We start from the raw sequence: 139309 nt of genomic DNA, 5'->3' as shown, positions 1-139309 counted from the left end.
GGGCACTGACCATGCGAAAGGCAGGCCAAGGTGAGCGCAGCGCAGCCCAAATCTTGCTCCCTCTTCTTCTTTCTCCATGGAAGTCGCCACAGCCCAATGCCCGATTGCTGGCTCAAACTAGGGTTGGGGTTAGGCCTCGGGTTAGGCTTGAGAAAACCACAAAGCCAGGAGCTCAATGGGCACTGACCATGCGAAAGGCAGGTCAAGGTGAGCGCAGCGCAGCCCAAATCATGCTCACTCTTCTTCTTTCTCCATGGATCTCGCCACAGCCCAATGCCCGATTGCTGGCTCAAGCTAGGGTTAGGGTTCCGCCTAGGGTTAGGCTTGAGAAAACCACAAAGCCAGGAGCTCCAGGTACACAGACCGTGCGAAAGGAAGGCGAAAGTGAGCGCAACGCAGCCCAAATCTTGCTCCCTCTTCTTCCATCAGCTTAGTACTCTCCACAGCCGTGTGCCCGATTGCTGGCTCAAACTAGGGTTAGGGCTAGTGTTCCGCCTAGGGTTAGGCTTGAGAAAACCACAAAGCCAGGAGCTCAATGGGCACTGACCATGCAAAAGGCAGGCCAAGGTGAGCATGGCACAGCCCAAATCTTGCTCCCTCTTCTTACATCTGCTTGGTACTCGCCACAGCCATATTCCCGATTTCCGGCTCAAACTAGGGTTAGGGCTAGGGTTAGGGTTCCGCCTAGGGTTAGGCTTGAGAAAACCACAAAGCCAGGAGCTCCAGGGACACTGACCATGCGAAAGGCAGGCCAAGGTGAGCACGGCACAGCCCAAATCTTGCTCCCTCTTCTTACATCTGCTTGGTACTCGCCACAGCCATATGCCCGATTTCCGGCTCAAACTAGGGTTAGGGCTAGGGTTAGGGTTCCGCCTAGGGTTCGGCTCTAGAAAACCACAAAGCCAGGAGCTCAATGGGCACTGACCATGCGAAAGGCAGGCCAAGGTGAGCATGGCACAGCCCAAATCTTGCTCCCTCTTCTTACATCTGCTTGGTACTCGCCACAGCCATATTCCCGATTTCCGGCTCAAACTAGGGTTAGGGCTAGGGTTAGGGTTCCGCCTAGGGTTAGGCTTGAGAAAACCACAAAGCCAGGAGCTCAATGGGCACTGACCATGCCAAAGGCAGGCCAAGGTGAGCGCAGCGCAGCCCAAATCATGCTCACTCTTCTTCTTTCTCCATGGATCTCGCCACAGCCCAATGCCCGATTGCTGGCTCAAGCTAGGGTTAGGGTTAGGCCTAGGGTTAGGCTTGAGAAAACCACAAAGCCAGGAGCTCAGTGGGCACTGACCATGCGAAAGGCAGGCCAAGGTGAGCGCAGCGCAGCCCAAATCTTGCTCCCTCTTCTTCTTTCTCCATGGAAGTCGCCAATGCCCAATGCCCGATTGCTGGCTCAAACTAGGGTTAGGGTTAGGGTTCCGCCTAGGGTTAGGCTTGAGAAAACCACAAAGCCAGGAGCTCAATGGGCACTGACCATGCGAAAGGCAGGCCATGGTGAGCACGGCACAGCCTAAATCTTGCTCCCTCTTCTTCTTTGTGCTTGTAAGACACCACAGCCCTATGCCGGATTGCTGGCTCAAACTAGGGTTAGGGTTAGGTTTACGCCTAGGGTTAGGCTTGAGAAAAACAGAAAGCCAAGAGCTCCAGGCAGAGTGACCATGCGAAAGGCAGGCCAAGGTGATCATGACGCAGCCAAAACCTTTCCCCCTCTTCTCTTTTCTGCTTGTAAGCCACCACAGCCCTATGCCCGATTGCTGGCTGAAGCTATGGTTGGGGTTACGGTTAGGCCTAAGGGTAGGCTTGAGAAAACCACAAAGCCAAGAGCTCAAAGGACAGTGACCATGTGAAAGGCAGGCGAAAGTGAGTGCAGAACAGCCTATCTTACTCCTTCTTCTTTCTCCATGGAACTCGACACAGCCCAATGCCTGATTTCCGGCTTAAATGAGGGTTAGGGTTAGGGTTAGGGTTAGTGTTCCGCCTAGGGTTAGGCTTGAGAAAACCACAAAGCCCGGAGCTCCAGGGATACTGACCATGCGAAAGGCAAGCCAAGATGAACATGACACAGCCAAAACCTTGCTCCCTCTTCTTCTTTCTGCTTGTAAGACACCACAGCCCTATGCCGGATTGCTGGCTCAAACTAGGGTTAGGGTTAGGGTTCCGCCTAAGGTTAGGCTTGAGATAACCACAAAGTCAGGAGCTCCAGGTGCACTGACCATGCGAAAGGCAGGCCAAGGTGAGTGCAGCCCAGCCCAGTCTTGCTCCCTCTTCTTCTTTCTCCGTGGAACTCGACACAGCCCAATGCCTGATTTCCGGCTTAAATGAGAGTTAGGGTTAGGGTTAGGGTTCCGCCAAGGCTTAGGCTTGAGAAACCCGCAAAGCGAGGAGCTCAATGGGCACTGACCATGCGAAAGGCAGGCCAAGGTTGGCGCAGCACAGCCCAAATCTTGCTCCCTCTTCATACATCTGCTTGGTACTTGCCACAGCTATATGCCCGATTTCCGGCTCAAACTAGGGTTAGGGCTAGGCTTAGGGTTCCGCCTAGGGTTAGGCTTGAGAAAACCACAAAGCCCGGAGCTCCAGGGATACTGACCATGCGAAAGGCAGGCCAAGGTGAGCGCAGCGCAGCCCAAATCTTGCTCCCTCTTCTTCTTGCTCCATGGAAGTCGCCAATGCCCAATGCCCGATTGCTAGCTCAAACTAGGGTTAGGGTTAGGCCTAGGGTTAGGCTTGAGAAAACCACAAAGCCAGGAGCTCCAGGGACACAGACCGTGCGAAAGGAAGGCGAAAGTGAGCGCAACGCAGCCCAAATCTTGCTCCCTCTTCTTCCATCAGCTTAGTACTCTCCACAGCCGTATGCCCGATTGCTGGCTCAAACTAGGGTTAGGGTTAGTGTTCCGCCTAGGGTTAGGCTTGAGAAAACCACAAAGCCAGGAGCTCAATGGGCACTGACCATGCGAAAGGCAGGCCAAGGTGAGCACGGCACAGCCCAAATCTTGCTCCCTCTTCTTCTTGCTCCGTGGAACTCGACACAGCCCAATGCCTGATTTCCGGGTTAAATGAGGGTTAGGGCTAGGGTTAGGGTTCCGCCTAGGGTTAGGCTTGAGAAAACCACAAAGCCAGGAGCTCTAGGAACACTGACCATGCGAAAGGCAGGCCAAGGTGAGAATGGCACAGCCAAAACCTTGCTCCCTCTTCTTCTTTCTGCCTGTAAGACACCACAGCCCTATGCCGGATTGCTGGCTCAAACTAGAGTTAGGGCTAGGGTTAGGCCGCGGCTTAGGCTTGAGAAAACCACAAAGCCAGGAGCTCCAGGAACACTGACCATGCGAAAGGCAGGCCAAGGTGAGCACGGCACAGCCCAAATCTTGCTCCCTCTTCTTCTTGCTCCGTGGAACTCGACACAGCCCAATGCCTGATTTCCGGCTTAAATGAGGGTTAGGGCTAGGGTTAGGGTTACGCCTAGGGTTAGGCTTGAGATAACCGCAAAGCCAGGAGCTCAATGGGCACTGACCATGCGAAAAGCAGGCCAAGGTGAGCACAGCGCAGCCCAAATCTTGCTCCCTCTTCTTCTTTCTCCATGGATCTCGCCACAGCCCAATGCCCGATTGCTGGCTCAAGCTAGGGTTAGGGTTAGGCCTAGGGTTAGGCTTGAGAAAACCACAAAGCCAGGAGCTCAATGGGCACTGACCATGCGAAAGCCAGGCCAAGGTGAGCGCAGCGCAGCCCAAATCTTGCTCCCTCTTCTTCTTTCTCCATGGAAGTCGCCAATGCCCAATGCCCGATTGCTGGCTCAAACTAGGGTTAGGGTTAGGGTTCCGCCTAGGGTTAGGCTTGAGAAAACCACAAAGCCCGGAGCTCAATGGGCACTGACCATGCGAAAGGCAGGCCATGGTGAGCACGGCACAGCCTAAATCTTGCTCCCTCTTCTTCTTTCTCTTTGGGACTCGACACAGCCCAATGCCTGATTTCCGGCTTAAATGAGGGTTAGGGCTAGGGTTAGGGTTCCGCCTAGGGTTAGGCTTGAGAAAACCACAAAGCCCGGAGCTCCAGGGATACTGACCATGCGAAAGGCAAGCCAAGATGAACATGAAACAGCCAAAACCTTGCTCCCTCTTCTTCTTTCTGCTTGTAAGACACCACAGCCCTATGCCGGATTGCTGGCTCAAACTAGGGTTAGGGCTAGGGTTAGGCCTAGGGTTAGGCTTGAGAAAACCACAAAGCCAGGAGCTCCAGGAACACTGACCATGCGAAAGGCAGGCCAAGGTGAGCACGGCACAGCCCAAATCTTGCTCCCTCTTCTTCTTGCTCCGTGGCACTCGACACAGCCCAATGCCTGATTTCCGGCTTAAATGAGGGTTAGGGCCAGGGTTAGGGTTACGCCTAGGGTTAGGCTTGAGATAACCGCAAAGCCAGGAGCTCAATGGGCACTGACCATGCGAAAAGCAGGCCAAGGTGAGCGCAGCGCAGCTCAAATCTTGCTCCCTCTTGTTCTTTCTCCATGGAAGTCGCCAATGCCCAATGCCCGATTGCTGGCTCAAACTAGGGTTAGGGTTAGGGTTCCGCCTAGGGTTAGGCTTGAGAAAACCACAAAGCCAGGAGCTCCAGGGACACAGACCGTGCGAAAGGAAGGCGAAAGTGAGCGCAACGTAGCCCAAATCTTGCTCCCTCTTCTTCCATCAGCTTAGTACTCTCCACAGCCGTATGCCCGATTGCTGGCTCAAACTAGGGTTAGGGCTAGTGTTCCGCCTAGGGTTAGGCTTGAGAAAACCACAAAGCCAGGAGCTCAATGGGCACTGACCATGCCAAAGGCAGGCCAAGGTGAGCGCAGTGCAGCCCAAACGATGCTCCCTCTTCTTCTTTCTCCATGGAAGTCGCCACAGCCCAATGCCCGATTGCTGGCTCAAACTAGGGTTAGGGTTAGGCCTAGGGTTAGGCTTGAGAAAACCACAAAGCCAGGAGCTCAATGGGCACTGACCATGCGAAAGGCAGGTCAAGGTGAGCGCAGCGCAGCCCAAGTCATGCTCACTCTTCTTCTTTCTCCATGGATCTCGCCAATGCCCAATGCCCGATTGCTGGCTCAAGCTAGGGTTAGGGTTCCGCCTAGGGTTAGGCTTGAGAAAACCACAAAGCCAGGAGCTCCAGGGACACAGACCGTGCGAAAGGAAGGCGAAAGTGAGCGCAACGCAGCCCAAATCTTGCTCCCTCTTCTTCCATCAGCTTAGTACTCTTCACAGCCGTATGCCCGATTGCTGGCTCAAACTAGGGTTAGGGCTAGTGTTCCGCCTAGGGTTAGGCTTGAGAAAACCACAAAGCCAGGAGCTCAATGGGCACTGACCATGCGAAAGGCAGGCCAAGGTGAGCATGGCACAGCCCAAATCTTGCTCCCTCTTCTTACATCTGCTTGGTACTCGCCACAGCCATATTCCCGATTTCCGGCTCAAACTAGGGTTAGGGCTAGGGTTAGGGTTCCGCCTAGGGTTAGGCTTGAGAAAACCACAAAGCCAGGAGCTCAATGGGCACTGACCATGCCAAAGGCAGGCCAAGGTGAGCGCAGCGCAGCCCAAATCATGCTCACTCTTCTTCTTTCTCCATGGATCTCGCCACAGCCCAATGCCCGATTGCTGGCTCAAGCTAGGGTTAGGGTTAGGCCTAGGGTTAGGCTTGAGAAAACCACAAAGCCAGGAGCTCAGTGGGCACTGACCATGCGAAAGGCAGGCCAAGGTGAGCGCAGCGCAGCCCAAATCTTGCTCCCTCTTCTTCTTTCTCCATGGAAGTCGCCAATGCCCAATGCCCGATTGCTGGCTCAAACTAGGGTTAGGGTTAGGGTTCCGCCTAGGGTTAGGCTTGAGAAAACCACAAAGCCAGGAGCTCAATGGGCACTGACCATGCGAAAGGCAGGCCATGGTGAGCACGGCACAGCCTAAATCTTGCTCCCTCTTCTTCTTTGTGCTTGTAAGACACCACAGCCCTATGCCGGATTGCTGGCTCAAACTAGGGTTAGGGTTAGGTTTACGCCTAGGGTTAGGCTTGAGAAAAACAGAAAGCCAAGAGCTCCAGGCAGAGTGACCATGCGAAAGGCAGGCCAAGGTGATCATGTCGCAGCCAAAACCTTTCCCCCTCTTCTCTTTTCTGCTTGTAAGACACCACAGCCCTATGCCCGATTGCTGGCTGAAGCTATGGTTGGGGTTACGGTTAGGCCTAAGGGAAGGCTTGAGAAAACCACAAAGCCAAGAGCTCAAAGGACAGTGACCATGTGAAAGGCAGGCGAAAGTGAGTGCAGAACAGCCTATCTTACTCCTTCTTCTTTCTCCATGGAACTCGACACAGCCCAATGCCTGATTTCCGGCTTAAATGAGGGTTAGGGTTAGGGTTAGGGTTAGTGTTCCGCCTAGGGTTAGGCTTGAGAAAACCACAAAGCCAGGAGCTCCAGGAACACTGACCATGCGAAAGGCAGGCCAAGGTGAGAATGGCACAGCCAAAACCTTGCTCCCTCTTCTTCTTTCTGCTTGTAAGACACCACAGCCCTATGCCGGATTGCTGGCTCAAACTAGGGTTAGGGTTAGGGTTCCGCCTAAGGTTAGGCTTGAGAAAACCACAAAGTCAGGAGCTCCAGGTGCACTGACCATGCGAAAGGCAGGCCAAGGTGAGTGCAGCCCAGCCCAGTCTTGCTCCCTCTTCTTCTTTCTCCGTGGAACTCGACACAGCCCAATGCCTGATTTCCGGCTTAAATGAGAGTTAGGGTTAGGGTTAGGGTTCCGCCAAGGCTTAGGCTTGAGAAACCCGCAAAGCCAGGAGCTCAATGGGCACTGACCATGCGAAAGGCAGGCCAAGGTTGGCGCAGCACAGCCCAAATCTTGCTCCCTCTTCATACATCTGATTGGTACTTGCCACAGCTATATGCCCGATTTCCGGCTCAAACTAGGGTTAGGGCTAGGCTTAGGGTTCCGCCTAGGGTTAGGCTTGAGAAAACCACAAAGCCCGGAGCTCCAGGGATACTGACCATGCGAAAGGCAGGCCAAGGTGAGCGCAGCGCAGCCCAAATCTTGCTCCCTCTTCTTCTTGCTCCATGGAGTGTCCAATGCCCAATGCCCGATTGCTGGCTCAAACTAGGGTTAGGGTTCCGCCTAGGGTTAGGCTTGAGAAAACCACAAAGCCAGGAGCTCCAGGGACACAGACCGTGCGAAAGGAAGGCGAAGGTGAGCGCAACGCAGCCCAAATCTTGCTCCCTCTTCTTCTTGCTCCGTGGAACTCGACACAGCCCAATGCCTGATTTCCGGGTTAAATGAGGGTTAGGGCTAGGGTTAGGGTTCCGCCTAGGGTTAGGCTTGAGAAAACCACAAAGCCAGGAGCTCCAGGAACACTGACCATGCGAAAGGCAGGCCAAGGTGAGCACGGCACAGCCCAAATCTTGCTCCCTCTTCTTCTTTCTGCCTGTAAGACACCACAGCCCTATGCCGGATTGCTGGCTCAAACTAGGGTTAGGGCTAGGGTTAGGCCTGGGCTTAGGCTTGAGAAAACCACAAAGCCAGGCGCTCAATGGGCACTGACCATGCGAAAGGCAGGCCAAGGTGAGCGCAGCGCAGCCCAAATCTTGCTCCCTCTTCTTACATCTGCTTGGTACTCGACACAGCCCAATGCCTGATTTCCATCATAAATTAGTTTTAGGGTTTGGGTTAGGGTTCCGCCTCGGGTTAGGCTTGAGAAAACCACAAAGCCAGGAGCTCAATGGGCACTGACCATGCGAAAGGCAGGCCAAGGTGAGCGCAGCGCAGCCCAAATCTTGCTCCCTCTTCTTCTTTCTCCATGGAAGTCGCCACAGCCCAATGCCCGATTGCTGGCTCAAACTAGGGGTAGGGTTAGGCCTAGGGTTAGGCTTGAGAAAACCACAAAGCCAGGAGCTCAATGGGCACTGACCATGCGAAAGGCAGGCCAAGGTGAGCGCAGCGCAGCCCAAATCTTGCTCCCTCTTCTTCTTTCTCCATGGAAGTCGCCACAGCCCAATGCCCGATTGCTGGCTCAAACTAGGGTTGGGGTTAGGCCTCGGGTTAGGCTTGAGAAAACCACAAAGCCAGGAGCTCAATGGGCACTGACCATGCGAAAGGCAGGTCAAGGTGAGCGCAGCGCAGCCCAAATCATGCTCACTCTTCTTCTTTCTCCATGGATCTCGCCACAGCCCAATGCCCGATTGCTGGCTCAAGCTAGGGTTAGGGTTCCGCCTAGGGTTAGGCTTGAGAAAACCACAAAGCCAGGAGCTCCAGGTACACAGAACGTGCGAAAGGAAGGCGAAAGTGAGCGCAACGCAGCCCAAATCTAGCTCCCTCTTCTTCCATCAGCTTAGTACACTCCACAGCCGTGTGCCCGATTGCTGGCTCAAACTAGGGTTAGGGCTAGTGTTCCGCCTAGGGTTAGGCTTGAGAAAACCACAAAGCCAGGAGCTCAATGGGCACTGACCATGCAAAAGGCAGGCCAAGGTGAGCATGGCACAGCCCAAATCTTGCTCCCTCTTCTTACATCTGCTTGGTACTCGCCACAGCCATATTCCCGATTTCCGGCTCAAACTAGGGTTAGGGCTAGGGTTAGGGTTCCGCCTAGGGTTCGGCTCTAGAAAACCACAAAGCCAGGAGCTCAATGGGCACTGACCATGCGAAAGGCAGGCCAAGGTGAGCGCAGCGCAGCCCAAATCTTGCTCCCTCTTCTTCTTTCTCCATGGAAGTCGCCAATGCCCAATGCCCGATTGCTGGCTCAAACTAGGGTTAGGGTTAGGCCTAGGGTTAGGCTTGAGAAAACCACAAAGCCAGGAGCTCAATGGGCACTGACCATGCCAAAGGCAGGCCAAGGTGAGCGCAGCGCAGCCCAAGTCATGCTCACTCTTCTTCTTTCTCCATGGATCTCGCCAATGCCCAATGCCCGATTGCTGGCTCAAGCTAGGGTTAGGGTTAGGCCTAGGGTTAGGCTTGAGAAAACCACAAAGCCAGGAGCTCCAGGGACACAGACCGTGCGAAAGGAAGGCGAAAGTGAGCGCAACGCAGCCCAAATCTTGCTCCCTCTTCTTCCATCAGCTTAGTACTCTTCCGACCGTATGCCCGATTGCTGGCTCAAACTAGGGTTAGGGTTAGGGTTCCGCCTAGGGTTAGGCTTGAGAAAACCACAAAGCCAGGAGCTCAATGGGCACTGACCATGCCAAAGGCAGGCCAAGGTGAGCATGGCACAGCCCAAATCTTGCTCCCTCTTCTTACATCTGCTTGGTACTTGCCACAGCCATATTCCCGATTTCCGGCTCAAACTAGGGTTAGGGCTAGGGTTAGGGTTCCGCCTAGGGTTAGGCTTGAGAAAACCACAAAGCCAGGAGCTCCAGGAACACTGACCATGCGAAAGGCAGGCCAAGGTGAGCATGGCACAGCCCAAATCTTGCTCCCTCTTCTTACATCTGCTTGGTACTCGCCACAGCCATATTCCCGATGTCGGCCTCAAACTAGGGTTAGGGCTAGGGTTAGGGTTCCGCCTAGGGTTAGGCTTGAGAAAACCACAAAGCCAGGAGCTCAATGGGCACTGACCATGCCAAAGGCAGGCCAAGGTGAGCGCAGCGCCGCCCAAATCATGCTCACTCTTCTTCTTTCTCCATGGATCTCGCCACAGCCCAATGCCCGATTGCTGGTTCAAACTAGGGTTAGGATTAGGGTTCCGCCTAGGGTTAGGCTTGAGAAAACCACAAAGCCAGGAGCTCAATGGGCACTGACCATGCGAAAGGCAGGCCAAGGTGAGCGCAGCGCAGCCCAAATCTTGCTCCCTCTTCTTCTTTCTCCATGGATCTCGCCACAGCCCAATGCCCGATTGCTGGCTCAAGCTAGGGTTAGGGTTCCGCCTAGGGTTAGGCTTGAGAAAACCACAAAGCCCGGAGCTCCAGGGATACTGACCATGCGAAAGGCAAGCCAAGATGAACATGACGCAGCCAAAACCTTGCTCCCTCTTCTTCTTTCTGCCTGTAAGACACCACAGCCCTATGCCGGATTGCTGGCTCAAACTAGGGTTAGGGCTAGGGTTAGGCCTAGGGTTAGGCTTGAGAAAACCACAAAGCCAGGAGCTCCCGGAACACTGACCATGCGAAAGGCAGGCCAAGGTGAGCACGGCACAGCCCAAATCTTGCTCCCTCTTCTTCTTGCTCCGTGGAACTCGACACAGCCCAATGCCTGATTTCTGGCTTAAATGAGGGTTAGGGCTAGGGTTAGGGTTACACCTAGGGTTAGGCTTGAGATAACCGCAAAGCCAGGAGCTCAATGGGCACTGACCATGCCAAAGGCAGGCCAAGGTGAGCGCAGCGCAGCCCAAATCTTGCTCCCTCTTCTTCTTTCTCCATGGAAGTCGCCAATGCCCAATGCCCGATTGCTGGCTCAAACTAGGGTTAGGGTTAGGGTTCCGCCTAGGGTTAGGCTTGAGAAAACCACAAAGCCCGGAGCTCCAGGGACACAGACCGTGCGAAAGGAAGGCGAAAGTGAGCGCAACGCAGCCCAAATCTTGCTCCCTGTTCTTCCATCAGCTTAGTACTCTCCAGAGCCGTATGCCCGATTGCTGGCTCAAACTAGGGTTAGGGCTAGTGTTCCGCCTAGGGTTAGGCTTGAGAAAACCACAAAGCCAGGAGCTCAATGGGCACTGACCATGCGAAAGGCAGGCCAAGGTGAGCATGGCACAGCCCAAATCTTGCTCCCTCTTCTTACATCTGCTTGGTACTCGCCACAGCCATATTCCCGATTTCCGGCTCAAACTAGGGTTAGGGCTAGGGTTAGGGTTCCGCCTAGGGTTAGGCTTGAGAAAACCACAAAGCCAGGAGCTCAATGGGCACTGACCATGCGAAAGGCAGGCCAAGGTGAGCGCAGTGCAGCCCAAATCTTGCTCCCTCTTCTTCTTTCTCCATGGAAGTCGCCAATGCCCAATGCCCGATTGCTGGCTCAAACTAGGGTTAGGGTTAGGGTTCCGCCTAGGGTTAGGCTTGAGAAAACCACAAAGCCAGGAGCTCCAGGGATACTGACCATGCGAAAGGCAAGCCAAGATGAACATGACACAGCCAAAACCTTGCTCCCTCTTCTTCTTTCTGCTTGTAAGACACCACAGCCCTATGCCGGATTGCTGGCTCAAACTAGGGTTAGGGCTAGGGTTAGGCCTAGGGTTAGGCTTGAGAAAACCACAAAGCCAGGCGCTCAATGGGCACTGACCATGCGAAAGGCAGGCCAAGGTGAGCGCAGCGCAGCCCAAATCTTGCTCCCTCTTCTTCTTTCTCCATGGAAGTCGCCACAGCCCAATGCCCGATTGCTGGCTCAAACTAGGGTTGGGGTTAGGCCTCGGGTTAGGCTTGAGAAAACCACAAAGCCAGGAGCTCAATGGGCACTGACCATGCGAAAGGCAGGTCAAGGTGAGCGCAGCGCAGCCCAAATCATGCTCACTCTTCTTCTTTCTCCATGGATCTCGCCACAGCCCAATGCCCGATTGCTGGCTCAAGCTAGGGTTAGGGTTCCGCCTAGGGTTAGGCTTGAGAAAACCACAAAGCCAGGAGCTCCAGGTACACAGACCGTGCGAAAGGAAGGCGAAAGTGAGCGCAACGCAGCCCAAATCTTGCTCCCTCTTCTTCCATCAGCTTAGTACTCTCCACAGCCGTGTGCCCGATTGCTGGCTCAAACTAGGGTTAGGGCTAGTGTTCCGCCTAGGGTTAGGCTTGAGAAAACCACAAAGCCAGGAGCTCAATGGGCACTGACCATGCAAAAGGCAGGCCAAGGTGAGCATGGCACAGCCCAAATCTTGCTCCCTCTTCTTACATCTGCTTGGTACTCGCCACAGCCATATTCCCGATTTCCGGCTCAAACTAGGGTTAGGGCTAGGGTTAGGGTTCCGCCTAGGGTTAGGCTTGAGAAAACCACAAAGCCAGGAGCTCCAGGGACACTGACCATGCGAAAGGCAGGCCAAGGTGAGCACGGCACAGCCCAAATCTTGCTCCCTCTTCTTACATCTGCTTGGTACTCGCCACAGCCATATGCCCGATTTCCGGCTCAAACTAGGGTTAGGGCTAGGGTTAGGGTTCCGCCTAGGGTTCGGCTCTAGAAAACCACAAAGCCAGGAGCTCAATGGGCACTGACCATGCGAAAGGCAGGCCAAGGTGAGCATGGCACAGCCCAAATCTTGCTCCCTCTTCTTACATCTGCTTGGTACTCGCCACAGCCATATTCCCGATTTCCGGCTCAAACTAGGGTTAGGGCTAGGGTTAGGGTTCCGCCTAGGGTTAGGCTTGAGAAAACCACAAAGCCAGGAGCTCAATGGGCACTGACCATGCCAAAGGCAGGCCAAGGTGAGCGCAGCGCAGCCCAAATCATGCTCACTCTTCTTCTTTCTCCATGGATCTCGCCACAGCCCAATGCCCGATTGCTGGCTCAAGCTAGGGTTAGGGTTAGGCCTAGGGTTAGGCTTGAGAAAACCACAAAGCCAGGAGCTCAGTGGGCACTGACCATGCGAAAGGCAGGCCAAGGTGAGCGCAGCGCAGCCCAAATCTTGCTCCCTCTTCTTCTTTCTCCATGGAAGTCGCCAATGCCCAATGCCCGATTGCTGGCTCAAACTAGGGTTAGGGTTAGGGTTCCGCCTAGGGTTAGGCTTGAGAAAACCACAAAGCCAGGAGCTCAATGGGCACTGACCATGCGAAAGGCAGGCCATGGTGAGCACGGCACAGCCTAAATCTTGCTCCCTCTTCTTCTTTGTGCTTGTAAGACACCACAGCCCTATGCCGGATTGCTGGCTCAAACTAGGGTTAGGGTTAGGTTTACGCCTAGGGTTAGGCTTGAGAAAAACAGAAAGCCAAGAGCTCCAGGCAGAGTGACCATGCGAAAGGCAGGCCAAGGTGATCATGACGCAGCCAAAACCTTTCCCCCTCTTCTCTTTTCTGCTTGTAAGCCACCACAGCCCTATGCCCGATTGCTGGCTGAAGCTATGGTTGGGGTTACGGTTAGGCCTAAGGGTAGGCTTGAGAAAACCACAAAGCCAAGAGCTCAAAGGACAGTGACCATGTGAAAGGCAGGCGAAAGTGAGTGCAGAACAGCCTATCTTACTCCTTCTTCTTTCTCCATGGAACTCGACACAGCCCAATGCCTGATTTCCGGCTTAAATGAGGGTTAGGGTTAGGGTTAGGGTTAGTGTTCCGCCTAGGGTTAGGCTTGAGAAAACCACAAAGCCCGGAGCTCCAGGGATACTGACCATGCGAAAGGCAAGCCAAGATGAACATGACACAGCCAAAACCTTGCTCCCTCTTCTTCTTTCTGCTTGTAAGACACCACAGCCCTATGCCGGATTGCTGGCTCAAACTAGGGTTAGGGTTAGGGTTCCGCCTAAGGTTAGGCTTGAGATAACCACAAAGTCAGGAGCTCCAGGTGCACTGACCATGCGAAAGGCAGGCCAAGGTGAGTGCAGCCCAGCCCAGTCTTGCTCCCTCTTCTTCTTTCTCCGTGGAACTCGACACAGCCCAATGCCTGATTTCCGGCTTAAATGAGAGTTAGGGTTAGGGTTAGGGTTCCGCCAAGGCTTAGGCTTGAGAAACCCGCAAAGCGAGGAGCTCAATGGGCACTGACCTTGCGAAAGGCAGGCCAAGGTTGGCGCAGCACAGCCCAAATCTTGCTCCCTCTTCATACATCTGCTTGGTACTTGCCACAGCTATATGCCCGATTTCCGGCTCAAACTAGGGTTAGGGCTAGGCTTAGGGTTAGGGTTAGGGTTAGGGTTCCGCCTAGGGTTAGGCTTGAGAAAACCACAAAGCCAGGAGCTCTAGGAACACTGACCATGCGAAAGGCAGGCCAAGGTGAGAATGGCACAGCCAAAACCTTGCTCCCTCTTCTTCTTTCTGCCTGTAAGACACCACAGCCCTATGCCGGATTGCTGGCTCAAACTAGAGTTAGGGCTAGGGTTAGGCCGCGGCTTAGGCTTGAGAAAACCACAAAGCCAGGAGCTCCAGGAACACTGACCATGCGAAAGGCAGGCCAAGGTGAGCACGGCACAGCCCAAATCTTGCTCCCTCTTCTTCTTGCTCCGTGGAACTCGACACAGCCCAATGCCTGATTTCCGGCTTAAATGAGGGTTAGGGCTAGGGTTAGGGTTACGCCTAGGGTTAGGCTTGAGATAACCGCAAAGCCAGGAGCTCAATGGGCACTGACCATGCGAAAAGCAGGCCAAGGTGAGCACAGCGCAGCCCAAATCTTGCTCCCTCTTCTTCTTTCTCCATGGATCTCGCCACAGCCCAATGCCCGATTGCTGGCTCAAGCTAGGGTTAGGGTTAGGCCTAGGGTTAGGCTTGAGAAAACCACAAAGCCAGGAGCTCAATGGGCACTGACCATGCGAAAGCCAGGCCAAGGTGAGCGCAGCGCAGCCCAAATCTTGCTCCCTCTTCTTCTTTCTCCATGGAAGTCGCCAATGCCCAATGCCCGATTGCTGGCTCAAACTAGGGTTAGGGTTAGGGTTCCGCCTAGGGTTAGGCTTGAGAAAACCACAAAGCCCGGAGCTCAATGGGCACTGACCATGCGAAAGGCAGGCCATGGTGAGCACGGCACAGCCTAAATCTTGCTCCCTCTTCTTCTTTCTCTTTGGGACTCGACACAGCCCAATGCCTGATTTCCGGCTTAAATGAGGGTTAGGGCTAGGGTTAGGGTTCCGCCTAGGGTTAGGCTTGAGAAAACCACAAAGCCCGGAGCTCCAGGGATACTGACCATGCGAAAGGCAAGCCAAGATGAACATGAAACAGCCAAAACCTTGCTCCCTCTTCTTCTTTCTGCTTGTAAGACACCACAGCCCTATGCCGGATTGCTGGCTCAAACTAGGGTTAGGGCTAGGGTTAGGCCTAGGGTTAGGCTTGAGAAAACCACAAAGCCAGGAGCTCCAGGAACACTGACCATGCGAAAGGCAGGCCAAGGTGAGCACGGCACAGCCCAAATCTTGCTCCCTCTTCTTCTTGCTCCGTGGCACTCGACACAGCCCAATGCCTGATTTCCGGCTTAAATGAGGGTTAGGGCCAGGGTTAGGGTTACGCCTAGGGTTAGGCTTGAGATAACCGCAAAGCCAGGAGCTCAATGGGCACTGACCATGCGAAAAGCAGGCCAAGGTGAGCGCAGCGCAGCTCAAATCTTGCTCCCTCTTGTTCTTTCTCCATGGAAGTCGCCAATGCCCAATGCCCGATTGCTGGCTCAAACTAGGGTTAGGGTTAGGGTTCCGCCTAGGGTTAGGCTTGAGAAAACCACAAAGCCAGGAGCTCCAGGGACACAGACCGTGCGAAAGGAAGGCGAAAGTGAGCGCAACGTAGCCCAAATCTTGCTCCCTCTTCTTCCATCAGCTTAGTACTCTCCACAGCCGTATGCCCGATTGCTGGCTCAAACTAGGGTTAGGGCTAGTGTTCCGCCTAGGGTTAGGCTTGAGAAAACCACAAAGCCAGGAGCTCAATGGGCACTGACCATGCCAAAGGCAGGCCAAGGTGAGCGCAGTGCAGCCCAAACGATGCTCCCTCTTCTTCTTTCTCCATGGAAGTCGCCACAGCCCAATGCCCGATTGCTGGCTCAAACTAGGGTTAGGGTTAGGCCTAGGGTTAGGCTTGAGAAAACCACAAAGCCAGGAGCTCAATGGGCACTGACCATGCGAAAGGCAGGTCAAGGTGAGCGCAGCGCAGCCCAAGTCATGCTCACTCTTCTTCTTTCTCCATGGATCTCGCCAATGCCCAATGCCCGATTGCTGGCTCAAGCTAGGGTTAGGGTTCCGCCTAGGGTTAGGCTTGAGAAAACCACAAAGCCAGGAGCTCCAGGGACACAGACCGTGCGAAAGGAAGGCGAAAGTGAGCGCAACGCAGCCCAAATCTTGCTCCCTCTTCTTCCATCAGCTTAGTACTCTTCACAGCCGTATGCCCGATTGCTGGCTCAAACTAGGGTTAGGGCTAGTGTTCCGCCTAGGGTTAGGCTTGAGAAAACCACAAAGCCAGGAGCTCAATGGGCACTGACCATGCGAAAGGCAGGCCAAGGTGAGCATGGCACAGCCCAAATCTTGCTCCCTCTTCTTACATCTGCTTGGTACTCGCCACAGCCATATTCCCGATTTCCGGCTCAAACTAGGGTTAGGGCTAGGGTTAGGGTTCCGCCTAGGGTTAGGCTTGAGAAAACCACAAAGCCAGGAGCTCAATGGGCACTGACCATGCCAAAGGCAGGCCAAGGTGAGCGCAGCGCAGCCCAAATCATGCTCACTCTTCTTCTTTCTCCATGGATCTCGCCACAGCCCAATGCCCGATTGCTGGCTCAAGCTAGGGTTAGGGTTAGGCCTAGGGTTAGGCTTGAGAAAACCACAAAGCCAGGAGCTCAGTGGGCACTGACCATGCGAAAGGCAGGCCAAGGTGAGCGCAGCGCAGCCCAAATCTTGCTCCCTCTTCTTCTTTCTCCATGGAAGTCGCCAATGCCCAATGCCCGATTGCTGGCTCAAACTAGGGTTAGGGTTAGGGTTCCGCCTAGGGTTAGGCTTGAGAAAACCACAAAGCCAGGAGCTCAATGGGCACTGACCATGCGAAAGGCAGGCCATGGTGAGCACGGCACAGCCTAAATCTTGCTCCCTCTTCTTCTTTGTGCTTGTAAGACACCACAGCCCTATGCCGGATTGCTGGCTCAAACTAGGGTTAGGGTTAGGTTTACGCCTAGGGTTAGGCTTGAGAAAAACAGAAAGCCAAGAGCTCCAGGCAGAGTGACCATGCGAAAGGCAGGCCAAGGTGATCATGTCGCAGCCAAAACCTTTCCCCCTCTTCTCTTTTCTGCTTGTAAGACACCACAGCCCTATGCCCGATTGCTGGCTGAAGCTATGGTTGGGGTTACGGTTAGGCCTAAGGGAAGGCTTGAGAAAACCACAAAGCCAAGAGCTCAAAGGACAGTGACCATGTGAAAGGCAGGCGAAAGTGAGTGCAGAACAGCCTATCTTACTCCTTCTTCTTTCTCCATGGAACTCGACACAGCCCAATGCCTGATTTCCGGCTTAAATGAGGGTTAGGGTTAGGGTTAGGGTTAGTGTTCCGCCTAGGGTTAGGCTTGAGAAAACCACAAAGCCAGGAGCTCCAGGAACACTGACCATGCGAAAGGCAGGCCAAGGTGAGAATGGCACAGCCAAAACCTTGCTCCCTCTTCTTCTTTCTGCTTGTAAGACACCACAGCCCTATGCCGGATTGCTGGCTCAAACTAGGGTTAGGGTTAGGGTTCCGCCTAAGGTTAGGCTTGAGAAAACCACAAAGTCAGGAGCTCCAGGTGCACTGACCATGCGAAAGGCAGGCCAAGGTGAGTGCAGCCCAGCCCAGTCTTGCTCCCTCTTCTTCTTTCTCCGTGGAACTCGACACAGCCCAATGCCTGATTTCCGGCTTAAATGAGAGTTAGGGTTAGGGTTAGGGTTCCGCCAAGGCTTAGGCTTGAGAAACCCGCAAAGCCAGGAGCTCAATGGGCACTGACCATGCGAAAGGCAGGCCAAGGTTGGCGCAGCACAGCCCAAATCTTGCTCCCTCTTCATACATCTGATTGGTACTTGCCACAGCTATATGCCCGATTTCCGGCTCAAACTAGGGTTAGGGCTAGGCTTAGGGTTCCGCCTAGGGTTAGGCTTGAGAAAACCACAAAGCCCGGAGCTCCAGGGATACTGACCATGCGAAAGGCAGGCCAAGGTGAGCGCAGCGCAGCCCAAATCTTGCTCCCTCTTCTTCTTGCTCCATGGAGTGTCCAATGCCCAATGCCCGATTGCTGGCTCAAACTAGGGTTAGGGTTCCGCCTAGGGTTAGGCTTGAGAAAACCACAAAGCCAGGAGCTCCAGGGACACAGACCGTGCGAAAGGAAGGCGAAGGTGAGCGCAACGCAGCCCAAATCTTGCTCCCTCTTCTTCTTGCTCCGTGGAACTCGACACAGCCCAATGCCTGATTTCCGGGTTAAATGAGGGTTAGGGCTAGGGTTAGGGTTCCGCCTAGGGTTAGGCTTGAGAAAACCACAAAGCCAGGAGCTCCAGGAACACTGACCATGCGAAAGGCAGGCCAAGGTGAGCACGGCACAGCCCAAATCTTGCTCCCTCTTCTTCTTTCTGCCTGTAAGACACCACAGCCCTATGCCGGATTGCTGGCTCAAACTAGGGTTAGGGCTAGGGTTAGGCCTGGGCTTAGGCTTGAGAAAACCACAAAGCCAGGCGCTCAATGGGCACTGACCATGCGAAAGGCAGGCCAAGGTGAGCGCAGCGCAGCCCAAATCTTGCTCCCTCTTCTTACATCTGCTTGGTACTCGACACAGCCCAATGCCTGATTTCCATCATAAATTAGTTTTAGGGTTTGGGTTAGGGTTCCGCCTCGGGTTAGGCTTGAGAAAACCACAAAGCCAGGAGCTCAATGGGCACTGACCATGCGAAAGGCAGGCCAAGGTGAGCGCAGCGCAGCCCAAATCTTGCTCCCTCTTCTTCTTTCTCCATGGAAGTCGCCACAGCCCAATGCCCGATTGCTGGCTCAAACTAGGGGTAGGGTTAGGCCTAGGGTTAGGCTTGAGAAAACCACAAAGCCAGGAGCTCAATGGGCACTGACCATGCGAAAGGCAGGCCAAGGTGAGCGCAGCGCAGCCCAAATCTTGCTCCCTCTTCTTCTTTCTCCATGGAAGTCGCCACAGCCCAATGCCCGATTGCTGGCTCAAACTAGGGTTGGGGTTAGGCCTCGGGTTAGGCTTGAGAAAACCACAAAGCCAGGAGCTCAATGGGCACTGACCATGCGAAAGGCAGGTCAAGGTGAGCGCAGCGCAGCCCAAATCATGCTCACTCTTCTTCTTTCTCCATGGATCTCGCCACAGCCCAATGCCCGATTGCTGGCTCAAGCTAGGGTTAGGGTTCCGCCTAGGGTTAGGCTTGAGAAAACCACAAAGCCAGGAGCTCCAGGTACACAGAACGTGCGAAAGGAAGGCGAAAGTGAGCGCAACGCAGCCCAAATCTAGCTCCCTCTTCTTCCATCAGCTTAGTACACTCCACAGCCGTGTGCCCGATTGCTGGCTCAAACTAGGGTTAGGGCTAGTGTTCCGCCTAGGGTTAGGCTTGAGAAAACCACAAAGCCAGGAGCTCAATGGGCACTGACCATGCACAAGGCAGGCCAAGGTGAGCATGGCACAGCCCAAATCTTGCTCCCTCTTCTTACATCTGCTTGGTACTCGCCACAGCCATATTCCCGATTTCCGGCTCAAACTAGGGTTAGGGCTAGGGTTAGGGTTCCGCCTAGGGTTCGGCTCTAGAAAACCACAAAGCCAGGAGCTCAATGGGCACTGACCATGCGAAAGGCAGGCCAAGGTGAGCGCAGCGCAGCCCAAATCTTGCTCCCTCTTCTTCTTTCTCCATGGAAGTCGCCAATGCCCAATGCCCGATTGCTGGCTCAAACTAGGGTTAGGGTTAGGCCTAGGGTTAGGCTTGAGAAAACCACAAAGCCAGGAGCTCAATGGGCACTGACCATGCCAAAGGCAGGCCAAGGTGAGCGCAGCGCAGCCCAAGTCATGCTCACTCTTCTTCTTTCTCCATGGATCTCGCCAATGCCCAATGCCCGATTGCTGGCTCAAGCTAGGGTTAGGGTTAGGCCTAGGGTTAGGCTTGAGAAAACCACAAAGCCAGGAGCTCCAGGGACACAGACCGTGCGAAAGGAAGGCGAAAGTGAGCGCAACGCAGCCCAAATCTTGCTCCCTCTTCTTCCATCAGCTTAGTACTCTTCCGACCGTATGCCCGATTGCTGGCTCAAACTAGGGTTAGGGTTAGGGTTCCGCCTAGGGTTAGGCTTGAGAAAACCACAAAGCCAGGAGCTCAATGGGCACTGACCATGCCAAAGGCAGGCCAAGGTGAGCATGGCACAGCCCAAATCTTGCTCCCTCTTCTTACATCTGCTTGGTACTTGCCACAGCCATATTCCCGATTTCCGGCTCAAACTAGGGTTAGGGCTAGGGTTAGGGTTCCGCCTAGGGTTAGGCTTGAGAAAACCACAAAGCCAGGAGCTCCAGGAACACTGACCATGCGAAAGGCAGGCCAAGGTGAGAATGGCACAGCCCAAATCTTGCTCCCTCTTCTTACATCTGCTTGGTACTCGCCACAGCCATATGCCCGATTTCCGGCTCAAACTAGGGTTAGGGCTAGGGTTAGGGTTCCGCCTAGGGTTCGGCTCTAGAAAACCACAAAGCCAGGAGCTCAATGGGCACTGACCATGCCAAAGGCAGGCCAAGGTGAGCATGGCACAGCCCAAATCTTGCTCCCTCTTCTTACATCTGCTTGGTACTCGCCACAGCCATATTCCCGATGTCGGCCTCAAACTAGGGTTAGGGCTAGGGTTAGGGTTCCGCCTAGGGTTAGGCTTGAGAAAACCACAAAGCCAGGAGCTCAATGGGCACTGACCATGCCAAAGGCAGGCCAAGGTGAGCGCAGCGCCGCCCAAATCATGCTCACTCTTCTTCTTTCTCCATGGATCTCGCCACAGCCCAATGCCCGATTGCTGGTTCAAACTAGGGTTAGGATTAGGGTTCCGCCTAGGGTTAGGCTTGAGAAAACCACAAAGCCAGGAGCTCAATGGGCACTGACCATGCGAAAGGCAGGCCAAGGTGAGCGCAGCGCAGCCCAAATCTTGCTCCCTCTTCTTCTTTCTCCATGGATCTCGCCACAGCCCAATGCCCGATTGCTGGCTCAAGCTAGGGTTAGGGTTCCGCCTAGGGTTAGGCTTGAGAAAACCACAAAGCCCGGAGCTCCAGGGATACTGACCATGCGAAAGGCAAGCCAAGATGAACATGACGCAGCCAAAACCTTGCTCCCTCTTCTTCTTTCTGCCTGTAAGACACCACAGCCCTATGCCGGATTGCTGGCTCAAACTAGGGTTAGGGCTAGGGTTAGGCCTAGGGTTAGGCTTGAGAAAACCACAAAGCCAGGAGCTCCCGGAACACTGACCATGCGAAAGGCAGGCCAAGGTGAGCACGGCACAGCCCAAATCTTGCTCCCTCTTCTTCTTGCTCCGTGGAACTCGACACAGCCCAATGCCTGATTTCTGGCTTAAATGAGGGTTAGGGCTAGGGTTAGGGTTACACCTAGGGTTAGGCTTGAGATAACCGCAAAGCCAGGAGCTCAATGGGCACTGACCATGCCAAAGGCAGGCCAAGGTGAGCGCAGCGCAGCCCAAATCTTGCTCCCTCTTCTTCTTTCTCCATGGAAGTCGCCAATGCCCAATGCCCGATTGCTGGCTCAAACTAGGGTTAGGGTTAGGGTTCCGCCTAGGGTTAGGCTTGAGAAAACCACAAAGCCCGGAGCTCCAGGGACACAGACCGTGCGAAAGGAAGGCGAAAGTGAGCGCAACGCAGCCCAAATCTTGCTCCCTGTTCTTCCATCAGCTTAGTACTCTCCAGAGCCGTATGCCCGATTGCTGGCTCAAACTAGGGTTAGGGCTAGTGTTCCGCCTAGGGTTAGGCTTGAGAAAACCACAAAGCCAGGAGCTCAATGGGCACTGACCATGCCAAAGGCAGGCCAAGGTGAGCGCAGCGCAGCCCAAATCTTGCTCCCTCTTCTTCTTTCTCCATGGAAGTCGCCAATGCCCAATGCCCGATTGCTGGCTCAATATAGGGTTAGGGTTAGTGTTAGGGTTAGGCCTAGGGTTAGGCTTGAGAAAACCACAAAGCCAGGAGCTCAATGGGCACTGACCATGCGAAAGGCAGGCCAAGGTGAGCGCAGTGCAGCCCAAATCTTGCTCCCTCTTCTTCTTTCTCCATGGAAGTCGCCAATGCCCAATGCCCGATTGCTGGCTCAAACTAGGGTTAGGGTTAGGGTTCCGCCTAGGGTTAGGCTTGAGAAAACCACAAAGCCAGGAGCTCCAGGGATACTGACCATGCGAAAGGCAAGCCAAGATGAACATGACACAGCCAAAACCTTGCTCCCTCTTCTTCTTTCTGCTTGTAAGACACCACAGCCCTATGCCGGATTGCTGGCTCAAACTAGGGTTAGGGCTAGGGTTAGGCCTAGGGTTAGGCTTGAGAAAACCACAAAGCCAGGCGCTCAATGGGCACTGACCATGCGAAAGGCAGGCCAAGGTGAGCGCAGCACAGCCCAAATCTTGCTCCCTCTTCTTCTTTCTCCATGGAAGTCGCCACAGCCCAATGCCCGATTGCTGGCTCAAACTAGGGTTAGGTTTAGGGTTAGGCCTAGGGTTAGGCTTGAGAAAACCACAAAGCCAGGAGCTCCAGGGACACAGACCGTGCGAAAGGAAGGCGAAAGTGAGCGCAACGCAGCCCAAATCTTGCTCCCTCTTCTTCCATCAGCTTAGTACTCTCCACAGCCGTATGCCCGATTGCTGGCTCAAACTAGGGTTAGGGCTAGTGTTCCGCCTAGGGTTAGGCTTGAGAAAACCACAAAGCCAGGAGCTCAATGGGCACTGACCATGCCAAAGGCAGGCCAAGGTGAGCGCAGCGCAGCCCAAATCATGCTCACTCTTCTTCTTTCTCCATGGATCTCGCCACAGCCCAATGCCCAATTGCTGGCTCAAGCTAGGGTTAGGGTTAGGGTTCCGCCTAGGGTTAGGCTTGAGAAAACCTCAAAGCCAGGAGCTCCAGGGACACAGACCGTGCGAAAGGCAAGCCAAGATGAACATGACACAGCCAAAACCTTCCTCCCTCTTCTTCTTTCTGCTTGTAAGACACCACAGCCCTATGCCGGATTGCTGGCTCAATCTAGGGTTAGGGCTAGGGTTAGGCTTGGGCTTAGGCTTGAGAAAACCACAAAGCCAGGAGCTCAATGGGCACTGACCATGCGAAAGGCAGGCCAAGGTGAGCGCAGCGCAGCCCAAATCTTGCTCCCTCTTCTTCTTTCTCCATGGAAGTCGCCAATGCCCAATGCCCAATTGCTGACTCAAACTAGGGTTAGGGTTAGGGTTCTGCCTAGGGTTAGGCTTGAGAAAACCACAAAGCCAGGAGCTCCCGGGATAATGACCATGCGAAAGGCAAGCCAAGATGAACATGACACAGCCAAAACCTTCCTCCCTCTTCTTCTTTCTGCTTGTAAGACACCACAGCCCTATGCCGGATTGCTGGCTCAAACTAGGGTTAGGGCTAGGGTTAGGCCTGGGCTTAGGCTTGAGAAAACCACAAAGCCAGGCGCTCAATGGGCACTGACCATGCCAATAACAGCCCAAGGTGAGCGCAGCGCAGCCCAAATCATGCTCACTCTTCTTTCTCCATGGATCTCGCCAAAGCCCAATGCCCGATTGCTGGCTCAAACTAGGGTTAGGGTTCCGCCTAGGGTTAGGCGTGAGAAAACCACAAAGCCAGGAGCTCAATGGGCACTGACCATGCGAAAGGCAGGCCAAGGTGAGCATGGCACAGCCCAAATCTTGCTCCCTCTTCTTCCATCAGCTTAGTACTCGCCACAGCCGTATGCCCGATTTCCGGCTCAAACTAGGGTTAGGGCTAGGGTTAGGGTTCCGCCTAGGGTTAGGCTTGAGAAAACCGCAAAGCCAGGAGCTCAATGGACACAGACCGTGCGAAAGGAAGGCGAAAGTGAGCGCAACGCAGCCCAAATCTTGCTCCCTCTTCTTCCATCAGCTTACTACTCTCCACAGCCGTATGCCCGATTGCTGGCTCAAACTAGGGTTAGGGCTAGTGTTCCGCCTAGGGTTAGGCTTGAGAAAACCACAAAGCCCGGAGCTCAATGGGCACTGACCATGCGAAAGGCAGGCCAAGGTGAGCGCAGCGCAGCCCAAATCATGCTCACTCTTCTTCTTTCTCCATGGATCTCGCCACAGCCCAATGCCCGATTACTGGCTCAAGCTAGGGTTAGGGTTCCGCCTAGGGTTAGGCTTGAGAAAACCACAAAGCCCGGAGCTCCAGGGATACTGACCATGCGAAAGGCAAGCCAAGATGAACATGACACAGCCAAAACCTTGCTCCCTCTTCTTCTTTCTGCTTGTAAGACACCACAGCCCTATGCCGGATTGCTGGCTCAAACTAGGGTTAGGCCTAGGGTTAGGCTTGAGAAAACCACAAAGCCAGGAGCTCCAGGAACACTGACCATGCGAAAGGCAGGCCAAGGTGAGCACGGCACAGCCCAAATCTTGCTCCCTCTTCTTCTTGCTCCATGGAAGTCGCCAATGCCCAATGCCCGATTGCTGGCTCAAACTAGGGTTAGGGTTCCGCCTAGGGTTAGGCTTGAGAAAACCACAAAGCCAGGAGCTCAATGGGCACTGACCATGCGAAAGGCAGGCCAAGGTGAGCGCAGCGCAGCCCAAATCTTGCTCACTCTTCTTCTTTCTCCATGGAAGTCGCCACAGCCCAATGCCCGATTGCTGGCTCAAGCTAGGGTTAGGGTTAGGCCTAGGGTTAGGCTTGAGAAAACCACAAAGCCCGGAGCTCCAGGGATACTGACCATGCGAAAGGCAAGCCAAGATGAACATGACACAGCCAAAACCTTGCTCCCTCTTCTTCTTTCTGCTTGTAAGACACCACAGCCCTATGCCGGATTGCTGGCTCAAACTAGGGTTAGGGCTAGGGTTAGGCCTGGGCTTAGGCTTGAGAAAACCACAAAGCCAGGCGCTCAATGGGCACTGACCATGCGAAAGGCAGGCCAAGGTGAGCGCAGCGCAGCCCAAATCTTGCTCCCTCTTCTTCTTTCTCCATGGAAGTCGCCACAGCCCAATGCCCGATTGCTGGCTCAAACTAGGTTTAGGGCTAGGGTTAGGCTTCCGCCTAGGGTTAGGCTTGAGAAAACCACAAAGCCAGGAGCTCAATGGGCACTGACCATGCGAAAGGCAGGCCAAGGTGAGCATGGCACAGCCCAAATCTTGCTCCCTCTTCTTACATCTGCTTGGTACTCGCCACAGCCATATGCCCGATTTCCGGCTCAAACTAGGGTTAGGGCTAGGGTTAGGGTTCCGCCTAGGGTTAGGCTTGAGAAAACCACAAAGCCAGGAGCTCAATGGGCACTGACCATGCGAAAGGCAGGCCAAGGTGAGCGCAGCGCAGCCCAAATCTTGCTCCCTCTTCTTCTTTCTCCATGGAAGTCGCCAATGCCCAATGCCCGATTGCTGGCTCAAACTAGGGTCAGGGATAGGGTTCCGCCTAGGGTTAGGCTTGAGAAAACCACAAAGCCAGGAGCTCCAGGGATACTGACCATGCGAAGGCAAGCCAAGATGAACATGACACAGCCAAAACCTTGCTCCCTCTTCTTCTTTCTGCTTGTAAGACACCACAGCCCTATGCCGGATTGCTGGCTCAAACTAGGGTTAGGGCTAGGGTTAGGCCTGGGCTTAGGCTTGAGAAAACCACAAAGCCAGGCGCTCAATGGGCACTGACCATGCGAAAGGCAGGCCAAGGTGAGCGCAGCGCAGCACAAATCTTGCTCCCTCTTCTTACATCTGCTTGGTACTCGACACAGCCCAATGCCTGATTTCCATCATAAATTAGTTTTAGGGTTCGGGTTAGGGTTCCGCCTAGGGTTAGGCTTGAGAAAACCACAAAGCCAGGAGCTCAATGGGCACTGACCATGCGAAAGGCAGGCCAAGGTGAGCGCAGCGCAGCCCAAATCTTGCTCCCTCTTCTTCTTTCTCCATGGAACTCGCCACAGCCCAATGCCCGATTGCTGGCTCAAACTAGGGTTAGGGTTAGGGTTCGGGTTCCGCCTAGGGTTAGGCTTGAGAAAACCACAAAGCCAGGAGCTCCAGGGACACAGACCGTGCGAAAGGAAGGCGAAAGTGAGCGCAGCGCAGCCCAAATCTTGCTCCCTCTTCTTCTTTCTCCATGGAAGTCGCCACAGCCGTATGCCCGATTGCTGGCTCAAACTAGGGTTAGGGCTAGTGTTCCGCCTAGGGTTAGGCTTGAGAAAACCACAAAGCCAGGAGCTCAATGGGCACTGACCATGCGAAAGGCAGGCCAAGGTGAGCATGGCACAGCCCAAATCTTGCTCCCTTTTCTTACATCTGCTTGGTACTCGCCACAGCCATATTCCCGATTTCCGGCTCAAACTAGGGTTAGGGCTAGGGTTAGGGTTCCGCCTAGGGTTAGGCTTGAGAAAACCACAAAGCCAGGAGCTCAATGGGCACTGACCATGCCAAAGGCAGGCCAAGGTGAGCGCAGCGCAGCCCAAATCTTGCTCCCTCTTCTTCTTTCTCCATGGAAGTCGCCACAGCCCAATGCCCGATTGCTGGCTCAAACTAGGGTTAGGGTTAGGCCTAGGGTTAGGCTTGAGAAAACCACAAAGCCAGGAGCTCCAGGGACACAGACCGTGCGAAAGGAAGGCGAAAGTGAGCGCAACGCAGCCCAAATCTTGCTCCCTCTTCTTCCATCAGCTTAGTACTCTCCACAGCCGTATGCCCGATGCTGGCTCAAACTAGGGTTAGGGCTAGTGTTCCGCCTAGGGTTAGGCTTGAGAAAACCACAAAGCCAGGAGCTCAATGGGCACTGACCATGCGAAAGGCAGGCCAAGGTGAGCACGGCACAGCCCAAATCTTGCTCCCTCTTCTTCTTGCTCCGTGGAACTCGACACAGCCCAATGCCTGATTTACGGCTTAAATGAGGGTTAGGGCTAGGGTTAGGGTTCCGCCTAGGGTTAGGCTTGAGAAAACCACAAAGCCAGGAGCTCAATGGGCACTGACCATGCCAAAGGCAGGCCAAGGTGAGCGCAGCACAGCCCAAATCTTGCTCCCTCTTGTTCTTGCTCCGTGGAACTTGACACAGCCCAATGCCTGATTTCCGGCTTAAACGAGGGTTAGGGCTAGGGTTAGGGTTCCGCCTAGGGTTAGGCTTGAGAAAACCACAAAGCCAGGAGCTCAATGGGCACTGACCATGCGAAAGGCAGGCCAAGGTGAGCGCAGCACAGCCCAAATCTTGCTCCCTCTTCTTCTTTCTCCATGGAAGTCGCCACAGCCCAATGCCCGATTGCTGGCTCAAACTAGGGTTAGGGTTAGGGTTAGGCCTCGGGTTAGGCTTGAGAAAACCACAAAGCCAGGAGTTCAATGGGCACTGACCATGCGAAAGGCAGGCCAAGGTGAGCATGGCACAGCCCAAATCTTGCTCCCTCTTCTTACATCTGCTTGGTACTCGCCATAGCCATATGCCCGATTTCCGGATCAAACTAGGTTTAGGGCTAGGGTTAGGGTTCCGCCTAGGGTTAGGCTTGAGAAAACCACAAAGCCAGGAGCTCAATGGGCACTGACCATGCGAAAGGCAGGCCAAGGTGAGCGCAGCGCAGCCCAAATCTTGCTCCCTCTTCTTCTTTCTCCATGGAAGTCGCCACAGCCCAATGCCCGATTGCTGGCTCAAACTAGGGTTAGGGTTAGGCCTAGGGTTAGGCTTGAGAAAACCACAAAGCCAGGAGCTCAATGGGCACTGACCATGCGAAAGGCAGGCCAAGGTGAGCATGGCACAGCCCAAATCTTGCTCCCTCTTCTTACATCTGCTTGGTACTCGCCACAGCCATATGCCCGATTTCCGGCTCAAACTAGGGTTAGGGCTAGGGTTAGGGTTCCGCCTAGGGTTAGGCTTGAGAAAACCACAAAGCCAGGAGCTCAATGGGCACTGACCATGTGAAAGGCAGGCCAAGGTGAGCGCAGCGCAGCCCAAATCTTGCTCACTCTTCTTCTTTCTCCATGGAAGTCGCCACAGCCCAATGCCCGATTGCTGGCTCAAGCTAGGGTTAGGGTTAGGCCTAGGGTTAGGCTTGAGAAAACCACAAAGCCCGGAGCTCCAGGGATACTGACCATGCGAAAGGCAGGCCAAGGTGAGCGCAGCGCAGCCCAAATCTTGCTCACTCTTCTTCTTTCTCCATGGAAGTCGCCACAGCCCAATGCCCGATTGCTGGCTCAAGCTAGGGTTAGGGTTAGGCCTAGGGTTAGGCTTGAGAAAACCACAAAGCCAGGAGCTCCAGGGACACAGACCGTGCGAAAGGCAAGCCAAGATGAACATGACACAGCCAAAACCTTGCTCCCTCTTCTTCTTTCTGCTTGTAAGACACCACAGCCCTATGCCGGATTGCTGGCTCAAACTAGGGTTAGGGCTAGGGTTAGGCCTGGGCTTAGGCTTGAGAAAACCACAAAGCCAGGCGCTCAATGGGCACTGACCATGCGAAAGGCAGGCCAAGGTGAGCGCAGCGCAGCCCAAATCTTGCTCCCTCTTCTTCTTTCTCCATGGAAGTCGCCACAGCCCAATGCCCGATTGCTGGCTCAAACTAGGGTTAGGGTTAGGGTTCCGCCTAGGGTTAGGCTTGAGAAAACCACAAAGCCAGGAGCTCAATGGGCACTGACCATGCGAAAGGCAGGCCAAGGTGAGCATGGCACAGCCCAAATCTTGCTCCCTCTTCTTACATCTGCTTGGTACTCGCCACAGCCATATGCCCGATTTCCGGCTCAAACTAGGGTTAGGGCTAGGGTTAGGGTTCCGCCTAGGGTTAGGCTTGAGAAAACCACAAAGCCAGGAGCTCAATGGGCACTGACCATGCGAAAGGCAGGCCAAGGTGAGCGCAGCGCAGCCCAAATCTTGCTCCCTCTTCTTCTTTCTCCATGGAAGTCGCCAATGCCCAATGCCCGATTGCTGGCTCAAACTAGGGTCAGGGATAGGGTTCCGCCTAGGGTTAGGCTTGAGAAAACCACAAAGCCAGGAGCTCCAGGGATACTGACCATGCGAAAGGCAAGCCAAGATGAACATGACACAGCCAAAACCTTCCTCCCTCTTCTTCTTTCTGCTTGTAAGACACCACAGCCCTATGCCGGATTGCTAGCTCAAACTACGGTTAGGGCTAGGGTTAGGCCTGGGCTTAGGCTTGAGAAAACCACAAAGCCAGGAGCTCAATGGGCACTGACCATGCGAAAGGCAGGCCAAGGTGAGCGCAGCGCAGCCCAAATCTTGCTCCCTCTTCTTCTTTCTCCATGGAAGTCGCCACAGCCCAATGCCCGATTGCTGGCTCAAACTAGGGTTAGGGTTAGGCCTAGGGTTAGGCTTGAGAAAACCACAAAGCCAGGAGCTCAATGGGCACTGACCATGCGAAAGGCAGGCCAAGGTGAGCGCAGCGCAGCCCAAATCTTGCTCCCTCTTCTTCTTTCTTCATGGAAGTCGCCACAGCCCAATGCCCGATTGCTGGCTCAAACTAGGGTTAGGGTTAGGGTTAGGGTTCCGCCTAGGGTTAGGCTTGAGAAAACCACAAAGCCAGGAGCTCAATGGGCACTGACCGTGCGAAAGGCAGGCCAAGGTGAGCGCAGCGCAGCCCAAATCATGCTCACTCTTCTTTCTCCATGGATCTCGCCAAAGCCCAATGCCCGATTGCTGGCTCAAACTAGGGTTAGGGTTCCGCCTATGGTTAGGCTTGAGAAAACCACAAAGCCCGGAGCTCCAGGGATACTGACCATGCGAAAGGCAAGCCAAGATGAACATGACACAGCCAAAACCTTGCTCCCTCTTCTTCTTTCTGCTTGTAAGACACCACAGCCCTATGCCGGATTGCTGGCTCAAACTAGGGTTAGGGTTAGGCCTAGGGTTAGGCTTGAGAAAACCACAAAGCCAGGAGCTCAATGGGCACTGACCATGCGAAAGGCAGGCCAAGGTGAGCATGGCACAGCCCAAATCTTGCTCCCTCTTCTTACATCTGCTTGGTACTCGCCATAGCCATATGCCCGATTTCCGGCTCAAACTAGGGTTAGGGCTAGGGTTAGGGTTCCGCCTAGGGTTAGGCTTGAGAAAACCACAAAGCCAGGAGCTCAATGGGCACTCACCGTGCGAAAGGCAGGACAAGGTGAGCGCAGCGCAGCCCAAATCATGCTCCCTCTTCTTCCATCAGCTTAGTACTCTCCACAGCCGTATGCCCGATTTCCGGCTCAAACTAGGTTTAGGCTTGGGGTTAGGGTTCCGCCTAGGGTTAGGCTTGAGAAAACCGCAAAGCCAGGAGCTCAATGGACACAGACCGTGCGAAAGGAAGGCGAAAGTGAGCGCAACGCAGCCCAAATCTTGCTCCCTCTTCTTCCATCAGCTTAGTACTCTCCACAGCCGTATGCCCGATTGCTGGCTCAAACTAGGGTTAGGGCTAGTGTTCCGCCTAGGGTTAGGCTTGAGAAAACCACAAAGCCCGGAGCTCAATGGGCACTGACCATGCGAAAGGCAGGCCAAGGTGAGCGCAGCGCAGCCCAAATCATGCTCACTCTTCTTCTTTCTCCATGGATCTCGCCACAGCCCAATGCCCGATTACTGGCTCAAGCTAGGGTTAGGGTTCGGCCTAGGGTTAGGCTTGAGAAAACCACAAAGCCAGGAGCTCAATGGGCACTGACCATGCGAAAGGCAGGCCAAGGTGAGCGCAGCGCAGCCCAAATCATGCTCACTCTTCTTCTTTCTCCATGGATCTCGCCAAAGCCCAATGCCCGATTGCTGGCTCAAACTAGGGTTAGGGTTAGGGTTCTGCCTAGGGTTAGGCTTGAGAAAACCACAAAGCCCGGAGCTCCAGGGATACTGACCATGCGAAAGGCAAGCCAAGATGAACATGACAAAGCCAAAACCTTCCTCCCTCTTCTTCTTTCTGCTTGTAAGACACCACAGCCCTATGCCGGATTGCTAGCTCAAACTACGGTTAGGGCTAGGGTTAGGCCTGGGCTTAGGCTTGAGAAAACCACAAAGCCAGGCGCTCAATGGGAACTGACCATGCGAAAGGCAGGCCAAGGTGAGCGCAGCGCAGCCCAAATCTTGCTCCCTCTTCTTCTTTCTCCATGGAAGTCGCCACAGCCCAATGCCCGATTGCTGGCTCAAACTAGGGTTAGGGTTAGGGTTAGGGTTCCGCCTAGGGTTAGGCTTGAGAAAACCACAAAGCCAGGAGCTCCAGGGACACAGACCGTGCGAAAGGAAGGCGAAAGTGAGCGCAACGCAGCCCAAATCTTGCTCCCTCTTCTTCCATCAGCTTAGTACTCTCCACAGCCGTATGCCCGATGCTGGCTCAAACTAGGGTTAGGGCTAGTGTTCCGCCTAGGGTTAGGCTTGAGAAAACCACAAAGCCAGGAGCTCCAGGGATACTGACCATGCGAAAGGCAAGCCAAGATTAACATGACACAGCCAAAACCTTGCTCCCTCTTCTTCTTTCTGCTTGTAAGACACCACAGCCCTATGCCGGATTGCTGGCTCAAACTAGGGTTAGGGCTAGGGTTAGGCCTGGGCTTAGGCTTGAGAAAACCACAAAGCCAGGAGCTCAATGGGCACTGACCATGCGAAAGGCAGGCCAAGGTGAGCGCAGCGCAGCCCAAATCTTGCTCCCTCTTCTTCCATCAGCTTAGTACTCTCCACAGCCGTATGCCCGATTTCCGGCTCAAACTAGGGTTAGGGCTCGGGTTAGGGTTCCGCCTAGGGTTAGGCTTGAGAAAACCACAAAGCCAGGAGCTCAATGGGCACTGACCATGCGAAAGGCAGGCCAAGGTGAGCGCAGCGCAGCCCAAATCATGCTCACTCTTCTTCTTTCTCCATGGAAGTCGCCACAGCCCACTGCCCGATTGCTGGCTCAAGCTAGGGTTAGGGTTCCGCCTAGGGTTAGGCTTGAGAAAACCACAAAGCCCGGAGCTCCAGGGATACTGACCATGCGAAAGGCAAGCCAAGATGAACATGACACAGCCAAAACCTTGCTCCCTCTTCTTCTTTCTGCTTGTAAGACACCACAGCCCTATGCCGGATTGCTGGCTCAAACTAGGGTTAGGGCTAGGGTTAGGCCTGGGCTTAGGCTTGAGAAAATCACAAAGCCAGGCGCTCAATGGGCACTGACCATGCGAAAGGCAGGCCAAGGTGAGCGCAGCGCAGCCCAAATCTTGCTCCCTCTTCTTCTTTCTCCATGGAAGTCGCCACAGCCCAATGCCCGATTGCTGGCTCAAACTAGGGTTAGGGTTAGGGTTAGGCCTAGGGTTAGGCTTGAGAAAACCACAAAGCCAGGAGCTCAATGGGCACTGACCATGCGAAAGGCAGGCCAAGGTGAGCATGGCACAGCCCAAATCTTGCTCCCTCTTCTTACATCTGCTTGGTACTCGCCACAGCCATATGCCCGATTTCCGGCTCAAACTAGGTTTAGGGCTAGGGTTAGGGTTCCGCCTAGGGTTAGGCTTGAGAAAACCACAAAGCCAGGAGCTCAATGGGCACTGACCATGCGAAAGGCAGGCCAAGGTGAGCGCAGCGCAGCCCAAATCTTGCTCACTCTTCTTCTTTCAACATGGAAGTCGCCACAGCCCAATGCCCGATTGCTGGCTCAAGCTAGGGTTAGGGTTAGGCCTAGGGTTAGGCTTGAGAAAACCACAAAGCCCGGAGCTCCAGGGATACTGACCATGCGAAAGGCAAGCCAAGATGAACATGACACAGCCAAAACCTTGCTCCCTCTTCTTCTTTCTGCTTGTAAGACACCACAGCCCTATGCCGGATTGCTGGCTCAAACTAGGGTTAGGGTTAGGGTTCCGCCTAAGGTTAGGCTTGAGAAAACCACAAAGTCAGGAGCTCCAGGTGCACTGACCATGCGAAAGGCAGGCCAAGGTGAGTGCAGCCCAGCCCAAATCTTGCTCACTCTTCTTCTTTCAACATGGAAGTCGCCACAGCCCAATGCCCGATTGCTGGCTCAAGCTAGGGTTAGGGTTAGGCCTAGGGTTAGGCTTGAGAAAACCACAAAGCCCGGAGCTCCAGGGATACTGACCATGCGAAAGGCAGGCCAAGGTGAGCGCAGCGCAGCCCAAATCTTGCTCACTCTTCTTCTTTCTCCATGGAAGTCGCCACAGCCCAATGCCCGATTGCTGGCTCAAGCTAGGGTTAGGGTTAGGCCTAGGGTTAGGCTTGAGAAAACCACAAAGCCCGGAGCTCCAGGGATACTGACCATGCGAAAGGCAGGCCAAGATGAACATGACACAGCCAAAACCTTGCTCCCTCTTCTTCTTTCTGCTTGTAAGACACCACAGCCCTATGCCGGATTGCTGGCTCAAACTAGGGTTAGGGCTAGGGTTAGGCCTGGGCTTAGGCTTGAGAAAACCACAAAGCCAGGCGCTCAATGGGCACTGACCATGCGAAAGGCAGGCCAAGGTGAGCGCAGCGCAGCCCAAATCTTGCTCCCTCTTCTTCTTTCTCCATGGAAGTCGCCACAGCCCAATGCCCGATTGCTGGCTCAAACTAGGGTTAGGGTTAGGGTTCCGCCTAGGGTTAGGCTTGAGAAAACCACAAAGCCAGGAGCTCAATGGGCACTGACCATGCGAAAGGCAGGCCAAGGTGAGCATGGCACAGCCCAAATCTTGCTCCCTCTTCTTACATCTGCTTGGTACTCGCCACAGCCATATGCCCGATTTCCGGCTCAAACTAGGGTTAGGGCTAGGGTTAGGGTTCCGCCTAGGGTTAGGCTTGAGAAAACCACAAAGCCAGGAGCTCAATGGGCACTGACCATGCGAAAGGCAGGCCAAGGTGAGCGCAGCGCAGCCCAAATCTTGCTCCCTCTTCTTCTTTCTCCATGGAAGTCGCCAATGCCCAATGCCCGATTGCTGGCTCAAACTAGGGTCAGGGATAGGGTTCCGCCTAGGGTTAGGCTTGAGAAAACCACAAAGCCAGGAGCTCCAGGGATACTGACCATGCGAAAGGCAAGCCAAGATGAACATGACACAGCCAAAACCTTCCTCCCTCTTCTTCTTTCTGCTTGTAAGACACCACAGCCCTATGCCGGATTGCTAGCTCAAACTACGGTTAGGGCTAGGGTTAGGCCTGGGCTTAGGCTTGAGAAAACCACAAAGCCAGGCGCTCAATGGGCACTGACCATGCGAAAGGCAGGCCAAGGTGAGCGCAGCGCAGCCCAAATCTTGCTCCCTCTTCTTCTTTCTCCATGGAAGTCGCCACAGCCCAATGCCCGATTGCTGGCTCAAACTAGGGTTAGGGTTAGGGTTCCGCCTAGGGTTAGGCTTGAGAAAACCACAAAGCCAGGAGCTCAATGGGCACTGACCATGCGAAAGGCAGGCCAAGGTGAGCATGGCACAGCCCAAATCTTGCTCCCTCTTCTTACATCTGCTTGGTACTCGCCACAGCCATATGCCCGATTTCCGGCTCAAACTAGGGTTAGGGCTAGGGTTAGGGTTCCGCCTAGGGTTAGGCTTGAGAAAACCACAAAGCCAGGAGCTCAATGGGCACTGACCATGCGAAAGGCAGGCCAAGGTGAGCGCAGCGCAGCCCAAATCTTGCTCCCTCTTCTTCTTTCTCCATGGAAGTCGCCAATGCCCAATGCCCGATTGCTGGCTCAAACTAGGGTCAGGGATAGGGTTCCGCCTAGGGTTAGGCTTGAGAAAACCACAAAGCCAGGAGCTCCAGGGATACTGACCATGCGAAAGGCAAGCCAAGATGAACATGACACAGCCAAAACCTTCCTCCCTCTTCTTCTTTCTGCTTGTAAGACACCACAGCCCTATGCCGGATTGCTAGCTCAAACTACGGTTAGGGCTAGGGTTAGGCCTGGGCTTAGGCTTGAGAAAACCACAAAGCCAGGCGCTCAATGGGCACTGACCATGCGAAAGGCAGGCCAAGGTGAGCGCAGCGCAGCCCAAATCTTGCTCCCTCTTCTTCTTTCTCCATGGAAGTCGCCACAGCCCAATGCCCGATTGCTGGCTCAAACTAGGGTTAGGGTTAGGGTTCCGCCTAGGGTTAGGCTTTAGAAAACCACAAAGCCAGGAGCTCAATGGGCACTGACCATGCGAAAGGCAGGCCAAGGTGAGCATGGCACAGCCCAAATCTTGCTCCCTCTTCTTACATCTGCTTGGTACTCGCCACAGCCATATGCCCGATTTCCGGCTCAAACTAGGGTTAGGGCTAGGGTTAGGGTTCCGCCTAGGGTTAGGCTTGAGAAAACCACAAAGCCAGGAGCTCAATGGGCACTGACCATGCGAAAGGCAGGCCAAGGTGAGCGCAGCGCAGCCCAAATCTTGCTCCCTCTTCTTCTTTCTCCATGGAAGTCGCCAATGCCCAATGCCCGATTGCTGGCTCAAACTAGGGTCAGGGATAGGGTTCCGCCTAGGGTTAGGCTTGAGAAAACCACAAAGCCAGGAGCTCCAGGGATACTGACCATGCGAAAGGCAAGCCAAGATGAACATGACACAGCCAAAACCTTCCTCCCTCTTCTTCTTTCTGCTTGTAAGACACCACAGCCCTATGCCGGATTGCTAGCTCAAACTACGGTTAGGGCTAGGGTTAGGCCTGGGCTTAGGCTTGAGAAAACCACAAAGCCAGGAGCTCAATGGGCACTGACCATGCGAAAGGCAGGCCAAGGTGAGCGCAGCGCAGCCCAAATCTTGCTCCCTCTTCTTCTTTCTCCATGGAAGTCGCCACAGCCCAATGCCCGATTGCTGGCTCAAACTAGGGTTAGGGTTAGGCCTAGGGTTAGGCTTGAGAAAACCACAAAGCCAGGAGCTCAATGGGCACTGACCATGCGAAAGGCAGGCCAAGGTGAGCGCAGCGCAGCCCAAATCTTGCTCCCTCTTCTTCTTTCTTCATGGAAGTCGCCAATGCCCAATGCCCGATTGCTGGCTCAAACTAGGGTTAGGGTTAGGGTTAGGGTTCCGCCTAGGGTTAGGCTTGAGAAAACCACAAAGCCAGGAGCTCAATGGGCACTGACCGTGCGAAAGGCAGGCCAAGGTGAGCGCAGCGCAGCCCAAATCATGCTCACTCTTCTTTCTCCATGGATCTCGCCAAAGCCCAATGCCCGATTGCTGGCTCAAACTAGGGTTAGGGTTCCGCCTATGGTTAGGCTTGAGAAAACCACAAAGCCCGGAGCTCCAGGGATACTGACCATGCGAAAGGCAAGCCAAGATGAACATGACACAGCCAAAACCTTCCTCCCTCTTCTTCTTTCTGCTTGTAAGACACCACAGCCCTATGCCGGATTGCTAGCTCAAACTAGGGTTAGGGCTAGGGTTAGGCCTGGGCTTAGGCTTGAGAAAACCACAAAGCCAGGCGCTCAATGGGCACTGACCATGCGAAAGGCAGGCCAAGGTGAGCGCAGCGCAGCCCAAATCTTGCTCCCTCTTCTTCTTTCTCCATGGAAGTCGCCACAGCCCAATGCCCGATTGCTGGCTCAAACTAGGGTTAGGGTTAGGGTTCCGCCTAGGGTTAGGCTTGAGAAAACCACAAAGCCAGGAGCTCAATGGGCACTGACCATGCGAAAGGCAGGCCAAGGTGAGCATGGCACAGCCCAAATCTTGCTCCCTCTTCTTACATCTGCTTGGTACTCGCCACAGCCATATGCCCGATTTCCGGCTCAAACTAGGGTTAGGGCTAGGGTTAGGGTTCCGCCTACGGTTAGGCTTGAGAAAACCACAAAGCCAGGAGCTCAATGGGCACTGACCATGCGAAAGGCAGGCCAAGGTGAGCGCAGCGCAGCCCAAATCTTGCTCCCTCTTCTTCTTTCTCCATGGAAGTCGCCACAGCCCAATGCCCGATTGCTGGCTCAAACTAGGGTTAGGGCTAGTGTTCCGCCTAGGGTTAGGCTTGAGAAAACCACAAAGCCAGGAGCTCAATGGGCACTGACCATGCGAAAGGCAGGCCAAGGTGAGCGCGGCGCAGCCCAAATCTTGCTCCCTCTTCTTCCATCAGCTTAGTACTCTCCACAGCCGTATGCCCGATTTCCGGCTCAAACTAGGGTTAGGGCTCGGGTTAGGGTTCCGCCTAGGGTTAGGCTTGAGAAAACCGCAAATGCAGGAGTTTAATGGATACAGACCGTGCGAAAGGAAGGCGAAAGTGAGCGCAACGCAGCCCAAATCTTGCTCCCTCTTCTTCCATCAGCTTAGTACTCTCCACAGCCGTATGCCCGATTTCCGGCTCAAACTAGGGTTAGGGCTAGTGTTCCGCCTAGGGTTAGGCTTGAGAAAACCACAAAGCCAGGAGCTCAATGGGCACTGACCATGCGAAAGGCAGGCCAAGGTGAGCGCAGCGCAGCCCAAATCATGCTCACTCTTCTTCTTTCTCCATGGATCTCGCCACAGCCCAATGCCCGATTACTGGCTCAAGCTAGGGTTAGGGTTCGGCCTAGGGTTAGGCTTGAGAAAACCACAAAGCCAGGAGCTCAATGGGCACTGACCATGCGAAAGGCAGGCCAAGGTGAGCGCAGCGCAGCCCAAATCATGCTCACTCTTCTTCTTTCTCCATGGATCTCGCCAAAGCCCAATGCCCGATTGCTGGCTCAAACTAGGGTTAGGGTTAGGGTTCTGCCTAGGGTTAGGCTTGAGAAAACCACAAAGCCCGGAGCTCCAGGGATACTGACCATGCGAAAGGCAAGCCAAGATGAACATGACAAAGCCAAAACCTTCCTCCCTCTTCTTCTTTCTGCTTGTAAGACACCACAGCCCTATGCCGGATTGCTAGCTCAAACTACGGTTAGGGCTAGGGTTAGGCCTGGGCTTAGGCTTGAGAAAACCACAAAGCCAGGCGCTCAATGGGAACTGACCATGCGAAAGGCAGGCCAAGGTGAGCGCAGCGCAGCCCAAATCTTGCTCCCTCTTCTTCTTTCTCCATGGAAGTCGCCACAGCCCAATGCCCGATTGCTGGCTCAAACTAGGGTTAGGGTTAGGGTTAGGGTTCCGCCTAGGGTTAGGCTTGAGAAAACCACAAAGCCAGGAGCTCCAGGGACACAGACCGTGCGAAAGGAAGGCGAAAGTGAGCGCAACGCAGCCCAAATCTTGCTCCCTCTTCTTCCATCAGCTTAGTACTCTCCACAGCCGTATGCCCGATGCTGGCTCAAACTAGGGTTAGGGCTAGTGTTCCGCCTAGGGTTAGGCTTGAGAAAACCACAAAGCCAGGAGCTCCAGGGATACTGACCATGCGAAAGGCAAGCCAAGATTAACATGACACAGCCAAAACCTTGCTCCCTCTTCTTCTTTCTGCTTGTAAGACACCACAGCCCTATGCCGGATTGCTGGCTCAAACTAGGGTTAGGGCTAGGGTTAGGCCTGGGCTTAGGCTTGAGAAAACCACAAAGCCAGGAGCTCAATGGGCACTGACCATGCGAAAGGCAGGCCAAGGTGAGCGCAGCGCAGCCCAAATCTTGCTCCCTCTTCTTCCATCAGCTTAGTACTCTCCACAGCCGTATGCCCGATTTCCGGCTCAAACTAGGGTTAGGGCTCGGGTTAGGGTTCCGCCTAGGGTTAGGCTTGAGAAAACCGCAAATGCAGGAGCTCAATGGACACAGACCGTGCGAAAGGAAGGCGAAAGTGAGCGCAGCGCAGCCCAAATCTTGCTCCCTCTTCTTCTTTCTCCATGGAAGTCGCCACAGCCCAATGCCCGATTGCTGGCTCAAACTAGGGTTAGGGTTAGGGTTAGGCCTCGGGTTAGGCTTGAGAAAACCACAAAGCCAGGAGTTCAATTGGCACTGACCATGCGAAAGGCAGGCCAAGGTGAGCGCAGCGCAGCCCAAATCTTGCTCCCTCTTCTTCTTTCTCCATGGAAGTCGCCACAGCCCAATGCCCGATTGCTGGCTCAAACTAGGGTTAGGGTTAGGCCTAGGGTTAGGCTTGAGAAAACCACAAAGCCAGGAGCTCAATGGGCACTGACCATGCAAAAGGCAGGCCAAGGTGAGCATGGCACAGCCCAAATCTTGCTCCCTCTTCTTACATCTGCTTGGTACTCGCCACAGCCATATGCCCGATTTCCGGCTCAAACTAGGTTTAGGGCTAGGGTTAGGGTTCCGCCTAGGGTTAGGCTTGAGAAAACCACAAAGCCAGGAGCTCAATGGGCACTGACCATGCGAAAGGCAGGCCAAGGTGAGCGCAGCGCAGCCCAAATCATGCTCACTCTTCTTCTTTCTCCATGGAAGTCGCCACAGCCCACTGCCCGATTGCTGGCTCAAGCTAGGGTTAGGGTTCCGCCTAGGGTTAGGCTTGAGAAAACCACAAAGCCCGGAGCTCCAGGGATACTGACCATGCGAAAGGCAAGCCAAGATGAACATGACACAGCCAAAACCTTGCTCCCTCTTCTTCTTTCTGCTTGTAAGACACCACAGCCCTATGCCGGATTGCTGGCTCAAACTAGGGTTAGGGCTAGGGTTAGGCCTGGGCTTAGGCTTGAGAAAACCACAAAGCCAGGCGCTCAATGGGCACTGACCATGCGAAAGGCAGGCCAAGGTGAGCGCAGCGCAGCCCAAATCTTGCTCCCTCTTCTTCTTTCTCCATGGAAGTCGCCACAGCCCAATGCCCGATTGCTGGCTCAAACTAGGTTTAGGGCTAGGGTTCCGCCTAGGGTTAGGCTTGAGAAAACCACAAAGCCAGGAGCTCAATGGGCACTGACCATGCGAAAGGCAGGCCAAGGTGAGCATGGCACAGCCCAAATCTTGCTCCCTCTTCTTACATCTGCTTGGTACTCGCCACAGCCATATGCCCGATTTCCGGCTCAAACTAGGGTTAGGGCTAGGGTTAGGGTTCCGCCTAGGGTTCGGCTTGAGAAAACCACAAAGCCAGGAGCTCAATGGGCACTGACCATGCGAAAGGCAGGCCAAGGTGAGCGCAGCGCAGCCCAAATCTTGCTCCCTCTTCTTCTTTCTCCATGGAAGTCGCCAATGCCCAATGCCCGATTGCTGGCTCAAACTAGGGTCAGGGATAGGGTTCCGCCTAGGGTTAGGCTTGAGAAAACCACAAAGCCAGGAGCTCCAGGGATACTGACCATGCGAAAGGCAAGCCAAGATGAACATGACACAGCCAAAACCTTCCTCCCTCTTCTTCTTTCTGCTTGTAAGACACCACAGCCCTATGCCGGATTGCTAGCTCAAACTACGGTTAGGGCTAGGGTTAGGCCTGGGCTTAGGCTTGAGAAAACCACAAAGCCAGGAGCTCAATGGGCACTGACCATGCGAAAGGCAGGCCAAGGTGAGCGCAGCGCAGCCCAAATCTTGCTCCCTCTTCTACTTTCTCCATGGAAGTCGCCACAGCCCAATGCCCGATTGCTGGCTCAAACTAGGGTTAGGGTTAGGCCTAGGGTTAGGCTTGAGAAAACCACAAAGCCAGGAGCTCCAGGGACACAGACCGTGCGAAAGGAAGGCGAAAGTGAGCGCAACGCAGCCCAAATCTTGCTCCCTCTTCTTCCATCAGCTTAGTACTCTCCACAGCCGTATGCCCGATGCTGGCTCAAACTAGGGTTAGGGCTAGTGTTCCGCCTAGGGTTAGGCTTGAGAAAACCACAAAGCCAGGAGCTCAATGGGCACTGACCATGCGAAAGGCAGGCCAAGGTGAGCACGGCACAGCCCAAATCTTGCTCCCTCTTCTTCTTGCTCCGTGGAACTCGACACAGCCCAATGCCTGATTTACGGCTTAAATGAGGGTTAGGGCTAGGGTTAGGGTTCCGCCTAGGGTTAGGCTTGAGAAAACCACAAAGCCAGGAGCTCAATGGGCACTGACCATGCCAAAGGCAGGCCAAGGTGAGCGCAGCACAGCCCAAATCTTGCTCCCTCTTGTTCTTGCTCCGTGGAACTTGACACAGCCCAATGCCTGATTTCCGGCTTAAACGAGGGTTAGGGCTAGGGTTAGGGTTCCGCCTAGGGTTAGGCTTGAGAAAACCACAAAGCCAGGAGCTCAATGGGCACTGACCATGCGAAAGGCAGGCCAAGGTGAGCGCAGCACAGCCCAAATCTTGCTCCCTCTTCTTCTTTCTCCATGGAAGTCGCCACAGCCCAATGCCCGATTGCTGGCTCAAACTAGGGTTAGGGTTAGGGTTAGGCCTCGGGTTAGGCTTGAGAAAACCACAAAGCCAGGAGTTCAATGGGCACTGACCATGCGAAAGGCAGGCCAAGGTGAGCATGGCACAGCCCAAATCTTGCTCCCTCTTCTTACATCTGCTTGGTACTCGCCATAGCCATATGCCCGATTTCCGGCTCAAACTAGGTTTAGGGCTAGGGTTAGGGTTCCGCCTAGGGTTAGGCTTGAGAAAACCACAAAGCCAGGAGCTCAATGGGCACTGACCATGCGAAAGGCAGGCCAAGGTGAGCGCAGCGCAGCCCAAATCTTGCTCCCTCTTCTTCTTTCTCCATGGAAGTCGCCACAGCCCAATGCCCGATTGCTGGCTCAAACTAGGGTTAGGGTTAGGCCTAGGGTTAGGCTTGAGAAAACCACAAAGCCAGGAGCTCAATGGGCACTGACCATGCGAAAGGCAGGCCAAGGTGAGCATGGCACAGCCCAAATCTTGCTCCCTCTTCTTACATCTGCTTGGTACTCGCCACAGCCATATGCCCGATTTCCGGCTCAAACTAGGTTTAGGGCTAGGGTTAGGGTTCCGCCTAGGGTTAGGCTTGAGAAAACCACAAAGCCAGGAGCTCAATGGGCACTGACCATGCGAAAGGCAGGCCAAGGTGAGCGCAGCGCAGCCCAAATCTTGCTCACTCTTCTTCTTTCTCCATGGAAGTCGCCACAGCCCAATGCCCGATTGCTGGCTCAAGCTAGGGTTAGGGTTAGGCCTAGGGTTAGGCTTGAGAAAACCACAAAGCCCGGAGCTCCAGGGATACTGACCATGCGAAAGGCAGGCCAAGGTGAGCGCAGCGCAGCCCAAATCTTGCTCACTCTTCTTCTTTCTCCATGGAAGTCGCCACAGCCCAATGCCCGATTGCTGGCTCAAGCTAGGGTTAGGGTTAGGCCTAGGGTTAGGCTTGAGAAAACCACAAAGCCCGGAGCTCCAGGGATACTGACCATGCGAAAGGCAAGCCAAGATGAACATGACACAGCCAAAACCTTGCTCCCTCTTCTTCTTTCTGCTTGTAAGACACCACAGCCCTATGCCGGATTGCTGGCTCAAACTAGGGTTAGGGCTAGGGTTAGGCCTGGGCTTAGGCTTGAGAAAACCACAAAGCCAGGCGCTCAATGGGCACTGACCATGCGAAAGGCAGGCCAAGGTGAGCGCAGCGCAGCCCAAATCTTGCTCCCTCTTCTTCTTTCTCCATGGAAGTCGCCACAGCCCAATGCCCGATTGCTGGCTCAAACTAGGGTTAGGGTTAGGGTTCCGCCTAGGGTTAGGCTTGAGAAAACCACAAAGCCAGGAGCTCAATGGGCACTGACCATGCGAAAGGCAGGCCAAGGTGAGCATGGCACAGCCCAAATCTTGCTCCCTCTTCTTACATCTGCTTGGTACTCGCCACAGCCATATGCCCGATTTCCGGCTCAAACTAGGGTTAGGGCTAGGGTTAGGGTTCCGCCTAGGGTTAGGCTTGAGAAAACCACAAAGCCAGGAGCTCAATGGGCACTGACCATGCGAAAGGCAGGCCAAGGTGAGCGCAGCGCAGCCCAAATCTTGCTCCCTCTTCTTCTTTCTCCATGGAAGTCGCCAATGCCCAATGCCCGATTGCTGGCTCAAACTAGGGTCAGGGATAGGGTTCCGCCTAGGGTTAGGCTTGAGAAAACCACAAAGCCAGGAGCTCCAGGGATACTGACCATGCGAAAGGCAAGCCAAGATGAACATGACACAGCCAAAACCTTCCTCCCTCTTCTTCTTTCTGCTTGTAAGACACCACAGCCCTATGCCGGATTGCTAGCTCAAACTACGGTTAGGGCTAGGGTTAGGCCTGGGCTTAGGCTTGAGAAAACCACAAAGCCAGGCGCTCAATGGGCACTGACCATGCGAAAGGCAGGCCAAGGTGAGCGCAGCGCAGCCCAAATCTTGCTCCCTCTTCTTCTTTCTCCATGGAAGTCGCCACAGCCCAATGCCCGATTGCTGGCTCAAACTAGGGTTAGGGTTAGGCCTAGGGTTAGGCTTGAGAAAACCACAAAGCCAGGAGCTCCAGGGACACAGACCGTGCGAAAGGAAGGCGAAAGTGAGCGCAACGCAGCCCAAATCTTGCTCCCTCTTCTTCCATCAGCTTAGTACTCTCCACAGCCGTATGCCCGATGCTGGCTCAAACTAGGGTTAGGGCTAGTGTTCCGCCTAGGGTTAGGCTTGAGAAAACCACAAAGCCAGGAGCTCAATGGGCACTGACCATGCGAAAGGCAGGCCAAGGTGAGCACGGCACAGCCCAAATCTTGCTCCCTCTTCTTCTTGCTCCGTGGAACTCGACACAGCCCAATGCCTGATTTACGGCTTAAATGAGGGTTAGGGCTAGGGTTAGGGTTCCGCCTAGGGTTAGGCTTGAGAAAACCACAAAGCCAGGAGCTCAATGGGCACTGACCATGCCAAAGGCAGGCCAAGGTGAGCGCAGCACAGCCCAAATCTTGCTCCCTCTTGTTCTTGCTCCGTGGAACTTGACACAGCCCAATGCCTGATTTCCGGCTTAAACGAGGGTTAGGGCTAGGGTTAGGGTTCCGCCTAGGGTTAGGCTTGAGAAAACCACAAAGCCAGGAGCTCAATGGGCACTGACCATGCGAAAGGCAGGCCAAGGTGAGCGCAGCACAGCCCAAATCTTGCTCCCTCTTCTTCTTTCTCCATGGAAGTCGCCACAGCCCAATGCCCGATTGCTGGCTCAAACTAGGGTTAGGGTTAGGGTTAGGCCTCGGGTTAGGCTTGAGAAAACCACAAAGCCAGGAGTTCAATGGGCACTGACCATGCGAAAGGCAGGCCAAGGTGAGCATGGCACAGCCCAAATCTTGCTCCCTCTTCTTACATCTGCTTGGTACTCGCCATAGCCATATGCCCGATTTCCGGCTCAAACTAGGGTTAGGGTTAGGGTTCCGCCTAGGGTTAGGCTTGAGAAAACCACAAAGCCAGGAGCTCCAGGGACACAGACCGTGCGAAAGGAAGGCGAAAGTGAGCGCAACGCAGCCCAAATCTTGCTCCCTCTTCTTCTTTCTCCATGGAAGTCGCCACAGCCCAATGCCCGATTGCTGGCTCAAACTAGGGTTAGGGTTAGGGTTCCGCCTAGGGTTAGGCTTGAGAAAACCACAAAGCCAGGAGCTCCAGGGACACAGACCGTGCGAAAGGAAGGCGAAAGTGAGTGCAACGCAGCCCAAATCTTGTTCCCTCTTCTTCCATCAGCTTGGTACTCTCCACAGCCATATGCCCGATTTCCGGCTCAAACTAGGTTTAGGGCTAGGGTTAGGGTTCCGCCTAGGGTTAGGCTTGAGAAAACCGCAAAGCCAGGAGCTCCAGGGACACAGACCGTGCGAAAGGAAGGCGAAAGTGAGCGCAACGCAGCCCAAATCTTGCTCCCTCTTCTTCCATCAGCTTAGTACTCTCCACAGCCGTATGCCCGATTGATGGCTCAAACTAGGGTTAGGGCTAGGGTTAGGGTTCCGCCTAGGGTTAGGCTTGAGAAAACCACAAAGCCAGGAGCTCAATGGGATCTGACCATGCCAAAGGCAGGCCAAGGTGAGCGCAGCGCAGCCCAAATCTTGCTCCCTCTTCTTCTTTCTCCATGGAAGTCGCCACAGCCCAATGCCCGATTGCTGGCTCAAACTAGGTTTAGGGCTAGGGTTAGGCTTCCGCCTAGGGTTAGGCTTTAGAAAACCACAAAGCCAGGAGCTCAATGGGCACTGACCATGCGAAAGGCAGGCCAAGGTGAGCATGGCACAGCCCAAATCTTGCTCCCTCTTCTTACATCTGCTTGGTACTCGCCACAGCCATATGCCCGATTTCCGGCTCAAACTAGGGTTAGGGCTAGGGTTAGGGTTCCGCCTAGGGTTAGGCTTGAGAAAACCACAAAGCCAGGAGCTCAATGGGCACTGACCATGCGAAAGGCAGGCCAAGGTGAGCGCAGCGCAGCCCAAATCTTGCTCCCTCTTCTTCTTTCTCCATGGAAGTCGCCAATGCCCAATGCCCGATTGCTGGCTCAAACTAGGGTCAGGGATAGGGTTCCGCCTAGGGTTAGGCTTGAGAAAACCACAAAGCCAGGAGCTCCAGGGATACTGACCATGCGAAGGCAAGCCAAGATGAACATGACACAGCCAAAACCTTGCTCCCTCTTCTTCTTTCTGCTTGTAAGACACCACAGCCCTATGCCGGATTGCTGGCTCAAACTAGGGTTAGGGCTAGGGTTAGGCCTGGGCTTAGGCTTGAGAAAACCACAAAGCCAGGCGCTCAATGGGCACTGACCATGCGAAAGGCAGGCCAAGGTGAGCGCAGCGCAGCACAAATCTTGCTCCCTCTTCTTACATCTGCTTGGTACTCGACACAGCCCAATGCCTGATTTCCATCATAAATTAGTTTTAGGGTTCGGGTTAGGGTTCCGCCTAGGGTTAGGCTTGAGAAAACCACAAAGCCAGGAGCTCAATGGGCACTGACCATGCGAAAGGCAGGCCAAGGTGAGCGCAGCGCAGCCCAAATCTTGCTCCCTCTTCTTCTTTCTCCATGGAACTCGCCACAGCCCAATGCCCGATTGCTGGCTCAAACTAGGGTTAGGGTTAGGGTTCGGGTTCCGCCTAGGGTTAGGCTTGAGAAAACCACAAAGCCAGGAGCTCCAGGGACACAGACCGTGTGAAAGGAAGGCGAAAGTGAGCGCAGCGCAGCCCAAATCTTGCTCCCTCTTCTTCTTTCTCCATGGAAGTCGCCACAGCCGTATGCCCGATTGCTGGCTCAAACTAGGGTTAGGGCTAGTGTTCCGCCTAGGGTTAGGCTTGAGAAAACCACAAAGCCAGGAGCTCAATGGGCACTGACCATGCGAAAGGCAGGCCAAGGTGAGCATGGCACAGCCCAAATCTTGCTCCCTTTTCTTACATCTGCTTGGTACTCGCCACAGCCATATTCCCGATTTCCGGCTCAAACTAGGGTTAGGGCTAGGGTTAGGGTTCCGCCTAGGGTTCGGCTTGAGAAAACCACAAAGCCAGGAGCTCAATGGGCACTGACCATGCGAAAGGCAGGCCAAGGTGAGCGCAGCGCAGCCCAAATCTTGCTCCCTCTTCTTCTTTCTCCATGGAAGTCGCCACAGCCCAATGCCCGATTGCTGGCTCAAACTAGGTTTAGGGCTAGGGTTAGGCTTCCGCCTAGGGTTAGGCTTTAGAAAACCACAAAGCCAGGAGCTCAATGGGCACTGACCATGCGAAAGGCAGGCCAAGGTGAGCATGGCACAGCCCAAATCTTGCTCCCTCTTCTTACATCTGCTTGGTACTCGCCACAGCCATATGCCCGATTTCCGGCTCAAACTAGGGTTAGGGCTAGGGTTAGGGTTCCGCCTAGGGTTAGGCTTGAGAAAACCACAAAGCCAGGAGCTCAATGGGCACTGACCATGCGAAAGGCAGGCCAAGGTGAGCGCAGCGCAGCCCAAATCTTGCTCCCTCTTCTTCTTTCTCCATGGAAGTCGCCAATGCCCAATGCCCGATTGCTGGCTCAAACTAGGGTCAGGGATAGGGTTCCGCCTAGGGTTAGGCTTGAGAAAACCACAAAGCCAGGAGCTCCAGGGATACTGACCATGCGAAGGCAAGCCAAGATGAACATGACACAGCCAAAACCTTGCTCCCTCTTCTTCTTTCTGCTTGTAAGACACCACAGCCCTATGCCGGATTGCTGGCTCAAACTAGGGTTAGGGCTAGGGTTAGGCCTGGGCTTAGGCTTGAGAAAACCACAAAGCCAGGCGCTCAATGGGCACTGACCATGCGAAAGGCAGGCCAAGGTGAGCGCAGCGCAGCACAAATCTTGCTCCCTCTTCTTACATCTGCTTGGTACTCGACACAGCCCAATGCCTGATTTCCATCATAAATTAGTTTTAGGGTTCGGGTTAGGGTTCCGCCTAGGGTTAGGCTTGAGAAAACCACAAAGCCAGGAGCTCAATGGGCACTGACCATGCGAAAGGCAGGCCAAGGTGAGCGCAGCGCAGCCCAAATCTTGCTCCCTCTTCTTCTTTCTCCATGGAACTCGCCACAGCCCAATGCCCGATTGCTGGCTCAAACTAGGGTTAGGGTTAGGGTTCGGGTTCCGCCTAGGGTTAGGCTTGAGAAAACCACAAAGCCAGGAGCTCCAGGGACACAGACCGTGCGAAAGGAAGGCGAAAGTGAGCGCAGCGCAGCCCAAATCTTGCTCCCTCTTCTTCTTTCTCCATGGAAGTCGCCACAGCCGTATGCCCGATTGCTGGCTCAAACTAGGGTTAGGGCTAGTGTTCCGCCTAGGGTTAGGCTTGAGAAAACCACAAAGCCAGGAGCTCAATGGGCACTGACCATGCGAAAGGCAGGCCAAGGTGAGCATGGCACAGCCCAAATCTTGCTCCCTTTTCTTACATCTGCTTGGTACTCGCCACAGCCATATTCCCGATTTCCGGCTCAAACTAGGGTTAGGGCTAGGGTTAGGGTTCCGCCTAGGGTTCGGCTTGAGAAAACCACAAAGCCAGGAGCTCAATGGGCACTGACCATGCCAAAGGCAGGCCAAGGTGAGCGCAGCGCAGCCCAAATCTTGCTCCCTCTTCTTCTTTCTCCATGGAAGTCGCCACAGCCCAATGCCCGATTGCTGGCTCAAACTAGGGTTAGGGTTAGGCCTAGGGTTAGGCTTGAGAAAACCACAAAGCCAGGAGCTCCAGGGACACAGACCGTGCGAAAGGAAGGCGAAAGTGAGCGCAACGCAGCCCAAATCTTGCTCCCTCTTCTTCCATCAGCTTAGTACTCTCCACAGCCGTATGCCCGATGCTGGCTCAAACTAGGGTTAGGGCTAGTGTTCCGCCTAGGGTTAGGCTTGAGAAAACCACAAAGCCAGGAGCTCAATGGGCACTGACCATGCGAAAGGCAGGCCAAGGTGAGCACGGCACAGCCCAAATCTTGCTCCCTCTTCTTCTTGCTCCGTGGAATTCGACACAGCCCAATGCCTGATTTACGGCTTAAATGAGGGTTAGGGCTAGGGTTAGGGTTCCGCCTAGGGTTAGGCTTGAGAAAACCACAAAGCCAGGAGCTCAATGGGCACTGACCATGCCAAAGGCAGGCCAAGGTGAGCGCAGCACAGCCCAAATCTTGCTCCCTCTTGTTCTTGCTCCGTGGAACTTGACACAGCCCAATGCCTGATTTCCGGCTTAAACGAGGGTTAGGGCTAGGGTTAGGGTTCCGCCTAGGGTTAGGCTTGAGAAAACCACAAAGCCAGGAGCTCAATGGGCACTGACCATGCGAAAGGCAGGCCAAGGTGAGCGCAGCACAGCCCAAATCTTGCTCCCTCTTCTTCTTTCTCCATGGAAGTCGCCACAGCCCAATGCCCGATTGCTGGCTCAAACTAGGGTTAGGGTTAGGGTTAGGCCTCGGGTTAGGCTTGAGAAAACCACAAAGCCAGGAGTTCAATGGGCACTGACCATGCGAAAGGCAGGCCAAGGTGAGCATGGCACAGCCCAAATCTTGCTCCCTCTTCTTACATCTGCTTGGTACTCGCCATAGCCATATGCCCGATTTCCGGCTCAAACTAGGTTTAGGGCTAGGGTTAGGGTTCCGCCTAGGGTTAGGCTTGAGAAAACCACAAAGCCAGGAGCTCAATGGGCACTGACCATGCGAAAGGCAGGCCAAGGTGAGCGCAGCGCAGCCCAAATCTTGCTCCCTCTTCTTCTTTCTCCATGGAAGTCGCCACAGCCCAATGCCCGATTGCTGGCTCAAACTAGGGTTAGGGTTAGGCCTAGGGTTAGGCTTGAGAAAACCACAAAGCCAGGAGCTCAATGGGCACTGACCATGCGAAAGGCAGGCCAAGGTGAGCATGGCACAGCCCAAATCTTGCTCCCTCTTCTTACATCTGCTTGGTACTCGCCACAGCCATATGCCCGATTTCCGGCTCAAACTAGGTTTAGGGCTAGGGTTAGGGTTCCGCCTAGGGTTAGGCTTGAGAAAACCACAAAGCCAGGAGCTCAATGGGCACTGACCATGCGAAAGGCAGGCCAAGGTGAGCGCAGCGCAGCCCAAATCTTGCTCACTCTTCTTCTTTCTCCATGGAAGTCGCCACAGCCCAATGCCCGATTGCTGGCTCAAGCTAGGGTTAGGGTTAGGCCTAGGGTTAGGCTTGAGAAAACCACAAAGCCCGGAGCTCCAGGGATACTGACCATGCGAAAGGCAGGCCAAGGTGAGCGCAGCGCAGCCCAAATCTTGCTCACTCTTCTTCTTTCTCCATGGAAGTCGCCACAGCCCAATGCCCGATTGCTGGCTCAAGCTAGGGTTAGGGTTAGGCCTAGGGTTAGGCTTGAGAAAACCACAAAGCCCGGAGCTCCAGGGATACTGACCATGCGAAAGGCAAGCCAAGATGAACATGACACAGCCAAAACCTTGCTCCCTCTTCTTCTTTCTGCTTGTAAGACACCACAGCCCTATGCCGGATTGCTGGCTCAAACTAGGGTTAGGGCTAGGGTTAGGCCTGGGCTTAGGCTTGAGAAAACCACAAAGCCAGGCGCTCAATGGGCACTGACCATGCGAAAGGCAGGCCAAGGTGAGCGCAGCGCAGCCCAAATCTTGCTCCCTCTTCTTCTTTCTCCATGGAAGTCGCCACAGCCGTATGCCCGATTGCTGGCTCAAACTAGGGTTAGGGTTAGGGTTCCGCCTAGGGTTAGGCTTGAGAAAACCACAAAGCCAGGAGCTCAATGGGCACTGACCATGCGAAAGGCAGGCCAAGGTGAGCATGGCACAGCCCAAATCTTGCTCCCTCTTCTTACATCTGCTTGGTACTCGCCACAGCCATATGCCCGATTTCCGGCTCAAACTAGGGTTAGGGCTAGGGTTAGGGTTCCGCCTAGGGTTAGGCTTGAGAAAACCACAAAGCCAGGAGCTCAATGGGCACTGACCATGCGAAAGGCAGGCCAAGGTGAGCGCAGCGCAGCCCAAATCTTGCTCCCTCTTCTACTTTCTCCATGGAAGTCGCCACAGCCCAATGCCCGATTGCTGGCTCAAACTAGGGTTAGGGTTAGGCCTAGGGTTAGGCTTGAGAAAACCACAAAGCCAGGAGCTCCAGGGACACAGACCGTGCGAAAGGAAGGCGAAAGTGAGCGCAACGCAGCCCAAATCTTGCTCCCTCTTCTTCCATCAGCTTAGTACTCTCCACAGCCGTATGCCCGATGCTGGCTCAAACTAGGGTTAGGGCTAGTGTTCCGCCTAGGGTTAGGCTTGAGAAAACCACAAAGCCAGGAGCTCAATGGGCACTGACCATGCGAAAGGCAGGCCAAGGTGAGCACGGCACAGCCCAAATCTTGCTCCCTCTTCTTCTTGCTCCGTGGAACTCGACACAGCCCAATGCCTGATTTACGGCTTAAATGAGGGTTAGGGCTAGGGTTAGGGTTCCGCCTAGGGTTAGGCTTGAGAAAACCACAAAGCCAGGAGCTCAATGGGCACTGACCATGCCAAAGGCAGGCCAAGGTGAGCGCAGCACAGCCCAAATCTTGCTCCCTCTTGTTCTTGCTCCGTGGAACTTGACACAGCCCAATGCCTGATTTCCGGCTTAAACGAGGGTTAGGGCTAGGGTTAGGGTTCCGCCTAGGGTTAGGCTTGAGAAAACCACAAAGCCAGGAGCTCAATGGGCACTGACCATGCGAAAGGCAGGCCAAGGTGAGCGCAGCACAGCCCAAATCTTGCTCCCTCTTCTTCTTTCTCCATGGAAGTCGCCACAGCCCAATGCCCGATTGCTGGCTCAAACTAGGGTTAGGGTTAGGGTTAGGCCTCGGGTTAGGCTTGAGAAAACCACAAAGCCAGGAGTTCAATGGGCACTGACCATGCGAAAGGCAGGCCAAGGTGAGCATGGCACAGCCCAAATCTTGCTCCCTCTTCTTACATCTGCTTGGTACTCGCCATAGCCATATGCCCGATTTCCGGCTCAAACTAGGGTTAGGGTTAGGGTTCCGCCTAGGGTTAGGCTTGAGAAAACCACAAAGCCAGGAGCTCCAGGGACACAGACCGTGCGAAAGGAAGGCGAAAGTGAGCGCAACGCAGCCCAAATCTTGCTCCCTCTTCTTCTTTCTCCATGGAAGTCGCCACAGCCCAATGCCCGATTGCTGGCTCAAACTAGGGTTAGGGTTAGGGTTCCGCCTAGGGTTAGGCTTGAGAAAACCACAAAGCCAGGAGCTCCAGGGACACAGACCGTGCGAAAGGAAGGCGAAAGTGAGTGCAACGCAGCCCAAATCTTGTTCCCTCTTCTTCCATCAGCTTGGTACTCTCCACAGCCATATGCCCGATTTCCGGCTCAAACTAGGTTTAGGGCTAGGGTTAGGGTTCCGCCTAGGGTTAGGCTTGAGAAAACCGCAAAGCCAGGAGCTCCAGGGACACAGACCGTGCGAAAGGAAGGCGAAAGTGAGCGCAACGCAGCCCAAATCTTGCTCCCTCTTCTTCCATCAGCTTAGTACTCTCCACAGCCGTATGCCCGATTGATGGCTCAAACTAGGGTTAGGGCTAGGGTTAGGGTTCCGCCTAGGGTTAGGCTTGAGAAAACCACAAAGCCAGGAGCTCAATGGGATCTGACCATGCCAAAGGCAGGCCAAGGTGAGCGCAGCGCAGCCCAAATCTTGCTCCCTCTTCTTCTTTCTCCATGGAAGTCGCCACAGCCCAATGCCCGATTGCTGGCTCAAACTAGGTTTAGGGCTAGGGTTAGGCTTCCGCCTAGGGTTAGGCTTTAGAAAACCACAAAGCCAGGAGCTCAATGGGCACTGACCATGCGAAAGGCAGGCCAAGGTGAGCATGGCACAGCCCAAATCTTGCTCCCTCTTCTTACATCTGCTTGGTACTCGCCACAGCCATATGCCCGATTTCCGGCTCAAACTAGGGTTAGGGCTAGGGTTAGGGTTCCGCCTAGGGTTAGGCTTGAGAAAACCACAAAGCCAGGAGCTCAATGGGCACTGACCATGCGAAAGGCAGGCCAAGGTGAGCGCAGCGCAGCCCAAATCTTGCTCCCTCTTCTTCTTTCTCCATGGAAGTCGCCAATGCCCAATGCCCGATTGCTGGCTCAAACTAGGGTCAGGGATAGGGTTCCGCCTAGGGTTAGGCTTGAGAAAACCACAAAGCCAGGAGCTCCAGGGATACTGACCATGCGAAGGCAAGCCAAGATGAACATGACACAGCCAAAACCTTGCTCCCTCTTCTTCTTTCTGCTTGTAAGACACCACAGCCCTATGCCGGATTGCTGGCTCAAACTAGGGTTAGGGCTAGGGTTAGGCCTGGGCTTAGGCTTGAGAAAACCACAAAGCCAGGCGCTCAATGGGCACTGACCATGCGAAAGGCAGGCCAAGGTGAGCGCAGCGCAGCACAAATCTTGCTCCCTCTTCTTACATCTGCTTGGTACTCGACACAGCCCAATGCCTGATTTCCATCATAAATTAGTTTTAGGGTTCGGGTTAGGGTTCCGCCTAGGGTTAGGCTTGAGAAAACCACAAAGCCAGGAGCTCAATGGGCACTGACCATGCGAAAGGCAGGCCAAGGTGAGCGCAGCGCAGCCCAAATCTTGCTCCCTCTTCTTCTTTCTCCATGGAACTCGCCACAGCCCAATGCCCGATTGCTGGCTCAAACTAGGGTTAGGGTTAGGGTTCGGGTTCCGCCTAGGGTTAGGCTTGAGAAAACCACAAAGCCAGGAGCTCCAGGGACACAGACCGTGTGAAAGGAAGGCGAAAGTGAGCGCAGCGCAGCCCAAATCTTGCTCCCTCTTCTTCTTTCTCCATGGAAGTCGCCACAGCCGTATGCCCGATTGCTGGCTCAAACTAGGGTTAGGGCTAGTGTTCCGCCTAGGGTTAGGCTTGAGAAAACCACAAAGCCAGGAGCTCAATGGGCACTGACCATGCGAAAGGCAGGCCAAGGTGAGCATGGCACATCCCAAATCTTGCTCCCTTTTCTTACATCTGCTTGGTACTCGCCACAGCCATATTCCCGATTTCCGGCTCAAACTAGGGTTAGGGCTAGGGTTAGGGTTCCGCCTAGGGTTCGGCTTGAGAAAACCACAAAGCCAGGAGCTCAATGGGCACTGACCATGCCAAAGGCAGGCCAAGGTGAGCGCAGCGCAGCCCAAATCTTGCTCCCTCTTCTTCTTTCTCCATGGAAGTCGCCACAGCCCAATGCCCGATTGCTGGCTCAAACTAGGTTTAGGGCTAGGGTTAGGCTTCCGCCTAGGGTTAGGCTTTAGAAAACCACAAAGCCAGGAGCTCAATGGGCACTGACCATGCGAAAGGCAGGCCAAGGTGAGCATGGCACAGCCCAAATCTTGCTCCCTCTTCTTACATCTGCTTGGTACTCGCCACAGCCATATGCCCGATTTCCGGCTCAAACTAGGGTTAGGGCTAGGGTTAGGGTTCCGCCTAGGGTTAGGCTTGAGAAAACCACAAAGCCAGGAGCTCAATGGGCACTGACCATGCGAAAGGCAGGCCAAGGTGAGCGCAGCGCAGCCCAAATCTTGCTCCCTCTTCTTCTTTCTCCATGGAAGTCGCCAATGCCCAATGCCCGATTGCTGGCTCAAACTAGGGTCAGGGATAGGGTTCCGCCTAGGGTTAGGCTTGAGAAAACCACAAAGCCAGGAGCTCCAGGGATACTGACCATGCGAAGGCAAGCCAAGATGAACATGACACAGCCAAAACCTTGCTCCCTCTTCTTCTTTCTGCTTGTAAGACACCACAGCCCTATGCCGGATTGCTGGCTCAAACTAGGGTTAGGGCTAGGGTTAGGCCTGGGCTTAGGCTTGAGAAAACCACAAAGCCAGGCGCTCAATGGGCACTGACCATGCGAAAGGCAGGCCAAGGTGAGCGCAGCGCAGCACAAATCTTGCTCCCTCTTCTTACATCTGCTTGGTACTCGACACAGCCCAATGCCTGATTTCCATCATAAATTAGTTTTAGGGTTCGGGTTAGGGTTCCGCCTAGGGTTAGGCTTGAGAAAACCACAAAGCCAGGAGCTCAATGGGCACTGACCATGCGAAAGGCAGGCCAAGGTGAGCGCAGCGCAGCCCAAATCTTGCTCCCTCTTCTTCTTTCTCCATGGAACTCGCCACAGCCCAATGCCCGATTGCTGGCTCAAACTAGGGTTAGGGTTAGGGTTCGGGTTCCGCCTAGGGTTAGGCTTGAGAAAACCACAAAGCCAGGAGCTCCAGGGACACAGACCGTGTGAAAGGAAGGCGAAAGTGAGCGCAGCGCAGCCCAAATCTTGCTCCCTCTTCTTCTTTCTCCATGGAAGTCGCCACAGCCGTATGCCCGATTGCTGGCTCAAACTAGGGTTAGGGCTAGTGTTCCGCCTAGGGTTAGGCTTGAGAAAACCACAAAGCCAGGAGCTCAATGGGCACTGACCATGCGAAAGGCAGGCCAAGGTGAGCATGGCACAGCCCAAATCTTGCTCCCTTTTCTTACATCTGCTTGGTACTCGCCACAGCCATATTCCCGATTTCCGGCTCAAACTAGGGTTAGGGCTAGGGTTAGGGTTCCGCCTAGGGTTCGGCTTGAGAAAACCACAAAGCCAGGAGCTCAATGGGCACTGACCATGCCAAAGGCAGGCCAAGGTGAGCGCAGCGCAGCCCAAATCTTGCTCCCTCTTCTTCTTTCTCCATGGAAGTCGCCACAGCCCAATGCCCGATTGCTGGCTCAAACTAGGGTTAGGGTTAGGGTTAGGCCTCGGGTTAGGCTTGAGAAAACCACAAAGCCAGGAGTTCAATGGGCACTGACCATGCGAAAGGCAGGCCAAGGTGGGCATGGCACAGCCCAAATCTTGCTCCCTCTTCTTACATCTGCTTGGTACTCGCCATAGCCATATGCCCGATTTCCGGCTCAAACTAGGGTTAGGGTTAGGGTTCCGCCTAGGGTTAGGCTTGAGAAAACCACAAAGCCAGGAGCTCCAGGGACACAGACCGTGCGAAAGGAAGGCGAAAGTGAGCGCAACGCAGCCCAAATCTTGCTCCCTCTTCTTCTTTCTCCATGGAAGTCGCCACAGCCCAATGCCCGATTGCTGGCTCAAACTAGGGTTAGGGTTAGGGTTCCGCCTAGGGTTAGGCTTGAGAAAACCACAAAGCCAGGAGCTCCAGGGACACAGACCGTGCGAAAGGAAGGCGAAAGTGAGCGCAACGCAGCCCAAATCTTGTTCCCTCTTCTTCCATCAGCTTGGTACTCTCCACAGCCATATGCCCGATTTCCGGCTCAAACTAGGTTTAGGGCTAGGGTTAGGGTTCCGCCTAGGGTTAGGCTTGAGAAAACCGCAAAGCCAGGAGCTCCAGGGACACAGACCGTGCGAAAGGAAGGCGAAAGTGAGCGCAACGCAGCCCAAATCTTGCTCCCTCTTCTTCCATCAGCTTAGTACTCTCCACAGCCGTATGCCCGATTGATGGCTCAAACTAGGGTTAGGGCTAGGGTTAGGGTTCCGCCTAGGGTTAGGCTTGAGAAAACCACAAAGCCAGGAGCTCCAGGGATACTGACCATGCGAAAGGCAAGCCAAGATGAACATGACACAGCCAAAACCTTGCTCCCTCTTCTTCTTTCTGCTTGTAAGACACCACAGCCCTATGCCGGATTGCTGGCTCAAACTAGGGTTAGGGCTAGGGTTAGGCCTGGGCTTAGGCTTGAGAAAACCACAAAGCCAGGCGCTCAATGGGCACTGACCATGCGAAAGGCAGGCCAAGGTGAGCGCAGCGCAGCACAAATCTTGCTCCCTCTTCTTACATCTGCTTGGTACTCGACACAGCCCAATGCCTGATTTCCATCATAAATTAGTTTTAGGGTTTGGGTTAGGGTTCCGCCTAGGGTTAGGCTTGAGAAAACCACAAAGCCAGGAGCTCAATGGGCACTGACCATGCGAAAGGCAGGCCAAGGTGAGCGCAGCGCAGCCCAAATCTTGCTCCCTCTTCTTCTTTCTCCATGGAACTCGCCACAGCCCAATGCCCGATTGCTGGCTCAAACTAGGGTTAGGGTTAGGGTTCGGGTTCCGCCTAGGGTTAGGCTTGAGAAAACCACAAAGCCAGGAGCTCCAGGGACACAGACCGTGTGAAAGGAAGGCGAAAGTGAGCGCAGCGCAGCCCAAATCTTGCTCCCTCTTCTTCTTTCTCCATGGAAGTCGCCACAGCCGTATGCCCGATTGCTGGCTCAAACTAGGGTTAGGGCTAGTGTTCCGCCTAGGGTTAGGCTTGAGAAAACCACAAAGCCAGGAGCTCAATGGGCACTGACCATGCGAAAGGCAGGCCAAGGTGAGCATGGCACAGCCCAAATCTTGCTCCCTTTTCTTACATCTGCTTGGTACTCGCCACAGCCATATTCCCGATTTCCGGCTCAAACTAGGGTTAGGGCTAGGGTTAGGGTTCCGCCTAGGGTTCGGCTTGAGAAAACCACAAAGCCAGGAGCTCAATGGGCACTGACCATGCCAAAGGCAGGCCAAGGTGAGCGCAGCGCAGCCCAAATCTTGCTCCCTCTTCTTCTTTCTCCATGGAAGTCGCCACAGCCCAATGCCCGATTGCTGGCTCAAACTAGGGTTAGGGTTAGGCCTAGGGTTAGGCTTGAGAAAACCACAAAGCCAGGAGCTCCAGGGACACAGACCGTGCGAAAGGAAGGCGAAAGTGAGCGCAACGCAGCCCAAATCTTGCTCCCTCTTCTTCCATCAGCTTAGTACTCTCCACAGCCGTATGCCCGATGCTGGCTCAAACTAGGGTTAGGGCTAGTGTTCCGCCTAGGGTTAGGCTTGAGAAAACCACAAAGCCAGGAGCTCAATGGGCACTGACCATGCGAAAGGCAGGCCAAGGTGAGCACGGCACAGCCCAAATCTTGCTCCCTCTTCTTCTTGCTCCGTGGAACTCGACACAGCCCAATGCCTGATTTACGGCTTAAATGAGGGTTAGGGCTAGGGTTAGGGTTACGCCTAGGGTTAGGCTTGAGAAAACCACAAAGCCAGGAGCTCAATGGGCACTGACCATGCCAAAGGCAGGCCAAGGTGAGCGCAGCACAGCCCAAATCTTGCTCCCTCTTGTTCTTGCTCCGTGGAACTTGACACAGCCCAATGCCTGATTTCCGGCTTAAACGAGGGTTAGGGCTAGGGTTAGGGTTCCGCCTAGGGTTAGGCTTGAGAAAACCACAAAGCCAGGAGCTCAATGGGCACTGACCATGCGAAAGGCAGGCCAAGGTGAGCGCAGCACAGCCCAAATCTTGCTCCCTCTTCTTCTTTCTCCATGGAAGTCGCCACAGCCCAATGCCCGATTGCTGGCTCAAACTAGGGTTAGGGTTAGGGTTAGGCCTCGGGTTAGGCTTGAGAAAACCACAAAGCCAGGAGTTCAATGGGCACTGACCATGCAAAAGGCAGGCCAAGGTGAGCATGGCACAGCCCAAATCTTGCTCCCTCTTCTTACATCTGCTTGGTACTCGCCATAGCCATATGCCCGATTTCCGGCTCAAACTAGGTTTAGGGCTAGGGTTAGGGTTCCGCCTAGGGTTAGGCTTGAGAAAACCACAAAGCCAGGAGCTCAATGGGCACTGACCATGCGAAAGGCAGGCCAAGGTGAGCGCAGCGCAGCCCAAATCTTGCTCCCTCTTCTTCTTTCTCCATGGAAGTCGCCACAGCCCAATGCCCGATTGCTGGCTCAAACTAGGGTTAGGGTTAGGCCTAGGGTTAGGCTTGAGAAAACCACAAAGCCAGGAGCTCAATGGGCACTGACCATGCGAAAGGCAGGCCAAGGTGAGCATGGCACAGCCCAAATCTTGCTCCCTCTTCTTACATCTGCTTGGTACTCGCCACAGCCATATGCCCGATTTCCGGCTCAAACTAGGTTTAGGGCTAGGGTTAGGGTTCCGCCTAGGGTTAGGCTTGAGAAAACCACAAAGCCAGGAGCTCAATGGGCACTGACCATGCGAAAGGCAGGCCAAGGTGAGCGCAGCGCAGCCCAAATCTTGCTCACTCTTCTTCTTTCTCCATGGAAGTCGCCACAGCCCAATGCCCGATTGCTGGCTCAAGCTAGGGTTAGGGTTAGGCCTAGGGTTAGGCTTGAGAAAACCACAAAGCCCGGAGCTCCAGGGATACTGACCATGCGAAAGGCAGGCCAAGGTGAGCGCAGCGCAGCCCAAATCTTGCTCACTCTTCTTCTTTCTCCATGGAAGTCGCCACAGCCCAATGCCCGATTGCTGGCTCAAGCTAGGGTTAGGGTTAGGCCTAGGGTTAGGCTTGAGAAAACCACAAAGCCCGGAGCTCCAGGGATACTGACCATGCGAAAGGCAAGCCAAGATGAACATGACACAGCCAAAACCTTGCTCCCTCTTCTTCTTTCTGCTTGTAAGACACCACAGCCCTATGCCGGATTGCTGGCTCAAACTAGGGTTAGGGCTAGGGTTAGGCCTGGGCTTAGGCTTGAGAAAACCACAAAGCCAGGCGCTCAATGGGCACTGACCATGCGAAAGGCAGGCCAAGGTGAGCGCAGCGCAGCCCAAATCTTGCTCCCTCTTCTTCTTTCTCCATGGAAGTCGCCACAGCCCAATGCCCGATTGCTGGCTCAAACTAGGGTTAGGGTTAGGGTTCCGCCTAGGGTTAGGCTTGAGAAAACCACAAAGCCAGGAGCTCAATGGGCACTGACCATGCGAAAGGCAGGCCAAGGTGAGCATGGCACAGCCCAAATCTTGCTCCCTCTTCTTACATCTGCTTGGTACTCGCCACAGCCATATGCCCGATTTCCGGCTCAAACTAGGGTTAGGGCTAGGGTTAGGGTTCCGCCTAGGGTTAGGCTTGAGAAAACCACAAAGCCAGGAGCTCAATGGGCACTGACCATGCGAAAGGCAGGCCAAGGTGAGCGCAGCGCAGCCCAAATCTTGCTCCCTCTTCTTCTTTCTCCATGGAAGTCGCCAATGCCCAATGCCCGATTGCTGGCTCAAACTAGGGTCAGGGATAGGGTTCCGCCTAGGGTTAGGCTTGAGAAAACCACAAAGCCAGGAGCTCCAGGGATACTGACCATGCGAAAGGCAAGCCAAGATGAACATGACACAGCCAAAACCTTCCTCCCTCTTCTTCTTTCTGCTTGTAAGACACCACAGCCCTATGCCGGATTGCTAGCTCAAACTACGGTTAGGGCTAGGGTTAGGCCTGGGCTTAGGCTTGAGAAAACCACAAAGCCAGGAGCTCAATGGGCACTGACCATGCGAAAGGCAGGCCAAGGTGAGCGCAGCGCAGCCCAAATCTTGCTCCCTCTTCTACTTTCTCCATGGAAGTCGCCACAGCCCAATGCCCGATTGCTGGCTCAAACTAGGGTTAGGGTTAGGCCTAGGGTTAGGCTTGAGAAAACCACAAAGCCAGGAGCTCCAGGGACACAGACCGTGCGAAAGGAAGGCGAAAGTGAGCGCAACGCAGCCCAAATCTTGCTCCCTCTTCTTCCATCAGCTTAGTACTCTCCACAGCCGTATGCCCGATGCTGGCTCAAACTAGGGTTAGGGCTAGTGTTCCGCCTAGGGTTAGGCTTGAGAAAACCACAAAGCCAGGAGCTCAATGGGCACTGACCATGCGAAAGGCAGGCCAAGGTGAGCACGGCACAGCCCAAATCTTGCTCCCTCTTCTTCTTGCTCCGTGGAACTCGACACAGCCCAATGCCTGATTTACGGCTTAAATGAGGGTTAGGGCTAGGGTTAGGGTTCCGCCTAGGGTTAGGCTTGAGAAAACCACAAAGCCAGGAGCTCAATGGGCACTGACCATGCCAAAGGCAGGCCAAGGTGAGCGCAGCACAGCCCAAATCTTGCTCCCTCTTGTTCTTGCTCCGTGGAACTTGACACAGCCCAATGCCTGATTTCCGGCTTAAACGAGGGTTAGGGCTAGGGTTAGGGTTCCGCCTAGGGTTAGGCTTGAGAAAACCACAAAGCCAGGAGCTCAATGGGCACTGACCATGCGAAAGGCAGGCCAAGGTGAGCGCAGCGCAGCCCAAATCTTGCTCACTCTTCTTCTTTCTCCATGGAAGTCGCCACAGCCCAATGCCCGATTGCTGGCTCAAGCTAGGGTTAGGGTTAGGCCTAGGGTTAGGCTTGAGAAAACCACAAAGCCCGGAGCTCCAGGGATACTGACCATGCGAAAGGCAGGCCAAGGTGAGCGCAGCGCAGCCCAAATCTTGCTCACTCTTCTTCTTTCTCCATGGAAGTCGCCACAGCCCAATGCCCGATTGCTGGCTCAAGCTAGGGTTAGGGTTAGGCCTAGGGTTAGGCTTGAGAAAACCACAAAGCCCGGAGCTCCAGGGATACTGACCATGCGAAAGGCAAGCCAAGATGAACATGACACAGCCAAAACCTTGCTCCCTCTTCTTCTTTCTGCTTGTAAGACACCACAGCCCTATGCCGGATTGCTGGCTCAAACTAGGGTTAGGGCTAGGGTTAGGCCTGGGCTTAGGCTTGAGAAAACCACAAAGCCAGGCGCTCAATGGGCACTGACCATGCGAAAGGCAGGCCAAGGTGAGCGCAGCGCAGCCCAAATCTTGCTCCCTCTTCTTCTTTCTCCATGGAAGTCGCCACAGCCCAATGCCCGATTGCTGGCTCAAACTAGGGTTAGGGTTAGGGTTCCGCCTAGGGTTAGGCTTGAGAAAACCACAAAGCCAGGAGCTCAATGGGCACTGACCATGCGAAAGGCAGGCCAAGGTGAGCATGGCACAGCCCAAATCTTGCTCCCTCTTCTTACATCTGCTTGGTACTCGCCACAGCCATATGCCCGATTTCCGGCTCAAACTAGGGTTAGGGCTAGGGTTAGGGTTCCGCCTAGGGTTAGGCTTGAGAAAACCACAAAGCCAGGAGCTCAATGGGCACTGACCATGCGAAAGGCAGGCCAAGGTGAGCGCAGCGCAGCCCAAATCTTGCTCCCTCTTCTTCTTTCTCCATGGAAGTCGCCAATGCCCAATGCCCGATTGCTGGCTCAAACTAGGGTCAGGGATAGGGTTCCGCCTAGGGTTAGGCTTGAGAAAACCACAAAGCCAGGAGCTCCAGGGATACTGACCATGCGAAAGGCAAGCCAAGATGAACATGACACAGCCAAAACCTTCCTCCCTCTTCTTCTTTCTGCTTGTAAGACACCACAGCCCTATGCCGGATTGCTAGCTCAAACTACGGTTAGGGCTAGGGTTAGGCCTGGGCTTAGGCTTGAGAAAACCACAAAGCCAGGAGCTCAATGGGCACTGACCATGCGAAAGGCAGGCCAAGGTGAGCGCAGCGCAGCCCAAATCTTGCTCCCTCTTCTACTTTCTCCATGGAAGTCGCCACAGCCCAATGCCCGATTGCTGGCTCAAACTAGGGTTAGGGTTAGGCCTAGGGTTAGGCTTGAGAAAACCACAAAGCCAGGAGCTCCAGGGACACAGACCGTGCGAAAGGAAGGCGAAAGTGAGCGCAACGCAGCCCAAATCTTGCTCCCTCTTCTTCCATCAGCTTAGTACTCTCCACAGCCGTATGCCCGATGCTGGCTCAAACTAGGGTTAGGGCTAGTGTTCCGCCTAGGGTTAGGCTTGAGAAAACCACAAAGCCAGGAGCTCAATGGGCACTGACCATGCGAAAGGCAGGCCAAGGTGAGCACGGCACAGCCCAAATCTTGCTCCCTCTTCTTCTTGCTCCGTGGAACTCGACACAGCCCAATGCCTGATTTACGGCTTAAATGAGGGTTAGGGCTAGGGTTAGGGTTCCGCCTAGGGTTAGGCTTGAGAAAACCACAAAGCCAGGAGCTCAATGGGCACTGACCATGCCAAAGGCAGGCCAAGGTGAGCGCAGCACAGCCCAAATCTTGCTCCCTCTTGTTCTTGCTCCGTGGAACTTGACACAGCCCAATGCCTGATTTCCGGCTTAAACGAGGGTTAGGGCTAGGGTTAGGGTTCCGCCTAGGGTTAGGCTTGAGAAAACCACAAAGCCAGGAGCTCAATGGGCACTGACCATGCGAAAGGCAGGCCAAGGTGAGCGCAGCACAGCCCAAATCTTGCTCCCTCTTCTTCTTTCTCCATGGAAGTCGCCACAGCCCAATGCCCGATTGCTGGCTCAAACTAGGGTTAGGGTTAGGGTTAGGCCTCGGGTTAGGCTTGAGAAAACCACAAAGCCAGGAGCTCAATGGGCACTGACCATGCGAAAGGCAGGCCAAGGTGAGCGCAGCGCAGCCCAAATCTTGCTCCCTCTTCTTCTTTCTCCATGGAAGTCGCCACAGCCCAATGCCCGATTGCTGGCTCAAACTAGGGTTAGGGTTAGGCCTAGGGTTAGGCTTGAGAAAACCACAAAGCCAGGAGCTCAATGGGCACTGACCATGCGAAAGGCAGGCCAAGGTGAGCATGGCACAGCCCAAATCTTGCTCCCTCTTCTTACATCTGCTTGGTACTCGCCACAGCCATATGCCCGATTTCCGGCTCAAACTAGGTTTAGGGCTAGGGTTAGGGTTCCGCCTAGGGTTAGGCTTGAGAAAACCACAAAGCCAGGAGCTCAATGGGCACTGACCATGCGAAAGGCAGGCCAAGGTGAGCGCAGCGCAGCCCAAATCTTGCTCACTCTTCTTCTTTCTCCATGGAAGTCGCCACAGCCCAATGCCCGATTGCTGGCTCAAGCTAGGGTTAGGGTTAGGCCTAGGGTTAGGCTTGAGAAAACCACAAAGCCCGGAGCTCCAGGGATACTGACCATGCGAAAGGCAAGCCAAGATGAACATGACACAGCCAAAACCTTGCTCCCTCTTCTTCTTTCTGCTTGTAAGACACCACAGCCCTATGCCGGATTGCTGGCTCAAACTAGGGTTAGGGCTAGGGTTAGGCCTGGGCTTAGGCTTGAGAAAACCACAAAGCCAGGCGCTCAATGGGCACTGACCATGCGAAAGGCAGGCCAAGGTGAGCGCAGCGCAGCCCAAATCTTGCTCCCTCTTCTTCTTTCTCCATGGAAGTCGCCACAGCCCAATGCCCGATTGCTGGCTCAAACTAGGGTTAGGGTTAGGGTTCCGCCTAGGGTTAGGCTTGAGAAAACCACAAAGCCAGGAGCTCAATGGGCACTGACCATGCGAAAGGCAGGCCAAGGTGAGCATGGCACAGCCCAAATCTTGCTCCCTCTTCTTACATCTGCTTGGTACTCGCCACAGCCATATGCCCGATTTCCGGCTCAAACTAGGGTTAGGGCTAGGGTTAGGGTTCCGCCTAGGGTTAGGCTTGAGAAAACCACAAAGCCAGGAGCTCAATGGGCACTGACCATGCGAAAGGCAGGCCAAGGTGAGCGCAGCGCAGCCCAAATCTTGCTCCCTCTTCTTCTTTCTCCATGGAAGTCGCCACAGCCCAATGCCCGATTGCTGGCTCAAACTAGGGTTAGGGTTAGGGTTCCGCCTAGGGTTAGGCTTGAGAAAACCACAAAGCCAGGAGCTCCAGGGACACAGACCGTGCGAAAGGAAGGCGAAAGTGAGCGCAACGCAGCCCAAATCTTGCTCCCTCTTCTTCCATCAGCTTAGTACTCTCCACAGCCGTATGCCCGACTGCTGGCTCAAACTAGGGTTAGGGCTAGTGTTCCGCCTAGGGTTAGGCTTGAGAAAACCACAAAGCCAGGAGCTCAATGGGCACTGACCATGCGAAAGGCAGGCCAAGGTGAGCATGGCACAGCCCAAATCTTGCTCCCTCTTCTTCTTGCTCCGTGGAACTCGACACGGCCCAATGCCTGATTTACGGCTTAAATGAGGGTTAGGGCTAGGGTTAGGGTTACACCTAGGGTTAGGCTTGAGAAAACCACAAAGCCAGGAGCTCAATGGGAACTGACCATGCGAAAGGCAGGCCAAGGTGAGCATGGCACAGCCCAAATCTTGCTCCCTCTTCTTACATCTGCTTGGTACTCGACACAGCCATATGCCCGATTGCTGGCTCAAACTAGGGTTAGGGTTAGGGTTCCGCCTAGGGTTAGGCTTGAGAAAACCGCAAAGCCAGGAGCTCCAGGGACACAGACCGTGCGAAAGGAAGGCGAAAGTGAGCGCAACGCAGCCCAAATCTTGCTCCCTCTTCTTCCATCAGCTTAGTACTCTCCACAGCCGTATGCCCGATTGCTGGCTCAAACTAGGGTTAGGGCTAGTGTTCTGCCTAGGGTTAGGCTTGAGAAAACCACAAAGCCAGGAGCTCAATGGGCACTGACCATGCGAAAGGCAGGCCAAGGTGAGCATGGCACAGCCCAAATCTTGCTCCCTCTTCTTACATCTGCTTGGTACTCGCCACAGCCATATGCCCGATTTCCGCCTCAAACTAGGGTTAGGGCTAGGGTTAGGGTTCCGCCTAGGGTTAGGCTTGAGAAAACCACAAAGCCAGGAGCTCAATGGGCACTGACCATGCGAAAGGCAGGCCAAGGTGAGCGCAGTGCAGCCCAAATCATGCTCACTCTTCTTCTTTCTCCATGGATCTCGCCACAGCCCAATGCCCGATTGCTGGCTCAAGCTAGGGTTAGGGTTAGGCCTAGGGTTAGGCTTGAGAAAACCACAAAGCCAGGAGCTCAATGGGCACTGACCATGCGAAAGGCAGGCCAAGGTGAGCGCAGCGCAGCCCAAATCTTGCTCCCTCTTCTTCTTTCTCCATGGAAGTCGCCACAGCCCAATGCCCGATTGCTGGCTCAAACTAGGGTTAGGGTTAGGCCTAGGGTTAGGCTTGAGAAAACCACAAAGCCAGGAGCTCAATGGGCACTGACCATGCGAAAGGCAGGCCAAGGTGAGCACGGCACAGCCCAAATCTTGCTCCCTCTTCTTCTTGCTCCGTGGAACTCGACACAGCCCAATGCCTGATTTCCGGCTTAAATGAGGGTTAGGGCTAGGGTTAGGGTTCCGCCTAGGGTTAGGCTTGAGAAAACCACAAAGCCAGGAGCTCAATGGGCACTGACCATGCGAAAGGCAGGCCAAGGTGAGCATGGCACAGCCCAAATCTTGCTCCCTCTTCTTACATTTGCTTGGTACTCGCCACAGCCATATGCCCGATTTCCGGCTCAAACTAGGGTTAGGGCTAGGGTTAGGGTTCCGCCTAGGGTTAGGCTTGAGAAAACCACAAAGCCAGGAGCTCAATGGGCACTGACCATGCGAAAGGCAGGCCAAGGTGAGCGCAGCGCAGCCCAAATCTTGCTCACTCTTCTTCTTTCAACATGGAAGTCGCCACAGCCCAATGCCCGATTGCTGGCTCAAACTAGGGTTAGGGTTAGGGTTCCGCCTAGGGTTAGGCTTGAGAAAACCACAAAGCCAGGAGCTCCAGGGACACAGACCGTGCGAAAGGAAGGCGAAAGTGAGCGCAACGCAGCCCAAATCTTGTTCCCTCTTCTTCCATCAGCTTGGTACTCTCCACAGCCATATGCCCGATTTCCGGCTCAAACTAGGTTTAGGGCTAGGGTTAGGGTTCCGCCTAGGGTTAGGCTTGAGAAAACCGCAAAGCCAGGAGCTCCAGGGACACAGACCGTGCGAAAGGAAGGCGAAAGTGAGCGCAACGCAGCCCAAATCTTGCTCCCTCTTCTTCCATCAGCTTAGTACTCTCCACAGCCGTATGCCCGATTGATGGCTCAAACTAGGGTTAGGGCTAGGGTTAGGGTTCCGCCTAGGGTTAGGCTTGAGAAAACCACAAAGCCAGGAGCTCAATGGGCACTGACCATGCCAAAGGCAGGCCAAGGTGATCGCAGCGCAGCCCAAATCTTGCTCACTCTTCTTCTTTCTCCGTGGATCTCGCCACAGCCCAATGCCCGATTGCTGGCTCAAGCTAGGGTTAGGGTTAGGCCTAGGGTTAGGCTTGAGAAAACCACAAAGTTAGGAGCTCAGTGGGCACTGACCATGCGAAAGGAAGGCCAAGGTGAGCGCAGCGCAGCCCAAATCTTGCTCCCTCTTCTTCTTTCTCCATGGAGGTCGCCACAGCCCAATGCCCGATTGCTGGCTCAAACTAGGGTTAGGGCTAGTGTTCCGCCTAGGGTTAGGCTTGAGAAAACCACAAAGCCAGGAGCTCAATGGGCACTGACCATGCGAAAGGCAGGCCAAGGTGAGCGCAGCGCAGCCCAAGTCTTGCTCCCTCTTCTTCCATCAGCTTAGTACTCTCCACAGCCGTATGCCCGATTTCCGGCTCAAACTAGGGTTAGGGCTCGGGTTAGGGTTCCGCCTAGGGTTAGGCTTGAGAAAACCACAAAGCCAGGAGCTCAATGGGCACTGACCATGCGAAAGGCAGGCCAAGGTGAGCGCAGCGCAGCCCAAATCTTGCTCCCTTTTCTTACATCTGCTTGGTACTCGCCACAGCCATATTCCCGATTTCCGGCTCAAACTAGGGTTAGGGCTAGGGTTAGGGTTCCGCCTAGGGTTAGGCTTGAGAAAACCACAAAGCCAGGAGCTCAATGGGCACTGACCATGCCAAAGGCAGGCCAAGGTGAGCGCAGCGCAGCCCAAATCATGCTCACTCTTCTTCTTTCTCCATGGATCTCGCCACAGCCCAATGCCCGATTGCTGGCTCAAGCTAGGGTTAGGGTTAGGCCTAGGGTTAGGCTTGAGAAAACCACAAAGCCAGGAGCTCAATGGGCACTGACCATGCGAAAGGCAGGCCAAGGTGAGCACGGCACAGCCCAAATCTTGCTCCCTCTTCTTCTTGCTCCGTGGAACTTGACACAGCCCAATGCCTGATTTCCGGCTTAAACGAGGGTTAGGGCTAGGGTTAGGGTTCCGCCTAGGGTTAGGCTTGAGAAAACCACAAAGCCAGGAGCTCAATGGGCACTGACCATGCGAAAGGCAGGCCAAGGTGAGCGCAGCACAGCCCAAATCTTGCTCCCTCTTCTTCTTTCTCCATGGAAGTCGCCACAGCCCAATGCCCGATTGCTGGCTCAAACTAGGGTTAGGGTTAGGGTTAGGCCTCGGGTTAGGCTTGAGAAAACCACAAAGCCAGGAGTTCAAAGGGCACTGACCATGCGAAAGGCAGGCCAAGGTGAGCATGGCACAGCCCAAATCTTGCTCCCTCTTCTTACATCTGCTTGGTACTCGCCATAGCCATATGCCCGATTTCCGGCTCAAACTAGGTTTAGGGCTAGGGTTAGGGTTCCGCCTAGGGTTAGGCTTGAGAAAACCACAAAGCCAGGAGCTCAATGGGCACTGACCATGCGAAAGGTAGGCCAAGGTGAGCGCAGCGCAGCCCAAATCTTGCTCCCTCTTCTTCTTTCTCCATGGAAGTCGCCACAGCCCAATGCCCGATTGCTGGCTCAAACTAGGGTTAGGGTTCGGCCTAGGGTTAGGCTTGAGAAAACCACAAAGCCAGGAGCTCAATGGGCACTGACCATGCGAAAGGCAGGCCAAGGTGAGCATGGCACAGCCCAAATCTTGCTCCCTCTTCTTACATCTGCTTGGTACTCGCCACAGCCATATGCCCGATTTCCGGCTCAAACTAGGGTTAGGGCTAGGGTTAGGGTTCCGCCTAGGGTTAGGCTTGAGAAAACCACAAAGCCAGGAGCTCAATGGGCACTGACCATGCGAAAGGCAGGCCAAGGTGAGCGCAGCGCAGCCCAAATCTTGCTCCCTCTTCTTCTTTCTCCATGGAAGTCGCCAATGCCCAATGCCCGATTGCTGGCTCAAACTAGGGTCAGGGTTAGGGTTCCGCCTAGGGTTAGGCTTGAGAAAACCACAAAGCCAGGAGCTCCAGGGATACTGACCATGCGAAAGGCAAGCCAAGATGAACATGACACAGCCAAAACCTTGCTCCCTCTTCTTCTTTCTGCTTGTAAGACACCACAGCCCTATGCCGGATTGCTGGCTCAAACTAGGGTTAGGGCTAGGGTTAGGCCTGGGCTTAGGCTTGAGAAAACCACAAAGCCAGGCGCTCAATGGGCACTGACCATGCGAAAGGCAGGCCAAGGTGAGCGCAGCGCAGCCCAAATCTTGCTCCCTCTTCTTACATCTGCTTGGTACTCGACACAGCCCAATGCCTGATTTCCATCATAAATTAGTTTTAGGGTTCGGGTTAGGGTTCGGCCTAGGGTTAGGCTTGAGAAAACCACAAAGCCAGGAGCTCAATGGGCACTGACCATGCGAAAGGCAGGCCAAGGTGAGCGCAGCGCAGCCCAAATCTTGCTCCCTCTTCTTCTTTCTCCATGGAAGTCGCCACAGCCCAATGCCCGATTGCTGGCTCAAACTAGGGTTAGGGTTAGGGTTCGGCCTAGGGTTAGGCTTGAGAAAACCACAAAGCCAGGAGCTCCAGGGACACAGACCGTGCGAAAGGAAGGCGAAAGTGAGCGCAACGCAGCCCAAATCTTGCTCCCTCTTCTTCCATCAGCTTAGTACTCTCCACAGCCGTATGCCCGACTGCTGGCTCAAACTAGGGTTAGGGCTAGTGTTCCGCCTAGGGTTAGGCTTGAGAAAACCACAAAGCCAGGAGCTCAATGGGCACTGACCATGCGAAAGGCAGGCCAAGGTGAGCGCAGCACAGCCCAAATCTTGCTCCCTCTTCTTCTTTCTCCATGGAAGTCGCCACAGCCCAATGCCCGATTGCTGGCTCAAACTAGGGTTAGGGTTAGGGTTAGGCCTCGGGTTAGGCTTGAGAAAACCACAAAGCCAAGAGTTCAATGGGCACTGACCATGCGAAAGGCAGGCCAAGGTGAGCATGGCACAGCCCAAATCTTGCTCCCTCTTCTTACATCTGCTTGGTACTCGCCATAGCCATATGCCCGATTTCCGGCTCAAACTAGGGTTAGGGCTAGGGTTAGGGTTCCGCCTAGGGTTAGGCTTGAGAAAACCACAAAGCCAGGAGCTCAATGGGCACTGACCATGCGAAAGGCAGGCCAAGGTGAGCGCAGCGCAGCCCAAATCTTGCTCCCTCTTCTTCTTTCTCCATGGAAGTCGCCACAGCCCAATGCCCGATTGCTGGCTCAAACTAGGGTTAGGGTTCGGCCTAGGGTTAGGCTTGAGAAAACCACAAAGCCAGGAGCTCAATGGGCACTGACCATGCGAAAGGCAGGCCAAGGTGAGCATGGCACAGCCCAAATCTTGCTCCCTCTTCTTCTTGCTCCGTGGAACTCGACACGGCCCAATGCCTGATTTACGGCTTAAATGAGGGTTAGGGCTAGGGTTAGGGTTACACCTAGGGTTAGGCTTGAGAAAACCACAAAGCCAGGAGCTCAATGGGAACTGACCATGCGAAAGGCAGGCCAAGGTGAGCGCAGCGCAGCCCAAATCTTGCTCCCTCTTCTTCTTTCTCCATGGAAGTCGCCAATGCCCAATGCCCGATTGCTGGCTCAAACTAGGGTTAGGGTTAGGGTTCCGCCTAGGGTTAGGCTTGAGAAAACCACAAAGCCCGGAGCTCCAGGGATACTGACCATGCGAAAGGCAAGCCAAGATGAACATGACACAGCCAAAACCTTGCTCCCTCTTCTTCTTTCTGCTTGTAAGACACCACAGCCCTATGCCGGATTGCTGGCTCAAACTAGGGTTAGGGCTAGGGTTAGGCCTGGGCTTAGGCTTGAGAAAACCACAAAGCCAGGAGCTCCAGGAACACTGACCATGCGAAAGGCAGGCCAAGGTGAGCATGGCACAGCCCAAATCTTGCTCCCTCTTCTTACATCTGCTTGGTACTCGACACAGCCATATTCCCGATTTCCGGCTCAAACTAGGGTTAGGGCTAGGGTTAGGGTTCCGCCTAGGGTTAGGCTTGAGAAAACCACAAAGCCAGGAGCTCAATGGGCACTGACCATGCCAAAGGCAGGCCAAGGTTAGCGCAGCGCAGCCCAAATCTTGCTCCCTCTTCTTCTTTCTCCATGGAAGTCGCCACAGCCCAATGCCCGATTGCTGGCTCAAACTAGGGTTAGGGTTAGGCCTAGGGTTAGGCTTGAGAAAACCACAAAGCCAGGAGCTCAATGGGCACTGACCATGCGAAAGGCAGGTCAAGGTGAGCGCAGCACAGCCCAAGTCATGCTCACTCTTCTTCTTTCTCCATGGATCTCGCCAATGCCCAATGCCCGATTGCTGGCTCAAACTAGGGTTAGGGTTAGGGTTCGGCCTAGGGTTAGGCTTGAGAAAACCACAAAGCCAGGAGCTCCAGGGACACAGACCGTGCGAAAGGAAGGCGAAAGTGAGCGCAACGCAGCCCAAATCTTGCTCCCTCTTCTTCCATCAGCTTAGTACTCTCCGCAGCCCTATGCCGGATTGCTGGCTCAAACTAGGGTTAGGGCTAGGGTTAGGCCTGGGCTTAGGCTTGAGAAAACCACAAAGCCAGGCGCTCAATGGGCACTGACCATGCGAAAGGCAGGCCAAGGTGAGCGCAGCGCAGCACAAATCTTGCTCCCTCTTCTTACATCTGCTTGGTACTCGACACAGCCCAATGCCTGATTTCCATCATAAATTAGTTTTAGGGTTTGGGTTAGGGTTCCGCCTAGGGTTAGGCTTGAGAAAACCACAAAGCCAGGAGCTCAATGGGCACTGACCATGCGAAAGGCAGGCCAAGGTGAGCGCAGCGCAGCCCAAATCTTGCTCCCTCTTCTTCTTTCTCCATGGAACTCGCCACAGCCCAATGCCCGATTGCTGGCTCAAACTAGGGTTAGGGTTAGGGTTCGGGTTCCGCCTAGGGTTAGGCTTGAGAAAACCACAAAGCCAGGAGCTCCAGGGACACAGACCGTGTGAAAGGAAGGCGAAAGTGAGCGCAGCGCAGCCCAAATCTTGCTCCCTCTTCTTCTTTCTCCATGGAAGTCGCCACAGCCGTATGCCCGATTGCTGGCTCAAACTAGGGTTAGGGCTAGTGTTCCGCCTAGGGTTAGGCTTGAGAAAACCACAAAGCCAGGAGCTCAATGGGCACTGACCATGCGAAAGGCAGGCCAAGGTGAGCATGGCACAGCCCAAATCTTGCTCCCTTTTCTTACATCTGCTTGGTACTCGCCACAGCCATATTCCCGATTTCCGGCTCAAACTAGGGTTAGGGCTAGGGTTAGGGTTCCGCCTAGGGTTCGGCTTGAGAAAACCACAAAGCCAGGAGCTCAATGGGCACTGACCATGCCAAAGGCAGGCCAAGGTGAGCGCAGCGCAGCCCAAATCTTGCTCCCTCTTCTTCTTTCTCCATGGAAGTCGCCACAGCCCAATGCCCGATTGCTGGCTCAAACTAGGGTTAGGGTTAGGCCTAGGGTTAGGCTTGAGAAAACCACAAAGCCAGGAGCTCCAGGGACACAGACCGTGCGAAAGGAAGGCGAAAGTGAGCGCAACGCAGCCCAAATCTTGCTCCCTCTTCTTCCATCAGCTTAGTACTCTCCACAGCCGTATGCCCGATGCTGGCTCAAACTAGGGTTAGGGCTAGTGTTCCGCCTAGGGTTAGGCTTGAGAAAACCACAAAGCCAGGAGCTCAATGGGCACTGACCATGCGAAAGGCAGGCCAAGGTGAGCACGGCACAGCCCAAATCTTGCTCCCTCTTCTTCTTGCTCCGTGGAACTCGACACAGCCCAATGCCTGATTTACGGCTTAAATGAGGGTTAGGGCTAGGGTTAGGGTTACGCCTAGGGTTAGGCTTGAGAAAACCACAAAGCCAGGAGCTCAATGGGCACTGACCATGCCAAAGGCAGGCCAAGGTGAGCGCAGCACAGCCCAAATCTTGCTCCCTCTTGTTCTTGCTCCGTGGAACTTGACACAGCCCAATGCCTGATTTCCGGCTTAAACGAGGGTTAGGGCTAGGGTTAGGGTTCCGCCTAGGGTTAGGCTTGAGAAAACCACAAAGCCAGGAGCTCAATGGGCACTGACCATGCGAAAGGCAGGCCAAGGTGAGCGCAGCACAGCCCAAATCTTGCTCCCTCTTCTTCTTTCTCCATGGAAGTCGCCACAGCCCAATGCCCGATTGCTGGCTCAAACTAGGGTTAGGGTTAGGGTTAGGCCTCGGGTTAGGCTTGAGAAAACCACAAAGCCAGGAGTTCAATGGGCACTGACCATGCAAAAGGCAGGCCAAGGTGAGCATGGCACAGCCCAAATCTTGCTCCCTCTTCTTACATCTGCTTGGTACTCGCCATAGCCATATGCCCGATTTCCGGCTCAAACTAGGTTTAGGGCTAGGGTTAGGGTTCCGCCTAGGGTTAGGCTTGAGAAAACCACAAAGCCAGGAGCTCAATGGGCACTGACCATGCGAAAGGCAGGCCAAGGTGAGCGCAGCGCAGCCCAAATCTTGCTCCCTCTTCTTCTTTCTCCATGGAAGTCGCCACAGCCCAATGCCCGATTGCTGGCTCAAACTAGGGTTAGGGTTAGGCCTAGGGTTAGGCTTGAGAAAACCACAAAGCCAGGAGCTCAATGGGCACTGACCATGCGAAAGGCAGGCCAAGGTGAGCATGGCACAGCCCAAATCTTGCTCCCTCTTCTTACATCTGCTTGGTACTCGCCACAGCCATATGCCCGATTTCCGGCTCAAACTAGGTTTAGGGCTAGGGTTAGGGTTCCGCCTAGGGTTAGGCTTGAGAAAACCACAAAGCCAGGAGCTCAATGGGCACTGACCATGCGAAAGGCAGGCCAAGGTGAGCGCAGCGCAGCCCAAATCTTGCTCACTCTTCTTCTTTCTCCATGGAAGTCGCCACAGCCCAATGCCCGATTGCTGGCTCAAGCTAGGGTTAGGGTTAGGCCTAGGGTTAGGCTTGAGAAAACCACAAAGCCCGGAGCTCCAGGGATACTGACCATGCGAAAGGCAGGCCAAGGTGAGCGCAGCGCAGCCCAAATCTTGCTCACTCTTCTTCTTTCTCCATGGAAGTCGCCACAGCCCAATGCCCGATTGCTGGCTCAAGCTAGGGTTAGGGTTAGGCCTAGGGTTAGGCTTGAGAAAACCACAAAGCCCGGAGCTCCAGGGATACTGACCATGCGAAAGGCAAGCCAAGATGAACATGACACAGCCAAAACCTTGCTCCCTCTTCTTCTTTCTGCTTGTAAGACACCACAGCCCTATGCCGGATTGCTGGCTCAAACTAGGGTTAGGGCTAGGGTTAGGCCTGGGCTTAGGCTTGAGAAAACCACAAAGCCAGGCGCTCAATGGGCACTGACCATGCGAAAGGCAGGCCAAGGTGAGCGCAGCGCAGCCCAAATCTTGCTCCCTCTTCTTCTTTCTCCATGGAAGTCGCCACAGCCCAATGCCCGATTGCTGGCTCAAACTAGGGTTAGGGTTAGGGTTCCGCCTAGGGTTAGGCTTGAGAAAACCACAAAGCCAGGAGCTCAATGGGCACTGACCATGCGAAAGGCAGGCCAAGGTGAGCATGGCACAGCCCAAATCTTGCTCCCTCTTCTTACATCTGCTTGGTACTCGCCACAGCCATATGCCCGATTTCCGGCTCAAACTAGGGTTAGGGCTAGGGTTAGGGTTCCGCCTAGGGTTAGGCTTGAGAAAACCACAAAGCCAGGAGCTCAATGGGCACTGACCATGCGAAAGGCAGGCCAAGGTGAGCGCAGCGCAGCCCAAATCTTGCTCCCTCTTCTTCTTTCTCCATGGAAGTCGCCAATGCCCAATGCCCGATTGCTGGCTCAAACTAGGGTCAGGGATAGGGTTCCGCCTAGGGTTAGGCTTGAGAAAACCACAAAGCCAGGAGCTCCAGGGATACTGACCATGCGAAAGGCAAGCCAAGATGAACATGACACAGCCAAAACCTTCCTCCCTCTTCTTCTTTCTGCTTGTAAGACACCACAGCCCTATGCCGGATTGCTAGCTCAAACTACGGTTAGGGCTAGGGTTAGGCCTGGGCTTAGGCTTGAGAAAACCACAAAGCCAGGAGCTCAATGGGCACTGACCATGCGAAAGGCAGGCCAAGGTGAGCGCAGCGCAGCCCAAATCTTGCTCCCTCTTCTACTTTCTCCATGGAAGTCGCCACAGCCCAATGCCCGATTGCTGGCTCAAACTAGGGTTAGGGTTAGGCCTAGGGTTAGGCTTGAGAAAACCACAAAGCCAGGAGCTCCAGGGACACAGACCGTGCGAAAGGAAGGCGAAAGTGAGCGCAACGCAGCCCAAATCTTGCTCCCTCTTCTTCCATCAGCTTAGTACTCTCCACAGCCGTATGCCCGATGCTGGCTCAAACTAGGGTTAGGGCTAGTGTTCCGCCTAGGGTTAGGCTTGAGAAAACCACAAAGCCAGGAGCTCAATGGGCACTGACCATGCGAAAGGCAGGCCAAGGTGAGCACGGCACAGCCCAAATCTTGCTCCCTCTTCTTCTTGCTCCGTGGAACTCGACACAGCCCAATGCCTGATTTACGGCTTAAATGAGGGTTAGGGCTAGGGTTAGGGTTCCGCCTAGGGTTAGGCTTGAGAAAACCACAAAGCCAGGAGCTCAATGGGCACTGACCATGCCAAAGGCAGGCCAAGGTGAGCGCAGCACAGCCCAAATCTTGCTCCCTCTTGTTCTTGCTCCGTGGAACTTGACACAGCCCAATGCCTGATTTCCGGCTTAAACGAGGGTTAGGGCTAGGGTTAGGGTTCCGCCTAGGGTTAGGCTTGAGAAAACCACAAAGCCAGGAGCTCAATGGGCACTGACCATGCGAAAGGCAGGCCAAGGTGAGCGCAGCACAGCCCAAATCTTGCTCCCTCTTCTTCTTTCTCCATGGAAGTCGCCACAGCCCAATGCCCGATTGCTGGCTCAAACTAGGGTTAGGGTTAGGGTTAGGCCTCGGGTTAGGCTTGAGAAAACCACAAAGCCAGGAGTTCAATGGGCACTGACCATGCGAAAGGCAGGCCAAGGTGAGCATGGCACAGCCCAAATCTTGCTCCCTCTTCTTACATCTGCTTGGTACTCGCCATAGCCATATGCCCGATTTCCGGCTCAAACTAGGTTTAGGGCTAGGGTTAGGGTTCCGCCTAGGGTTAGGCTTGAGAAAACCACAAAGCCAGGAGCTCAATGGGCACTGACCATGCGAAAGGCAGGCCAAGGTGAGCGCAGCGCAGCCCAAATCTTGCTCCCTCTTCTTCTTTCTCCATGGAAGTCGCCACAGCCCAATGCCCGATTGCTGGCTCAAACTAGGGTTAGGGTTAGGCCTAGGGTTAGGCTTGAGAAAACCACAAAGCCAGGAGCTCAATGGGCACTGACCATGCGAAAGGCAGGCCAAGGTGAGCATGGCACAGCCCAAATCTTGCTCCCTCTTCTTACATCTGCTTGGTACTCGCCACAGCCATATGCCCGATTTCCGGCTCAAACTAGGTTTAGGGCTAGGGTTAGGGTTCCGCCTAGGGTTAGGCTTGAGAAAACCACAAAGCCAGGAGCTCAATGGGCACTGACCATGCGAAAGGCAGGCCAAGGTGAGCGCAGCGCAGCCCAAATCTTGCTCACTCTTCTTCTTTCTCCATGGAAGTCGCCACAGCCCAATGCCCGATTGCTGGCTCAAGCTAGGGTTAGGGTTAGGCCTAGGGTTAGGCTTGAGAAAACCACAAAGCCCGGAGCTCCAGGGATACTGACCATGCGAAAGGCAAGCCAAGATGAACATGACACAGCCAAAACCTTGCTCCCTCTTCTTCTTTCTGCTTGTAAGACACCACAGCCCTATGCCGGATTGCTGGCTCAAACTAGGGTTAGGGCTAGGGTTAGGCCTGGGCTTAGGCTTGAGAAAACCACAAAGCCAGGCGCTCAATGGGCACTGACCATGCGAAAGGCAGGCCAAGGTGAGCGCAGCGCAGCCCAAATCTTGCTCCCTCTTCTTCTTTCTCCATGGAAGTCGCCACAGCCCAATGCCCGATTGCTGGCTCAAACTAGGGTTAGGGTTAGGGTTCCGCCTAGGGTTAGGCTTGAGAAAACCACAAAGCCAGGAGCTCAATGGGCACTGACCATGCGAAAGGCAGGCCAAGGTGAGCATGGCACAGCCCAAATCTTGCTCCCTCTTCTTACATCTGCTTGGTACTCGCCACAGCCATATGCCCGATTTCCGGCTCAAACTAGGGTTAGGGCTAGGGTTAGGGTTCCGCCTAGGGTTAGGCTTGAGAAAACCACAAAGCCAGGAGCTCAATGGGCACTGACCATGCGAAAGGCAGGCCAAGGTGAGCGCAGCGCAGCCCAAATCTTGCTCCCTCTTCTTCTTTCTCCATGGAAGTCGCCACAGCCCAATGCCCGATTGCTGGCTCAAACTAGGGTTAGGGTTAGGGTTCCGCCTAGGGTTAGGCTTGAGAAAACCACAAAGCCAGGAGCTCCAGGGACACAGACCGTGCGAAAGGAAGGCGAAAGTGAGCGCAACGCAGCCCAAATCTTGCTCCCTCTTCTTCCATCAGCTTAGTACTCTCCACAGCCGTATGCCCGACTGCTGGCTCAAACTAGGGTTAGGGCTAGTGTTCCGCCTAGGGTTAGGCTTGAGAAAACCACAAAGCCAGGAGCTCAATGGGCACTGACCATGCGAAAGGCAGGCCAAGGTGAGCATGGCACAGCCCAAATCTTGCTCCCTCTTCTTCTTGCTCCGTGGAACTCGACACGGCCCAATGCCTGATTTACGGCTTAAATGAGGGTTAGGGCTAGGGTTAGGGTTACACCTAGGGTTAGGCTTGAGAAAACCACAAAGCCAGGAGCTCAATGGGAACTGACCATGCGAAAGGCAGGCCAAGGTGAGCATGGCACAGCCCAAATCTTGCTCCCTCTTCTTACATCTGCTTGGTACTCGACACAGCCATATGCCCGATTGCTGGCTCAAACTAGGGTTAGGGTTAGGGTTCCGCCTAGGGTTAGGCTTGAGAAAACCGCAAAGCCAGGAGCTCCAGGGACACAGACCGTGCGAAAGGAAGGCGAAAGTGAGCGCAACGCAGCCCAAATCTTGCTCCCTCTTCTTCCATCAGCTTAGTACTCTCCACAGCCGTATGCCCGATTGCTGGCTCAAACTAGGGTTAGGGCTAGTGTTCTGCCTAGGGTTAGGCTTGAGAAAACCACAAAGCCAGGAGCTCAATGGGCACTGACCATGCGAAAGGCAGGCCAAGGTGAGCATGGCACAGCCCAAATCTTGCTCCCTCTTCTTACATCTGCTTGGTACTCGCCACAGCCATATGCCCGATTTCCGGCTCAAACTAGGGTTAGGGCTAGGGTTAGGGTTCCGCCTAGGGTTAGGCTTGAGAAAACCACAAAGCCAGGAGCTCAATGGGCACTGACCATGCCAAAGGCAGGCCAAGGTGAGCGCAGTGCAGCCCAAATCATGCTCACTCTTCTTCTTTCTCCATGGATCTCGCCACAGCCCAATGCCCGATTGCTGGCTCAAGCTAGGGTTAGGGTTAGGCCTAGGGTTAGGCTTGAGAAAACCACAAAGCCAGGAGCTCAATGGGCACTGACCATGCGAAAGGCAGGCCAAGGTGAGCGCAGCGCAGCCCAAATCTTGCTCCCTCTTCTTCTTTCTCCATGGAAGTCGCCACAGCCCAATGCCCGATTGCTGGCTCAAACTAGGGTTAGGGTTAGGCCTAGGGTTAGGCTTGAGAAAACCACAAAGCCAGGAGCTCAATGGGCACTGACCATGCGAAAGGCAGGCCAAGGTGAGCACGGCACAGCCCAAATCTTGCTCCCTCTTCTTCTTGCTCCGTGGAACTCGACACAGCCCAATGCCTGATTTCCGGCTTAAATGAGGGTTAGGGCTAGGGTTAGGGTTCCGCCTAGGGTTAGGCTTGAGAAAACCACAAAGCCAGGAGCTCAATGGGCACTGACCATGCGAAAGGCAGGCCAAGGTGAGCATGGCACAGCCCAAATCTTGCTCCCTCTTCTTACATTTGCTTGGTACTCGCCACAGCCATATGCCCGATTTCCGGCTCAAACTAGGGTTAGGGCTAGGGTTAGGGTTCCGCCTAGGGTTAGGCTTGAGAAAACCACAAAGCCAGGAGCTCAATGGGCACTGACCATGCGAAAGGCAGGCCAAGGTGAGCGCAGCGCAGCCCAAATCTTGCTCACTCTTCTTCTTTCAACATGGAAGTCGCCACAGCCCAATGCCCGATTGCTGGCTCAAACTAGGGTTAGGGTTAGGGTTCCGCCTAGGGTTAGGCTTGAGAAAACCACAAAGCCAGGAGCTCCAGGGACACAGACCGTGCGAAAGGAAGGCGAAAGTGAGCGCAACGCAGCCCAAATCTTGTTCCCTCTTCTTCCATCAGCTTGGTACTCTCCACAGCCATATGCCCGATTTCCGGCTCAAACTAGGTTTAGGGCTAGGGTTAGGGTTCCGCCTAGGGTTAGGCTTGAGAAAACCGCAAAGCCAGGAGCTCCAGGGACACAGACCGTGCGAAAGGAAGGCGAAAGTGAGCGCAACGCAGCCCAAATCTTGCTCCCTCTTCTTCCATCAGCTTAGTACTCTCCACAGCCGTATGCCCGATTGATGGCTCAAACTAGGGTTAGGGCTAGGGTTAGGGTTCCGCCTAGGGTTAGGCTTGAGAAAACCACAAAGCCAGGAGCTCAATGGGCACTGACCATGCCAAAGGCAGGCCAAGGTGATCGCAGCGCAGCCCAAATCTTGCTCACTCTTCTTCTTTCTCCGTGGATCTCGCCACAGCCCAATGCCCGATTGCTGGCTCAAGCTAGGGTTAGGGTTAGGCCTAGGGTTAGGCTTGAGAAAACCACAAAGTTAGGAGCTCAGTGGGCACTGACCATGCGAAAGGAAGGCCAAGGTGAGCGCAGCGCAGCCCAAATCTTGCTCCCTCTTCTTCTTTCTCCATGGAGGTCGCCACAGCCCAATGCCCGATTGCTGGCTCAAACTAGGGTTAGGGCTAGTGTTCCGCCTAGGGTTAGGCTTGAGAAAACCACAAAGCCAGGAGCTCAATGGGCACTGACCATGCGAAAGGCAGGCCAAGGTGAGCGCAGCGCAGCCCAAGTCTTGCTCCCTCTTCTTCCATCAGCTTAGTACTCTCCACAGCCGTATGCCCGATTTCCGGCTCAAACTAGGGTTAGGGCTCGGGTTAGGGTTCCGCCTAGGGTTAGGCTTGAGAAAACCACAAAGCCAGGAGCTCAATGGGCACTGACCATGCGAAAGGCAGGCCAAGGTGAGCGCAGCGCAGCCCAAATCTTGCTCCCTTTTCTTACATCTGCTTGGTACTCGCCACAGCCATATTCCCGATTTCCGGCTCAAACTAGGGTTAGGGCTAGGGTTAGGGTTCCGCCTAGGGTTAGGCTTGAGAAAACCACAAAGCCAGGAGCTCAATGGGCACTGACCATGCGAAAGGCAGGCCAAGGTGAGCGCAGCACAGCCCAAATCTTGCTCCCTCTTCTTCTTTCTCCATGGAAGTCGCCACAGCCCAATGCCCGATTGCTGGCTCAAACTAGGGTTAGGGTTAGGGTTAGGCCTCGGGTTAGGCTTGAGAAAACCACAAAGCCAGGAGTTCAAAGGGCACTGACCATGCGAAAGGCAGGCCAAGGTGAGCATGGCACAGCCCAAATCTTGCTCCCTCTTCTTACATCTGCTTGGTACTCGCCATAGCCATATGCCCGATTTCCGGCTCAAACTAGGTTTAGGGCTAGGGTTAGGGTTCCGCCTAGGGTTAGGCTTGAGAAAACCACAAAGCCAGGAGCTCAATGGGCACTGACCATGCGAAAGGTAGGCCAAGGTGAGCGCAGCGCAGCCCAAATCTTGCTCCCTCTTCTTCTTTCTCCATGGAAGTCGCCACAGCCCAATGCCCGATTGCTGGCTCAAACTAGGGTTAGGGTTCGGCCTAGGGTTAGGCTTGAGAAAACCACAAAGCCAGGAGCTCAATGGGCACTGACCATGCGAAAGGCAGGCCAAGGTGAGCATGGCACAGCCCAAATCTTGCTCCCTCTTCTTACATCTGCTTGGTACTCGCCACAGCCATATGCCCGATTTCCGGCTCAAACTAGGGTTAGGGCTAGGGTTAGGGTTCCGCCTAGGGTTAGGCTTGAGAAAACCACAAAGCCAGGAGCTCAATGGGCACTGACCATGCGAAAGGCAGGCCAAGGTGAGCGCAGCGCAGCCCAAATCTTGCTCCCTCTTCTTCTTTCTCCATGGAAGTCGCCAATGCCCAATGCCCGATTGCTGGCTCAAACTAGGGTCAGGGTTAGGGTTCCGCCTAGGGTTAGGCTTGAGAAAACCACAAAGCCAGGAGCTCCAGGGATACTGACCATGCGAAAGGCAAGCCAAGATGAACATGACACAGCCAAAACCTTGCTCCCTCTTCTTCTTTCTGCTTGTAAGACACCACAGCCCTATGCCGGATTGCTGGCTCAAACTAGGGTTAGGGCTAGGGTTAGGCCTGGGCTTAGGCTTGAGAAAACCACAAAGCCAGGCGCTCAATGGGCACTGACCATGCGAAAGGAAGGCCAAGGTGAGCGCAGCGCAGCCCAAATCTTGCTCCCTCTTCTTACATCTGCTTGGTACTCGACACAGCCCAATGCCTGATTTCCATCATAAATTAGTTTTAGGGTTCGGGTTAGGGTTCGGCCTAGGGTTAGGCTTGAGAAAACCACAAAGCCAGGAGCTCAATGGGCACTGACCATGCGAAAGGCAGGCCAAGGTGAGCGCAGCGCAGCCCAAATCTTGCTCCCTCTTCTTCTTTCTCCATGGAAGTCGCCACAGCCCAATGCCCGATTGCTGGCTCAAACTAGGGTTAGGGTTAGGGTTCGGCCTAGGGTTAGGCTTGAGAAAACCACAAAGCCAGGAGCTCCAGGGACACAGACCGTGCGAAAGGAAGGCGAAAGTGAGCGCAACGCAGCCCAAATCTTGCTCCCTCTTCTTCCATCAGCTTAGTACTCTCCACAGCCGTATGCCCGACTGCTGGCTCAAACTAGGGTTAGGGCTAGTGTTCCGCCTAGGGTTAGGCTTGAGAAAACCACAAAGCCAGGAGCTCAATGGGCACTGACCATGCGAAAGGCAGGCCAAGGTGAGCGCAGCACAGCCCAAATCTTGCTCCCTCTTCTTCTTTCTCCATGGAAGTCGCCACAGCCCAATGCCCGATTGCTGGCTCAAACTAGGGTTAGGGTTAGGGTTAGGCCTCGGGTTAGGCTTGAGAAAACCACAAAGCCAAGAGTTCAATGGGCACTGACCATGCGAAAGGCAGGCCAAGGTGAGCATGGCACAGCCCAAATCTTGCTCCCTCTTCTTACATCTGCTTGGTACTCGCCATAGCCATATGCCCGATTTCCGGCTCAAACTAGGGTTAGGGCTAGGGTTAGGGTTCCGCCTAGGGTTAGGCTTGAGAAAACCACAAAGCCAGGAGCTCAATGGGCACTGACCATGCGAAAGGCAGGCCAAGGTGAGCGCAGCGCAGCCCAAATCTTGCTCCCTCTTCTTCTTTCTCCATGGAAGTCGCCACAGCCCAATGCCCGATTGCTGGCTCAAACTAGGGTTAGGGTTCGGCCTAGGGTTAGGCTTGAGAAAACCACAAAGCCAGGAGCTCAATGGGCACTGACCATGCGAAAGGCAGGCCAAGGTGAGCATGGCACAGCCCAAATCTTGCTCCCTCTTCTTCTTGCTCCGTGGAACTCGACACGGCCCAATGCCTGATTTACGGCTTAAATGAGGGTTAGGGCTAGGGTTAGGGTTACACCTAGGGTTAGGCTTGAGAAAACCACAAAGCCAGGAGCTCAATGGGAACTGACCATGCGAAAGGCAGGCCAAGGTGAGCGCAGCGCAGCCCAAATCTTGCTCCCTCTTCTTCTTTCTCCATGGAAGTCGCCAATGCCCAATGCCCGATTGCTGGCTCAAACTAGGGTTAGGGTTAGGGTTCCGCCTAGGGTTAGGCTTGAGAAAACCACAAAGCCCGGAGCTCCAGGGATACTGACCATGCGAAAGGCAAGCCAAGATGAACATGACACAGCCAAAACCTTGCTCCCTCTTCTTCTTTCTGCTTGTAAGACACCACAGCCCTATGCCGGATTGCTGGCTCAAACTAGGGTTAGGGCTAGGGTTAGGCCTGGGCTTAGGCTTGAGAAAACCACAAAGCCAGGAGCTCCAGGAACACTGACCATGCGAAAGGCAGGCCAAGGTGAGCATGGCACAGCCCAAATCTTGCTCCCTCTTCTTACATCTGCTTGGTACTCGACACAGCCATATTCCCGATTTCCGGCTCAAACTAGGGTTAGGGCTAGGGTTAGGGTTCCGCCTAGGGTTAGGCTTGAGAAAACCACAAAGCCAGGAGCTCAATGGGCACTGACCATGCCAAAGGCAGGCCAAGGTTAGCGCAGCGCAGCCCAAATCTTGCTCCCTCTTCTTCTTTCTCCATGGAAGTCGCCACAGCCCAATGCCCGATTGCTGGCTCAAACTAGGGTTAGGGTTAGGCCTAGGGTTAGGCTTGAGAAAACCACAAAGCCAGGAGCTCAATGGGCACTGACCATGCGAAAGGCAGGTCAAGGTGAGCGCAGCACAGCCCAAGTCATGCTCACTCTTCTTCTTTCTCCATGGATCTCGCCAATGCCCAATGCCCGATTGCTGGCTCAAACTAGGGTTAGGGTTAGGGTTCGGCCTAGGGTTAGGCTTGAGAAAACCACAAAGCCAGGAGCTCCAGGGACACAGACCGTGCGAAAGGAAGGCGAAAGTGAGCGCAACGCAGCCCAAATCTTGCTCCCTCTTCTTCCATCAGCTTAGTACTCTCCGCAGCCCTATGCCGGATTGCTGGCTCAAACTAGGGTTAGGGCTAGGGTTAGGCCTGGGCTTAGGCTTGAGAAAACCACAAAGCCAGGCGCTCAATGGGCACTGACCATGCGAAAGGAAGGCCAAGGTGAGCGCAGTGCAGCCCAAATCTTGCTCCCTCTTCTTACATCTGCTTGGTACTCGACACAGCCCAATGCCTGATTTCCATCATAAATTAGTTTTAGGGTTCGGGTTAGGGTTCCGCCTAGGGTTAGGCTTGAGAAAACCACAAAGCCAGGAGCTCAATGGGCACTGACCATGCGAAAGGCAGGCCAAGGTGAGCACGGCACAGCCCAAATCTTGCTCCCTCTTCTTCTTGCTCCGTGGAACTCGACACAGCCCAATGCCTGATGTCCGGCTTAAATGAGGGTTAGGGCTAGGGTTAGGGTTCCGCCTAGGGTTAGGCTTGAGAAAACCACAAAGCCAGGAGCTCCAGGGACACAGGCCGTGCGAAAGGAAGGCGAAAGTGAGCGCAACGCAGCCCAAATCTTGCTCCCTCTTCTTCCATCAGCTTAGTACTCTCCACAGCCGTATGCCCGATTGCTGGCTCAAACTAGGGTTAGGGCTAGTGTTCCGCCTAGGGTTAGGCTTGAGAAAACCACAAAGCCAGGAGCTCAATGGGCACTGACCATGCGAAAGGCAGGCCAAGGTGAGCGCAGCGCAGCCCAAATCTTGCTCCCTCTTCTTCTCTCTCCATGGAAGTCGCCAATGCCCAATGCCCGATTGCTGGCTCAAACTAGGGTTAGGGTTAGGGTTCCGCCTAGGGTTAGGCTTGAGAAAACCACAAAGCCCGGAGCTCCAGGGATACTGACCATGCGAAAGGCAAGCCAAGATGAACATGACACAGCCAAAACCTTGCTCCCTCTTCTTCTTTCTGCTTGTAAGACACCACAGCCCTATGCCGGATTGCTGGCTCAAACTAGGGTTAGGGCTAGGGTTAGGCCTGGGCTTAGGCTTGAGAAAACCACAAAGCCAGGAGCTCAATGGGCACTGACCATGCCAAAGGCAGGCCAAGGTGAGCGCAGTGCAGCCCAAATCTTGCTCCCTCTTCTTCTTGCTCCGTGGAACTCGACACGGCCCAATGCCTGATTTACGGCTTAAATGAGGGTTAGGGCTAGGGTTAGGGTTACACCTAGGGTTAGGCTTGAGAAAACCACAAAGCCCGGAGCTCCAGGGATACTGACCATGCGAAAGGCAAGCCAAGATGAACATGACACAGCCAAAACCTTGCTCCCTCTTCTTCTTTCTGCTTGTAAGACACCACAGCCCTATGCCGGATTGCTGGCTCAAACTAGGGTTAGGGCTAGGGTTAGGCCTGGGCTTAGGCTTGAGAAAACCACAAAGCCAGGAGCTCCAGGAACACTGACCATGCGAAAGGCAGGCCAAGGTGAGCACGGCACAGCCGAAATCTTGCTCCCTCTTCTTCTTGCTCCGTGGAACTCGACACAGCCCAATGCCTGATTTCCGGCTTAAATGAGGGTTAGGGCTAGGGTTAGGGTTCTGCCTAGGGTTAGGCTTGAGAAAACCACAAAGCCAGGAGCTCCAGGGACACAGACCGTGCGAAAGGAAGGCGAAAGTGAGCGCAACGCAGCCCAAATCTTGCTCCCTCTTCTTCCATCAGCTTAGTACTCTCCACAGCCGTATGCCCGATTGCTGGCTCAAACTAGGGTTAGGGCTAGTGTTCCGCCTAGGGTTAGGCTTGAGAAAACCACAAAGCCAGGAGCTCAATGGGCACTGACCATGCGAAAGGCAGGCCAAGGTGAGCATGGCACAGCCCAAATCTTGCTCCCTCTTCTTACATCTGCTTGGTACTCGCCACAGCCATATTCCCGATTTCCGGCTCAAACTAGGGTTAGGGCTAGGGTTAGGGTTCCGCCTAGGGTTAGGCTTGAGAAAACCACAATGCCAGGAGCTCAATGGGCACTGACCATGCCAAAGGCAGGCCAAGGTGAGCGCAGCGCAGCCCAAATCATGCTCACTCTTCTTCTTTCTCCATGGATCTCGCCACAGCCCAATGCCCGATTGCTGGCTCAAGCTAGGGTTAGGGTTCCGCCTAGGGTTAGGCTTGAGAAAACCACAAAGCCAGGAGCTCAATGGGATCTGACCATGCCAAAGGCAGGCCAAGGTGAGCGCAGCGCAGCCCAAATCTTGCTCCCTCTTCTTCTTTCTCCATGGATCTCGCCAATGCCCAATGCCCGATTGCTGGCTCAAACTAGGGTTAGGGATAGGGTTCGGCCTAGGGTTAGGCTTGAGAAAACCACAAAGCCAGGAGCTCAATGGGCACTGACCATGCGAAAGGCAGGTCAAGGTGAGCGCAGCACAGCCCAAGTCATGCTCACTCTTCTTCTTTCTCCATGGATCTCGCCAATGCCCAATGCCCGATTGCTGGCTCAAACTAGGGTTAGGGTTAGGGTTCGGCCTAGGGTTAGGCTTGAGAAAACCACAAAGCCAGGAGCTCCAGGGACACAGACCGTGCGAAAGGAAGGCGAAAGTGAGCGCAACGCAGCCCAAATCTTGCTCCCTCTTCTTCCATCAGCTTAGTACTCTCCACAGCCGTATGCCCGATGCTGGCTCAAACTAGGGTTAGGGCTAGTGTTCCGCCTAGGGTTAGGCTTGAGAAAACCACAAAGCCAGGAGCTCCAGGGATACTGACCATGCGAAAGGCAAGCCAAGATGAACATGACACAGCCAAAACCTTGCTCCCTCTTCTTCTTTCTGCTTGTAAGACACCACAGCCCTATGCCGGATTGCTGGCTCAAACTAGGGTTAGGGCTAGGGTTAGGCCTCGGCTTAGGCTTGAGAAAACCACAAAGCCAGGCGCTCAATGGGCACTGACCATGCGAAAGGAAGGCCAAGGTGAGCGCAGCGCAGCCCAAATCTTGCTCCCTCTTCTTACATCTGCTTGGTACTCGACACAGCCCAATGCCTGATTTCCATCATAAATTAGTTTTAGGGTTCGGGTTAGGGTTCCGCCTAGGGTTAGGCTTGAGAAAACCACAAAGCCAGGAGCTCAGTGGGCACTGACCATGCGAAAGGCAGGCCAAGGTGAGCACGGCACAGCCCAAATCTTGCTCCCTCTTCTTCTTGCTCCGTGGAACTCGACACAGCCCAATGCCTGATTTCCGGCTTAAATGAGGGTTAGGGCTAGGATTAGGGTTCCGCCTAGGGTTAGGCTTGAGAAAACCACAAAGCCCGGAGCTCCAGGGATACTGACCATGCGAAAGGCAAGCCAAGATGAACATGACACAGCCAAAACCTTGCTCCCTCTTCTTCTTTCTGCTTGTAAGACACCACAGCCCTATGCCGGATTGCTGGCTCAAACTAGGGTTAGGGTTAGGCCTAGGGTTAGGCTTGAGAAAACCACAAAGCCAGGAGCTCAATGGGCACTGACCATGCGAAAGGCAGGCCAAGGTGAGCATGGCACAGCCCAAATCTTGCTCCCTCTTCTTACATCTGCTTGGTACTCGCCACAGCCATATGCCCGATTTCCGGCTCAAACTAGGGTTAGGGCTAGGGTTAGGGTTCCGCCTAGGGTTAGGCTTGAGAAAACCACAAAGCCAGGAGCTCAATGGGCACTGACCATGCGAAAGGCAGGCCAAGGTGAGCGCAGCGCAGCCCAAATCTTGCTCCCTCTTCTTCTTTCTCCATGGAAGTCGCCACAGCCCAATGCCCGATTGCTGGCTCAAACTAGGGTTAGGGTTAGGGTTCCGCCTAGGGTTAGGCTTGAGAAAACCACAAAGCCAGGAGCTCCAGGGACACAGACCGTGCGAAAGGAAGGCGAAAGTGAGCGCAACGCAGCCCAAATCTTGCTCCCTCTTCTTCCATCAGCTTAGTACTCTCCACAGCCGTATGCCCGACTGCTGGCTCAAACTAGGGTTAGGGCTAGTGTTCCGCCTAGGGTTAGGCTTGAGAAAACCACAAAGCCAGGAGCTCAATGGGCACTGACCATGCGAAAGGCAGGCCAAGGTGAGCATGGCACAGCCCAAATCTTGCTCCCTCTTCTTCTTGCTCCGTGGAACTCGACACGGCCCAATGCCTGATTTACGGCTTAAATGAGGGTTAGGGCTAGGGTTAGGGTTACACCTAGGGTTAGGCTTGAGAAAACCACAAAGCCAGGAGCTCAATGGGAACTGACCATGCGAAAGGCAGGCCAAGGTGAGCATGGCACAGCCCAAATCTTGCTCCCTCTTCTTACATCTGCTTGGTACTCGACACAGCCATATGCCCGATTGCTGGCTCAAACTAGGGTTAGGGTTAGGGTTCCGCCTAGGGTTAGGCTTGAGAAAACCGCAAAGCCAGGAGCTCCAGGGACACAGACCGTGCGAAAGGAAGGCGAAAGTGAGCGCAACGCAGCCCAAATCTTGCTCCCTCTTCTTCCATCAGCTTAGTACTCTCCACAGCCGTATGCCTGATTGCTGGCTCAAACTAGGGTTAGGGCTAGTGTTCTGCCTAGGGTTAGGCTTGAGAAAACCACAAAGCCAGGAGCTCAATGGGCACTGACCATGCGAAAGGCAGGCCAAGGTGAGCATGGCACAGCCCAAATCTTGCTCCCTCTTCTTACATCTGCTTGGTACTCGCCACAGCCATATGCCCGATTTCCGGCTCAAACTAGGGTTAGGGCTAGGGTTAGGGTTCCGCCTAGGGTTAGGCTTGAGAAAACCACAAAGCCAGGAGCTCAATGGGCACTGACCATGCGAAAGGCAGGCCAAGGTGAGCGCAGTGCAGCCCAAATCATGCTCACTCTTCTTCTTTCTCCATGGATCTCGCCACAGCCCAATGCCCGATTGCTGGCTCAAGCTAGGGTTAGGGTTAGGCCTAGGGTTAGGCTTGAGAAAACCACAAAGCCAGGAGCTCAATGGGCACTGACCATGCGAAAGGCAGGCCAAGGTGAGCGCAGCGCAGCCCAAATCTTGCTCCCTCTTGTTCTTGCTCCGTGGAACTTGCCACAGGCCAATGCCTGATTTCCGGCTTAAATGAGGGTTAGGGCTAGGGTTAGGGTTCCGCCTAGGGTTAGGCTTGAGAAAACCACAAAGCCAGGAGCTCAATGGGCACTGACCATGCCAAAGGCAGGCCAAGGTGAGCGCAGCGCAGCCCAAATCTTGCTCCCTCTTCTTCTTTCTCCATGGAAGTCGCCACAGCCCAATGCCCGATTGCTGGCTCAAACTAGGGTTAGGGTTAGGCCTAGGGTTAGGCTTGAGAAAACCACAAAGCCAGGAGCTCAATGGGCACTGACCATGCGAAAGGCAGGCCAAGGTGAGCACGGCACAGCCCAAATCTTGCTCCCTCTTCTTCTTGCTCCGTGGAACTCGACACAGCCCAATGCCTGATTTCCGGCTTAAATGAGGGTTAGGGCTAGGGTTAGGGTTCCGCCTAGGGTTAGGCTTGAGAAAACCACAAAGCCAGGAGCTCAATGGGCACTGACCATGCGAAAGGCAGGCCAAGGTGAGCATGGCACAGCCCAAATCTTGCTCCCTCTTCTTACATTTGCTTGGTACTCGCCACAGCCATATGCCCGATTTCCGGCTCAAACTAGGGTTAGGGCTAGGGTTAGGGTTCCGCCTAGGGTTAGGCTTGAGAAAACCACAAAGCCAGGAGCTCAATGGGCACTGACCATGCGAAAGGCAGGCCAAGGTGAGCGCAGCGCAGCCCAAATCTTGCTCACTCTTCTTCTTTCAACATGGAAGTCGCCACAGCCCAATGCCCGATTGCTGGCTCAAACTAGGGTTAGGGTTAGGGTTCCGCCTAGGGTTAGGCTTGAGAAAACCACAAAGCCAGGAGCTCCAGGGACACAGACCGTGCGAAAGGAAGGCGAAAGTGAGCGCAACGCAGCCCAAATCTTGCTCCCTCTTCTTCCATCAGCTTGGTACTCTCCACAGCCATATGCCCGATTTCCGGCTCAAACTAGGTTTAGGGCTAGGGTTAGGGTTCCGCCTAGGGTTAGGCTTGAGAAAACCGCAAAGCCAGGAGCTCCAGGGACACAGACCGTGCGAAAGGAAGGCGAAAGTGAGCGCAACGCAGCCCAAATCTTGCTCCCTCTTCTTCCATCAGCTTAGTACTCTCCACAGCCGTATGCCCGATTGATGGCTCAAACTAGGGTTAGGGCTAGGGTTAGGGTTCCGCCTAGGGTTAGGCTTGAGAAAACCACAAAGCCAGGAGCTCAATGGGCACTGACCATGCCAAAGGCAGGCCAAGGTGATCGCAGCGCAGCCCAAATCTTGCTCACTCTTCTTCTTTCTCCGTGGATCTCGCCACAGCCCAATGCCCGATTGCTGGCTCAAGCTAGGGTTAGGGTTAGGCCTAGGGTTAGGCTTGAGAAAACCACAAAGCCAGGAGCTCAGTGGGCACTGACCATGCGAAAGGAAGGCCAAGGTGAGCGCAGCGCAGCCCAAATCTTGCTCCCTCTTCTTCTTTCTCCATGGAGGTCGCCACAGCCCAATGCCCGATTGCTGGCTCAAACTAGGGTTAGGGCTAGTGTTCCGCCTAGGGTTAGGCTTGAGAAAACCACAAAGCCAGGAGCTCAATGGGCACTGACCATGCGAAAGGCAGGCCAAGGTGAGCGCAGCGCAGCCCAAGTCTTGCTCCCTCTTCTTCCATCAGCTTAGTACTCTCCACAGCCGTATGCCCGATTTCCGGCTCAAACTAGGGTTAGGGCTCGGGTTAGGGTTCCGCCTAGGGTTAGGCTTGAGAAAACCACAAAGCCAGGAGCTCAATGGGCACTGACCATGCGAAAGGCAGGCCAAGGTGAGCGCAGCGCAGCCCAAATCTTGCTCCCTTTTCTTACATCTGCTTGGTACTCGCCACAGCCATATTCCTGATTTCCGGCTCAAACTAGGGTTAGGGCTAGGGTTAGGGTTCCGCCTAGGGTTAGGCTTGAGAAAACCACAAAGCCAGGAGCTCAATGGGCACTGACCATGCCAAAGGCAGGCCAAGGTGAGCGCAGCGCAGCCCAAATCATGCTCACTCTTCTTCTTTCTCCATGGATCTCGCCACAGCCCAATGCCCGATTGCTGGCTCAAGCTAGGGTTAGGGTTAGGCCTAGGGTTAGGCTTGAGAAAACCACAAAGCCAGGAGCTCAATGGGCACTGACCATGCGAAAGGCAGGCCAAGGTGAGCACGGCACAGCCCAAATCTTGCTCCCTCTTCTTCTTGCTCCGTGGAACTTGACACAGCCCAATGCCTGATTTCCGGCTTAAACGAGGGTTAGGGCTAGGGTTAGGGTTCCGCCTAGGGTTAGGCTTGAGAAAACCACAAAGCCAGGAGCTCAATGGGCACTGACCATGCGAAAGGCAGGCCAAGGTGAGCGCAGCACAGCCCAAATCTTGCTCCCTCTTCTTCTTTCTCCATGGAAGTCGCCACAGCCCAATGCCCGATTGCTGGCTCAAACTAGGGTTAGGGTTAGGGTTAGGCCTCGGGTTAGGCTTGAGAAAACCACAAAGCCAGGAGTTCAAAGGGCACTGACCATGCGAAAGGCAGGCCAAGGTGAGCATGGCACAGCCCAAATCTTGCTCCCTCTTCTTACATCTGCTTGGTACTCGCCATAGCCATATGCCCGATTTCCGGCTCAAACTAGGTTTAGGGCTAGGGTTAGGGTTCCGCCTAGGGTTAGGCTTGAGAAAACCACAAAGCCAGGAGCTCAATGGGCACTGACCATGCGAAAGGTAGGCCAAGGTGAGCGCAGCGCAGCCCAAATCTTGCTCCCTCTTCTTCTTTCTCCATGGAAGTCGCCACAGCCCAATGCCCGATTGCTGGCTCAAACTAGGGTTAGGGTTCGGCCTAGGGTTAGGCTTGAGAAAACCACAAAGCCAGGAGCTCAATGGGCACTGACCATGCGAAAGGCAGGCCAAGGTGAGCATGGCACAGCCCAAATCTTGCTCCCTCTTCTTACATCTGCTTGGTACTCGCCACAGCCATATGCCCGATTTCCGGCTCAAACTAGGGTTAGGGCTAGGGTTAGGGTTCCGCCTAGGGTTCGGCTTGAGAAAACCACAAAGCCAGGAGCTCAATGGGCACTGACCATGCGAAAGGCAGGCCAAGGTGAGCGCAGCGCAGCCCAAATCTTGCTCCCTCTTCTTCTTTCTCCATGGAAGTCGCCACAGCCCAATGCCCGATTGCTGGCTCAAACTAGGGTCAGGGTTAGGGTTCCGCCTAGGGTTAGGCTTGAGAAAACCACAAAGCCAGGAGCTCCAGGGATACTGACCATGCGAAAGGCAAGCCAAGATGAACATGACACAGCCAAAACCTTGCTCCCTCTTCTTCTTTCTGCTTGTAAGACACCACAGCCCTATGCCGGATTGCTGGCTCAAACTAGGGTTAGGGCTAGGGTTAGGCCTGGGCTTAGGCTTGAGAAAACCACAAAGCCAGGCGCTCAATGGGCACTGACCATGCGAAAGGAAGGCCAAGGTGAGCGCAGCGCAGCCCAAATCTTGCTCCCTCTTCTTACATCTGCTTGGTACTCGACACAGCCCAATGCCTGATTTCCATCATAAATTAGTTTTAGGGTTCGGGTTAGGGTTCGGCCTAGGGTTAGGCTTGAGAAAACCACAAAACCAGGAGCTCAATGGGCACTGACCATGCGAAAGGCAGGCCAAGGTGAGCGCAGCGCAGCCCAAATCTTGCTCCCTCTTCTTCTTTCTCCATGGAAGTCGCCACAGCCCAATGCCCGATTGCTGGCTCAAACTAGGGTTAGGGTTAGGGTTCCGCCTAGGGTTAGGCTTGAGAAAACCACAAAGCCAGGAGCTCCAGGGACACAGACCGTGCGAAAGGAAGGCGAAAGTGAGCGCAACGCAGCCCAAATCTTGCTCCCTCTTCTTCCATCAGCTTAGTACTCTCCACAGCCGTATGCCCGACTGCTGGCTCAAACTAGGGTTAGGGCTAGTGTTCCGCCTAGGGTTAGGCTTGAGAAAACCACAAAGCCAGGAGCTCAATGGGCACTGACCATGCGAAAGGCAGGCCAAGGTGAGCGCAGCACAGCCCAAATCTTGCTCCCTCTTCTTCTTTCTCCATGGAAGTCGCCACAGCCCAATGCCCGATTGCTGGCTCAAACTAGGGTTAGGGTTAGGGTTAGGCCTCGGGTTAGGCTTGAGAAAACCACAAAGCCAAGAGTTCAATGGGCACTGACCATGCGAAAGGCAGGCCAAGGTGAGCATGGCACAGCCCAAATCTTGCTCCCTCTTCTTACATCTGCTTGGTACTCGCCATAGCCATATGCCCGATTTCCGGCTCAAACTAGGGTTAGGGCTAGGGTTAGGGTTCCGCCTAGGGTTAGGCTTGAGAAAACCACAAAGCCAGGAGCTCAATGGGCACTGACCATGCGAAAGGCAGGCCAAGGTGAGCGCAGCGCAGCCCAAATCTTGCTCCCTCTTCTTCTTTCTCCATGGAAGTCGCCACAGCCCAATGCCCGATTGCTGGCTCAAACTAGGGTTAGGGTTAGGGTTAGGCCTCGGGTTAGGCTTGAGAAAACCACAAAGCCAAGAGTTCAATGGGCACTGACCATGCGAAAGGCAGGCCAAGGTGAGCATGGCACAGCCCAAATCTTGCTCCCTCTTCTTACATCTGCTTGGTACTCGCCATAGCCATATGCCCGATTTCCGGCTCAAACTAGGGTTAGGGCTAGGGTTAGGGTTCCGCCTAGGGTTAGGCTTGAGAAAACCACAAAGCCAGGAGCTCAATGGGCACTGACCATGCGAAAGGCAGGCCAAGGTGAGCGCAGCGCAGCCCAAATCTTGCTCCCTCTTCTTCTTTCTCCATGGAAGTCGCCACAGCCCAATGCCCGATTGCTGGCTCAAACTAGGGTTAGGGTTCGGCCTAGGGTTAGGCTTGAGAAAACCACAAAGCCAGGAGCTCAATGGGCACTGACCATGCGAAAGGCAGGCCAAGGTGAGCATGGCACAGCCCAAATCTTGCTCCCTCTTCTTCTTGCTCCGTGGAACTCGACACGGCCCAATGCCTGATTTACGGCTTAAATGAGGGTTAGGGCTAGGGTTAGGGTTACACCTAGGGTTAGGCTTGAGAAAACCACAAAGCCAGGAGCTCAATGGGAACTGACCATGCGAAAGGCAGGCCAAGGTGAGCGCAGCGCAGCCCAAATCTTGCTCCCTCTTCTTCTTTCTCCATGGAAGTCGCCAATGCCCAATGCCCGATTGCTGGCTCAAACTAGGGTTAGGGTTAGGGTTCCGCCTAGGGTTAGGCTTGAGAAAACCACAAAGCCCGGAGCTCCAGGGATACTGACCATGCGAAAGGCAAGCCAAGATGAACATGACACAGCCAAAACCTTGCTCCCTCTTCTTCTTTCTGCTTGTAAGACACCACAGCCCTATGCCGGATTGCTGGCTCAAACTAGGGTTAGGGCTAGGGTTAGGCCTGGGCTTAGGCTTGAGAAAACCACAAAGCCAGGAGCTCTAGGAACACTGACCATGCGAAAGGCAGGCCAAGGTGAGCATGGCACAGCCCAAATCTTGCTCCCTCTTCTTACATCTGCTTGGTACTCGACACAGCCATATTCCCGATTTCCGGCTCAAACTAGGGTTAGGGCTAGGGTTAGGGTTCCGCCTAGGGTTAGGCTTGAGAAAACCACAAAGCCAGGAGCTCAATGGGCACTGACCATGCCAAAGGCAGGCCAAGGTGAGCGCAGCGCAGCCCAAATCTTGCTCCCTCTTCTTCTTTCTCCATGGAAGTCGCCACAGCCCAATGCCCGATTGCTGGCTCAAACTAGGGTTAGGGTTAGGCCTAGGGTTAGGCTTGAGAAAACCACAAAGCCAGGAGCTCAATGGGCACTGACCATGCGAAAGGCAGGTCAAGGTGAGCGCAGCACAGCCCAAGTCATGCTCACTCTTCTTCTTTCTCCATGGATCTCGCCAATGCCCAATGCCCGATTGCTGGCTCAAACTAGGGTTAGGGTTAGGGTTCGGCCTAGGGTTAGGCTTGAGAAAACCACAAAGCCAGGAGCTCCAGGGACACAGACCGTGCGAAAGGAAGGCGAAAGTGAGCGCAACGCAGCCCAAATCTTGCTCCCTCTTCTTCCATCAGCTTAGTACTCTCCGCAGCCCTATGCCGGATTGCTGGCTCAAACTAGGGTTAGGGCTAGGGTTAGGCCTGGGCTTAGGCTTGAGAAAACCACAAAGCCAGGCGCTCAATGGGCACTGACCATGCGAAAGGAAGGCCAAGGTGAGCGCAGCGCAGCCCAAATCTTGCTCCCTCTTCTTACATCTGCTTGGTACTCGACACAGCCCAATGCCTGATTTCCATCATAAATTAGTTTTAGGGTTCGGGTTAGGGTTCGGCCTAGGGTTAGGCTTGAGAAAACCACAAAGCCAGGAGCTCAATGGGCACTGACCATGCGGAAGGCAGGCCAAGGTGAGCATGGCACAGCCCAAATCTTGCTCCCTCTTCTTCTTGCTCCGTGGAACTCGACACAGCCCAATGCCTGATTTCCGGCTTAAATGAGGGTTAGGGCTAGGGTTAGGGTTCCGCCTAGGGTTAGGCTTGAGAAAACCACAAAGCCAGGAGCTCCAGGGACACAGGCCGTGCGAAAGGAAGGCGAAAGTGAGCACAACGCAGCCCAAATCTTGCTCCCTCTTCTTCCATCAGCTTAGTACTCTCCACAGCCGTATGCCCGATTGCTGGCTCAAACTAGGGTTAGGGCTAGTGTTCCGCCTAGGGTTAGGCTTGAGAAAACCACAAAGCCAGGAGCTCAATGGGCACTGACCATGCGAAAGGCAGGCCAAGGTGAGCGCAGCGCAGCCCAAATCTTGCTCCCTCTTCTTCTCTCTCCATGGAAGTCGCCAATGCCCAATGCCCGATTGCTGGCTCAAACTAGGGTTAGGGTTAGGGTTCCGCCTAGGGTTAGGCTTGAGAAAACCACAAAGCCCGGAGCTCCAGGGATACTGACCATGCGAAAGGCAAGCCAAGATGAACATGACACAGCCAAAACCTTGCTCCCTCTTCTTCTTTCTGCTTGTAAGACACCACAGCCCTATGCCGGATTGCTGGCTCAAACTAGGGTTAGGGCTAGGGTTAGGCCTGGGCTTAGGCTTGAGAAAACCACAAAGCCAGGAGCTCAATGGGCACTGACCATGCCAAAGGCAGGCCAAGGTGAGCGCAGTGCAGCCCAAATCATGCTCACTCTTCTTCTTTCTCCATGGATCTCGCCACAGCCCAATGCCCGATTGCTGGCTCAAACTAGGGTTAGGGTTCCGCCTAGGGTTAGGCTTGAGAAAACCACAAAGCCAGGAGCTCAATGGGCACTGACCATGCGAAAGGCAGGCCAAGGTGAGCATGGCACAGCCCAAATCTTGCTCCCTCTTCTTCTTGCTCCGTGGAACTCGACACGGCCCAATGCCTGATTTACGGCTTAAATGAGGGTTAGGGCTAGGGTTAGGGTTACACCTAGGGTTAGGCTTGAGAAAACCACAAAGCCAGGAGCTCAATGGGCACTGACCATGCGAAAGGCAGGCCAAGGTGAGCATGGCACAGCCCAAATCTTGCTCCCTCTTCTTACATTTGCTTGGTACTCGACACAGCCATATGCCCGATTTCCGGCTCAAACTAGGGTTAGGGCTCGGGTTAGGGTTCCGCCTAGGGTTAGGCTTGAGAAAACCGCAAAGCCAGGAGCTCAATGGACACAGACCGTGCGAAAGGAAGGCGAAAGTGAGCGCAGCGCAGCCCAAATCTTGCTCCCTCTTCTTCCATCAGCTTAGTACTCTCCACAGCCGTATGCCCGATTGCTGGCTCAAACTAGGGTTAGGGCTAGTGTTCCGCCTAGGGTTAGGCTTGAGAAAACCACAAAGCCCGGAGCTCCAGGGATACTGACCATGCGAAAGGCAAGCCAAGATGAACATGACACAGCCAAAACCTTGCTCCCTCTTCTTCTTTCTGCTTGTAAGACACCACAGCCCTATGCCGGATTGCTGGCTCAAACTAGGGTTAGGGCTAGGGTTAGGCCTGGGCTTAGGCTTGAGAAAACCACAAAGCCAGGAGCTCCAGGAACACTGACCATGCGAAAGGCAGGCCAAGGTGAGCACGGCACAGCCGAAATCTTGCTCCCTCTTCTTCTTGCTCCGTGGAACTCGACACAGCCCAATGCCTGATTTCCGGCTTAAATGAGGGTTAGGGCTAGGGTTAGGGTTCCGCCTAGGGTTAGGCTTGAGAAAACCACAAAGCCAGGAGCTCCAGGGACACAGACCGTGCGAAAGGAAGGCGAAAGTGAGCGCAACGCAGCCCAAATCTTGCTCCCTCTTCTTCCATCAGCTTAGTACTCTCCACAGCCGTATGCCCGATTGCTGGCTCAAACTAGGGTTAGGGCTAGTGTTCCGCCTAGGGTTAGGCTTGAGAAAACCACAAAGCCAGGAGCTCAATGGGCACTGACCATGCGAAAGGCAGGCCAAGGTGAGCATGGCACAGCCCAAATCTTGCTCCCTCTTCTTACATCTGCTTGGTACTCGCCACAGCCATATTCCCGATTTCCGGCTCAAACTAGGGTTAGGGCTAGGGTTAGGGTTCCGCCTAGGGTTAGGCTTGAGAAAACCACAAAGCCAGGAGCTCAATGGGCACTGACCATGCCAAAGGCAGGCCAAGGTGAGCGCAGCGCAGCCCAAATCATGCTCACTCTTCTTCTTTCTCCATGGATCTCGCCACAGCCCAATGCCCGATTGCTGGCTCAAGCTAGGGTTAGGGTTCCGCCTAGGGTTAGGCTTGAGAAAACCACAAAGCCAGGAGCTCAATGGGATCTGACCATGCCAAAGGCAGGCCAAGGTGAGCGCAGCGCAGCCCAAATCTTGCTCCCTCTTCTTCTTTCTCCATGGATCTCGCCAATGCCCAATGCCCGATTGCTGGCTCAAACTAGGGTTAGGGTTAGGGTTCGGCCTAGGGTTAGGCTTGAGAAAACCACAAAGCCAGGAGCTCAATGGGCACTGACCATGCGAAAGGCAGGTCAAGGTGAGCGCAGCACAGCCCAAGTCATGCTCACTCTTCTTCTTTCTCCATGGATCTCGCCAATGCCCAATGCCCGATTGCTGGCTCAAACTAGGGTTAGGGTTCCGCCTAGGGTTTGGCTTGAGAAAACCACAAAGCCAGGAGCTCAATGGGCACTGACCATGCGAAAGGCAGGTCAAGGTGAGCGCAGCACAGCCCAAGTCATGCTCACTCTTCTTCTTTCTCCATGGATCTCGCCAATGCCCAATGCCCGATTGCTGGCTCAAACTAGGGTTAGGGTTAGGGTTCGGCCTAGGGTTAGGCTTGAGAAAACCACAAAGCCAGGAGCTCCAGGGACACAGACCGTGCGAAAGGAAGGCGAAAGTGAGCGCAACGCAGCCCAAATCTTGCTCCCTCTTCTTCCATCAGCTTAGTACTCTCCACAGCCGTATGCCCGATGCTGGCTCAAACTAGGGTTAGGGCTAGTGTTCCGCCTAGGGTTAGGCTTGAGAAAACCACAAAGCCCGGAGCTCCAGGGATACTGACCATGCGAAAGGCAAGCCAAGATGAACATGACACAGCCAAAACCTTGCTCCCTCTTCTTCTTTCTGCTTGTAAGACACCACAGCCCTATGCCGGATTGCTGGCTCAAACTAGGGTTAGGGCTAGGGTTAGGCCTGGGCTTAGGCTTGAGAAAACCACAAAGCCAGGCGCTCAATGGGCACTGACCATGCGAAAGGAAGGCCAAGGTGAGCGCAGCGCAGCCCAAATCTTGCTCCCTCTTCTTACATCTGCTTGGTACTCGACACAGCCCAATGCCTGATTTCCATCATAAATTAGTTTTAGGGTTCGGGTTAGGGTTCCGCCTAGGGTTAGGCTTGAGAAAACCACAAAGCCAGGAGCTCAGTGGGCACTGACCATGCGAAAGGCAGGCCAAGGTGAGCACGGCACAGCCCAAATCTTGCTCCCTCTTCTTCTTGCTCCGTGGAACTCGACACAGCCCAATGCCTGATTTCCGGCTTAAATGAGGGTTAGGGCTAGGGTTAGGGTTCCGCCTAGGGTTAGGCTTGAGAAAACCACAAAGCCAGGAGCTCCAGGGACACAGGCCGTGCGAAAGGAAGGCGAAAGTGAGCGCAACGCAGCCCAAATCTTGCTCCCTCTTCTTCCATCAGCTTAGTACTCTCCACAGCCGTATGCCCGATTGCTGGCTCAAACTAGGGTTAGGGCTAGTGTTCCGCCTAGGGTTGGGCTTGAGAAAACCACAAAGCCAGGAGCTCAATGGGCACTGACCATGCGAAAGGCAGGCCAAGGTGAGCGCAGCGCAGCCCAAATCTTGCTCCCTCTTCTTCTCTCTCCATGGAAGTCGCCAATGCCCAATGCCCGATTGCTGGCTCAAACTAGGGTTAGGGTTAGGGTTCCGCCTAGGGTTAGGCTTGAGAAAACCACAAAGCCCGGAGCTCCAGGGATACTGACCATGCGAAAGGCAAGCCAAGATGAACATGACACAGCCAAAACCTTGCTCCCTCTTCTTCTTTCTGCTTGTAAGACACCACAGCCCTATGCCGGATTGCTGGCTCAAACTAGGGTTAGGGCTAGGGTTAGGCCTGGGCTTAGGCTTGAGAAAACCACAAAGCCAGGAGCTCAATGGGCACTGACCATGCCAAAGGCAGGCCAAGGTGAGCGCAGTGCAGCCCAAATCATGCTCACTCTTCTTCTTTCTCCATGGATCTCGCCACAGCCCAATGCCCGATTGCTGGCTCAAACTAGGGTTAGGGTTCCGCCTAGGGTTAGGCTTGAAAAAACCACAAAGCCAGGAGCTCAATGGGCACTGACCATGCGAAAGGCAGGCCAAGGTGAGCATGGCACAGCCCAAATCTTGCTCCCTCTTCTTCTTGCTCCGTGGAACTCGACACGGCCCAATGCCTGATTTACGGCCTAAATGAGGGTTAGGGCTAGGGTTAGGGTTACACCTAGGGTTAGGCTTGAGAAAACCACAAAGCCAGGAGCTCAATGGGCACTGACCATGCGAAAGGCAGGCCAAGGTGAGCATGGCACAGCCCAAATCTTGCTCCCTCTTCTTACATTTGCTTGGTACTCGACACAGCCATATGCCCGATTTCCGGCTCAAACTAGGGTTAGGGCTCGGGTTAGGGTTCCGCCTAGGGTTAGGCTTGAGAAAACCGCAAAGCCAGGAGCTCAATGGACACAGACCGTGCGAAAGGAAGGCGAAAGTGAGCGCAGCGCAGCCCAAATCTTGCTCCCTCTTCTTCCATCAGCTTAGTACTCTCCACAGCCGTATGCCCGATTGCTGGCTCAAACTAGGGTTAGGGCTAGTGTTCCGCCTAGGGTTAGGCTTGAGAAAACCACAAAGCCCGGAGCTCCAGGGATACTGACCATGCGAAAGGCAAGCCAAGATGAACATGACACAGCCAAAACCTTGCTCCCTCTTCTTCTTTCTGCTTGTAAGACACCACAGCCCTATGCCGGATTGCTGGCTCAAACTAGGGTTAGGGCTAGGGTTAGGCCTGGGCTTAGGCTTGAGAAAACCACAAAGCCAGGAGCTCCAGGAACACTGACCATGCGAAAGGCAGGCCAAGGTGAGCACGGCACAGCCGAAATCTTGCTCCCTCTTCTTCTTGCTCCGTGGAACTCGACACAGCCCAATGCCTGATTTCCGGCTTAAATGAGGGTTAGGGCTAGGGTTAGGGTTCCGCCTAGGGTTAGGCTTGAGAAAACCACAAAGCCAGGAGCTCCAGGGACACAGACCGTGCGAAAGGAAGGCGAAAGTGAGCGCAACGCAGCCCAAATCTTGCTCCCTCTTCTTCCATCAGCTTAGTACTCTCCACAGCCGTATGCCCGATTGCTGGCTCAAACTAGGGTTAGGGCTAGTGTTCCGCCTAGGGTTAGGCTTGAGAAAACCACAAAGCCAGGAGCTCAATGGGCACTGACCATGCGAAAGGCAGGCCAAGGTGAGCATGGCACAGCCCAAATCTTGCTCCCTCTTCTTACATCTGCTTGGTACTCGCCACAGCCATATTCCCGATTTCCGGCTCAAACTAGGGTTAGGGCTAGGGTTAGGGTTCCGCCTAGGGTTAGGCTTGAGAAAACCACAAAGCCAGGAGCTCAATGGGCACTGACCATGCGAAAGGCAGGCCAAGGTGAGCGCAGCGCAGCCCAAATCATGCTCACTCTTCTTCTTTCTCCATGGATCTCGCCACAGCCCAATGCCCGATTGCTGGCTCAAGCTAGGGTTAGGGTTCCGCCTAGGGTTAGGCTTGAGAAAACCACAAAGCCAGGAGCTCAATGGGATCTGACCATGCCAAAGGCAGGCCAAGGTGAGCGCAGCGCAGCCCAAATCTTGCTCCCTCTTCTTCTTTCTCCATGGATCTCGCCAATGCCCAATGCCCGATTGCTGGCTCAAACTAGGGTTAGGGTTAGGGTTCGGCCTAGGGTTAGGCTTGAGAAAACCACAAAGCCAGGAGCTCAATGGGCACTGACCATGCGAAAGGCAGGTCAAGGTGAGCGCAGCACAGCCCAAGTCATGCTCACTCTTCTTCTTTCTCCATGGATCTCGCCAATGCCCAATGCCCGATTGCTGGCTCAAACTAGGGTTAGGGTTCCGCCTAGGGTTTGGCTTGAGAAAACCACAAAGCCAGGAGCTCAATGGGCACTGACCATGCGAAAGGCAGGTCAAGGTGAGCGCAGCACAGCCCAAGTCATGCTCACTCTTCTTCTTTCTCCATGGATCTCGCCAATGCCCAATGCCCGATTGCTGGCTCAAACTAGGGTTAGGGTTAGGGTTCGGCCTAGGGTTAGGCTTGAGAAAACCACAAAGCCAGGAGCTCCAGGGACACAGACCGTGCGAAAGGAAGGCGAAAGTGAGCGCAACGCAGCCCAAATCTTGCTCCCTCTTCTTCCATCAGCTTAGTACTCTCCACAGCCGTATGCCCGATGCTGGCTCAAACTAGGGTTAGGGCTAGGGTTAGGCCTGGGCTTAGGCTTGAGAAAACCACAAAGCCAGGCGCTCAATGGGCACTGACCATGCGAAAGGAAGGCCAAGGTGAGCGCAGCGCAGCCCAAATCTTGCTCCCTCTTCTTACATCTGCTTGGTACTCGACACAGCCCAATGCCTGATTTCCATCATAAATTAGTTTTAGGGTTCGGGTTAGGGTTCCGCCTAGGGTTAGGCTTGAGAAAACCACAAAGCCAGGAGCTCAGTGGGCACTGACCATGCGAAAGGCAGGCCAAGGTGAGCACGGCACAGCCCAAATCTTGCTCCCTCTTCTTCTTGCTCCGTGGAACTCGACACAGCCCAATGCCTGATTTCCGGCTTAAATGAGGGTTAGGGCTAGGGTTAGGGTTCCGCCTAGGGTTAGGCTTGAGAAAACCACAAAGCCAGGAGCTCCAGGGACACAGACCGTGCGAAAGGAAGGCGAAAGTGAGCGCAACGCAGCCCAAATCTTGCTCCCTCTTCTTCCATCAGCTTAGTACTCTCCACAGCCGTATGCCCGATTGCTGGCTCAAACTAGGGTTAGGGCTACTGTTCCGCCTAGGGTTAGGCTTGAGAAAACCACAAAGCCAGGAGCTCAATGGGCACTGACCATGCGAAAGGCAGGCCAAGGTGAGCGCAGCGCAGCCCAAATCTTGCTCCCTCTTCTTCTCTCTCCATGGAAGTCGCCAATGCCCAATGCCCGATTGCTGGCTCAAACTAGGGTTAGGGTTAGGGTTCCGCCTAGGGTTAGGCTTGAGAAAACCACAAAGCCCGGAGCTCCAGGGATACTGACCATGCGAAAGGCAAGCCAAGATGAACATGACACAGCCAAAACCTTGCTCCCTCTTCTTCTTTCTGCTTGTAAGACACCACAGCCCTATGCCGGATTGCTGGCTCAAACTAGGGTTAGGGCTAGGGTTAGGCCTGGGCTTAGGCTTGAGAAAACCACAAAGCCAGGAGCTCAATGGGCACTGACCATGCCAAAGGCAGGCCAAGGTGAGCGCAGTGCAGCCCAAATCATGCTCACTCTTCTTCTTTCTCCATGGATCTCGCCACAGCCCAATGCCCGATTGCTGGCTCAAACTAGGGTTAGGGTTCCGCCTAGGGTTAGGCTTGAGAAAACCACAAAGCCAGGAGCTCAATGGGCACTGACCATGCGAAAGGCAGGCCAAGGTGAGCATGGCACAGCCCAAATCTTGCTCCCTCTTCTTCTTGCTCCGTGGAACTCGACACGGCCCAATTCCTGATTTACGGCTTAAATGAGGGTTAGGGCTAGGGTTAGGGTTACACCTAGGGTTAGGCTTGAGAAAACCACAAAGCCAGGAGCTCAATGGGCACTGACCATGCGAAAGGCAGGCCAAGGTGAGCATGGCACAGCCCAAATCTTGCTCCCTCTTCTTACATTTGCTTGGTACTCGACACAGCCATATGCCCGATTTCCGGCTCAAACTAGGGTTAGGGCTCGGGTTAGGGTTCCGCCTAGGGTTAGGCTTGAGAAAACCGCAAAGCCAGGAGCTCAATGGACACAGACCGTGCGAAAGGAAGGCGAAAGTGAGCGCAACGCAGCCCAAATCTTGCTCCCTCTTCTTCCATCAGCTTAGTACTCTCCACAGCCGTATGCCCGATTGCTGGCTCAAACTAGGGTTAGGGCTAGTGTTCCGCCTAGGGTTAGGCTTGCGAAAACCACAAAGCCAGGAGCTCAATGGGCACTGACCATGCGAAAGGCAGGCCAAGGTGAGCGCAGCGCAGCCCAAATCTTGCTCCCTCTTCTTCTTTCTCCATGGAAGTCGCCAATGCCCAATGCCCGATTGCTGGCTCAAACTAGGGTTAGGGTTAGGGTTCCGCCTAGGGTTAGGCTTGAGAAAACCACAAAGCCCGGAGCTCCAGGGATACTGACCATGCGAAAGGCAAGCCAAGATGAACATGACACAGCCAAAACCTTGCTCCCTCTTCTTCTTTCTGCTTGTAAGACACCACAGCCCTATGCCGGATTGCTGGCTCAAACTAGGGTTAGGGTTAGGGTTAGGCCTGGGCTTAGGCTTGAGAAAACCACAAAGCCAGGAGCTCAGTGGGCACTGACCATGCGAAAGGCAGGCCAAGGTGAGCGCAGCGCAGCCCAAATCATGCTCACTCTTCTTCTTTCTCCATGGATCTCGCCACAGCCCAATGCCCGATTGCTGGCTCAAACTAGGGTTAGGGTTCCGCCTAGGGTTAGGCTTGAGAAAACCACAAAGCCAGGAGCTCAATGGGCACTGACCATGCGAAAGGCAGGCCAAGGTGAGCATGGCACAGCCCAAATCTTGCTCCCTCTTCTTATATTTGCTTGGTACTCGACACAGCCATATGCCCGATTTCCGGCTCAAACTAGGGTTAGGGCTCGGGTTAGGGTTCCGCCTAGGGTTAGGCTTGAGAAAACCGCAAAGCCAGGAGCTCAGTGGACACAGACCGTGCGAAAGGAAGGCGAAAGTGAGCGCAACGCAGCCCAAATCTTGCTCCCTCTTCTTCCATCAGCTTAGTACTCTCCACAGCCGTATGCCCGATTGCTGGCTCAAACTAGGGTTAGGGCTAGTGTTCCGCCTAGGGTTAGGCTTGAGAAAACCACAAAGCCCGGAGCTCCAGGGATACTGACCATGCGAAAGGCAAGCCAAGATGAACATGACACAGCCAAAACCTTGCTCCCTCTTCTTCTTTCTGCTTGTAAGACACCACAGCCCTATGCCGGATTGCTGGCTCAAACTAGGGTTAGGGCTAGGGTTAGGCCTGGGCTTAGGCTTGAGAAAACCACAAAGCCAGGAGCTCCAGGAACACTGACCATGCGAAAGGCAGGCCAAGGTGAGCACGGCACAGCCGAAATCTTGCTCCCTCTTCTTCTTGCTCCGTGGAACTCGACACAGCCCAATGCCTGATTTCCGGCTTAAATGAGGGTTAGGGCTAGGGTTAGGGTTCCGCCTAGGGTTAGGCTTGAGAAAACCACAAAGCCAGGAGCTCCAGGGACACAGACCGTGCGAAAGGAAGGCGAAAGTGAGCGCAACGCAGCCCAAATCTTGCTCCCTCTTCTTCCATCAGCTTAGTACTCTCCACAGCCGTATGCCCGATTGCTGGCTCAAACTAGGGTTAGGGCTAGTGTTCCGCCTAGGGTTAGGCTTGAGAAAACCACAAAGCCAGGAGCTCAATGGGCACTGACCATGCGAAAGGCAGGCCAAGGTGAGCATGGCACAGCCCAAATCTTGCTCCCTCTTCTTACATCTGCTTGGTACTCGCCACAGCCATATTCCCGATTTCCGGCTCAAACTAGGGTTAGGGCTAGGGTTAGGGTTCCGCCTAGGGTTAGGCTTGAGAAAACCACAAAGCCAGGAGCTCAATGGGCACTGACCATGCGAAAGGCAGGCCAAGGTGAGCGCAGCGCAGCCCAAATCATGCTCACTCTTCTTCTTTCTCCATGGATCTCGCCACAGCCCAATGCCCGATTGCTGGCTCAAGCTAGGGTTAGGGTTCCGCCTAGGGTTAGGCTTGAGAAAACCACAAAGCCAGGAGCTCAATGGGCACTGACCATGCGAAAGGCAGGCCAAGGTGAGCATGGCACAGCCCAAGTCATGCTCACTCTTCTTCTTTCTCCATGGATCTCGCCAATGCCCAATGCCCGATTGCTGGCTCAAACTAGGGTTAGGGTTAGGGTTCGGCCTAGGGTTAGGCTTGAGAAAACCACAAAGCCAGGAGCTCCAGGGACACAGACCGTGCGAAAGTGAGGCGAAAGTGAGCGCAACGCAGCCCAAATCTTGCTCCCTCTTCTTCCATCAGCTTAGTACTCTCCACAGCCATATGCCCGATTTCCGGCTAAAACTAGCTTTAGGGCTAGAGTTAGGGTTCCGCCTAGGGTTAGGCTTGAGAAAACCACAAAGCCAGGAGCTCCAGAGACACAGACCGTGCGAAAGGAAGGCGAAAGTGAGCGCAACGCAGCCCAAATCTTGCTCCCTCTTCTTCCATCAGCTTAGTACTCTCCACAGCCATATGCCCGATTTCCGGCTCAAACTAGGTTTAGGGCTAGGGTTAGGGTTCCGCCTAGGGTTAGGCTTGAGAAAACCACAAAGCCAGGAGCTCAATGGGCACTGACCATGCGGAAGGCAGGCCAAAGTGAGCACGGCACAGCCCAAATCTTGCTCCCTCTTCTTCTTGCTCCGTGGAACTCGACACAGCCCAATGCCTGATTTCCGGCTTAAATGAGGGTTAGGGCTAGGGTTAGGGTTCCGCCTAGGGTTAGGCTTGAGAAAACCACAAAGCCAGGAGCTCAATGGGCACTGACCATGCGAAAGGCAGGCCAAGGTGAGCATGGCACAGCCCAAATCTTGCTCCCTCTTCTTACATCTGCTTGGTACTCGCCACAGCCATATGCCCGATTTCCGGCTCAAACTAGGGTTCGGGCTAGGGTTAGGGTTCCGCCTAGGGTTAGGCTTGAGAAAACCACAAAGCCAGGAGCTCAATGGGCACTGACCATGCGAAAGGCAGGCCAAGGTGAGCGCAGCGCAGCCCAAATCTTGCTCACTCTTCTTCTTTCAACATGGAAGTCGCCACAGCCCAATGCCCGATTGCTGGCTCAAGCTAGGGTTAGGGTTAGGGTTCCGCCTAGGGTTAGGCTTGAGAAAACCACAAAGCCAGGAGCTCCAGGGACACAGACCGTGCGAAAGGAAGGCGAAAGTGAGCGCAACGCAGCCCAAATCTTGCTCCCTCTTCTTCCATCAGCTTAGTACTCTCCACAGCCATATGCCCGATTTCCGGCTCAAACTAGGTTTAGGGCTAGGGTTAGGGTTCCGCCTAGGGTTAGGCTTGAGAAAACCACAAAGCCAGGAGCTCCAGGGACACAGACCATGCGAAAGGAAGGCGAAAGTGAGCGCAACGCAGCCCAAATCTTGCTCCCTCTTCTTCCATCAGCTTAGTACTCTCCACAGCCGTATGCCCGATTGATGGCTCAAACTAGGGTTAGGGTTAGGGTTCCGCCTAGGGTTAGGCTTGAGAAAACCACAAAGCCAGGAGCTCCAGGGACACAGACCGTGCGAAAGGAAGGCGAAAGTGAGCACAACGCAGCCCAAATCTTGCTCCCTCTTCTTCCATCTGCTTAGTACTCTCCACAGCCGTATGCCCGATTGCTGGCTCAACTAGGGTTAGGGCTAGTGTTCCGCCTAGGGTTAGGCTTGAGAAAACCACAAAGCCAGGAGCTCAATGGGCGCTGACCATGCGAAAGGCAGGCCAAGGTGAGCGCAGCACAGCCCAAATCTTGCTCCCTCTTCTTACATCTGCTTGGTACTCGCCACAGCCATATGCCCGATTTCCGGCTCAAACTAGGGTTAGGGCTAGGGTTAGGGTTCTGCCTAGGGTTAGGCTTGAGAAAACCACAAAGCCAGGAGCTCAATGGGCACTGACCATGCGAAAGGCAGGCCAAGGTGAGTGCAGCGCAGCCCAAATCTTGCTCCCTCTTCTTCTTTCTCCATGGAAGTCGCCACCGCCCACTGCCCGATTGCTGGCTCAAACTAGGGTTAGGGTTAGGCCTAGGGTTAGGCTTGAGAAAACCACAAAGCCAGGAGCTCAATGGGCACTGACCATGCGAAAGGCAGGTCAAGGTGAGCGCAGCGCAGCCCAAGTCATGCTCACTCTTCTTCTTTCTCCATGGATCTCGCCACAGCCCAATGCCCGATTGCTGGCTCAAGCTAGGGTTAGGGTTAGGCCTAGGGTTAGGCTTGAGAAAACCACAAAGCCAGGAGCTCAATGGGCACTGACCATGCGAAAGGCAGGCCAAGGTGAGCGCAGCGCAGCCCAAATCATGCTCACTCTTCTTCTTTCTCCATGGATCTCGCCAAAGCCCAATGCCCGATTGCTGGCTCAAACTAGGGTTAGGGTTATGGTTCCGCCTAGGGTTAGGCTTGAGAAAACCACAAAGCCCGGAGCTCCAGGGATACTGACCATGCGAAAGGCAAGCCAAGATGAACATGACACAGCCAAAACCTTCCTCCCTCTTCTTCTTTCTGCTTGTAAGACACCACAGCCCTATGCCGGATTGCTAGCTCAAACTACGGTTAGGGCTAGGGTTAGGCCTGGGCTTAGGCTTGAGAAAACCACAAAGCCAGGCGCTCAATGGGCACTGACCATGCGAAAGGCAGGCCAAGGTGAGCGCAGCGCAGCCCAAATCTTGCTCCCTCTTCTTCTTTCTCCATGGAAGTCGCCACAGCCCAATGCCCGATTGCTGGCTCAAACTAGGGTTAGGGTTAGGGTTCCGCCTAGGGTTAGGCTTGAGAAAACCACAAAGCCAGGAGCTCAATGGACACAGACCGTGCGAAAGGAAGGCGAAAGTGAGCGCAACGCAGCCCAAATCTTGCTCCCTCTTCTTCCATCAGCTTAGTACTCTCCACAGCCGTATGCCCGATTGCTGGCTCAAACTAGGGTTAGGGCTAGAGTTCCGCCTAGGGTTAGGCTTGAGAAAACCACAAAGCCAGGAGCTCAATGGGCACTGACCATGCGAAAGGAAGGCCAAGGTGAGCATGGCACAGCCCAAATCTTGCTCCCTCTTCTTACATCTGCTTGGTACTCGCCACAGCCATATGCCCGATTTCCGCCTCAAACTAGGGTTAGGGCTAGGGTTAGGGTTCCACCTAGGGTTAGGCTTGAGAAAACCCCAAAGCCAGGAGCTCAATGGGCACTGACCATGCGAAAGGCAGGCCAAGGTGAGCGCAGCGCCGCCCAAATCTTGCTCCCTCTTCTTCTTTCTCCATGGATCTCGCCACAGCCCAATGCCCGATTGCTGGCTCAAACTAGGGTTAGGGTTAGGGTTCCGCCTAGGGTTAGGCTTGAGAAAACCACAAAGCCAGGAGCTCAGTGGGCACTGACCATGCGAAAGGCAGGCCAAGGTGAGCACGGCACAGCCCAAATCTTGCTCCCTCTTGTTCTTGCTCCGTGGAACTCGCCATAGCCCAATGCCTGATTTCCGGCTTAAATGAGGTTTAGGGCTAGGGCTAGGGTTCCGCCTAGGGTTAGGCTTGAGAAAACCACAAAGCCAGGAGCTCAATGGGCACTGACCATGCGAAAGGCAGGCCAAGGTGAGCGCAGCACAGCCCAAATCTTGCTCCCTCTTCTTCTTTCTCCATGGAAGTCGCCACAGCCCAATGCCCGATTGCTGGCTCAAACTAGCGTCAGGGTTAGGGTTCCGCCTAGGGTTAGGCTTGAGAAAACCACAAAGCCAGGAGCTCAATGGGCACTGACCATGCCAAAGGCAGGCCAAGGTGAGCGCAGCGCAGCCCAAATCATGCTCACTCTTCTTCTTTCTCCATGGATCTCGCCACAGCCCAATACCCGATTGCTGGCTCAAGCTAGGGTTAGGGTTCCGCCTAGGGTTAGGCTTGAGAAAACCACAAAGCCCGGAGCTCCAGGGATACTGACCATGCGAAAGGCAAGCCAAGATGAACATGACACAGCCAAAACCTTGCTCCCTCTTCTTCTTTCTGCTTGTAAGACACCACAGCCCTATGCCGGATTGCTGGCTCAAACTAGGGTTAGGGCTAGGGTTAGGCCTGGGCTTAGGCTTGAGAAAACCACAAAGCCAGGAGCTCCAGGAACACTGACCATGCGAAAGGCAGGCCAAGGTGAGCACGGCACAGCCGAAATCTTGCTCCCTCTTCTTCTTGCTCCGTGGAACTCGACACAGCCCAATGCCTGATTTCCGGCTTAAATGAGGGTTAGGGCTAGGGTTAGGGTTCCGCCTAGGGTTAGGCTTGAGAAAACCACAAAGCCAGGAGCTCCAGGGACACAGACCGTGCGAAAGGAAGGCGAAAGTGAGCGCAACGCAGCCCAAATCTTGCTCCCTCTTCTTCCATCAGCTTAGTACTCTCCACAGCCGTATGCCCGATTGCTGGCTCAAACTAGGGTTAGGGCTAGTGTTCCGCCTAGGGTTAGGCTTGAGAAAACCACAAAGCCAGGAGCTCAATGGGCACTGACCATGCGAAAGGCAGGCCAAGGTGAGCATGGCACAGCCCAAATCTTGCTCCCTCTTCTTACATCTGCTTGGTACTCGCCACAGCCATATTCCCGATTTCCGGCTCAAACTAGGGTTAGGGCTAGGGTTAGGGTTCCGCCTAGGGTTAGGCTTGAGAAAACCACAAAGCCAGGAGCTCAATGGGCACTGACCATGCCAAAGGCAGGCCAAGGTGAGCGCAGCGCAGCCCAAATCATGCTCACTCTTCTTCTTTCTCCATGGATCTCGCCACAGCCCAATGCCCGATTGCTGGCTCAAGCTAGGGTTAGGGTTCCGCCTAGGGTTAGGCTTGAGAAAACCACAAAGCCAGGAGCTCAATGGGATCTGACCATGCCAAAGGCAGGCCAAGGTGAGCGCAGCGCAGCCCAAATCTTGCTCCCTCTTCTTCTTTCTCCATGGATCTCGCCAATGCCCAATGCCCGATTGCTGGCTCAAACTAGGGTTAGGGTTAGGGTTCGGCCTAGGGTTAGGCTTGAGAAAACCACAAAGCCAGGAGCTCAATGGGCACTGACCATGCGAAAGGCAGGTCAAGGTGAGCGCAGCACAGCCCAAGTCATGCTCACTCTTCTTCTTTCTCCATGGATCTCGCCAATGCCCAATGCCCGATTGCTGGCTCAAACTAGGGTTAGGGTTCCGCCTAGGGTTTGGCTTGAGAAAACCACAAAGCCAGGAGCTCAATGGGCACTGACCATGCGAAAGGCAGGTCAAGGTGAGCGCAGCACAGCCCAAGTCATGCTCACTCTTCTTCTTTCTCCATGGATCTCGCCAATGCCCAATGCCCGATTGCTGGCTCAAACTAGGGTTAGGGTTAGGGTTCGGCCTAGGGTTAGGCTTGAGAAAACCACAAAGCCAGGAGCTCCAGGGACACAGACCGTGCGAAAGGAAGGCGAAAGTGAGCGCAACGCAGCCCAAATCTTGCTCCCTCTTCTTCCATCAGCTTAGTACTCTCCACAGCCGTATGCCCGATGCTGGCTCAAACTAGGGTTAGGGCTAGGGTTAGGCCTGGGCTTAGGCTTGAGAAAACCACAAAGCCAGGCGCTCAATGGGCACTGACCATGCGAAAGGAAGGCCAAGGTGAGCGCAGCGCAGCCCAAATCTTGCTCCCTCTTCTTACATCTGCTTGGTACTCGACACAGCCCAATGCCTGATTTCCATCATAAATTAGTTTTAGGGTTCGGGTTAGGGTTCCGCCTAGGGTTAGGCTTGAGAAAACCACAAAGCCAGGAGCTCAGTGGGCACTGACCATGCGAAAGGCAGGCCAAGGTGAGCACGGCACAGCCCAAATCTTGCTCCCTCTTCTTCTTGCTCCGTGGAACTCGACACAGCCCAATGCCTGATTTCCGGCTTAAATGAGGGTTAGGGCTAGGGTTAGGGTTCCGCCTAGGGTTAGGCTTGAGAAAACCACAAAGCCAGGAGCTCCAGGGACACAGACCGTGCGAAAGGAAGGCGAAAGTGAGCGCAACGCAGCCCAAATCTTGCTCCCTCTTCTTCCATCAGCTTAGTACTCTCCACAGCCGTATGCCCGATTGCTGGCTCAAACTAGGGTTAGGGCTACTGTTCCGCCTAGGGTTAGGCTTGAGAAAACCACAAAGCCAGGAGCTCAATGGGCACTGACCATGCGAAAGGCAGGCCAAGGTGAGCGCAGCGCAGCCCAAATCTTGCTCCCTCTTCTTCTCTCTCCATGGAAGTCGCCAATGCCCAATGCCCGATTGCTGGCTCAAACTAGGGTTAGGGTTAGGGTTCCGCCTAGGGTTAGGCTTGAGAAAACCACAAAGCCCGGAGCTCCAGGGATACTGACCATGCGAAAGGCAAGCCAAGATGAACATGACACAGCCAAAACCTTGCTCCCTCTTCTTCTTTCTGCTTGTAAGACACCACAGCCCTATGCCGGATTGCTGGCTCAAACTAGGGTTAGGGCTAGGGTTAGGCCTGGGCTTAGGCTTGAGAAAACCACAAAGCCAGGAGCTCAATGGGCACTGACCATGCCAAAGGCAGGCCAAGGTGAGCGCAGTGCAGCCCAAATCATGCTCACTCTTCTTCTTTCTCCATGGATCTCGCCACAGCCCAATGCCCGATTGCTGGCTCAAACTAGGGTTAGGGTTCCGCCTAGGGTTAGGCTTGAGAAAACCACAAAGCCAGGAGCTCAATGGGCACTGACCATGCGAAAGGCAGGCCAAGGTGAGCATGGCACAGCCCAAATCTTGCTCCCTCTTCTTCTTGCTCCGTGGAACTCGACACGGCCCAATTCCTGATTTACGGCTTAAATGAGGGTTAGGGCTAGGGTTAGGGTTACACCTAGGGTTAGGCTTGAGAAAACCACAAAGCCAGGAGCTCAATGGGCACTGACCATGCGAAAGGCAGGCCAAGGTGAGCATGGCACAGCCCAAATCTTGCTCCCTCTTCTTACATTTGCTTGGTACTCGACACAGCCATATGCCCGATTTCCGGCTCAAACTAGGGTTAGGGCTCGGGTTAGGGTTCCGCCTAGGGTTAGGCTTGAGAAAACCGCAAAGCCAGGAGCTCAATGGACACAGACCGTGCGAAAGGAAGGCGAAAGTGAGCGCAACGCAGCCCAAATCTTGCTCCCTCTTCTTCCATCAGCTTAGTACTCTCCACAGCCGTATGCCCGATTGCTGGCTCAAACTAGGGTTAGGGCTAGTGTTCCGCCTAGGGTTAGGCTTGCGAAAACCACAAAGCCAGGAGCTCAATGGGCACTGACCATGCGAAAGGCAGGCCAAGGTGAGCGCAGCGCAGCCCAAATCTTGCTCCCTCTTCTTCTTTCTCCATGGAAGTCGCCAATGCCCAATGCCCGATTGCTGGCTCAAACTAGGGTTAGGGTTAGGGTTCCGCCTAGGGTTAGGCTTGAGAAAACCACAAAGCCCGGAGCTCCAGGGATACTGACCATGCAAAAGGCAAGCCAAGATGAACATGACACAGCCAAAACCTTGCTCCCTCTTCTTCTTTCTGCTTGTAAGACACCACAGCCCTATGCCGGATTGCTGGCTCAAACTAGGGTTAGGGTTAGGGTTAGGCCTGGGCTTAGGCTTGAGAAAACCACAAAGCCAGGAGCTCAGTGGGCACTGACCATGCGAAAGGCAGGCCAAGGTGAGCGCAGCGCAGCCCAAATCATGCTCACTCTTCTTCTTTCTCCATGGATCTCGCCACAGCCCAATGCCCGATTGCTGGCTCAAACTAGGGTTAGGGTTCCGCCTAGGGTTAGGCTTGAGAAAACCACAAAGCCAGGAGCTCAATGGGCACTGACCATGCGAAAGGCAGGCCAAGGTGAGCATGGCACAGCCCAAATCTTGCTCCCTCTTCTTATATTTGCTTGGTACTCGACACAGCCATATGCCCGATTTCCGGCTCAAACTAGGGTTAGGGCTCGGGTTAGGGTTCCGCCTAGGGTTAGGCTTGAGAAAACCGCAAAGCCAGGAGCTCAGTGGACACAGACCGTGCGAAAGGAAGGCGAAAGTGAGCGCAACGCAGCCCAAATCTTGCTCCCTCTTCTTCCATCAGCTTAGTACTCTCCACAGCCGTATGCCCGATTGCTGGCTCAAACTAGGGTTAGGGCTAGTGTTCCGCCTAGGGTTAGGCTTGAGAAAACCACAAAGCCCGGAGCTCCAGGGATACTGACCATGCGAAAGGCAAGCCAAGATGAACATGACACAGCCAAAACCTTGCTCCCTCTTCTTCTTTCTGCTTGTAAGACACCACAGCCCTATGCCGGATTGCTGGCTCAAACTAGGGTTAGGGCTAGGGTTAGGCCTGGGCTTAGGCTTGAGAAAACCACAAAGCCAGGAGCTCCAGGAACACTGACCATGCGAAAGGCAGGCCAAGGTGAGCACGGCACAGCCGAAATCTTGCTCCCTCTTCTTCTTGCTCCGTGGAACTCGACACAGCCCAATGCCTGATTTCCGGCTTAAATGAGGGTTAGGGCTAGGGTTAGGGTTCCGCCTAGGGTTAGGCTTGAGAAAACCACAAAGCCAGGAGCTCCAGGGACACAGACCGTGCGAAAGGAAGGCGAAAGTGAGCGCAACGCAGCCCAAATCTTGCTCCCTCTTCTTCCATCAGCTTAGTACTCTCCACAGCCGTATGCCCGATTGCTGGCTCAAACTAGGGTTAGGGCTAGTGTTCCGCCTAGGGTTAGGCTTGAGAAAACCACAAAGCCAGGAGCTCAATGGGCACTGACCATGCGAAAGGCAGGCCAAGGTGAGCATGGCACAGCCCAAATCTTGCTCCCTCTTCTTACATCTGCTTGGTACTCGCCACAGCCATATTCCCGATTTCCGGCTCAAACTAGGGTTAGGGCTAGGGTTAGGGTTCCGCCTAGGGTTAGGCTTGAGAAAACCACAAAGCCAGGAGCTCAATGGGCACTGACCATGCGAAAGGCAGGCCAAGGTGAGCGCAGCGCAGCCCAAATCATGCTCACTCTTCTTCTTTCTCCATGGATCTCGCCACAGCCCAATGCCCGATTGCTGGCTCAAGCTAGGGTTAGGGTTCCGCCTAGGGTTAGGCTTGAGAAAACCACAAAGCCAGGAGCTCAATGGGCACTGACCATGCGAAAGGCAGGCCAAGGTGAGCATGGCACAGCCCAAGTCATGCTCACTCTTCTTCTTTCTCCATGGATCTCGCCAATGCCCAATGCCCGATTGCTGGCTCAAACTAGGGTTAGGGTTAGGGTTCGGCCTAGGGTTAGGCTTGAGAAAACCACAAAGCCAGGAGCTCCAGGGACACAGACCGTGCGAAAGTGAGGCGAAAGTGAGCGCAACGCAGCCCAAATCTTGCTCCCTCTTCTTCCATCAGCTTAGTACTCTCCACAGCCATATGCCCGATTTCCGGCTAAAACTAGCTTTAGGGCTAGAGTTAGGGTTCCGCCTAGGGTTAGGCTTGAGAAAACCACAAAGCCAGGAGCTCCAGAGACACAGACCGTGCGAAAGGAAGGCGAAAGTGAGCGCAACGCAGCCCAAATCTTGCTCCCTCTTCTTCCATCAGCTTAGTACTCTCCACAGCCGTATGCCCGATTGCTGGCTCAAACTAGGGTTAGGGCTAGTGTTCCGCCTAGGGTTAGGCTTGAGAAAACCACAAAGCCAGGAGCTCAATGGGCACTGACCATGCGAAAGGCAGGCCAAGGTGAGCATGGCACAGCCCAAATCTTGCTCCCTCTTCTTACATCTGCTTGGTACTCGCCACAGCCATATTCCCGATTTCCGGCTCAAACTAGGGTTAGGGCTAGGGTTAGGGTTCCGCCTAGGGTTAGGCTTGAGAAAACCACAAAGCCAGGAGCTCAATGGGCACTGACCATGCGAAAGGCAGGCCAAGGTGAGCGCAGCGCAGCCCAAATCATGCTCACTCTTCTTCTTTCTCCATGGATCTCGCCACAGCCCAATGCCCGATTGCTGGCTCAAACTAGGGTTAGGGTTCCGCCTAGGGTTAGGCTTGAGAAAACCACAAAGCCAGGAGCTCAATGGGCACTGACCATGCGAAAGGCAGGCCAAGGTGAGCATGGCACAGCCCAAGTCATGCTCACTCTTCTTCTTTCTCCATGGATCTCGCCAATGCCCAATGCCCGATTGCTGGCTCAAACTAGGGTTAGGGTTAGGGTTCGGCCTAGGGTTAGGCTTGAGAAAACCACAAAGCCAGGAGCTCCAGGGACACAGACCGTGCGAAAGTGAGGCGAAAGTGAGCGCAACGCAGCCCAAATCTTGCTCCCTCTTCTTCCATCAGCTTAGTACTCTCCACAGCCATATGCCCGATTTCCGGCTAAAACTAGCTTTAGGGCTAGAGTTAGGGTTCCGCCTAGGGTTAGGCTTGAGAAAACCACAAAGCCAGGAGCTCCAGAGACACAGACCGTGCGAAAGGAAGGCGAAAGTGAGCGCAACGCAGCCCAAATCTTGCTCCCTCTTCTTCCATCAGCTTAGTACTCTCCACAGCCATATGCCCGATTTCCGGCTCAAACTAGGTTTAGGGCTAGGGTTAGGGTTCCGCCTAGGGTTAGGCTTGAGAAAACCACAAAGCCAGGAGCTCAATGGGCACTGACCATGCGGAAGGCAGGCCAAAGTGAGCACGGCACAGCCCAAATCTTGCTCCCTCTTCTTCTTGCTCCGTGGAACTCGACACAGCCCAATGCCTGATTTCCGGCTTAAATGAGGGTTAGGGCTAGGGTTAGGGTTCCGCCTAGGGTTAGGCTTGAGAAAACCACAAAGCCAGGAGCTCAATGGGCACTGACCATGCGAAAGGCAGGCCAAGGTGAGCATGGCACAGCCCAAATCTTGCTCCCTCTTCTTACATCTGCTTGGTACTCGCCACAGCCATATGCCCGATTTCCGGCTCAAACTAGGGTTAGGGCTAGGGTTAGGGTTCCGCCTAGGGTTAGGCTTGAGAAAACCACAAAGCCAGGAGCTCAATGGGCACTGACCATGCGAAAGGCAGGCCAAGGTGAGCGCAGCGCAGCCCAAATCTTGCTCACTCTTCTTCTTTCAACATGGAAGTCGCCACAGCCCAATGCCCGATTGCTGGCTCAAGCTAGGGTTAGGGTTAGGGTTCCGCCTAGGGTTAGGCTTGAGAAAACCACAAAGCCAGGAGCTCCAGGGACACAGACCGTGCGAAAGGAAGGCGAAAGTGAGCGCAACGCAGCCCAAATCTTGCTCCCTCTTCTTCCATCAGCTTAGTACTCTCCACAGCCATATGCCCGATTTCCGGCTCAAACTAGGTTTAGGGCTAGGGTTAGGGTTCCGCCTAGGGTTAGGCTTGAGAAAACCACAAAGCCAGGAGCTCCAGGGACACAGACCATGCGAAAGGAAGGCGAAAGTGAGCGCAACGCAGCCCAAATCTTGCTCCCTCTTCTTCCATCAGCTTAGTACTCTCCACAGCCGTATGCCCGATTGATGGCTCAAACTAGGGTTAGGGTTAGGGTTCCGCCTAGGGTTAGGCTTGAGAAAACCACAAAGCCAGGAGCTCCAGGGACACAGACCGTGCGAAAGGAAGGCGAAAGTGAGCACAACGCAGCCCAAATCTTGCTCCCTCTTCTTCCATCAGCTTAGTACTCTCCACAGCCGTATGCCCGATTGCTGGCTCAACTAGGGTTAGGGCTAGTGTTCCGCCTAGGGTTAGGCTTGAGAAAACCACAAAGCCAGGAGCTCAATGGGCGCTGACCATGCGAAAGGCAGGCCAAGGTGAGCGCAGCACAGCCCAAATCTTGCTCCCTCTTCTTACATCTGCTTGGTACTCGCCACAGCCATATGCCCGATTTCCGGCTCAAACTAGGGTTAGGGCTAGGGTTAGGGTTCTGCCTAGGGTTAGGCTTGAGAAAACCACAAAGCCAGGAGCTCAATGGGCACTGACCATGCGAAAGGCAGGCCAAGGTGAGTGCAGCGCAGCCCAAATCTTGCTCCCTCTTCTTCTTTCTCCATGGAAGTCGCCACCGCCCACTGCCCGATTGCTGGCTCAAACTAGGGTTAGGGTTAGGCCTAGGGTTAGGCTTGAGAAAACCACAAAGCCAGGAGCTCAATGGGCACTGACCATGCGAAAGGCAGGTCAAGGTGAGCGCAGCGCAGCCCAAGTCATGCTCACTCTTCTTCTTTCTCCATGGATCTCGCCACAGCCCAATGCCCGATTGCTGGCTCAAGCTAGGGTTAGGGTTAGGCCTAGGGTTAGGCTTGAGAAAACCACAAAGCCAGGAGCTCAATGGGCACTGACCATGCGAAAGGCAGGCCAAGGTGAGCGCAGCGCAGCCCAAATCATGCTCACTCTTCTTCTTTCTCCATGGATCTCGCCAAAGCCCAATGCCCGATTGCTGGCTCAAACTAGGGTTAGGGTTATGGTTCCGCCTAGGGTTAGGCTTGAGAAAACCACAAAGCCCGGAGCTCCAGGGATACTGACCATGCGAAAGGCAAGCCAAGATGAACATGACACAGCCAAAACCTTCCTCCCTCTTCTTCTTTCTGCTTGTAAGACACCACAGCCCTATGCCGGATTGCTAGCTCAAACTAGGGTTAGGGCTAGGGTTAGGCCTGGGCTTAGGCTTGAGAAAACCACAAAGCCAGGCGCTCAATGGGCACTGACCATGCGAAAGGCAGGCCAAGGTGAGCGCAGCGCAGCCCAAATCTTGCTCCCTCTTCTTCTTTCTCCATGGAAGTCGCCACAGCCCAATGCCCGATTGCTGGCTCAAACTAGGGTTAGGGTTAGGGTTCCGCCTAGGGTTAGGCTTGAGAAAACCACAAAGCCAGGAGCTCAATGGACACAGACCGTGCGAAAGGAAGGCGAAAGTGAGCGCAACGCAGCCCAAATCTTGCTCCCTCTTCTTCCATCAGCTTAGTACTCTCCACAGCCGTATGCCCGATTGCTGGCTCAAACTAGGGTTAGGGCTAGAGTTCCGCCTAGGGTTAGGCTTGAGAAAACCACAAAGCCAGGAGCTCAATGGGCACTGACCATGCGAAAGGAAGGCCAAGGTGAGCATGGCACAGCCCAAATCTTGCTCCCTCTTCTTACATCTGCTTGGTACTCGCCACAGCCATATGCCCGATTTCCGGCTCAAACTAGGGTTAGGGCTAGGGTTAGGGTTCCACCTAGGGTTAGGCTTGAGAAAACCCCAAAGCCAGGAGCTCAATGGGCACTGACCATGCGAAAGGCAGGCCAAGGTGAGCGCAGCGCCGCCCAAATCTTGCTCCCTCTTCTTCTTTCTCCATGGATCTCGCCACAGCCCAATGCCCGATTGCTGGCTCAAACTAGGGTTAGGGTTAGGGTTCCGCCTAGGGTTAGGCTTGAGAAAACCACAAAGCCAGGAGCTCAGTGGGCACTGACCATGCGAAAGGCAGGCCAAGGTGAGCACGGCACAGCCCAAATCTTGCTCCCTCTTGTTCTTGCTCCGTGGAACTCGCCATAGCCCAATGCCTGATTTCCGGCTTAAATGAGGTTTAGGGCTAGGGCTAGGGTTCCGCCTAGGGTTAGGCTTGAGAAAACCACAAAGCCAGGAGCTCAATGGGCACTGACCATGCCAAAGGCAGGCCAAGGTGAGCGCAGCACAGCCCAAATCTTGCTCCCTCTTCTTCTTTCTCCATGGAAGTCGCCACAGCCCAATGCCCGATTGCTGGCTCAAACTAGCGTCAGGGTTAGGGTTCCGCCTAGGGTTAGGCTTGAGAAAACCACAAAGCCAGGAGCTCAATGGGCACTGACCATGCCAAAGGCAGGCCAAGGTGAGCGCAGCGCAGCCCAAATCATGCTCACTCTTCTTCTTTCTCCATGGATCTCGCCACAGCCCAATACCCGATTGCTGGCTCAAGCTAGGGTTAGGGTTCCGCCTAGGGTTAGGCTTGAGAAAACCACAAAGCCCGGAGCTCCAGGGATACTGACCATGCGAAAGGCAAGCCAAGATGAACATGACACAGCCAAAACCTTGCTCCCTCTTCTTCTTTCTGCTTGTAAGACACCACAGCCCTATGCCGGATTGCTGGCTCAAACTAGGGTTAGGGCTAGGGTTAGGCCTGGGCTTAGGCTTGAGAAAACCACAAAGCCAGGCGCTCAATGGGCACTGACCATGCGAAAGGCAGGCCAAGGTGAGCGCAGCGCAGCCAAAATCTTGCTCCCTCTTCTTCCATCAGCTTAGTACTCTCCACAGCCGTATGCTCGATTTCCGGCTCAAACTAGGGTTAGGGCTAGGGTTAGGGTTCCGCCTAGGGTTAGGCTTGAGAAAACCACAAAGCCAGGAGCTCCAGGGACACAGACCGTGCGAAAGGAAGGCGAAGGTGAGCGCAACGCAGCCCAAATCTTGCTCCCTCTTCTTCCATCAGCTTAGTACTCTCCACAGCCGTATGCCCGATGCTGGCTCAAACTAGGGTTAGGGCTAGTGTTCCGCCTAGGGTTAGGCTTGAGAAAACCACAAAGCCAGGAGCTCAATGGGCACTGACCATGCGAAAGGCAGGCCAAGGTGAGCATGGCACAGCCCAAATCTTGCTCCCTCTTCTTACATCTGCTTGGTACTCGCCATAGCCATATGCCCGATTTCCGGCTCAAACTAGGTTTAGGGCTAGGGTTAGGGTTCCGCCTAGGGTTAGGCTTGAGAAAACCACAAAGCCAGGAGCTCAATGGGCACTGACCATGCCAAAGGCAGGCCAAGGTGAGCGCAGCGCAGCCCAAATCATGCTCACTCTTCTTCTTTCTCCATGGATCTCGCCAAAGCCCAATGCCCGATTGCTGGCTCAAACTAGGGTTAGGGTTCCGCCTAGGGTTAGGCTTGAGAAAACCACAAAGCCCGGAGCTCCAGGGATACTGACCATGCGAAAGGCAAGCCAAGATGAACATGACGCAGCCAAAACCTTGCTCCCTCTTCTTCTTTCTGCTTGTAAGACACCACAGCCCTATGCCGGATTGCTGGCTCAAACTAGGGTTAGGGCTAGGGTTAGGCCTGGGCTTAGGCTTGAGAAAACCACAAAGCCAGGAGCTCAATGGGCACTGACCATGCGAAAGGCAGGCCAAGGTGAGCATGGCACAGCCCAAATCTTGCTCCCTCTTCTTACATCTGCTTGGTACTCGCCACAGCCCAATGCCTGATTTCCGGTTTAAACTAGGGTTAGGGCTAGGGTTAAGGTTCCGCCTAGGGTTAGGCTTGAGAAAACCACAAAGCCAGGAGCTCAATGGGCACTGACCAAGCGAAAGGCAGGCCAAGGTGAGCACGGCACAGCTTCCCTGCACTCGTTCGTTTCTCGCTCTTTCTCGTTCCCTTTTTCCCTGCACTCGTTCGTTGCTCGCTTTCCCTCGTTCCCTTTTTCCCTGCACTCGTTCGTTGGTCTCTTTTTCTCGTTCCCTTTTTCCCTGCACTCGTTCGTTGCTCGCTTTTTCTCGTTCCCATTTTCCCTGCACTCCTTAGTTGCTCGCTCTTTCTCGTTCCCTTTTTCCCTGCACTCGTTCGTTGCTCGCTTTTTCTCGTTCCCTTTTTCCCTGCACTCGTTCGTTGCTTGCTTTTTCTCGTTCCCTTTTTCCCTGCACTCGTTCGTTGCTCGCTTACCCTCGTTCCCTTTTTCCCTGCACTCGTTCGTTGCTCGCTCTTTCTCCTTCCTTTTTTCCCTGCACTCATTCGTTGCGTGGATTTTCTCGTTCCCTTTTTCCCTGCACTCCTTCGTTGCTCGCTTTTCCACGTTCCCTTTTTCCCTGCACTTGTTCGTTGCGTGGATTTTCTCGTTCCGTTTTTCCCTGCACTCCTTCGTTGCTCAATTTTTCTCGTTCCGTTTTTCCCTGCACTCATTCGTTGCTCGCTTTTTCTAGTTTCCTTTTTCCCTGCACTCGTTCGTTGCGGGGATTTTCTCGTTCCGTTTTTCCCTGCACTCCTTCGTTGCTCGATTTTCCTCGTTCCCTTTTTCCCTGCACTCATTCGTTGTGTGCATTTTCTCATTCCGTTTTTCCCTGCACTCTTTCGTTGCTCGATTTTTCTCGTTCCCTTTTTCCCTGCACTCGTTCGTTTCTCGCTTTCCCTCGTTCCCTTTTTCCCTGCACTCGTTCGTTGCTCAATTTTCCTCGTTCCCTTTTTCCCTGCACTCGTTCGTTGTTCGCTTTTTCTCGTTCCCTTTTTCCCTGCACTCGTTCGTTGCCCGCTTTTTCTCGTTCCCTTTTTCCCTGCACTCCTTCGTTGTTCGCTTTTTCTCGTTCCCTTTTTCCCTGCACTCATTCGTTGCTCGGTTTTTCTCGTGCCCTTTTTCCTTGCACTCGTTAGTTGTTCGCTTTTTCTCGTTCCCTTTTTCCCTGCACTCGTTCGTTGCTCGGATTTTCTTGTTCCCTTTTTCCCTGCACTCGTTCGTTGCTCGATTTTTCTCGTTCCCTTTTTCCCTGCGCTCGTTCGTTGCTCGATTTTTCTCGTTCCCTTTTTCCCTGCACTCGTTCGTTGGTCGCTTTTTCTCGTTCCCTTTTTCCCTGCACTCGTTCGTTGCTCAATTTTTCTCGTTCCCTTTTTCCCTGCACTCGTTCGTTGGTCGCTTTTCCTCGTTCCCTTTTTCCCTGCGCTCGTTCGTTGCTCGGATTTTCTCGTTCCCTTTTTCCCTGCACTCGTTCGTTGCTCGCTTTTTCTCGTTCCTTTTTTCCCTGCACTCGTCTGTTGCTCGCTTTTTCTCCTTCCCTTTTTCCCTGCACTCGTTCGTTGCTCGCTTTTTCTCGTTCCCTTTTTCCCTGCACTCGTTCGTTGCTCTCTCTTTCTCGTTCCCTTTTTCCCTGCACTCATTCGTTGCTCGGTTTTTCTTGTTCCCTTTTTCCCTGCACTCGTTTGTTGCTCGCTCTTTCTCGTTCCCTTTTTCCCTGCACTCGTTCGTTGCTCACTCTTTTTCATTCCCTTTTTCCTTGCACTCGTTCGTTGCCTGCTTTTTCTCCTTCCCTTTTTCCCTGCACTCGTTCGTTGGTCGCTTTTCCTCGTTCCCTTTTTCCCTGCGCTCGTTCGTTGCTCACTTTTTCTCCATCCCTTTTTCCCTGCACTCGTTCGTTGCTCGCTTTTCCTCGTTCCCTTTTTCCCTGCACTCGTTTGTTTTTTGCTTTTCCTCGTTCCGTTTTTCCCTGCACTCCTTCGTTGCTCGATTTTTCTCGTTCCCTTTTTCCCTGCACTCGTTCGTTGCTCGCTTTACCTCGTTCCCTTTTTCCCTGCGCTCGTTCGTTGGTCACTTTTTCTCGTTCCCTTTTTCCCTGCACTCGTTCGTTACTCGCTTTTTCTCGTTCCCTTTTTCCCTGCACTCGTTCGTTGCTCGCTCTTTCTCGTTCCCTTTTTCCTTGCACTCGTTCGTTGCTCACTTTTTCTCGTTCCCTTTTTCCCTGCACTCGTTCGTTGGTCGCTTTTCCTCGTTCCCTTTTTCCCTGCACTCGTTCGTTGCTCGGATTTTCTCGTTCCCTTTTTCCCTGCACTCGTTCGTTGGTCGCTTTTCCTCGTTCCCTTTTTCCCTGCACTCGTTCGTTTTTCGCTTTTCCTCGTTCCCTTTTTCCCTGCACTCGTTCGTTGCTCGCTTTTTCTCGTTCCCTTTTTCCCTGCACTCGTTCGTTGCTCGCTTTTTCTCGTTCCCATTTTCCCTGCACTCCTTCGTTGCTCGCTCTTTCTCGTTCCCTTTTTCCCTGCACTCGTTCGTTGCTCGCTTTTTCTCGTTCCCTTTTTCCCTGCACTCGTTCGTTGCTCAATCTTTCTCCTTCCCTTTTTCCCTGCACTCGTTCGTTGCTCAATTTTTCTCGTTCCCTTTTTTTCTGCACTCGTTTGTTGCTCGCTTTTTCTCGTTCCCTTTTTCCCTGCACTCGTTCGTTGCTCGATTTTTCTCGTTCCCTTTATCCCTGCACTCGTTCGTTGCTCGATTTTTCTCGTTCCCTTTTTCCCTGAACTCGTTCGTTGGTCGCTTTTTCTCGTTCCCTTTTTCCCTGCACTCGTTCGTTGCTCGCTCTTTCTCATTCCCTTTTTACTTGCACTCGTTCGTTGCTCACTTTTTCTCCTTCCCTTTTTCCCTGCACTCGTTCGTTGCTCAATTTTTTTCGTTCCCTTTTTCCCTGCACTCGTTCGTTGGTCGCTTTTCCTCGTTCCCTTTTTCCCTGCGCTCGTTCGTTGCTCGGATTTTCTCGTTCCCTTTTTCCCTGCACTCCTTTGTTGCTCGCTTTTTCTCGTTCCCTTTTTCCCTGCACTCCTTCGTTGCTCGATTTTTCTCGTTCCCTTTTTCCCTGCACTCCTTCGTTGCTCGCTTACCCTCGTTCCCTTTTTCCCTGCACTCGTTCGTTGCTCGCTCTTTCTCCTTCCTTTTTTCCCTGCACTCATTCGTTGCGTGGATTTTCTCGTTCCCTTTTTCCCTGCACTCCTTCGTTGCTCGCTTTTCCACGTTCCCTTTTTCCCTGCACTTGTTCGTTGCGTGGATTTTCTCGTTCCGTTTTTCCCTGCACTCCTTCGTTGCTCAATTTTTCTCGTTCCGTTTTTCCCTGCACTCCTTCGTTGCTCAATTTTTCTCGTTCCGTTTTTCCCTGCACTCATTCGTTGCTCGCTTTTTCTAGTTTCCTTTTTCCCTGCACTCGTTCGTTGCGGGGATTTTCTCGTTCCGTTTTTCCCTGCACTCCTTCGTTGCTCGATTTTCCTCGTTCCCTTTTTCCCTGCACTCATTCGTTGTGTGCATTTTCTCATTCCGTTTTTCCCTGCACTCTTTCGTTGCTCGATTTTTCTCGTTCCCTTTTTCCCTGCACTCGTTCGTTTCTCGCTTTCCCTCGTTCCCTTTTTCCCTGCACTCGTTCGTTGCTCAATTTTCCTCGTTCCCTTTTTCCCTGCACTCGTTCGTTGTTCGCTTTTTCTCGTTCCCTTTTTCCCTGCACTCGTTCGTTGCCCGCTTTTTCTCGTTCCCTTTTTCCCTGCACTCCTTCGTTGTTCGCTTTTTCTCGTTCCCTTTTTCCCTGCACTCATTCGTTGCTCGGTTTTTCTCGTGCCCTTTTTCCTTGCACTCGTTAGTTGTTCGCTTTTTCTCGTTCCCTTTTTCCCTGCACTCGTTCGTTGCTCGGATTTTCTTGTTCCCTTTTTCCCTGCACTCGTTCGTTGCTCGATTTTTCTCGTTCCCTTTTTCCCTGCGCTCGTTCGTTGCTCGATTTTTCTCGTTCCCTTTTTCCCTGCACTCGTTCGTTGGTCGCTTTTTCTCGTTCCCTTTTTCCCTGCACTCGTTCGTTGCTCAATTTTTCTCGTTCCCTTTTTCCCTGCACTCGTTCGTTGGTCGCTTTTCCTCGTTCCCTTTTTCCCTGCGCTCGTTCGTTGCTCGGATTTTCTCGTTCCCTTTTTCCCTGCACTCGTTCGTTGCTCGCTTTTTCTCGTTCCTTTTTTCCCTGCACTCGTCTGTTGCTCGCTTTTTCTCCTTCCCTTTTTCCCTGCACTCGTTCGTTGCTCGCTTTTTCTCGTTCCCTTTTTCCCTGCACTCGTTCGTTGCTCTCTCTTTCTCGTTCCCTTTTTCCCTGCACTCATTCGTTGCTCGGTTTTTCTTGTTCCCTTTTTCCCTGCACTCGTTTGTTGCTCGCTCTTTCTCGTTCCCTTTTTCCCTGCACTCGTTCGTTGCTCACTCTTTTTCATTCCCTTTTTCCTTGCACTCGTTCGTTGCCTGCTTTTTCTCCTTCCCTTTTTCCCTGCACTCGTTCGTTGGTCGCTTTTCCTCGTTCCCTTTTTCCCTGCGCTCGTTCGTTGCTCACTTTTTCTCCATCCCTTTTTCCCTGCACTCGTTCGTTGCTCGCTTTTCCTCGTTCCCTTTTTCCCTGCACTCGTTTGTTTTTTGCTTTTCCTCGTTCCGTTTTTCCCTGCACTCCTTCGTTGCTCGATTTTTCTCGTTCCCTTTTTCCCTGCACTCGTTCGTTGCTCGCTTTACCTCGTTCCCTTTTTCCCTGCGCTCGTTCGTTGGTCACTTTTTCTCGTTCCCTTTTTCCCTGCACTCGTTCGTTTCTCGCTTTCCCTCGTTCCCTTTTTCCCTGCACTCGTTCGTTGCTCAATTTTCCTCGTTCCCTTTTTCCCTGCACTCGTTCGTTGTTCGCTTTTTCTCGTTCCCTTTTTCCCTGCACTCGTTCGTTGCCCGCTTTTTCTCGTTCCCTTTTTCCCTGCACTCCTTCGTTGTTCGCTTTTTCTCGTTCCCTTTTTCCCTGCACTCATTCGTTGCTCGGTTTTTCTCGTGCCCTTTTTCCTTGCACTCGTTAGTTGTTCGCTTTTTCTCGTTCCCTTTTTCCCTGCACTCGTTCGTTGCTCGGATTTTCTTGTTCCCTTTTTCCCTGCACTCGTTCGTTGCTCGATTTTTCTCGTTCCCTTTTTCCCTGCGCTCGTTCGTTGCTCGATTTTTCTCGTTCCCTTTTTCCCTGCACTCGTTCGTTGGTCGCTTTTTCTCGTTCCCTTTTTCCCTGCACTCCTTCGTTGCTCAATTTTTCTCGTTCCCTTTTTCCCTGCACTCGTTCGTTGGTCGCTTTTCCTCGTTCCCTTTTTCCCTGCGCTCGTTCGTTGCTCGGATTTTCTCGTTCCTTTTTTCCCTGCACTCGTCTGTTGCTCGCTTTTTCTCCTTCCCTTTTTCCCTGCACTCGTTCGTTGCTCGCTTTTTCTCGTTCCCTTTTTCCCTGCACTCGTTCGTTGCTCTCTCTTTCTCGTTCCCTTTTTCCCTGCACTCATTCGTTGCTCGGTTTTTCTTGTTCCCTTTTTCCCTGCACTCGTTTGTTGCTCGCTCTTTCTCGTTCCCTTTTTCCCTGCACTCGTTCGTTGCTCACTCTTTTTCATTCCCTTTTTCCTTGCACTCGTTCGTTGCCTGCTTTTTCTCCTTCCCTTTTTCCCTGCACTCGTTCGTTGGTCGCTTTTCCTCGTTCCCTTTTTCCCTGCGCTCGTTCGTTGCTCACTTTTTCTCCATCCCTTTTTCCCTGCACTCGTTCGTTGCTCGCTTTTCCTCGTTCCCTTTTTCCCTGCACTCGTTTGTTTTTTGCTTTTCCTCGTTCCGTTTTTCCCTGCACTCCTTCGTTGCTCGATTTTTCTCGTTCCCTTTTTCCCTGCACTCGTTCGTTGCTCGCTTTACCTCGTTCCCTTTTTCCCTGCGCTCGTTCGTTGGTCACTTTTTCTCGTTCCCTTTTTCCCTGCACTCGTTCGTTACTCGCTTTTTCTCGTTCCCTTTTTCCCTGCACTCGTTCGTTGCTCGCTCTTTCTCGTTCCCTTTTTCCTTGCACTCGTTCGTTGCTCACTTTTTCTCGTTCCCTTTTTCCCTGCACTCGTTCGTTGGTCGCTTTTCCTCGTTCCCTTTTTCCCTGCACTCGTTCGTTGCTCGGATTTTCTCGTTCCCTTTTTCCCTGCACTCGTTCGTTGGTCGCTTTTCCTCGTTCCCTTTTTCCCTGCACTCGTTCGTTTTTCGCTTTTCCTCGTTCCCTTTTTCCCTGCACTCGTTCGTTGCTCGCTTTTTCTCGTTCCCTTTTTCCCTGCACTCGTTCGTTGCTCGCTTTTTCTCGTTCCCATTTTCCCTGCACTCCTTCGTTGCTCGCTCTTTCTCGTTCCCTTTTTCCCTGCACTCGTTCGTTGCTCGCTTTTTCTCGTTCCCTTTTTCCCTGCACTCGTTCGTTGCTCAATCTTTCTCCTTCCCTTTTTCCCTGCACTCGTTCGTTGCTCAATTTTTCTCGTTCCCTTTTTTTCTGCACTCGTTTGTTGCTCGCTTTTTCTCGTTCCCTTTTTCCCTGCACTCGTTCGTTGCTCGATTTTTCTCGTTCCCTTTATCCCTGCACTCGTTCGTTGCTCGATTTTTCTCGTTCCCTTTTTCCCTGAACTCGTTCGTTGGTCGCTTTTTCTCGTTCCCTTTTTCCCTGCACTCGTTCGTTGCTCGCTCTTTCTCATTCCCTTTTTACTTGCACTCGTTCGTTGCTCACTTTTTCTCCTTCCCTTTTTCCCTGCACTCGTTCGTTGCTCAATTTTTTTCGTTCCCTTTTTCCCTGCACTCGTTCGTTGGTCGCTTTTCCTCGTTCCCTTTTTCCCTGCGCTCGTTCGTTGCTCGGATTTTCTTGTTCCCTTTTTCCCTGCACTCGTTTGTTGCTCGCTTTTTCTCGTTCCCTTTTTCCCTGCACTCCTTCGTTGCTCGATTTTTCTCGTTCCCTTTTTCCCTGCACTCCTTCGTTGCTCGCTTACCCTCGTTCCCTTTTTCCCTGCACTCGTTCGTTGCTCGCTCTTTCTCCTTCCTTTTTTCCCTGCACTCATTCGTTGCGTGGATTTTCTCGTTCCCTTTTTCCCTGCACTCCTTCGTTGCTCGCTTTTCCACGTTCCCTTTTTCCCTGCACTTGTTCGTTGCGTGGATTTTCTCGTTCCGTTTTTCCCTGCACTCCTTCGTTGCTCAATTTTTCTCGTTCCGTTTTTCCCTGCACTCCTTCGTTGCTCAATTTTTCTCGTTCCGTTTTTCCCTGCACTCATTCGTTGCTCGCTTTTTCTAGTTTCCTTTTTCCCTGCACTCGTTCGTTGCGGGGATTTTCTCGTTCCGTTTTTCCCTGCACTCCTTCGTTGCTCGATTTTCCTCGTTCCCTTTTTCCCTGCACTCATTCGTTGTGTGCATTTTCTCATTCCGTTTTTCCCTGCACTCTTTCGTTGCTCGATTTTTCTCGTTCCCTTTTTCCCTGCACTCGTTCGTTTCTCGCTTTCCCTCGTTCCCTTTTTCCCTGCACTCGTTCGTTGCTCAATTTTCCTCGTTCCCTTTTTCCCTGCACTCGTTCGTTGTTCGCTTTTTCTCGTTCCCTTTTTCCCTGCACTCGTTCGTTGCCCGCTTTTTCTCGTTCCCTTTTTCCCTGCACTCCTTCGTTGTTCGCTTTTTCTCGTTCCCTTTTTCCCTGCACTCATTCGTTGCTCGGTTTTTCTCGTGCCCTTTTTCCTTGCACTCGTTAGTTGTTCGCTTTTTCTCGTTCCCTTTTTCCCTGCACTCGTTCGTTGCTCGGATTTTCTTGTTCCCTTTTTCCCTGCACTCGTTCGTTGCTCGATTTTTCTCGTTCCCTTTTTCCCTGCGCTCGTTCGTTGCTCGATTTTTCTCGTTCCCTTTTTCCCTGCACTCATTCGTTGCTCGCTTTTTCTCGTTCCCTTTTTCCCTGCACTCGTTCGTTGCGGGGATTTTCTCGTTCCGTTTTTCCCTGCACTCCTTCGTTGCTCGATTTTCCTCGTTCCCTTTTTCCCTGCACTCATTCGTTGTGTGCATTTTCTCATTCCGTTTTTCCCTGCACTCTTTCGTTGCTCGATTTTTCTCGTTCCCTTTTTCCCTGCACTCGTTCGTTTCTCGCTTTCCCTCGTTCCCTTTTTCCCTGCACTCGTTCGTTGCTCAATTTTCCTCGTTCCCTTTTTCCCTGCACTCGTTCGTTGTTCGCTTTTTCTCGTTCCCTTTTTCCCTGCACTCGTTCGTTGCCCGCTTTTTCTCGTTCCCTTTTTCCCTGCACTCCTTCGTTGTTCGCTTTTTCTCGTTCCCTTTTTTCCTGCACTCATTCGTTGCTCGGTTTTTCTCGTGCCCTTTTTCCTTGCACTCGTTAGTTGTTCGCTTTTTCTCGTTCCCTTTTTCCCTGCACTCGTTCGTTGCTCGGATTTTCTTGTTCCCTTTTTCCCTGCACTCGTTCGTTGCTCGATTTTTCTCGTTCCCTTTTTCCCTGCGCTCGTTCGTTGCTCGATTTTTCTCGTTCCCTTTTTCCCTGCACTCGTTCGTTGGTCGCTTTTTCTCGTTCCCTTTTTCCCTGCACTCGTTCGTTGCTCAATTTTTCTCGTTCCCTTTTTCCCTGCACTCGTTCGTTGGTCGCTTTTCCTCGTTCCCTTTTTCCCTGCGCTCGTTCGTTGCTCGGATTTTCTCGTTCCCTTTTTCCCTGCACTCGTTCGTTGCTCGCTTTTTCTCGTTCCTTTTTTCCCTGCACTCGTCTGTTGCTCGCTTTTTCTCCTTCCCTTTTTCCCTGCACTCGTTCGTTGCTCGCTTTTTCTCGTTCCCTTTTTCCCTGCACTCGTTCGTTGCTCTCTCTTTCTCGTTCCCTTTTTCCCTGCACTCATTCGTTGCTCGGTTTTTCTTGTTCCCTTTTTCCCTGCACTCGTTTGTTGCTCGCTCTTTCTCGTTCCCTTTTTCCCTGCACTCGTTCGTTGCTCACTCTTTTTCATTCCCTTTTTCCTTGCACTCGTTCGTTGCCTGCTTTTTCTCCTTCCCTTTTTCCCTGCACTCGTTCGTTGGTCGCTTTTCCTCGTTCCCTTTTTCCCTGCGCTCGTTCGTTGCTCACTTTTTCTCCATCCCTTTTTCCCTGCACTCGTTCGTTGCTCGCTTTTCCTCGTTCCCTTTTTCCCTGCACTCGTTTGTTTTTTGCTTTTCCTCGTTCCGTTTTTCCCTGCACTCCTTCGTTGCTCGATTTTTCTCGTTCCCTTTTTCCCTGCACTCGTTCGTTGCTCGCTTTACCTCGTTCCCTTTTTCCCTGCGCTCGTTCGTTGGTCACTTTTTCTCGTTCCCTTTTTCCCTGCACTCGTTCGTTTCTCGCTTTCCCTCGTTCCCTTTTTCCCTGCACTCGTTCGTTGCTCAATTTTCCTCGTTCCCTTTTTCCCTGCACTCGTTCGTTGTTCGCTTTTTCTCGTTCCCTTTTTCCCTGCACTCGTTCGTTGCCCGCTTTTTCTCGTTCCCTTTTTCCCTGCACTCCTTCGTTGTTCGCTTTTTCTCGTTCCCTTTTTCCCTGCACTCATTCGTTGCTCGGTTTTTCTCGTGCCCTTTTTCCTTGCACTCGTTAGTTGTTCGCTTTTTCTCGTTCCCTTTTTCCCTGCACTCGTTCGTTGCTCGGATTTTCTTGTTCCCTTTTTCCCTGCACTCGTTCGTTGCTCGATTTTTCTCGTTCCCTTTTTCCCTGCGCTCGTTCGTTGCTCGATTTTTCTCGTTCCCTTTTTCCCTGCACCCGTTCGTTGGTCGCTTTTTCTCGTTCCCTTTTTCCCTGCACTCGTTCGTTGCTCAATTTTTCTCGTTCCCTTTTTCCCTGCACTCGTTCGTTGGTCGCTTTTCCTCGTTCCCTTTTTCCCTGCGCTCGTTCGTTGCTCGGATTTTCTCGTTCCCTTTTTCCCTGCACTCGTTCGTTGCTCGCTTTTTCTCGTTCCTTTTTCCCTGCACTCGTCTGTTGCTCGCTTTTTCTCCTTCCCTTTTTCCCTGCACTCGTTCGTTGCTCGCTTTTTCTCGTTCCCTTTTTCCCTGCACTCGTTCGTTGCTCTCTCTTTCTCGTTCCCTTTTTCCCTGCACTCATTCGTTGCTCGGTTTTTCTTGTTCCCTTTTTCCCTGCACTCGTTTGTTGCTCGCTCTTTCTCGTTCCCTTTTTCCCTGCACTCGTTCGTTGCTCACTCTTTTTCATTCCCTTTTTCCTTGCACTCGTTCGTTGCCTGCTTTTTCTCCTTCCCTTTTTCCCTGCACTCGTTCGTTGGTCGCTTTTCCTCGTTCCCTTTTTCCCTGCGCTCGTTCGTTGCTCACTTTTTCTCCATCCCTTTTTCCCTGCACTCGTTCGTTGCTCGCTTTTCCTCGTTCCCTTTTTCCCTGCACTCGTTTGTTTTTTGCTTTTCCTCGTTCCGTTTTTCCCTGCACTCCTTCGTTGCTCGATTTTTCTCGTTCCCTTTTTCCCTGCACTCGTTCGTTGCTCGCTTTACCTCGTTCCCTTTTTCCCTGCGCTCGTTCGTTGGTCACTTTTTCTCGTTCCCTTTTTCCCTGCACTCGTTCGTTACTCGCTTTTTCTCGTTCCCTTTTTCCCTGCACTCGTTCGTTGCTCGCTCTTTCTCGTTCCCTTTTTCCTTGCACTCGTTCGTTGCTCACTTTTTCTCGTTCCCTTTTTCCCTGCACTCGTTCGTTGGTCGCTTTTCCTCGTTCCCTTTTTCCCTGCACTCGTTCGTTGCTCGGATTTTCTCGTTCCCTTTTTCCCTGCACTCGTTCGTTGGTCGCTTTTCCTCGTTCCCTTTTTCCCTGCACTCGTTCGTTTTTCGCTTTTCCTCGTTCCCTTTTTCCCTGCACTCGTTCGTTGCTCGCTTTTTCTCGTTCCCTTTTTCCCTGCACTCGTTCGTTGCTCGCTTTTTCTCGTTCCCATTTTCCCTGCACTCCTTCGTTGCTCGCTCTTTCTCGTTCCCTTTTTCCCTGCACTCGTTCGTTGCTCGCTTTTTCTCGTTCCCTTTTTCCCTGCACTCGTTCGTTGCTCAATCTTTCTCCTTCCCTTTTTCCCTGCACTCGTTCGTTGCTCAATTTTTCTCGTTCCCTTTTTTTCTGCACTCGTTTGTTGCTCGCTTTTTCTCGTTCCCTTTTTCCCTGCACTCGTTCGTTGCTCGATTTTTCTCGTTCCCTTTATCCCTGCACTCGTTCGTTGCTCGATTTTTCTCGTTCCCTTTTTCCCTGAACTCGTTCGTTGGTCGCTTTTTCTCGTTCCCTTTTTCCCTGCACTCGTTCGTTGCTCGCTCTTTCTCATTCCCTTTTTACTTGCACTCGTTCGTTGCTCACTTTTTCTCCTTCCCTTTTTCCCTGCACTCGTTCGTTGCTCAATTTTTTTCGTTCCCTTTTTCCCTGCACTCGTTCGTTGGTCGCTTTTCCTCGTTCCCTTTTTCCCTGCGCTCGTTCGTTGCTCGGATTTTCTCGTTCCCTTTTTCCCTGCACTCCTTTGTTGCTCGCTTTTTCTCGTTCCCTTTTTCCCTGCACTCCTTCGTTGCTCGATTTTTCTCGTTCCCTTTTTCCCTGCACTCCTTCGTTGCTCGCTTACCCTCGTTCCCTTTTTCCCTGCACTCGTTCGTTGCTCGCTCTTTCTCCTTCCTTTTTTCCCTGCACTCATTCGTTGCGTGGATTTTCTCGTTCCCTTTTTCCCTGCACTCCTTCGTTGCTCGCTTTTCCACGTTCCCTTTTTCCCTGCACTTGTTCGTTGCGTGGATTTTCTCGTTCCGTTTTTCCCTGCACTCCTTCGTTGCTCAATTTTTCTCGTTCCGTTTTTCCCTGCACTCCTTCGTTGCTCAATTTTTCTCGTTCCGTTTTTCCCTGCACTCATTCGTTGCTCGCTTTTTCTAGTTTCCTTTTTCCCTGCACTCGTTCGTTGCGGGGATTTTCTCGTTCCGTTTTTCCCTGCACTCCTTCGTTGCTCGATTTTCCTCGTTCCCTTTTTCCCTGCACTCATTCGTTGTGTGCATTTTCTCATTCCGTTTTTCCCTGCACTCTTTCGTTGCTCGATTTTTCTCGTTCCCTTTTTCCCTGCACTCGTTCGTTTCTCGCTTTCCCTCGTTCCCTTTTTCCCTGCACTCGTTCGTTGCTCAATTTTCCTCGTTCCCTTTTTCCCTGCACTCGTTCGTTGTTCGCTTTTTCTCGTTCCCTTTTTCCCTGCACTCGTTCGTTGCCCGCTTTTTCTCGTTCCCTTTTTCCCTGCACTCCTTCGTTGTTCGCTTTTTCTCGTTCCCTTTTTCCCTGCACTCATTCGTTGCTCGGTTTTTCTCGTGCCCTTTTTCCTTGCACTCGTTAGTTGTTCGCTTTTTCTCGTTCCCTTTTTCCCTGCACTCGTTCGTTGCTCGGATTTTCTTGTTCCCTTTTTCCCTGCACTCGTTCGTTGCTCGATTTTTCTCGTTCCCTTTTTCCCTGCGCTCGTTCGTTGCTCGATTTTTCTCGTTCCCTTTTTCCCTGCACTCGTTCGTTGGTCGCTTTTTCTCGTTCCCTTTTTCCCTGCACTCGTTCGTTGCTCAATTTTTCTCGTTCCCTTTTTCCCTGCACTCGTTCGTTGGTCGCTTTTCCTCGTTCCCTTTTTCCCTGCGCTCGTTCGTTGCTCGGATTTTCTCGTTCCCTTTTTCCCTGCACTCGTTCGTTGCTCGCTTTTTCTCGTTCCTTTTTTCCCTGCACTCGTCTGTTGCTCGCTTTTTCTCCTTCCTTTTTTCCCTGCACTCGTTCGTTGCTCGCTTTTTCTCGTTCCCTTTTTCCCTGCACTCGTTCGTTGCTCTCTCTTTCTCGTTCCCTTTTTCCCTGCACTCATTCGTTGCTCGGTTTTTCTTGTTCCCTTTTTCCCTGCACTCGTTTGTTGCTCGCTCTTTCTCGTTCCCTTTTTCCCTGCACTCGTTCGTTGCTCACTCTTTTTCATTCCCTTTTTCCTTGCACTCGTTCGTTGCCTGCTTTTTCTCCTTCCCTTTTTCCCTGCACTCGTTCGTTGGTCGCTTTTCCTCGTTCCCTTTTTCCCTGCGCTCGTTCGTTGCTCACTTTTTCTCCATCCCTTTTTCCCTGCACTCGTTCGTTGCTCGCTTTTCCTCGTTCCCTTTTTCCCTGCACTCGTTTGTTTTTTGCTTTTCCTCGTTCCGTTTTTCCCTGCACTCCTTCGTTGCTCGATTTTTCTCGTTCCCTTTTTCCCTGCACTCGTTCGTTGGTCACTTTTTCTCGTTCCCTTTTTCCCTGCACTCGTTCGTTACTCGCTTTTTCTCGTTCCCTTTTTCCCTGCACTCGTTCGTTGCTCGCTCTTTCTCGTTCCCTTTTTCCTTGCACTCGTTCGTTGCTCACTTTTTCTCGTTCCCTTTTTCCCTGCACTCGTTCGTTGGTCGCTTTTCCTCGTTCCCTTTTTCCCTGCACTCGTTCGTTGCTCGGATTTTCTCGTTCCCTTTTTCCCTGCACTCGTTCGTTGGTCGCTTTTCCTCGTTCCCTTTTTCCCTGCACTCGTTCGTTTTTCGCTTTTCCTCGTTCCCTTTTTCCCTGCACTCGTTCGTTGCTCGCTTTTTCTCGTTCCCTTTTTCCCTGCACTCGTTCGTTGCTCGCTTTTTCTCGTTCCCATTTTCCCTGCACTCCTTCGTTGCTCGCTCTTTCTCGTTCCCTTTTTCCCTGCACTCGTTCGTTGCTCGCTTTTTCTCGTTCCCTTTTTCCCTGCACTCGTTCGTTGCTCAATCTTTCTCCTTCCCTTTTTCCCTGCACTCGTTCGTTGCTCAATTTTTCTCGTTCCCTTTTTTTCTGCACTCGTTTGTTGCTCGCTTTTTCTCGTTCCCTTTTTCCCTGCACTCGTTCGTTGCTCGATTTTTCTCGTTCCCTTTATCCCTGCACTCGTTCGTTGCTCGATTTTTCTCGTTCCCTTTTTCCCTGAACTCGTTCGTTGGTCGCTTTTTCTCGTTCCCTTTTTCCCTGCACTCGTTCGTTGCTCGCTCTTTCTCATTCCCTTTTTACTTGCACTCGTTCGTTGCTCACTTTTTCTCCTTCCCTTTTTCCCTGCACTCGTTCGTTGCTCAATTTTTTTCGTTCCCTTTTTCCCTGCACTCGTTCGTTGGTCGCTTTTCCTCGTTCCCTTTTTCCCTGCGCTCGTTCGTTGCTCGGATTTTCTCGTTCCCTTTTTCCCTGCACTCCTTTGTTGCTCGCTTTTTCTCGTTCCCTTTTTCCCTGCACTCCTTCGTTGCTCGATTTTTCTCGTTCCCTTTTTCCCTGCACTCCTTCGTTGCTCGCTTACCCTCGTTCCCTTTTTCCCTGCACTCGTTCGTTGCTCGCTCTTTCTCCTTCCTTTTTTCCCTGCACTCATTCGTTGCGTGGATTTTCTCGTTCCCTTTTTCCCTGCACTCCTTCGTTGCTCGCTTTTCCACGTTCCCTTTTTCCCTGCACTTGTTCGTTGCGTGGATTTTCTCGTTCCGTTTTTCCCTGCACTCCTTCGTTGCTCAATTTTTCTCGTTCCGTTTTTCCCTGCACTCCTTCGTTGCTCAATTTTTCTCGTTCCGTTTTTCCCTGCACTCATTCGTTGCTCGCTTTTTCTAGTTTCCTTTTTCCCTGCACTCGTTCGTTGCGGGGATTTTCTCGTTCCGTTTTTCCCTGCACTCCTTCGTTGCTCGATTTTCCTCGTTCCCTTTTTCCCTGCACTCATTCGTTGTGTGCATTTTCTCATTCCGTTTTTCCCTGCACTCTTTCGTTGCTCGATTTTTCTCGTTCCCTTTTTCCCTGCACTCGTTCGTTTCTCGCTTTCCCTCGTTCCCTTTTTCCCTGCACTCGTTCGTTGCTCAATTTTCCTCGTTCCCTTTTTCCCTGCACTCGTTCGTTGTTCGCTTTTTCTCGTTCCCTTTTTCCCTGCACTCGTTCGTTGCCCGCTTTTTCTCGTTCCCTTTTTCCCTGCACTCCTTCGTTGTTCGCTTTTTCTCGTTCCCTTTTTCCCTGCACTCATTCGTTGCTCGGTTTTTCTCGTGCCCTTTTTCCTTGCACTCGTTAGTTGTTCGCTTTTTCTCGTTCCCTTTTTCCCTGCACTCGTTCGTTGCTCGGATTTTCTTGTTCCCTTTTTCCCTGCACTCGTTCGTTGCTCGATTTTTCTCGTTCCCTTTTTCCCTGCGCTCGTTCGTTGCTCGATTTTTCTCGTTCCCTTTTTCCCTGCACCCGTTCGTTGGTCGCTTTTTCTCGTTCCCTTTTTCCCTGCACTCGTTCGTTGCTCAATTTTTCTCGTTCCCTTTTTCCCTGCACTCGTTCGTTGGTCGCTTTTCCTCGTTCCCTTTTTCCCTGCGCTCGTTCGTTGCTCGGATTTTCTCGTTCCCTTTTTCCCTGCACTCGTTCGTTGCTCGCTTTTTCTCGTTCCTTTTTTCCCTGCACTCGTCTGTTGCTCGCTTTTTCTCCTTCCCTTTTTCCCTGCACTCGTTCGTTGCTCGCTTTTTCTCGTTCCCTTTTTCCCTGCACTCGTTCGTTGCTCTCTCTTTCTCGTTCCCTTTTTCCCTGCACTCATTCGTTGCTCGGTTTTTCTTGTTCCCTTTTTCCCTGCACTCGTTTGTTGCTCGCTCTTTCTCGTTCCCTTTTTCCCTGCACTCGTTCGTTGCTCACTCTTTTTCATTCCCTTTTTCCTTGCACTCGTTCGTTGCCTGCTTTTTCTCCTTCCCTTTTTCCCTGCACTCGTTCGTTGGTCGCTTTTCCTCGTTCCCTTTTTCCCTGCGCTCGTTCGTTGCTCACTTTTTCTCCATCCCTTTTTCCCTGCACTCGTTCGTTGCTCGCTTTTCCTCGTTCCCTTTTTCCCTGCACTCGTTTGTTTTTTGCTTTTCCTCGTTCCGTTTTTCCCTGCACTCCTTCGTTGCTCGATTTTTCTCGTTCCCTTTTTCCCTGCACTCGTTCGTTGCTCGCTTTACCTCGTTCCCTTTTTCCCTGCGCTCGTTCGTTGGTCACTTTTTCTCGTTCCCTTTTTCCCTGCACTCGTTCGTTACTCGCTTTTTCTCGTTCCCTTTTTCCCTGCACTCGTTCGTTGCTCGCTCTTTCTCGTTCCCTTTTTCCTTGCACTCGTTCGTTGCTCACTTTTTCTCGTTCCCTTTTTCCCTGCACTCGTTCGTTGGTCGCTTTTCCTCGTTCCCTTTTTCCCTGCACTCGTTCGTTGCTCGGATTTTCTCGTTCCCTTTTTCCCTGCACTCGTTCGTTGGTCGCTTTTCCTCGTTCCCTTTTTCCCTGCACTCGTTCGTTTTTCGCTTTTCCTCGTTCCCTTTTTCCCTGCACTCGTTCGTTGCTCGCTTTTTCTCGTTCCCTTTTTCCCTGCACTCGTTCGTTGCTCGCTTTTTCTCGTTCCCATTTTCCCTGCACTCCTTCGTTGCTCGCTCTTTCTCGTTCCCTTTTTCCCTGCACTCGTTCGTTGCTCGCTTTTTCTCGTTCCCTTTTTCCCTGCACTCGTTCGTTGCTCAATCTTTCTCCTTCCCTTTTTCCCTGCACTCGTTCGTTGCTCAATTTTTCTCGTTCCCTTTTTTTCTGCACTCGTTTGTTGCTCGCTTTTTCTCGTTCCCTTTTTCCCTGCACTCGTTCGTTGCTCGATTTTTCTCGTTCCCTTTATCCCTGCACTCGTTCGTTGCTCGATTTTTCTCGTTCCCTTTTTCCCTGAACTCGTTCGTTGGTCGCTTTTTCTCGTTCCCTTTTTCCCTGCACTCGTTCGTTGCTCGCTCTTTCTCATTCCCTTTTTACTTGCACTCGTTCGTTGCTCACTTTTTCTCCTTCCCTTTTTCCCTGCACTCGTTCGTTGCTCAATTTTTTTCGTTCCCTTTTTCCCTGCACTCGTTCGTTGGTCGCTTTTCCTCGTTCCCTTTTTCCCTGCGCTCGTTCGTTGCTCGGATTTTCTCGTTCCCTTTTTCCCTGCACTCCTTTGTTGCTCGCTTTTTCTCGTTCCCTTTTTCCCTGCACTCCTTCGTTGCTCGATTTTTCTCGTTCCCTTTTTCCCTGCACTCCTTCGTTGCTCGCTTACCCTCGTTCCCTTTTTCCCTGCACTCGTTCGTTGCTCGCTCTTTCTCCTTCCTTTTTTCCCTGCACTCATTCGTTGCGTGGATTTTCTCGTTCCCTTTTTCCCTGCACTCCTTCGTTGCTCGCTTTTCCACGTTCCCTTTTTCCCTGCACTTGTTCGTTGCGTGGATTTTCTCGTTCCGTTTTTCCCTGCACTCCTTCGTTGCTCAATTTTTCTCGTTCCGTTTTTCCCTGCACTCCTTCGTTGCTCAATTTTTCTCGTTCCGTTTTTCCCTGCACTCATTCGTTGCTCGCTTTTTCTAGTTTCCTTTTTCCCTGCACTCGTTCGTTGCGGGGATTTTCTCGTTCCGTTTTTCCCTGCACTCCTTCGTTGCTCGATTTTCCTCGTTCCCTTTTTCCCTGCACTCATTCGTTGTGTGCATTTTCTCATTCCGTTTTTCCCTGCACTCTTTCGTTGCTCGATTTTTCTCGTTCCCTTTTTCCCTGCACTCGTTCGTTTCTCGCTTTCCCTCGTTCCCTTTTTCCCTGCACTCGTTCGTTGCTCAATTTTCCTCGTTCCCTTTTTCCCTGCACTCGTTCGTTGTTCGCTTTTTCTCGTTCCCTTTTTCCCTGCACTCGTTCGTTGCCCGCTTTTTCTCGTTCCCTTTTTCCCTGCACTCCTTCGTTGTTCGCTTTTTCTCGTTCCCTTTTTCCCTGCACTCATTCGTTGCTCGGTTTTTCTCGTGCCCTTTTTCCTTGCACTCGTTAGTTGTTCGCTTTTTCTCGTTCCCTTTTTCCCTGCACTCGTTCGTTGCTCGGATTTTCTTGTTCCCTTTTTCCCTGCACTCGTTCGTTGCTCGATTTTTCTCGTTCCCTTTTTCCCTGCGCTCGTTCGTTGCTCGATTTTTCTCGTTCCCTTTTTCCCTGCACTCGTTCGTTGGTCGCTTTTTCTCGTTCCCTTTTTCCCTGCACTCGTTCGTTGCTCAATTTTTCTCGTTCCCTTTTTCCCTGCACTCGTTCGTTGGTCGCTTTTCCTCGTTCCCTTTTTCCCTGCGCTCGTTCGTTGCTCGGATTTTCTCGTTCCCTTTTTCCCTGCACTCGTTCGTTGCTCGCTTTTTCTCGTTCCTTTTTTCCCTGCACTCGTCTGTTGCTCGCTTTTTCTCCTTCCCTTTTTCCCTGCACTCGTTCGTTGCTCGCTTTTTCTCGTTCCCTTTTTCCCTGCACTCGTTCGTTGCTCTCTCTTTCTCGTTCCCTTTTTCCCTGCACTCATTCGTTGCTCGGTTTTTCTTGTTCCCTTTTTCCCTGCACTCGTTTGTTGCTCGCTCTTTCTCGTTCCCTTTTTCCCTGCACTCGTTCGTTGCTCACTCTTTTTCATTCCCTTTTTCCTTGCACTCGTTCGTTGCCTGCTTTTTCTCCTTCCCTTTTTCCCTGCACTCGTTCGTTGGTCGCTTTTCCTCGTTCCCTTTTTCCCTGCGCTCGTTCGTTGCTCACTTTTTCTCCATCCCTTTTTCCCTGCACTCGTTCGTTGCTCGCTTTTCCTCGTTCCCTTTTTCCCTGCACTCGTTTGTTTTTTGCTTTTCCTCGTTCCGTTTTTCCCTGCACTCCTTCGTTGCTCGATTTTTCTCGTTCCCTTTTTCCCTGCACTCGTTCGTTGCTCGCTTTACCTCGTTCCCTTTTTCCCTGCGCTCGTTCGTTGGTCACTTTTTCTCGTTCCCTTTTTCCCTGCACTCGTTCGTTACTCGCTTTTTCTCGTTCCCTTTTTCCCTGCACTCGTTCGTTGCTCGCTCTTTCTCGTTCCCTTTTTCCTTGCACTCGTTCGTTGCTCACTTTTTCTCGTTCCCTTTTTCCCTGCACTCGTTCGTTGGTCGCTTTTCCTCGTTCCCTTTTTCCCTGCACTCGTTCGTTGCTCGGATTTTCTCGTTCCCTTTTTCCCTGCACTCGTTCGTTGGTCGCTTTTCCTCGTTCCCTTTTTCCCTGCACTCGTTCGTTTTTCGCTTTTCCTCGTTCCCTTTTTCCCTGCACTCGTTCGTTGCTCGCTTTTTCTCGTTCCCTTTTTCCCTGCACTCGTTCGTTGCTCGCTTTTTCTCGTTCCCATTTTCCCTGCACTCCTTCGTTGCTCGCTCTTTCTCGTTCCCTTTTTCCCTGCACTCGTTCGTTGCTCGCTTTTTCTCGTTCCCTTTTTCCCTGCACTCGTTCGTTGCTCAATCTTTCTCCTTCCCTTTTTCCCTGCACTCGTTCGTTGCTCAATTTTTCTCGTTCCCTTTTTTTCTGCACTCGTTTGTTGCTCGCTTTTTCTCGTTCCCTTTTTCCCTGCACTCGTTCGTTGCTCGATTTTTCTCGTTCCCTTTATCCCTGCACTCGTTCGTTGCTCGATTTTTCTCGTTCCCTTTTTCCCTGAACTCGTTCGTTGGTCGCTTTTTCTCGTTCCCTTTTTCCCTGCACTCGTTCGTTGCTCGCTCTTTCTCATTCCCTTTTTACTTGCACTCGTTCGTTGCTCACTTTTTCTCCTTCCCTTTTTCCCTGCACTCGTTCGTTGCTCAATTTTTTTCGTTCCCTTTTTCCCTGCACTCGTTCGTTGGTCGCTTTTCCTCGTTCCCTTTTTCCCTGCGCTCGTTCGTTGCTCGGATTTTCTCGTTCCCTTTTTCCCTGCACTCCTTTGTTGCTCGCTTTTTCTCGTTCCCTTTTTCCCTGCACTCCTTCGTTGCTCGATTTTTCTCGTTCCCTTTTTCCCTGCACTCCTTCGTTGCTCGCTTACCCTCGTTCCCTTTTTCCCTGCACTCGTTCGTTGCTCGCTCTTTCTCCTTCCTTTTTTCCCTGCACTCATTCGTTGCGTGGATTTTCTCGTTCCCTTTTTCCCTGCACTCCTTCGTTGCTCGCTTTTCCACGTTCCCTTTTTCCCTGCACTTGTTCGTTGCGTGGATTTTCTCGTTCCGTTTTTCCCTGCACTCCTTCGTTGCTCAATTTTTCTCGTTCCGTTTTTCCCTGCACTCCTTCGTTGCTCAATTTTTCTCGTTCCGTTTTTCCCTGCACTCATTCGTTGCTCGCTTTTTCTAGTTTCCTTTTTCCCTGCACTCGTTCGTTGCGGGGATTTTCTCGTTCCGTTTTTCCCTGCACTCCTTCGTTGCTCGATTTTCCTCGTTCCCTTTTTCCCTGCACTCATTCGTTGTGTGCATTTTCTCATTCCGTTTTTCCCTGCACTCTTTCGTTGCTCGATTTTTCTCGTTCCCTTTTTCCCTGCACTCGTTCGTTTCTCGCTTTCCCTCGTTCCCTTTTTCCCTGCACTCGTTCGTTGCTCAATTTTCCTCGTTCCCTTTTTCCCTGCACTCGTTCGTTGTTCGCTTTTTCTCGTTCCCTTTTTCCCTGCACTCGTTCGTTGCCCGCTTTTTCTCGTTCCCTTTTTCCCTGCACTCCTTCGTTGTTCGCTTTTTCTCGTTCCCTTTTTCCCTGCACTCATTCGTTGCTCGGTTTTTCTCGTGCCCTTTTTCCTTGCACTCGTTAGTTGTTCGCTTTTTCTCGTTCCCTTTTTCCCTGCACTCGTTCGTTGCTCGGATTTTCTTGTTCCCTTTTTCCCTGCACTCGTTCGTTGCTCGATTTTTCTCGTTCCCTTTTTCCCTGCGCTCGTTCGTTGCTCGATTTTTCTCGTTCCCTTTTTCCCTGC

Source organism: Aphelocoma coerulescens, chromosome 4 (genome assembly GCF_041296385.1).
Source record: "Aphelocoma coerulescens isolate FSJ_1873_10779 chromosome 4, UR_Acoe_1.0, whole genome shotgun sequence".
NCBI classification, from domain to species: domain Eukaryota; kingdom Metazoa; phylum Chordata; class Aves; order Passeriformes; family Corvidae; genus Aphelocoma; species Aphelocoma coerulescens.
Note: the sequence above shows the minus strand (reverse complement) of the source record.